The following is a 144,179-nucleotide window of genomic DNA, read 5'->3' on the forward strand; positions in this document are numbered from 1 at the left end:
GTGGTAAGTTAAGTAGGCATGTTGAAATCAATAGGATAGGACTTAAAATAATAGAAACAAAGTATATAACTCTCAAACTTATGGAGAGGAAAAATGACTTTAAAAAGATACTCTATTAATTTAAAGGAAGTCATGAAAGAGATGAAGAATTTATAGAATGAGTTGGAAAACTACAAATCACAAACTAAGATTGTATATTTAAATCCAAATACATCAGCAACTGCATTAAATATGACAAGAATGTTTTCCTAGTAAAGAGCTAAAAAGCATAAAACATTCTGAATAAATTAGGCCTGGCTTTATGATACAAGGTTAGTTTAACAGTGAAAACTCATTCATGTAATCCAGGGTATTAACAGATCAAATGTGGAACGTTATAGATCCAGAAACAGCATTTGATCAAGTTTTCCACACACACAAAAAATGCCTAAGAAACTGGAAATAGAAGAGATATGTCTTAGTTGAATAAAAGACATCTACAAAAATCCATAGCAAACATTTTATTTAATAGTTAAAAAGTTCATTGTTTTGTTTTGTTTTGAGATCAAGAACAAAACAAAGATGCTTTATATCACAAATTCCTTTCAACATTGTACTGGAGAACCCAATCAGTATAATAAGGTAAAAATAACAAAACAAAATAAAATATTTATAACAACTAGATGATATGAATTCTTTACATAAAAAAGAATTCATAAATAATTCATTAGAAATAATTTAAAAATTTAGCAAAATTGAAAGCTTACCAAAACTCAACATATAAACATCAATTTCATTTCAACATGTCAACAATAAAAGGTTACAAAACAGAAATAAAAATACCAACTACAACAGAAAAAATAAATCCAAAAGGGAATAAAAGCCTAAAACAATGTATGCAAGGCTTTATAGGAAAAATTATGCAACATTATTAAGAGACATTAAGAGAAGAGCCAAACAAACAGAAACCATAGGTTTGCAGACTCAACTTTCTGAAGATTTCAATTTTCAAAATTCAGTAGTGTGATGACTCTAGCTTTGTTCCTTGATTTTAGATTTGTTCCTAGACAAAAAGATCATTTTTGTCTATTTTTGTGAATAATGACATTGGAATTTCTGATAGAGCTTGCACTCAGTCTGTTGATATCTTTGGGTAGTATGGACCTTTTAACTATATTACTTGTTCCAATCCAAGAACAAGAGATATCTTTCCATTTATTTATTTTTATCTTCTTCAATTTATTTTAGGAATGTCTTATAGTTTTTGGTATACAGGGTAGTATTAGTCCATTCTCACGCTGCTATAAAGAACTGCCCAATAATGAGTAATTTATAAGGGAAAGAAGTTTAATTGACTCACAATTCTGTATTGCTAGGAGTCCTCAGGAAACTTACAATCATGGCAGAAGACAAAGGAGAAGCAGGCACCTCATTCACAGGGCAGCAGGATGGAATAAGTGCAAGCAGGGGAAATGCCAGACACTTATAAAACTATCAGATCTTGTGAGACTCACTCATTATCACAAGAAGAGCATAGGGGTACCACCACCATAATCCAGTTTCCTCCACCTGCTCCCACCCTTGACTCGTGGGGATTATTGCAGCTCATGGTGATTTTGTTTTTTTTTTTTCTTATTCTTTTTTCTTTGTCTTTGTTGGATTGGGTTAATTAAAAAAACTTTGTCCTCTAGCTCTGAAGTTCTTCCTTCTGCTTATTTGATTCTATTGCTAGGCTTTCCAGAGCATTTTGCATTTCTCCAGGTGTGTCCATTATTTCCCAAAGTTTTGATTGTTTCTTATTTATGCTACCTATTTCACTGAAGATTTCCTCACTCATTTCCTGTATTTTTTTATTTCCTTAAATTGGATTTCACCTTTCTCTGGTGCCTCCTTGATTAGCTTAATAGCTGACCTTCTGAATTCTTTTTTAGGTAAATCAGGGATTTCATCTTGGTTTGGATTCATTGCTGGTGAACTAGTGTGATTTTGGGGGGATGTTAAAGGACCTTGTTTTGTCATGTTACCAGAATGGTTTCTTCTTATCTGGGTAAGCTATGTCACAACGAAGGTCTAGGGCACAAGGCTGCAGTTCAAATTATTTTGTCCCACGGGGTGTTCCCTTGGTGTAGTACTCTCCCTTTCTTCCTAGGGATGTGGCTTCCTGGGAGCTGAGCTGTAATGACTCTTATCTCTCTTCTGGATCTAGCCACCCAGCAGGTCTACCAGGCTCTGCGCTGGTACTGGGGGTTGTCTGCACAAAGTCCTATAATGTGAACCATCTGCAGGTCTCTCAGCCATAGATACCAGCACCTGTTCTGGTGGTGGTGGCAGGGGAGTGCAATGGACTCTGATTTGAGCGGAGTCACAGAGCCAAACCATATCAAGGTCTTTCACTTTCTGAATCAAATGTACTCCTATTATAAATAGGATTGTTTTCTTAATTTCCTTTTTGGATAGTTTGCTGATGATGTATAGAAACACTACTGATTTTTTTGTATGTCCATTTTGTAACCTGCAAATTTACTGAATTTGCTTACCAGTCTTAGCAGTTTTTTGGCAGCATCTTCACACTGCCTGATTTCAAAACATATTAGAAAGCGATAATCAAAACAATATGATATTGACACAAAGACGGATACAGTGAATGATGGAACAGAATAGAGGGGCCAGAATAAACTGACACATCTATGGTCAATTGATTTTCTACAATGGTGCAAAAAATACACTGTAGGTAACAGACAGTCTTTTCATAAATAATGTTGTGAAAAGTGGATATCCACATGCAGAAGAATGAAGTTAGACCCTTATCTCACACCATATGAAAACAGGTGCTCAAAATGTATTAAAGACTTCAACGTAAGACCTGAAATGGTAAAACTATCTTCTTCTAATTTTTCATTTTTTTCTAATATTTTTTCTAATATCTCCCTTATGTTCTTCTTAGAAGAAAACACAAGACAAAAAATTCCATGGCATTGCTCTGGGCAATGATATCTTGGATATAACTCCCAAGGCACGGGAAACAAAAGCAAAAATAGACAAACAAAGTTGCACCAAACTAAAATGCTTCTGAACAGCAAAGGAAACAACAGAATTAAGAGAAAACCCATGGACTGAAAGAAAAATATTTGTAAACTATACCTCTGATACAGGGTTAATATATAAAATATGTAAGAAACTCAAGCAACTTAATAGCAAGAAAATAACCCAATTTAAAAAATGCATGAAAGATCTGAATAGATATTTCCCCAAAGAAAACATACAAATGATGAGCAGATACATAAAAATATGCTCAACATTAGGGAAATGCAAACTGAAATGAAAATTAGATATCACCTAACACTTGTTAGGATGGCTATTATACAAAAAAAAACGTGTTGGTGAGGATGTGGATAAGAGAACCCTCAGTGGGATTATGAATTAATACAGACACCACGGAAAACAGTTTAAAAATTAAACTTTGTAGATTCTGGATATTAGCCCTTTGTCAGATGAGTAGGTTGCAAAAATTTTCTCCCATTCTGTAGGTTGCCTGTTCACTCTGATGGTAGTTTCTTTTGCTGTGCAAAAGCTCTTTAGTTTAATGAGATCCCATTTGTCAATTTTGGCTTTTGCTGCCGTTGCTTTTGGTGTTTTAGACATGAAGTCCTTGCCCATGCCTATGTCCTGAATGGTACTACCTAGATTTTCTTCTAGGGTTTTTATGGTATTAGGTCTAACATTTAAGTCTCTAATCCATCTTGAATTAATTTTCGTATAAGGGGTAAGGAAAGGATCCAGTTTCAGCTTTCTACTTGTGGCTAGCCAATTTTCCCAGCACCATTTATTAAATAGGGAATCCTTTCCCCATTTCTTGTTTTTGTCAGGTTTGTCAAAGATCAGATGGCTGTAGATGTGTGGTATTATTTCTGAGAACAGACACATGAAAAAATGCTCGTCATCACTCGCCATCAGAGAAATGCAAATCAAAACCACAATGAGATACCATCTCACACCAGTTAGAATGGCAATCATTAAGAAGTCAGGAAACAATAGATGTTGGAGAGGATGTGGAGAAATAGGAACACTTTTACACTGTTGGTGGGATTGTAAACTAGTTCAACCATTATGGAAAACAGTATGGCGATTCCTCAAGGATCTAGAACTAGATGTACCATATGACCCAGCCATCCCACTACTGGGTATATACCCAAAGGATTATAAATTACTCTACTACAAAGACACATGCACACGTATGTTTATTGCGGCACTATTCACAATAGCAAAGACTTGGAATCAACCCAAATGTCCATCTGTGACAGACTGGATTAAGAAAATGTGGCACATATACACCATGGAATACTATGCAGCCATCAAAAAGGATGAGTTTGCGTCCTTTGTAGGGACATGGATGCAGCTGGAAACCATCATTCTTAGCAAACTGTCACAAGAAGAGAAAACCAAACACCGCATGTTCTCACTCATAGGTGGGAACTGAACAATGAGATCACTTGGACTCGGGAAGGGGAACATCACACACTGGGGCCTATCATGGGGAGGGGGGAGGAGGGAGGGATTGCTTTGGGGAGTCATACATGATATAAACGTTATGCACATGTACCCTAGAACTTAAAGTATAATAAAAAATAAAAAATAAAAATAAAAAAAAAAAAAATTAAACTTAAAAATTAAAAACAGGGCCGGGCGCGGTGGCTCAAGCCTGTAATCCCAGCACTTTGGGAGGCCAAGATGGGCGGATCACGAGGTCAGGAGATCGAGACCATCCTGGCTAACACTGTGAAACCCCGTCTCTACTAAAAAATACAAAAAACTAGCTGGGCGAGGTGGCGGGCGCCTGTAGTCCCAGCTACTCCGGAGGCTGAGGCAGGAGAATGGCGTAAACCCGGGAGGCGGAGCTTGCAGTGAGCTGAGATGCGGCCACTGCACTCCAGCCCGGGGGAGAGAGCAAGACTCCATTTCAAAAAAAAAAAAAAATTAAAAACAGAACTATTGTATGATTCAACATTTCCACTACTGGGTATATATCCAAATGAAATGACATCAATACATCAGAGACATCTGCACCCCATGTTTATTGCAGCATGATTTACTGTAGCCAAGGTATGCAGACAAGCTAAGCGTCTACCAGCAGATGAATGGAGAAAGAAAATGTGTTATACATGCACAGTGGAATACTGTTCATCCCTTACAAAGAAGAAAATTCTGTCGCTTGTGACAACGTGGATGAATTTGAAGGACATTATGCTGAGTGAAGTAAGCCAGGCACAGAAAGACAGGCACTGCATGATCTCACCTATATGTGGTGTATTGGTCCAGGTTCCCTAGAGGGACAGAACTCATTGAATACATATATATCTCCAATCAAGTTGACACTCAATATTAAATCCAATCAAGTGGACACTCAGTATTAAAAGACCACCCCTTGTAAACTTGAACCTATACACATTTCCTGAGAGCATACATAATCTTCAAATAAAGACAATAAGGTCATAATTACACCTAACATAATACTTAATCGCAAGAAAACAGCATAATATAGTTTTTATATCATACATGATATCCAAATAAACACAATAATAAGGTCATAATTACACCTAAGATAATACAACTATCCTTCTTACAACTGAAAATACACCGATTGTCAAGTCAGATATTATTATATGAAGTTAACAATACTTAAATGCTGATATGAGGTCAATAAATCTTATGTAACATGGTAAAGGAGATTATATATATATATATTTTATCTATAAAGGGGAGTTTATTAAGCATTTACTTGCATGATCACAAGGTCTCACATTAGGCTGTCTGCAAGCTCAAGGAACAAGGAGTCAGTCCGAGTCTCAAAGCAGAAGAGCTTGGAATTCAATATTTGAGGTCAGGCCGAATCCAGCACGCTAGAAAGATATGTAGGCTGGGAGACTTGACCAGTCCCACTTTTTCATGTTTTTCTGCCTGCTTTATATTCACTGGCAGTGGATTAGGTGGTGCCCGCCCAGTTTAAGGGTGGGTCTGCCTTCCCCAGGCCACTGACTCAAATGTTCATCTCCTTTGACAACACCCTCACAGACACACCCAGGATCAATACTTTGCATCCTTCAATCCAATCAAGTTGACACTCAGTATTAAAAGTCCACCCCTTGTAAGCTTGAACCCATATATATCTCCTGAAAGCATAATAATCTTCAAGTAAAGACAATAATAAGGTCATAATTATACCTATACTTAATAGCAAGAAAATAGCATAATGTAGTTTTTATATCATACATATCCAAATAAAGACAATAATAAGGTCATAATTATGCCTAACATAATACATCTATGCTTCTTACAACCGAAAACACATTGAGTCCCAACCCAAGCACTATTACATGAAGTTAACAATACTTACATGTTGATATGAAGTCAATAAATCTTATATAACATGATAAAGGAGAAAGCAAATAAAATAAAGGTATTTTCTTAGTACAAGTGTATACACGCACAAACATGTTTTTAACAAAAGAAGTAGGAAATACTCATGAGAGTTACAGTCCTCGTTTCTGCAGCTGATCACATGGTCGTAGCTGGTATTGATGACTACCTTCTTCTACTACCCATTCTGTATTCCCTTTGCCTTCAGCAAGCACCTCAGCAGGTCACGTTTGTTTTGCTTTTTGTTTTTCCTGGTGGAGTGACCCAAACCTTCATTTGTGAGGGTTCTGGACCATTTATAATGCTGCCTGGATTGGGCTGTTGTAGTTTCCCATTGACCTTAATCACAGGGCATGGTAATACTAAGAGATACCCTAATGGATCTCCTTTATTCCATGCATACTCTTCCTTACCTCCATTGTGCAGCAATAGACTGATTTTATCTTGATAATCCGGGTCAATCACCTTAACCAACGCCAACTCCCTTCTTAGCCTGTTGACTTAAAGGTAGGAGGAGCCCAAAGTGTCCAGGTGGCAATCTTTTTTTTTTTTTTTTTTTTTTTTTTTTTGAGACAGAGTCTTGCTCTGTCGCCCAGGCTGGAGTGCAGTGGCCGGATCTCAGCTCACTGCAAGCTCCACCTCCCGGGTTCACGCACCATTCTCCTGCCTCAGCCTCCCGAGTAGTTGGGACTATAGGCGCCTGCCACCATGCCCGGCTAGTTTTTGTATTGTTTAATAGAGACGGGATTTCACAGTGTTAGCCAGGATGGTCTCGATCTCCTGACCTCATGATCCGCCCGTCTCGGCCTCCCAAAGTGCTGGGATTACAGGCTTGAGCCACCGCGCCCGGCCCAGGTGGCAATCTTAACTTCCAATTTAATGGAATCATTGCTGTGTCTCCTGGTGGCAGCATTTCTCCCTCTGGCACTAAGACTTCTAGGCCCACAGAACACAATGCTGTGGGACAGGAAGCAAAAATTTTGATAGCAGATCACTAGGGGTGATGATGAGTGGTGCTACTTTCACTTCCACCCCTTGATTCCGGGACCCGTGAATCCTGGCTATGGGAGAAACAGTACCATATGTTGGATGCTGATTCAGAGCATACACGACCTTCTGCAGAACTTTGCAAAGTATTGTCACCTAGTTGGTGTTGTAATTATAACTTCAAAGGCAACACCACCATTCTATCAATCTAGCTGCTTCAGGATGATGGAGAACATGGTAAGACTAGTGAATTCCATGAGCATGAGCCCACTGCCGCACTTCTTTAGCCATTAAGTGAATGCCTTGGTCAGAGGCAATGCTGTGTGGAATAACGTGATAGTGGATAAGGCATTCCGTGAGTACACGGATGGTAGTCTTGGCAGAAGCATTGTGTGCAGGGTAGGCAAACCCGTATCTGGAGTAAGTGTCTATTCCAGTGAGGACAAACCTCTGCTCTTTCCATGATGGGAGAGGTCCAATATAATCAAACTGCCACGAGGTAGCCGTCTGATCACCCCAAGGAATGGTGCCATATCAAGGGCTCAATGTTGGTCTCTTCTGCTGGCAAATTGGGCACTCAGAAGTGGCTGTAGCCAGGTCAGCCTTGGTGAGTGGAAGTCCACGTTGCTGAGCCCATGCATAACCTGAAACCTGCCACCATGGCCACTTTGTTCATGAGCACATTGGGCGATGGCAGGGGTGACTGGGGAAAGAGCTGAGTGGTGTCACAGAACAGGCCACCCTATCCACTTCATTATTAAAATCCTCCTCTGCTGAAGTCACCCATGGGTGAACACTCACATGGGATACAAATACCTTCATAGATTTTGACCACTCAGATAGGTCCATCGACATACCTCTTCCCCAAATTTCTTTGTCACCAATTTTCCAATCATGCTTCTTCCAGTTCCCTGACCATCCAGCTGAACCATTGGCTACAACCTATTAATCAGTATATAATCGCACATCTGGCCATGTCTCCTTCCATGCAAAGTGCACAATCAGGTGCACTGCTCGAAGTTCTGTTCATTTGGAAGATGTCCCTTCACCGCTGTCCTTCAGAGATGTCCTAGAAAGGGGCTGTAGGGCTGCAGCTGTCCACTTGGGAGTGGTGCCTGCATATCGTGCAGAACCATCTGTGAACCAGGCCCTAGTCTTCTCTTCATGTCAACTCATCATAGGGAACTCCCCATGAGGCCACTGGTACAGGCTGGTAGAGAGAAGGCAGGGTGGCAGGAGTGGAGACCATGAGCATTTGAGCCACTTCCTCATGTAACTTACTTACTGTGATTCAACTATGGGAGCCTGCCAAACACTCCAAACAGCACCCCTGTCTGCCACTGACACCTCAAGTACCATTGGGTCTCCTGGGTCATATGGCCCAAGTGGCAGAACAGCTTGCACAGCAGTCTGGACATGTCGCAGGGCCTTCTCGTGTTCTGGACCCCACTCAAAACTGGCAGCCTTTTGGGTCACTCGATAAATGGGCCGGATTAACACACCCAAATGAGGAATGTGTTGCCTCCAAAATTCAAATAGGCCCACCAGGCATTGTGCCTCTTTCTTGGTTGTAGGACGGGCCAAATACAGCAAATTATCTTTCAACAGTCCCCACACCACTGGACTCCTAGAAATTTTACTGAGGTAGAAAGTTCCTGAATTTCGGTCCAATTTATTTCCCATCCTCTGACATGTGACTACCTCACCAATAAGTCTAATGTGTTTGCTACTTCTTGCTCACTGGATCCAATCAGCATAATGTCGTCAACGTAATGGAACAGTGTGATATCTTGTGGAAGCAAAAAGTGATCAAGGTCTCTCCAAATAAGATTATGACACAAAGCCTGAGAGTTGATATGACCCTGAGGTAGGACAGTAAAGGATAGTACAGGTGTATTGCTGGCCTTGCCAGCTAAAGGCAAATTGCTTCTGGTGGGCCTCATGGACAGGAATGGAGAAAAAGGCATTGCCAAGTCAATGGCTGCATACCAGGTCCCAGGAGATGAGTTAATTTGCTCAAGCAATGAAACCGCATCTGGTACAGCAGCTCCAAGTGGAGTCACTACTTGGTTAAGCTCACGGTAATCCACTGTCATTCTCCAAGATCCATCTGTCTTCTGCACAGGCCAAATGGGAGAGTTGAACGGGGATGTGGTGGTAATTTCCACTCCTGTGTCTTTCAAGTCCCTGATGGTGGCACTAATCTCTGCAGTCCCTCCAGGGATGTGATATTGTTTGTGACTTAACTATTTTTCTAGGTAGAGTCAGCTCTAATGACTTCCATTTGGCCTTTCCTATCATAGTAGCCCTCACCCTCCCACTCAGGGAGCCAATGTGGGGGTTCTGCCAGCTGCTAAGTATGTTGATGCCAATTATGCATTCTGACACTGAGGAAATGACCACAGGATGAGTCCAGGGACCCTCTGGACCCACTGTAAGTCGGACTTGAGCTAAAACTCTTGTTGGGAGGTGGTGGTCCGACAGCACCCTCGCATGCATCTAATTCCTTCTGTGTGTTCTGTGATGACCCAAGTCATAGTAGGCTGCTGTTCCTGCCTTTTCCTATCCCCCTATCTCTTCTCATGCACCATGCCCCACCAAGAATGTTCTCTCTCATATCTGATTTCTTAAATATTGTTTATTTTTTCATAATCTTAATTAATTCAATGTCTGCATCAAGTCTCTCAAGCTTAAATTGCCCTCATCTGAAATGCTAGACTACGTGATCATTTGCTGTCAGAACTGTCTGGTTTCACAGTTATTGGTTTCCAGTATCCCCGTGTGGGTTTTGATCTTGGTCACTATATGATGAGCTGTCTCCAGTCAGAGACACTGGGTCATGCTACCATAAAGCTCTCATGGTACTTAAAGTATATTCCACATAATAAGTGATAAATAATTATTTAATGAAGAGTAAACCTGTTATCAACTCCTCTGAGCATCACATTTGTCATACATAGAGAAAATTAAAGGTGTCTCATTTTAAAAGCACCCTTATTCTGGATTACTAAATCTTGTCATAAACACGTCATTGATGAACACACATCTTCCCCTAGGTAGTGGCAGGTTTCAAGAAATAAGTCAAGAAAACTCAATGGTGTCCCAATGTAGACAGAGAATACCATAATGAGATTCTCGTTGCTAAAGAAATTACTACGAAGTCCAAGGAAGTATGAATTACAGTGGATCTTGCGATCATTAATCTTTCAACCTTCTATGCTTGAGGATAATATCTGCTTTTAAAGTAAGAAAATAAAACATTTGGTACAACAGAGAATAAGAGAAGAAGAAAGGGAAGAAGCTGTGAAATGTAAGCTCTAACCACGCCTTACATCTATTAGGTTTATGCAAATGTAATTGCAGTTTTTGCTGTTTAACGTAGAGCAAAATCCGCAATATCTTTTGCACCAATCTACTAATTTTGTCCTCTCTTGAAAGGTAACACTTCTGCAGTAGAGAAGGCTTTGCAACAGCAGCCACCCGAGCTGGTCATGCCTCGTTATCTGGGCAATCAGGACTGGGAAACAATAAACAAGCAGAAGGTCACAGACAATCTGGAACACTCATTGTGGCCATTAGTTCTGATATGGCTGCATCCCAGTTGATCACCTAGCAACACCCAGCAAGACCCCATTTCAGTGCTGTGGGAGCCGTGAATCAGTTCACCTGAACGTGTTTCTTACCCAGTGAACACAGCCAAGTATAGAAGTCAGGATGCTCAGGCTAGGCACAGCGGTTCACCCTTGTAATTCCAACACTTTGGAAGGTCGAGGTGGATGAACCACTTGAAGCCAGGAGTTCAAGACCAGCCTGGCCAACATGGTGAAACCCTGTCTCTACTAAAAATACAAAAATTCACTGGGCATGGTGGTGGGCACCTATAATTCCAGCTACTCAGGAGGCTGAGGCAGAAGGATCACTTGAACCTGGAAGGCAGAGGTTGCAATGAGCTGAGATGGCACCATCGCACTCCAGTCTGGGCAACAGAGAACTACATTGCAGGCTGCGTAAGTCCAGCCCTTTCCTGGTAATCTAGTATCACTTGCCAGCTGCTCTAGAGTCTCAAGGGAAGAAACCAGCATGTTTGGATGTTCTGGATTGATCAGAACAGCCCCAGCCTGACTGGCCTGGCCTTGGAATACAGCTGGCAGGGACCATCACCATCTGGCACTGGCTGAGCAGAATGGATGCACCAGACCTCATCTCCACTGAAGGCAAACCACCCATGTCTGTCTTTGGTGGACCCCTCATAGAGCCATGTGGCCATCTCTTATTCCAGATTCCTTTTTTTATCAGCAGGTTACTAGGGCCACTAACTAGGCTTGTTCATAGCAATATGAAAAATCACAGTCTCCTGGTGTTCTCGGACTGCAAAGTACATGAAAGACCAACTCCATCATCTCCCTCCTACCAACCCACTCTCCTCCTACATAAGAACAGAAAAAAGCAAGGGAGACATTCCATAATGAAGACAACGGGAGTTACTGGAGAGAGAGGAGAAAATGAGGATGGAAGAAGAGGAGGAGAGAGAGAGAGAAAGCATTTCACCTCTGAGGGCCTTAAAAGGAGCCAGCCTAAGTGTCACTTCCCGAAAACCCTCCCCTTAAATAACTCCCAATCCCACCACCGCCCCTTGGACCAAGTGACATGAGGACAGGTGTCAGAGGTGAAGGTGCACAGAGCTGTCCATAGGCATTTCAGGAGAATTCAGAGGAAAAGCGAAGATTTTTCATTATAGGTACAGGGTACTTTAAAATCCCATATTATGAGGCAGTATAGAGTCTAGAGTTAATAAGTATCCATTGTTTAAATAAGTATCCATTTAAACATCTCTTAAAAAGTTTTCTAAGTAAGAACACCAAAAGGACCCAGCTAGCACATAGCTCCCTAGTCTCCAGGATTTGAAGGCCAACTTGGCTTTGTTGTCTTCAGGATAGGAATAGAATGCACTCCCAGGGCTGTTCACTGTCCCCTGAGTTCTCATCATGCTGTACCAGGCTGTCATCTGGAAGAGGCTATACCTTCAAATCCTTCTGGGCCATCTCCCAATAGAAGGAGTTACTGGATTGGGTTGTCTGCAGCTTCCTATAGAGTTATTTGATCTCAACCTGCGTTATGTCATTTCCTCATATCCTTGTGGCTCCTCATCCCTCATCAGCCTCCTAGGGACCCACCTGTCTGATGTTGAATACAACTGATTGGTCCTGACCTCTGCTTCCACTTCCTAAGCTACCCAGCCTCTAGACTAGCATGGTTTCCAATAGCTTTGGGAGAACATTCTCCACCTTGTTTCTTGCCTAGGTCCCCAGGACTCCATCCCAGGTATCCAGGACCTTTGCTGCTACTGTATCAGCTCCCCTCTGCCTGGACCAGGATGGCTATGCAACAGAACAGATAACCCCAACTGCATGAATGCCACCCACATGACCAGTGATGCTCAGCAAAATAGAACCACTGGGCTGTTATTCCAACAAAGCAACTGCATCATTTCTTTTTGCAAAGAAAAACACAAATTTTAGACTGCCAGTAAGTATTAAATCCATACTTGTTCACAACACCAAGTTCATACTTGCAAAGATATAAAAAAGGTCTTCAAGACATTGTATAGCATAGAACCTTAAAATCTGATTGGAAGGAGTAAGAATTATGTCAACATTCCAAGAGTTTATTCGGTGCTGGTGACGTGCATTATATGAAAACATCAGCAAAAGAGGACAGGCAGATAGAAACATGGCTACATATGCCCATACTATATATTTAAGCAGTAAATTGTGTAAATGAAACAATGTGCTAGAAATAATCAGAGGCATTGGTAGCAGATAGGGGTCTAAGTCTATATTGGATGAGAAGAACAAAACCATCAGCTCCTTTCCCTCCAATATGTAAAGGGTTGAAAGGACATGATGATGACTCAGGGCTTGGACAAAGTTCTTGGGTGCATGAGCCGATTAAACTCACACAAAGAGTGGCTCAGGTCATGTCCACACTCTCACCCCTTGCTTAAGTAAAAGGCAACTCTTTTGACCCAATCCAAGCATTCTCAATGGAAGTAAGGAGGCAAAAATTGACATCTGGAGGAAAATAAAGTCTTACATTTTGCAATGGTTTGTGGTCCTTCAAAGCTCAATGCTACCCCAAAAAAATCTACTTCTTAATATTTAATTTATCTTATTTAGCTAAATTGAAATATTCTCTTTAGGGGGATGATAATAAAAACAAACTGAGAAATACTGACTTAAGCCTTTTTAATAAATGTTGGCCAAGCTTTCATCAAAATTAAAAACTTTTCAACATCAAAGGATACTATCAAGGAACTACAAAGACAGTCTAAAAAGTAAGAGAAAACATTTACAAGTCATATAGCTGTATGGAACGTTTATCCAGAAAATACAAAGAACAATTAAAATTCAACAATGAAAAAGACAAATAGCCCAATTAAAATAAGATCAAAGGGACTCAGACAGATATTTCTCCAAGAAGATATACAAATGGCCAACAAGTACACAAAACGATGCTCAACATCTTCAGTAATGAAGAAACTGAACATCAAAACCACAGTGAGATACCACTTCAAACCCACCAAGAATGACTATCATCAGAAAAGGAAAAAATAGCAAGCATTAGCAAGGATATGGAGCATTGGAACCCTAACAGTTGCTGGCAGGAGTGTTATGCGGTGCACACCCACTGTGGAGGGCAAGGCAGTTCCTCTAAATGTGGACACAGAATCACCACAGAACCCAGCAAATCAATCCCTGAGTATATGTCTAAGAGAACTGAAACAGGTTCATGCAAAAGCTGGTACATACATGTTCATAACAACATTATTCAGTTGCACATAACACAAATGTCCATCAATTAATGAAATGGATAAACAAAATGCACACTGTCCATACAATGGAATGTTACAGTAAGTTCTGACTTAAATGAGTTCTTGGAAACTGTGACTTTAAGCTAAACGACTTACAGCAGGTCCTTGAATAATGTAATTTGGTTCAACATCATTTCATTATATTGATGGGAGAAAAGAAATTGGTTTCATTATAAGTTGTTTCACTTAAAGCCACAATTTCCAAGAACCCATTGATGATAGTAAGTGAGAATTTACTGTATTTGGTAATAAGAAGGAAGGAAGCTCAGGTACAGTTTACAATATGGATGAGCCTTCGACACATGCTACATGAGAGAAGTCAGTCAAAAAGCATTATGGATTGTGTGATTCCATGACGCTATTTACATGAAATGTCCAGAATTGGTAAAGTCATAGAAAAGGAAACTAAATTGGTAGTTGTCAGGGTCTGGGGAAGAGGGGATGAAGTGACAGAACTGTTGTGGAATTAAACAGTGGTTATGGTCACACACCTTCTGAATATACTAAACAGCACTAAAATATATCCTTTCAAGTGGTGGGATTTATGATATGTGAATAAAGTCTTTTTAAAAAATTGATTAGATTATTTTTCCTGGACAAAACTTGATAAGGGCTCCCAGCATTCCTAAGATGCTGAGCAGAGGGAAGAGGTTATTGTGCCTTCTGCTCTTGCACTAGTGAAGAGAAGTCAGCCACCCTCCCCAGACACCCCACTAGCCTAGACCTTGCAATGTTTCTGTTAAAACAAACAAAATAATTTCAACTGAAAGAAGCATTTGGCCCGCTAGGATGTTGCGTCTATCATCTGATTGCACAAGGCTTAGTGATTAATCTATTGATCGTTCCCATCTCCTCTGTTAAGCAAGCATGACCATGCCTGATAACTGCTGAGAAGACGAATCACTGAGCGGGACCAGTGATATTAGACAGGAGGGTGTATCAAATTAGAGAAGAGATGGACGCAGCTTTCTATGAGGATTAAGGAGAAAGGCAAGGCATTCTGTGGCTGTATTTACACTCTGCTCATCCTCAGCAAAGTTTCCATAAGTGACGTTTCATCTTCCATTACCTTGCTCCCAAACAGGAAATACTAAAATAAGAGAAGTGCCTTCAGAAAGTGACAGGCACGGAGAGCCAGGATGAATCGTTCGCTACTAACAACCCGTTTGAAGCAGAAAATGTTGCAGCATCACACGAACTGAATTTACAGCTTCCATTCTCCAAAGATTAAAGAGATTATTCTTAATATAATCAGTAACCGTCACCTCTAAAATAGAGAACTGTCTATTTGTGACTTCAAAAGGTTCTGAAGAAGAGTCTGTGGCTCCATCCTTTGCCAGTATCATTAAGGTCATTGCTTTGTTTTGCTGTAGGCTGCTATTACGTAATTACTTCGGAAGTGTGTGCCTGTGGCGTTTGACTGATAGAAACAAGGAGGGAGAATTGAACTGGAGCTTGTCCAAGAAGTGGAGAAGGCAGGAGATAGGCATACTGGTGAAAACCTCAGCTGTGCTGTGGGATTCATCTGTGATCATGTAAATGGAAAGGGGGACCCCTGCAAGCAGTTTCAGCCCTGTGGAGTCACCATTGCCTTCAGTCTGGGACAACTGTTTCTGAGGCAGTGTACACTCAGAGCCCAGCAAGCTTGACCTCTGGGCCATGACTGCCCTCCTGTCCCCACAGCCTGTCCCCAGAGAGTCCCATGGAAGCAGCGCCCTCTCTTATCAGGGAGCTTCTTAAGGCAGATTCAGCTGAGACCTCTCTCACAGGTTTCGTGGCTGGGCTGTTCATCCCCCAACCTTGTCCCTGCACCCTCCACTCCACACCCCTTCCCTTCTGCTGTTCCTTGACTTCGCTTCCTTTTGTTCCAGTGTCACTGGAAAGAAGGGACAGCTGGTTACCCTCCTCAGCCTAGCAACCCCTTTTATTCTTGAAAATGGCTCTTCCGTCACTAGAATAATTCATCCTATTCTGCCTCTTCCTCAAATTCAGTTTTCAAGCCCTAAAGCACAGTCACCGTTTTCTACAGACACCTCCTCCTTAAATGGCCCTTTTCACTCCATTTGTGGGCTCTCCAGTGGGACGCTTCTATTTACTGCCCACTCATTATGGGAATGAGCATTAAGATCTAACGACAGCCTTTCTGTCTGCATTATAATACCAATTTCTCACTAATTCCCCTTGCCCTTCCATTTAAAGAGATGCTACCTCCTTTGCTTCCTGGCAGACCCAGCAGACCCCCATCCCTCCTTACTAATGAGCTGGCTCTTCCTGCTAATTTAACCTCCACCTGCTCATCCCTCCCATCTGACTCTGGGCCTGGGGAGGTTGTCAGGTCCCAAAGAATAAACCACGGTTGTTGACGACTCAGGGGAATCAGCCAAAATCCTGAGACAGAACAATAGGTAGTGGTGATGACAAACTTCAAGCCACAAATCTTTTAAAACAGAAGGAAAATGGAAAATATCAGCAAAGACTAGGCATTCACATATCAAAAGTAGTTTGGTTTCATTTGAAACAGGTTTACGAGAATCATAAGGGGTAATGAAAAGTCTCGTTTCTTTTCACTATTGTTGGAAATCTGTCTCCTGGTATTATAGAGAGACTACGCCATCTACTCTAACTTCCTTTGCCCCCAGCAGAACCATCTGAGAGGTTGCTGAGTTCATTTCATCCAGGATGCACTGAAGACCCCCGAGAACCATTCCATCCGTGGTCTTCCTCTGGCAGACATTCTCGCCTGGACATCTCCTCTTTCTACCTGCCTCTTATCCAGGATGCTTTTCCTCACACATTTTTTTTTTTTTACAAAAGCATGTCAGGAGCCACTTCATGATCAGTCTGAAATAATGTCTTACTGTACAGACCAGTGCTTTTTCCAGTGGGGTGCTCTTTCATTTCAGGCTCAGGGGCTTTTTTTTCTGAAGCTTATCTAAATCCATGTAATGATATTTCATATACAGAAAGTGGGTGCCTTTAGATACCTCCTGAACTCTTCAGCCTTCAGGAACTTCTCTACCTTCCCTTTGTTTTCTTCGTGCCCAATGAGGGCTGCACCTGCTGTGTCCTGTCACCATTCTGTTTATTTCAATGACCTGAGTAGCACAGCGTCTTCCCTTATGTCTTCTGCTTAGGCCATAGATGTGATCATTAGCATGACACATCCATCATTCACAGGAACGCAGCTAGGTGGTAAGGTCTGCCAGTGAGGAATGGTTAATTTGGGTTGATTTTCATGCATTCCCTTATTTCACTGAAACTAAAGGCATTGACTGGCCATAACCAGGCCAGGGATGGAGTGCTTTCTTTGGACTAAAGGCTAAAGGGAGTGTAACTGACCAACAAAGGGATGGTACTGGATGGTACACATGCCAGCTAATGGACTGAGCTGGCATGCAGTCTTGCTTTGTCTCAGATGCTGGCAAGGGCGTTATAATTAGATTTTCCTGTCCTTGTGGCAAAATAAGGGTCAATTGTCTTGCGTTCCCAATCATGATTGTACCACCCTTATTGCAGGTTTAATCCATATGCTGAGAAATTATATGGGGATCAAATGCATACTGGCATTTGAGAATGACTCCAGATTGTTCTCAATGGTAGGATTTCATCTGAAAATAAGTGCTGATTTACATGAATTTACATCTAAAATGCAAATCACAGAGTTCCCCAATGGAGAGCAAAGGAAAGTTGAAGGCAGTTAGCTTCCTCCTTTATCTCAAAAGCAGAGGTCCCACTGGCCTTTAGAGTGGAAAAAAAAAACAAAACCCAAAGATATTTCCATAGGCAGCCCCATACACAAAGTATAAAACACTCAATTATGCGTACACAGGCCCCTTTATCCTCCCCAATGGTAATTCTGAACCTCTGCATCTTCCAGCTGTACTTGATTAACATGGCAGATGCAGTTCCCTCATCAACTGCCTGTTAATACAGGAGACACAGGCAGTGCTGGGAGGTTTTCAAATAAAACCAGGACTACTGGGGACAAAGGTTAGCAGTTGGCCAAGGTAGTCTGTACACTTCTTAGAGAGGATTAGGCTAGGTCTGTGGGGTGTCCTTAGTTCAACATTCATTTTCACAGCTTAGGGACACAATTGGCATTAAAGACAAGGAGTGTGTGTGTGTCTGTGTGTGTGTGCGTGCATGTCAGCACTTGTGGTCAAAGTACTCTGTGTATTAAGCAATGTACTGAGCTATTTATGGCAAGAGAAAAGAAAATATTGTATTAAAAAATCTGGGCTTTTTAATATGAAAGAAAATAACCCACCTATATGTATATGAATGTGAATAAACAGGTTATATTCAGTATCCCCTGCCTAGGTGCCCTTCTTTCTGGTCCCCCATGTGGACAACTTGGGGTCACTGAGGAATTCAGTTGAGTTGTCTTGGGCACCACAGGAAGCAGAAAAGAAGAGGGCTGTGGTACTTTCATTACCTCCGTGAACATGCAGGAAGGAAAAGGCACCTTGTTAGTTAGGCACAATTTCTTCTTCAATATGGATTTAATTCTGACATTGAAAGATTATATGTGCAATTGTTCTTAGAGGCTGAAGGTTACAAATATATGGGGAAGCCAACTCCAGCCTGTTCACACCTTCACTTCAGCCCTCAGCATCTTCTCGAGCCAGCTCTTCTTGTCTGGCTCTTTCCTCTGGCAAGTCTTTCTGCGCAGTCCACTGGAGCTCCTGGGTCTTGCTCCAGCATCTGGACAGCCAGCCACATCCAGCAGGGCGGGGCTCATGGGCTCTACGGGCACCTTAGTGCATAAGGCGTCCTTTGAATGTGCCGAAACGATGGGGTGGGGTCACAGGAGCCCTGGGGGTCCATCCAGAATTATCCAAGACCACCCAGAAATGTTTGATTAAGGAAAAAAGGTTAGCTTATTCATGGGAGACACAACGGTTATTAGTGTGAAGTGTGGGTATTGACCCTTCTTTTTCGTTTTAAAATATGTCTTTATTTATCATTTTTGAAATTTAAAAAAAATGATGTATCTGGATGGATATTCCAATTGGAATAAAACAATTATTTGCACAAAAAAAAAAAAGGTTTTTTTTTCTCCCTTGCCCGCCTGTCCTAGCCTCCTCCAGGAATCACGAAACCCACAGCCCGGAGCCCATCCTCCATACCAGTTGATCTGCACGTATATGGGGAGGAGTGTTTTTTGTTTTTATCAAAATGTGACTGTAATGTGGACATTAACCCATACTTTGCTTTCTTCAATTACTATGGGCATCCCTTTTGGTCAGTGAATAAAGAGGGTAGATACAGATCTATCCGTATCTCTATTTTTCTTTTCTTTGTGGACTCACAGGTTTAATTTACATAAAATGGGTTATATCACTATGCTAATTTGAAGTGCAGTCTTTTTCATTTTCTTTTTTCTTGCCTCTTTCTGTTTTGTTTTTGTTTGTTTGTTTGTTTGTTTCCTGCTCTATTCCTTCCATTTCATGGAAGCCCTTCCCTACCCCATCCTAAGAAACACAAGTTGCCACTTTCCAGTCATTCTTACATAGTCTCACACACACACATACAACTTACACACTATTGGTTTTACAGAAATAAAAATATATTATGTATGCTTCTCTTCCTATTTTAACAATACTTTGTATGAAATCTTCCTAATCCATTTGATATAGCTTCTAATGCATTCTTTTCAATAACTGCATACTAATCCATGTGGTGGATGCAGCTGGAATAATTCAGTCATTCAGCAATTCCCCTACCAATGGACAACTAAATACTTAGCAGGTTTTGCCACCTCATAATAATATCTTTGCCCATATGTGCCTGCAAGACTCAGTGTTCGTGTCTGTGTAATGGGTTCCCAGGAGGGAGACTGTTGAAGACACTGACATGGGTATTGTTAACTATAATCGCGGTTGCTGAAGGAGGTAGCACTTCATGTCTCACCAGAAATGTTCCTGCTCACACTTTCTGCAGCATCCCTAGCAGTGGGTTCTTTGCTCTATTTTAGCTTTTGTCAGTGGGATGTGTGTGAAATGATAGTTACTTTTTATGTTATTTGCATTCCCCTGAGGCTGGTGAACTTGATCTTTTCATATGCTTAGGGATCATTTAGATTTGCTCTTCTCTGGATTTGCTATTCAAATCTTTGCCAATTTGTTTTTGGTGTTGTTTATCTTTGTTAGTCGATTTAGAAAGCTCTGTATATACTTTAAATAGTGTCCTGGTTAAAGCTTCTGGGTTCAGACACCCAACTCGGGAAGAGGGGGGGTCTGCATTCAGGGCCCCTACTTCTCTGGACCTCAGTTCCTCATGTTTAGGTTGAAGACGGTTACTGTCCGCACCTCACAGGCATGCTGAAAGACACATTAGGGAGCTAAAAATATTTACCACACAGAGTCGGTTAATTTAAGCCATTGTTTCTATTTATTTGGCTTATGATGTCTTTTGATATATAAAAGTTTGTAATGTTTATGTTACAAAAAATGTTTTTTTCAAAGTTTTCTTTTTTTCTAACCTAGTGAGAAAAGTGTCTGGAAAGCGTCCATCTCCTCTCCACCTGCGACACACCTGCCTGTCCCAGCAGGGTCATGGATTTCTTACCCAGAAGTGACATTTCCTTGTGAGGCACACCTCTCCTCCAGTTCCTGCTGGCTTTAATCCTTCCCCAGAACGAGTTTCCATAGTTTTTCCAGAGTTTATCAAGTTTTTTTGTTTGTTTGTTTGAGATGGAGTCTCGCTCTGTCGCCCAGGCTGGAGTGCCGTGGTGCGATCTCAGCTCACTGCAAGCTCTGCCTCCCGGGTTCAGGCCATTCTCCTGCCTCAGCCTCCCGAGTAGCTGGGACTACAGGCACCCGCCACATCGCCCGGCTAGTTTTCTGTACTTTTTAGTAGAGACGGGGTTTCACCGTGTTAGCCAGGATGGTCTCGATCTCCTGACCTTGTGATCCACCCACCTCGGCCTCCCAAAGTGCTGGGATTACAGGCGTGAGCCACCGCACCCGGCCGCGTTTATCAAGTTTATTATGGATTTCTGTGATGAGTTTCGGGAGCCCTGTGCAGCAAAGGTCCTGGGAAAGAAAAAACCGCCATAAGGCAGCCTTCGCATGCAGGGCAATGACTTCCCTTCTAGGCCACAGCTTACAATAATAAAGTGGGAGCAGGCAAAAGTCATTTAAATGATACTTTTTATTCTCCAATACTACTGATATGGTCTGGCTCTATGTCCCCACCCAAACTTCATCTTGAATTGTAATCCGAATTGTAATCCTCATGTGTTGGGGAAGGGACTTCGTGGGTGGTGATCAGATCATGGGGCAGTTCCTCCATGCTGTTCTCACGATAGTGAGTGAGTTCTCCTGAGATCTGATGGTTTTACAAGGAACTTCCCCCCTTGGCTTGGGACTTGTCTCTCCTGCTACCATGTAAAGAAGCACGAGTTTGCTTCCCCTTCTGCCATGATTGTAAGTTTCCTGAAGCCTCCCAGCCATGCAGAACGGTGCGTCAATTAAACCTCTGTAATTTATACATCACCCAGTCTCAGGTATTTCTTCATAGAAGCAAGAAAACGAATGAATACAACTACCAATAGCTTTCCTTGGCTCAAAGTGTTGATTTTTAAATAAAATAAGTGGTTTTTGTGATTTTTTCAAATATTTAATAGAAAATTGCATTTGCACAGTACTTTTCAATGATGGTTGTTAGCTAGTCTTTCTATTTTTCCTATGAAATAAGCACTATAAGAACCCTTGTTTTGTAGTGAAAAAGATTACCTAAACATTAGTATCAACTCCTTGCCTTTTGGCAATGACTTTGTCATACTCTTCCTTGGCCATCTTTTTCACTGCCCCTCATGCTTTCATTAGTATCCATCTCTAACTAATTATTCTACTTTGTAATTAACTGCTTTGGTAAGAAAAACCAATGCAAAATAATAGAATTCCTTTATATTTAATTGCTTAATGACTGTTTTAACTGAGATTGCAAATCATTTTGGCAAATATACATTATTATGCATTTTGTTGCCAATGAATCAAGAGATTCAATTAATGATTTAATTGATTAATTATAGTTAATGATGGTAATTAATATTGACTGCAGCAGTTTACAGATGAATGGAAAGCCCATCTCTCCATCCTATTTGGTTTCATCATATTCTCTTTCAGACTCACAACGGGAAAAAAAGTCTTCAAAGGAAACGCTACTAGTTATTCTTTCTACCAGTGCTGCACAGCCAATTGTTTTAGACAAAAAACAAGTACCTGCAATCCACAGCTCTTTTGTATATAACTCCTCATGACTAAAGAAGATACAGTGAAAACACTAAAATTGGCATTTGTTGACAAGGCCAGGGTCTGTGATACATTCTTTAATACCCTCGTGACACTCAGCAGAGGCTTAGAAGGTGTTTACACCAAACTGGGATACAGCTAATGCTCTCTGAGCATCTTACCTTCACAAGGGTTGACACTTCAATGCCATTTTGGTTCATGCCTTCTGTAGTAGGCAGATACAAAACCCTTAGCAATCCTTGGGACAACAAACAGCTTCTATGCACTAAGTCTGGCATTTGAAACCCTCATCCCTCTTTTCAACCCAGTCTAGCTCAATTATACTAAGTGTATCTTCACCTGGGTTTCCAGAACCACTAGTTCATTGGCCTTCCTACCTCTCACTCTCCAGACTCACTTAAGTGGCTGCCCAAAGGCTCAGTCCTGCTCAGATCACTTCACTCGTAGTGAGAAGCGGTGGTAATTTTGAGAAGAAAGCCCAGAAGCTGAGCCTACTTCTTATGCCTCCCCGTAATAGGTCTTAGCCTGTCTCTCCCTATGTTTTACTCTTTCACTATCCCGTCTCCACTTTCTAACAGACAGAACTGCTCCTGACTTGTCCAAGCTTGTCTCACAGACTTCCAAGGCTTTGACATCTCCAGTTAAACACTACACCTCCAGGGCATGTGTGTTTTCCATGCTTTTAAACCCACCTTGGAAGCTATCCCTCCTAAAGCATTTCCTAGGAAATCATTTCCTGGTTTTGAGGTCCCCTAGAACTTCTCTGAGAGATCCTATACTCTTCATGCACGTGAACTGCTCAGACCTCAGTGCCACGATGCTGACAGATGGCAGGGCAGGCCTGCTTTGAGTTTTGGCTAAAGAAAACTGCCACATGCAAGGTCAGGTCCCATTTCCAGGGGGAGCCAATGATAAATAACAGCTCAGGAAGGCAATATAAAGGCCCAGCCCCATTGCCCCAGTAGATGGCAACTACAAAAGACTTCTCAGCTCCAGACTTCCCCTAAGATCCAGGACCAGCTGAAGCCTCTGATGCGGCTGTTTAACATCTCAGTTCCCTCTTCTACCCAGTCCTGCTGCCTTCCCTCCCCTATTGATGTGGATCCCCAAACAACTTCCAAATTAACTTTTTGCACATGAATCTCCATCTCAGAGTTGCTTCCTAAGAAGCCCAACATATGACACAAAATTATCTGGGGAACCCCTTGAGGTCAGGGATCATCTCCTGGTCGATTCTACATCCTATAGAGCAATCTGCTGCATTAAATATTGAAAGACTATGTTGACGTATGTCAAATTAAGTTGCTTGGTTGTATAATAAATAAAGATGAACAATTTGATGAAGTAATTGCAAACTGCGGTGCCTCCTCACATTGATAAGCCTAGAAGAGTTGGGAAAGTGGTAAAAAGGTCAAGCAGTCCTAAAACATGTTTTACCACTTCCCATATGCCAAAGCTCAGAGTCTTCATTATTATTACAATGTCATTATAAAGCAAGGCTGCATCTCCAAAATATGCAAGTAGGTGAGAAGAATTCACTAAGGATATAGCCAATGAGGGGTTGACTTTGGCAACATGGCAGAGGAGGAGACTCCTAACTATCACTCCACAAAGAGACACACTGAGTGAACCCACACGTGGACCAATTCCCTCTAAGAGAAATCCATAATTCAGCTGGAAGACTCTCACACATTGGCCAAGCACGGTAGCTCATGCCTGTAGTCCCAACACTTTGGGAGGCTGAGGCAGGCAGACCACTTGAGGTCACAAGTTCAACGCCAACCTGGCCAACAGTGTGAAACCCTGTCTTTACTAGAAACACAAAAATTAGCCAGGCATGGTGTTGTGCACCTGTAATCCCAGCTACTTGGGAGACTGAGGCAGGAGAATTGCTTGATCCTGGGAGGCGGAGGTTGCAGTGAGTTGAGATGGCACCATGGCACTCCAGCCTGGTGACAGAGTGAGACTCCATCTCAAAATAAATAAATAAAGACAAATAAATTTGAATCCTATGCTCCATGGAAATTGCATGGTAAAGTAATTAGATCAGGCCACTGCACTCCAGCCTGGGTGACAAAGCGAGATTCTGTCAAAAAAAAAGACTCTCATACACTGGACAACTAAAAAAATATCCACAGAGAAATGAGTAGGGAAAGCAGAACAACATGAAAATATTTAAAAATATAAAATTCCTTGCAGAAGTAAGTATATATTCAACTCAGAACATTATTATATCATAATGGTGGTGTGGAAGTCAATCATGTAACTAGTATGAAGGCAAAAAAACAAAATTAGCAAAATAGCTACAATAATTTGTTAAGGGAAAAAAAGCTATAAAAGATACAAAACATACCATTAAAAACAAATTAGACAAGGAGTAAAAGCATAGTTTGCATAGGTGATCAAAGTTAACTTATAACCAAGCTCAAACTGACCTGTATTAGTATAAAATGTTTTTATGTAAGGCTCACAGTAACCACAAAGCAAAACCACAAAAGATATCAAGAAAGGATTCAAAGCATACTACTATAGAAATTCACCAAACCCCAGAGAAAGACAGCAAAAGATAAAGAAACAAAGGATCTACAAATTAATTAGAAAACAATTGAAAAAATGGCAATAGTAAGTACTTACCATTCAATATTACTTTGAATTTAAATAGGTTAAATTCTCTAGTTAAAAGACATAGAGTGACTGAATAATTTTTTAATAACCTAACTGTATTCTTCTTACACGAGACTCATTTCACATCTAAGGACAAAATAGACTAAATGTGAAGAGATGAAAAAGAGATTGCACACAAATGGAAACCAAAGGAGAGCAGGAATAGCTATGCTTATATCAGAGTAAAAAATATTTTAGGTCAAAAACCATAAAAAGAAGCAAAGAAGGTCATTATATAATAACAAGTCAATTTTTTAAGAAGTTGTAACAATTATAAATATATATGCACCTAAAATCAGAGCACCTAAATATGTAAAACAAATATTAATAGATCTGAAGAGAGAAACCACAATACAATAATAATAGAAGATGTCAATAACCCAACTGCAACATTAAACAAATCATCTAGACAGAAAATCAATAAGAAACCATTACACTTGACTACACTTTAGACCAAATGGACCTGACTGAAATATACAGCACATTCCGTCCAACAGCAACAGAATTACACATCCTTCTCAAGTACACATGAAATATTATCCAGGATAGATCATATGTTAAGCCACAAAACAAGACTTAATAAATTTAAGAAGACTGAAATCATATTGAGCACAATTACATAAAACTAGAACTCAAAACCAGAAAGAATGTTGGAAAACTCACAAATATGTGGAAACTAAATAAATTGTTTCTGAATAACCAATGCATCAAGAAAGAAATTAAAGGAGAAATTAAAAATATATTGAGACAAATGAAAATGGAGTATATCAAAATTTATGGGATGCTGTAAAGCAGTCCTGAGAGGAAGCCTTATAACAATAATTATCTAAGTCAAAAGAGAAGAGAAATCTCAAAAAACCTAATGTTCCACCTCAAAGAACTAGAAAAAGAGAAAAAAATAAGTTCAGATTTAGCAAAATAAAGGAAATAAAGATTGGATAATAAATACACAAAATAGAAACTAGAAAAAGAATAGAAACCATCAACATAACTAATGTTGGGCTTTTTTAAAGATAAACAACATTGGCAGTTATACTAATAAAGAAAAAAGAGAAAGGACTCAAATAAATAAAATCAGAAATGAAAGAGGAGACTTTACAATCAATACCACAGAAATATAAATGATCATAAGAGACTTATGAACAACTATGCACCCACAAATTATATAACCTAGAAAAAAATGTGTAAATTTCTAGAAACATGCAACCTATCAAGACTGAATCAAACAGAAACAGAAAATCTGAAAAGAACAATAGTGAGTAAGGAGATTGAATTACTAATAAAGTCTCCTATCAAAGAAAAGCTCAAGACCTGATTCCTACACTGCTGAATTCTACCAAACGTTTTTAAAAGACCTAATGCCAACCCTTCTGAAAATCTTCAAATAATTGAGGAGGAGGAAATGCTTTCAAACTCCTTTCTTGAAGCCAGCATTATGCTGACTCCAAAGCCACGCAAGGACACTATACAAAAAGAAAACTACCAACCAATATCTATTATGAACATAGATATGAAAATTCTCTAACAAGTACTAGCAGAGCAAATACAACAGCATGTTAAAAAGTTCATTCACCACAATCCAGTGAGATTTGGCCCAGGGATGCAAGAGTGGTTCAACATACGTAAATTAATAAATACAATATACTGCATCAACAAAATGAAGGACAAAAACCACATTTCAATACATGCAGAAAAACCATCTGACAAAATTTAACATCTGTTCATGATAAAAAAAAAAAAGCTCTCAACAAAATAGTTATATAAGGAATATATCTAAACATTAATACAGGCAAGGTAGAGCAAGCCCACAGCTAACATTATACCCAGTGGTAACAAGCTTAAAGTTTTTCCTCTAAGATTAGGAACAAAGCAGGGAGGCCCACTCTTGCCAATTCTATTCAACATAGTTCTGGAAGTCTTAGCAAGAGTAGTTAGACAAGAAAAATAAACAAAGCCATCTTACATGAAAGAAAAAAGGGAAATTGTTTATGTTTGCTGATAACATGATATTATTTTCTATACTATAGAAAATATTTAGAATACATTTACATATATATTATATATAATATAGAAAACCCTAAAGACTATTGTTATCATGTTTGCTGATAACATGGTCATTTTCTATATGATATAGATTATATATAATGTATGTATAATTATATAATTATATATAACCCATAAATAACAACTTATTTATAGCTTACATTATTTATAATATATAATATATAATATAAAAATTATATATTGCATATAAAATTTATAATATAAATTGTATTATAATTTTATTATATATAATATATAATTTCATATTTAATAAATTAATATATAATATATAATATATTTTATAATATATTAAATTTCACATTTAATAAATTAAATATATAATATATAATATACTTATATTATTTTATTAAATTAAAAATGTTGATCGAGAGGGGTGGAGCAAGATGGCCGAATAGGAACAGCTCCAGTCTCCAACTCCCAGCGTGAGCGACACAGAAGACCGGTGATTTCTGCAATTTCAACTGAGGTATTGGGGTCCTCTCACTAGGGAGTGCCGGACAATTGGTGCTGGTCAGCTGCACAGCCCGACCAGCGAGAGCTGAAGCAGGGCGAGGCATCGCCTCACCTGGGAAGCGCAAGGGGGAAGGGAATCCCTTTTCCTAGCCAGGGGAACTGAGACACACAACACCTGGAAAATTGGGTAACTCCCACCCCAATACCGCGCTTTAAGCAAACAGGCACACCAGGAGAATATATCCCACACCTGGCCGGGAGGGTCCCACGCCCACGGAGCCTCCCTCATTGCTAACACAGCAGTCTGCGATCTAACCGCAAGGCAGCAGCGAGGCTGGGGGAGGGGCGCCCGCCATTGCTGAGGCTTAAGTAGGTAAACAAAGCCGCTGGGAAGCTCGAACTGGGTGGAGCTCACAGCAGCTCAAGGAAACCTGCCTGTCTCTGTAGACTCCACCTCTGGGGACAGGGCACAGCTAAAAAACAACAACAAAAAAGCAGCAGAACCTCTGCAGACGCAAGCAACTCTGTCTGACAGCTTTGAAGAGAGCAGTGGATCTCCCAACACGGAGGTTGAGATCTGAGAAGGGACAGACTGCCTGCTCAAGTGGGTCCCTGACCCCTGAGTAGCCTAACTGGGAGACATCCCCCACTAGGGGCAGTCTGACACCCCACACCTCACAGGGTGGAGTACACCCCTGAGAGGAAGCTTCCAAAGGAAGAATCAGACAGGTACACTCGCTGTTCAGCAATATTCTATCTTCTGCAACCTCTGCTGCTGATACCCAGGCAAACAGGGTCTGGAGTGGACCTCAAGCAATCTCCAACAGACCTACAGCTGAGGGTCCTGACTGTTAGAAGGAAAACTATCAAACAGGAAGGACACCTATACCAAAACCCCATCAGTACGTCACTATCATCAAGACCAGAGGCAGATAAACCACAAAGATGGGGAAAAAGCAGGGCAGAAAAGCTGGAAATTCAAAAATAAGAGCACATCTCCCCCTGCAAAGGAGCGCAGCCCATCGCCAGCAACAGATCAAAGCTGTTCAGAGAATGACTTTGATGAGATGAGAGAAGAAGGCTTCAGTCCATCAAACTTCTCAGAGCTAAAGGAGGAATTATGTACCCAGCGCAAAGAAACTAAAAATCTTGAAAAAAGAGTGGAAGAATTGACAGCTAGACTAATTAATGCAGAGAAGGTCATAAACGAAATGACAGAGATGAAAACCATGACACGAGAAATACGTGACAAATCCACAAGCTTCAGTAACCGACTCGATCAACTGGAAGAAAGAGTATCAGCGATTGAGGATCAAATGAATGAAATGAAGTGAGAAGAGAAAACCAAAAGAAAAAAGAAGAAAAAGAAATGAACAAAGCCTGCAAGAAGTATGGGATTATGTAAAAAGACCAAATCTACGTCTGATTGGGGTGCCTGAAAGTGAGGGGGAAAATGGAACCAAGTTGGAAAACACTCTTCAGGATATCATCCAGGAGAACTTCCCCGACCTAGTAGGGCAGGCCAACATTCAAATTCAGGAAATACAGAGAACGCCACAAAGATACTCCTCCAGAAGAGCAACTCCAAGACACATAATTGCCAGATTCACCAAAGTTGAAATGAAGGAAAAAATCTTAAGGGCAGCCAGAGAGAAAGGTCGGGTTACCCACAAAGGGAAGCCCATCAGACTACCAGCAGATCTCTCTGCAGAAACTCTACAAGCCAGAAGAGAGTGGGGGCCAATATTCAACGTTCTTAAAGAAAAGAATTTTCAACCCAGAATTTCATGTCCCGCCAAACTAAGTTTCATAAGTGAAGGAGAAATAAAATCCTTTACAGATAAGCAAATGCTTAGAGATTTTGTCACTACCAGGCCTGCCTTACAAGAGACCCTGAAGGAAGCCCTAAACATGGAAAGGAACAACCGTACCAGCCATTGCAAAAACATGCCAAAATGTAAAGACCATCGAGGCTGGAAGAAACTGCATCAAATAACGAGCAAAATAACCAGTTAATATCATAATGGCAGGATCAAGTTCACACATAACAATATTAACCTTAAATGTAAATGGACTAAATGCTCCAATTAAAAGACACAGACTGGCAAACTGGATAAAGAGTCAAGACCCATCAGTCTGCTGTATTCAGGAGACCCATCTCACAGGCAGAGACATACATAGGCTCAAAATAAAGGGATGGAGGAAGATCTACCAAGCAAATGGAGAACAAAAAAAAGCAGGGGTTGCAATCCTAGTCTCTGATAAAATAGACTTTAAACCATCAAAGATCAAAAGAAACAAAGAAGGCCATTACATAATGGTAAAGGGATCAATTCAACAGGAAGAGCTAACTATCCTAAATATATATGCACCCAATACAGGAGCACCCAGATTCATAAAGCAAGTCCTTAGAGACTTACAAAGAGATTTAGACTCCCATACAATAATAATGGGAGACTTCAACACTCCACTGTCAACATTAGACAGATCAACGAGACAGAAAGTTAACAAGGATATCCAGGAATTGAACTCATCTCTGCACCAAGTGGACCTAATAGACATCTATAGAACTCTCCACCCCAATCAACAGAATATACATTCTTCTCAGCACCACATCGCACTTATTCCAAAATTGACCACATAATTGGAAGTAAAGCACTCCTCAGCAAATGTACAAGAACAGAAAGTATAACAAACTGTCTCTCAGACCACAGTGCAATCAAACTAGAACTCAGGACTAAGAAACTCAATCAAAATCGCTCAACTACATGGAAACTGAACAACCTGCTCCTGAATGACTACTGGGTACATAACGAAATGAAAGCAGAAATAAAGATGTTCTTTGAAATCAATGAGAACAAAGATACAACATACCAGAATCTCTGGGACACATTTAAAGCAGTGTGTAGAGGGAAATTTATAGCACTAAATGCCCACAAGAGAAAGCAGGAAAGATCTAGAATTGACACTCTAACATCACAATTAAAAGAACTAGAGAGGCAAGAGCAAACACATTCAAAAGCTAGCAGAAGGCAAGAAATAACTAAGATCAGAGCAGAACTGAAGGAGATAGAGACACAAAAATCCCTCCAAAAAAATCAATGAATCCAGGAGTCGGTTTTTTGAAAAGATCAACAAAATTGACAGACCGCTAGCAAGACTAATAAAGAAGAAAAGAGAGAGGAATCAAATAGATGCAATAAAAAATGATAAAGGGGATATCACCACCGACCCCACAGAAATGCAAACTACCATCAGAGAATACTATAAACACCTCTATGCAAATAAACTAGAAAATCTAGAAGAAATGGATAATTTCCTGGACACTTACACTCTCCCAAGACTAAACCAGAAAGAAGTTGAATCCCTGAATAGACCAATAGCAGGCTCTGAAATTCAGGCAATAATTAATAGCCTACCCACCAAAAAAAGTCCAGGAGCAGATGGATTCACAGCTGAATTCTACCAGAGGTACAAGGAGGAGCTGGTACCATTCCTTCTGAAACTATTCCAATCAATAGAAAAAGAGGGAATCCTCCCTAACTCATTTGATGAGGCCAACATCATCCTGATACCAAAGCCTGGCAGAGACACAACAAAAAAAAGACAATTTTAGACCAATATCCCTGATGAACATCGATGCAAAAATCCTCAATAAAATACTGGCAAACCGGATTCAGCAGCACATCAAAAAGCTTATCCACCATGATCAAGTGGGCTTCATCCCTGGGATGCAAGGCTGGTTCAACATTCGCAAATCAATCAACGTAATCCAGCATATAAACAGAACCAAAGACAAAAACCACATGATTATCTCAATAGATGCAGAAAAGGCTTTTGACAAAATTCAACAGCCCTTCATGCTAAAAACGCTCAATAAATTCGGTATTGATGGAAGTACCTCAAAATAATAAGAGCTATTTATGACAAACCACAGCTAATATCATACTGAATGGGCAAAAACTGGAAAAATTCCCTTTGAAAACTGGCACAAGACAGGGATGCCCTCTCTCACCACTCCTATTCAACATAGTGTTGGAAGTTCTGGCTAGGGCAATCAGGCAAGAGAAAGAAATCAAGGGTATTCAGTTAGGAAAATAAGAAGTCAAATTGTCCCTGTTTGCAGATGACATGATTGTATATTTAGAAAACCCCATTGTCTCAGCCCAAAATCTCCTTAAGCTGATAAGCAACTTCAGCAAAGTCTCAGGATACAAAATTAATGTGCAAAAATCACAAGCATTCTTATACACCAGTAACAGACAAACAGAGAGCCAAATCATGAATGAACTTCCATTCACAATTGCTTCAAAGAGAATAAAATACCTAGGAATCCAACTTACAAGGGATGTAAAGGACCTCTTCAAGGAGAACTACAAACCACTGCTCAGTGAAATCAAAGAGGACACAAACAAATGGAAGAACATACCATGCTCATGGATAGGAAGAATCAATATCGTGAAAATGGCCATACTGCCCAAGGTATTTATAGATTCAATGCCATCCCCATCAAGCTACCAATGAGTTTCTTCACAGAATTGGAAAAAACTGCTTTAAAGTTCATATGGAACCAAAAAAGAGCCCGCATTGCCAAGACAATCCTAAGTCAAAAGGACAAAGCTGGAGGCGTCACGCTACCTGACTTCAAACTATACTACAAGGCTACAGTAACCAAAACAGCATGGCACTGGTACCAAAACAGAGATATAGACCAATGGTACAGAACAGAGTCCTCAGAATAATACCACACATCTACAGCCATCTGATCTTTGACAACCTGAGAGAAACAAGAAATGGGGAAGGATTCCCTATTTAATAAATGGTGCTGGGAAAATTGGCTAGCCATAAGTAGAAAGCTGAAACTGGATCCTTTCCTTACTCCTTATACGAAGATTAATTCAAGATGGATTAGAGACTTAAATGTTAGACCTAATACCATAAAAACCCTAGAAGAAAATCTAGGTAGTACCATTCAGGACATAGGCATGGGCAAGGACTTCATGTCTAAAACACCAAAAGCAACGGCAGCAAAAGCCAAAATTGACAAATGGGATCTCATTAAACTAAAGAGCTTCTGCACAGCAAAAGATACTACCATCAGAGTGAACAGGCAACCTACAGAATGGGAGAAAATTTTTGCAATCTACTCATCTGACAAGGGCTAATATCCAGAATCTACAAAGAACTCAAACAAATATACAAGAAAAAAACAAACAACCCATCAAAAAGTGGGCAAAGGATATGAACAGACATTTCTCAAAAGAAGACATTCATACAGCCAACAGACACATGAAAAATGCTCATCATCACTCGCCATCAGAGAAATGCAAATCAAAACACAATGAGATACCATCTCACACCAGTTAGAACGGCAATCATTAAAAGTCAGGAAACAACAGGTGTTGGAGAGGATGTGGAGAAATAGGAACACTTTTACACTGTTGGTGGGATTGTAAACTAGTTCAACCATTATGGAAAACAGTATGGCAATTCCTCAAGGATCTAGAACTAGATGTACCATATAACCCAGCCATCCCACTACTGGGTATATACCCAAAGGATTATAAATTATTCTACTACAAAGACACATGCACACGTATGTTTATTGCGGCACTATTCACAATAGCAAAGACTTGGAATCAACCCAATGTCCATCTGTGACAGACTGGATTAAGAAAATGTGGCACATATACACCATGGAATACTATGCAGCCATCAAAAAGGATGAGTTTGCATCCTTTGTAGGGACATGGATGCAGCTGGAAACCATCATTCTTAGCAAACTATCACAAGAAGAGAAAACCAAACACCGCATGTTCTCACTCATAGGTGGGAACTGAACAATGAGATCACTTGGACTCGGGAAGGGGAACATCACACACTGAGGCCTATCATGGGGGGGGGAGGGGGGAGGGATTGCATTGGGAGTTATACATGATATAAATGATGAATTGATGGGTGCTGACGAGTTGATGGGTGCAGCACACCAACATGGCACAAGTATACATATGTAACAAACCTGCACGTTATGCACATGTACCCTAGAACTTAAAGTATAATAAAAAATAAATAAATAAATAAATAACTCATACCAAAAAAAAAAAAAGAAAAGAAAACATCATGATCAAAACTAGAGACTGAATATAATACACCAAAGGGAACCAACACATTAACTTTTTGTTGCTGGGTTAAGTCACTTTTGTGCAGCTCTTGAAATAAAGCTAGACCTGTCACCACTGAAAAAATAAATAAATAAATAAATTAAGTAATTAATTAAAAATGTTATATTAAATATAAAGTATCATATACAATATACAATATAAATTATAGTAATTATGGTAATCTAAATTATAATACAGAAAATCCTGAACACTCCACCAAAAATTGTTAATACAGATAAATTCAGTAGAGTTGCAGCTTACAAAATCAATATACAAAAATCAACTTACTTATACGCTAACAATGAACTATCCAAAAAAGAAACTTTTAAAAATCTCATTTACACTAGCATAAGAAAAATAAAATACTTGGGCGTAAGTTAAACAAAGAGGTGAGACATCTGTATACTGAGAACTGTAAAATATTAGTGAAAAAAATTGAAGAACACACAAATAAATGGAAAAATGGCTCACGTTCATAGACTGGAAAAATTAATATTGTTAAAATGTTCATACTACCCAAAGCAATCTACAGATTCAATGCAATACCTATCATCAAAATTCCAATGTTGTCATTTATGGAAATAGAAAAGGCAATTCTAAAATTTGTGTGGAATCAGAAAAGACCCTAAAGAGCCAAGGCAATCTTGAGCAAAAACAACCAAACAGAAACAAAAAACAAAACTAGAGGTATCACAACCCCCGAGTTCAAAAACTACTATAAAGCTATTGCAGTAAAAACAGCATGATACTAGCATAAAAACAGACACATTGACAAATGCAACAGGATAGAGAGCCCAGAAATAAACCCAAGTATTTACAGTCAATTGATTTTCAACCAAGTTGCCAAGAACACACAATGGAGGAAAGACAGTCTCTTCAATAAATGGTGGTGGGAAAACTGGATATCCACATGCAGGAGGATGAAATTTGATCCTTATCTCACAACATATACAAAATCGACTCAAAGTGGATAAAAACCTTAAATGTAAGGCCTGAAACTGTACAGCTGCTATGAGAAAATACAGTGAAATGCTCCATAACATTGTTCTGGGCAGTGATCTTCTGGATAGGACTCTAAAAGCATCAGTCAACAAAAGCAAAAATAGATAAATGGGATTGTGCCCAGCTGAAAACCTTCTGCACAGCGGAGGAAACAATTAACAGAGTGAAGAGACAACCCACAGGCTGGGAGAAAATATTGGCAAACCATGCATCTGATAAGAGGTTAATATCCAAAACATATAAAGAACTCAAATTACTCAAAACAAACAACCTGATTAAAAAATCAACAAAGGATCTGAACAGCCATTTCTTAAATGAAGAGATTCAAGTGGCCAAGAAGTATATGAAAGATGTTCTACATCACTAATTATTAGAGAAATGCAAATTAACACCTCAATGAGATACCACCTCGCAACTGTTAGAATGGCTATTATCAAAAAGACTAATGATAACAAGTATTGTCGGTGATGGGGAGAAAAGGGAACCCTTGTTAGTGAGCATGTAAATTACTGTAGCCTTTTTGAAAAACAGTATGGAGTTTCCTCAAAAAACTGAAAGTAAAATTACCATAGTATCCAGCAAAGCCACTTCTGCATATACGCCAAAGGAACTGATATCAGTATGTCAAAGAGATATCAGGCTACGGTCCCACTTTCATTTCAGCACTATTCACGATAGTAAATGGAATCAACCTAAGTGTCCATCAACGAATGAATAAAGAAAATGCAGCATGTATACACACTGAAATACTATACAGCCTTCAAAAGAAGAAAATTTGTCATATGCAACAGCACAGATGGAATTGAAGGACATTATGCTAAGTCTGATAAGCCAGGAACAGAAAGAAAAATACTGTATGATCTCACTTTGAAGAATCTTTAAAAGTTGGTCCCATAAAAAGAGAGTAGAATGGTGGTTACCAGAGTCTGGAGGGAAGGGATGGGAAAGAAGAGATGTTGTTCAAAAGGTACAAGGTTTCAATCAGACTGGAAGAATATCTTTTCCTGATCTATTGCACTACATCTTGACCACAGTTAATAATAATGTATTGTGCATTTTAAAATTGCTGAAAGAATAGATTTCTAATGTTCTCACCACAAAAAAAGATACATTGGTGAAGTGATGGATGTTAATTAGCTGGATTAATTATTTCTATGATGTGTAGATAGAGCACAACATCACAGTGTACCCTATAAATATACATTATTATTATTTGTCAATTAAAAATAAATCTTAAAATGAGATATAGCCCATGAATTGACTACATTCTGTTTATCTCCTTTCCCCATTTTATGTCTGACAAACTATCAATCTATAATTTTATACAAACTATAGTCATTCTATGAACATTAATTTTTATTTCTTTCTGAAAGGCAGGGCTGGGCTGGATCATAGTATTATCCCAGAGCTAACCACACATCACACAGCCGTGCTAGAAAACACTTGCTGGGTTCAGACTCCTGTTACCAAATATTACATGTGTAGGATTCAAAACTAATTATGGAATTCACCTACATTGACATCTATTTGTGGGCTCAATGACACATGCTCTAGATAGAATTGTATCATGCAAAAACACCTTTGAGGATTCACGATTCACAGAAAACAAGCAAGTATTTTGACATAAATACCTATAACTCCTCAGACCTTAGCTAGTCCAGGTACCACAGTCTCCATCATTTCCAGAAAGTGTGCAGCGGGCACACTCAGACCCCAGCATTTTCCACCAGCAGTGCTTCCCATGTTCTGCTGTAATTTTTTTTACCAGTCACCGTACTGAGCATTTTCTAAGAGCCAGGAATTGTGCTGAGTGTTTTATATGCATATACTTTGGTCCATTTAATTCTCAGGAAATCCCTGCAAGATTAGTATAATTATTGCTATTTTACAGATGAGAAAATTGGGGCTTAGAGATTTCAAATAATGGGCTCAAGTCTCCACTGCCCATAGGTGGAGCAGAGATGATGCCAGCATGCTCCCTGTGTGCCCAGCGGCACTGCCTCTCTTGCTTGCTAAAGTCATCCTGCCCCCAGAACCCCACCCAGGAAGACCGCACGTCCCCATGGCAGGAAGAGCATCACCCTGGTCATTTAACCCAGAGGCTTTCGTACCCAGCTGGGCTTAGCTGAAGGTCTCTGCTCTTTACATTTCTCTTCTTTTTCATGGGTCATGGGCCAACCAAGCATGATCTTCTCATGGTGATGACAGAATTGCCAGGGACCCAGCCCCACGACACAAGCACGTTTCAAGCCCCTGTCTCCATCATGTCTGCAATGTTCCAGGACCAGCAGAATATTCCAGGGATGTACAGCATAGAGTGGGATGGAGTACATGTGGTTCTGAACATGAAAGCATTCTAACATGAGACCAGCACTGTGTCCATGTGTGCTGTTAAGCCTGGCTGCCATCTGCTTCACATGCACCATTCATTCTGCAGGTGAGTCATAGAACAAATCCTAGTCTGGCCCATTTCTGCCTCCGGTATCTTTGGTCACTGTGGAATCAATAAACCACTTTAAATAGAACAGCATGAAAGACACACATGAGTTGCAAAATGTAAAATAAATACTTTAATCCAAAGCATAAAACCTTTTTTTATTATTCATTGCTTTGGATTATCCATGCCTCTGCATCCCTTTATTTACATCATTAGTCGAGATGTGCTCTAGTTTTGAATTATTCCATTGCTGTATTTAAGGTCAGTTCTCATGCAAACATTTTGACGATGGTCATCCCTGCCTGATCGAAACTAACAAATTCTAAGGGACTTATTAATAGTATCATTTTTCTTCAGCTTCAAAGTCTTCTTATGTTAGTAAATCTAACATATTAATGATAGATATATGGTCAATATATAGTAAAGAATCAGTAGGTAAATAGTAAGAATAAAATAATATGGTATAGATTTATTAGCATGGTTATATTTATGATTTTAATTTTATAAATTTACCTAATGTTTATGATGCACCCAGTAAATAAAAGGATAAAACATAACCAGGCCACCTGAGAGTGAGAGCCACAGGGAGCAGCATATGGCTTCCTACCACTGCTGCAGTGAAATATTGCTGTGTCACCTGGTAGCAACAGCCGGCGCCATTAAGAGAAGCAGAGCAGAGACAGGGATCCATGTCTTGTAGCACAGGGAGCCTGTGAAAGCCAGACAGAGGGAGGTGAGGGCTCTGACATAACAGGTGTCAGCTAGTGAGCTGGCAGAGTGTGGAAACAGGAAGTTCTCATTGTTCAAACCCAGTAGCTGCACTGAGAAGCATCAGAGAGAGCTGGATCTCAGAGAGCTGGGGCTGGCCAAAGCTTCATGTGGTCTCATTCAGCAACTCCACCCTCGATTTCCTGCAGGGAGAGACAGACCATCTAGGTTGGGATTTGGGGCTGCGCAGCTTTGGGGAGCAACAGGGGGTTGCTTGTGGTTCCTCTGACATGGAGAGAACTAGAGGGGAATTCTTGAAACACCATGGTTGGCATTCTTGGCATCACTTTCCCCTCTCTGAGAGGGCATGATTATGTTTATTGGGGTCTCTTTTTATTGTGCAACAGAGACATTGCTCCCCCCTGCTCCTGCCCCACCCCTCCATCAACCTTTAAGAACCCCGTTTTTAAGTTTTCTCTTTTTTGGAACAAAGACTGTATTTTATAGTAATGGCTATAGCTTTCCTGGAGTGTGATGAAGCACGTGGTCTCTTAAGTCCGTGGGCAGAGATAGATAAAGGTACACGGAGCCAACAATCATATTTTAAAAAGCTCAACATCACTGATCATTAGAGAAATGCAAATCAAAACCACAATGACAAGCCATCTCACACCAGTCCGAATGGCAATTATTAAAAAGTCAAAAAATAACAGATGCTGGTAAGGTTGTGGAGAAAAAGGAATGCTTATACAGTGTTGGTGGGAGTGTAAATTACTTCAACCATTGTGGAAGACAGTGTGGTGATTCCTCAAAGACCTAAAAACATAAATACCATTTGACCCATCAATCCCATTACTGGGTATATATCCAAAGAAATATAAATCATTCTATCATAAAGACCCATGCATGCATATATTCACTGCAGCACAGTTCACAATAGCAAAGACAGGGAATCAACAGAAATACCCATGAATGGTTGACTGGACAAAGAAAATGTAGCACATATATATCATGGAATACTATGCAGCCATAAAAAAGAATGAGATCATGTCCTTTGCAGAAACATAGATGGATCTGGAGGTCATCATCCTTAGCAAACTAATGCGTGAACAGAAAACTAAACGCCGTATTTTCTCACTTATAAATGAGAGCTAAATGATGAGAACACAGGGACACATAGAGGGGAACAGCACACACCAGGACCCACTGGAGGGTGGAAGGTGGGAGGAGGGAGAGGATCAGGAAAAACAACTAATGGATACTACGCTTAATACCCGGGTGATAAAATAATCTGTACAGCAAACCCCAACGATGCAAATTTACCTACATAACAAACCTGCACATGTAGCCCAGAACTTAAAATAAAAGTTAACGAATAACAAGAAAACACAATCAACCTCACAAATCTGAGAGTAAGCGAATTATGTCATGATTTTAACTTGCGTCTCATTATGTGAGCTTGAACAATAGTATGTGTTTACTAGTGAGTTTAATTTCTGTCTTTGTGGGTTGTTCTCTTTTTATTCATTTATGTACTTGTTTTTTCAACATGTATTTGTTGAGCATCTTGTGTCTCAACAAACATCATGTTGAGCATGCTCGCTTCTAGGTGTATCTGGAACACAGCAGTGAGCATGTCATAGGTCTACTGCAGGAGCTGGCACACTATGGTTTGTGGGCCAAATTTGAACCACTTCCTAATTGTGTAAATAAAGTTTTACTGGAACACGCACACACACACACACACACAAGCTCCAAGCAGCGGGTGAGACACAGCATGTGATTAAGGTACAAACAGAGAAGGGAAGAAAACACCCATTCCACCTACCTAGAGTGCAAGGCAATCGCTTCTCAGTATCTGAAGCTGAGGAGAGAAGATATGCAAGCCTTTCAGCCCATGATGCTGATGAGACAGACATAAACACAACCAGTCATAGCTTCACTTGCCTGAAAGGTAAGAGAAGAGAAATGGCACGGAAAGGGCAAAAAGAAACAGTGGTGTCCACACAACATGAACATTCGCTACGAGGTAGAAAGGCACAGGAAAGACCAGTGCTCCTCGAGGGCCCATCTACAAAGGCTTGAGCTTAGGCAAGAATCAAGACAGATACAGCATCCCTGGGAGGAAACTATGGGCATATTGTTTTACAAGTGTAAAGTGATATCCATGTGTGTCACTTAAGATAAAAAATTAAAAACTTGGCTTGGTGCTGTGGCACACACCTGTAATCCCAGCACTTTGGGAGGCTGAGGCAGGTGGATCACTTGAGGCCAGGAGTTCGAGACCAGTCTGGCCAACATGGCGAAACCTTGTCTACTGAAAATACAAAAACTGAGCCAGGTGTGGTGGTGCATGCCTGTAGTCCCAGCTACTCCGGAGGCTGATGCACGAGAATCCCTTGAACCGGGGGGCAGAAATTGCAGCGGGCCGAGATCACGTCATTGCACTCCAGCCTGGGTGACAGAGTAAGACTCTGTCTCAAAAGAAAATAAAAAAGGGAAAAAACTTGGATGGGAGCAGAAGAAAACATTAGAATAAGCCTGATCCCAAAATGTTTACAGATGTAAATGCTGGAACATAAAATCCAATCTGTGTTTATTTCATAGCAAGGGCATGCTGGGCGAGTCTGTAGCTGCCTGCAGTGACGTCTAGCACAGCTCAGGACCCTCCCTCGGGGACATTCACAGCCTCACCACTGAAGGCAGGCAGGATACTGCAGCATTCTATCATTTCTAAATTCCCACCACAAACAATTTCAAACAACTCTGACACAGGAAATTTCTCACTCAGTCACAAAACAGATAAATCTAAATTTCTGAAAGGGACAGGTGCAAAGAAGAGAAGATTTGACGTGGATAAACGTGGCAAAATAGCCAGAGGGAAACAATCGGCCTCGATAGCGAAAGAGGTACAGCCATTTGGAAGAAAAAACAGAAATGCCTGGATAGGTAGGGAGGGTAATGAATTGTGTGGGAGAACAGTACAGCTATGCTGCCAAAGATGATGAATTCTCTCCCACAGCAGGAAGAAAGGCATTTAGAATTAATGGGCAAAAATAGCCCCTTATTGGGTCTTGGCAAATCCATTTTGAAATCTTTTGTTCCCCTTTGAATTTCCTATTTTCAAAGGGAGCTTGAAACATCAGTAGGAAAGGCACAGTCATGGGAGATTATATGATCCTTGGATCCAGCTAGAACAAAAATCCCTAGAGGACGGCTTGATCAGGGGAGAAGACATTGGGAAGGACGAGAACAACATCGCTCCTTCTAAGGGAAGATGATGTAATATGGCCATGGACCCTGCTCAGGTTTAATCAGCACCTGATTTTTAGCTGTGTCCACACAATGGAGTCTGGCCATTGGGTTGGTGGTCTCCTATGTCATAAAGAATATTGAGAAACGGAGTTAACAGGTTACCAGAAAAAGACAGTTTTTATAAACACCTGAGTATGTACCAGTGGCTGGCTCTCTCCTCTGCTCTAATACACTGTCTAGGCCAGTTGTTCCCAAACCTGTCTGTGCATTGGAATCACCATGGTAGCTTCAGAACACACTGAGGTCTGAGTCTCAACCTGAGATTAGAATTTTACTCATGGGAGGCATGGCTAAGCCTTGGAATTTTCACAAGATTCCCAGGAGATTCTAATGTACCCACAAGTTTGGGAGCCATCGCTGTAGACAAGTTTTGTTTAACATGTAGTGTGTGGATAGTAGGATGGCACATGAACATACCTGCAGAAGCTGCAGTGATAGCAATGAAAGTGCAGGAGTATCAGCTGCAGGAGTGACACAAGAACCCTGCTGATGGAATGCCTCCCACCCGCCAGGCGTCCTCTCAGACCTTCGCATAAAGAATGCCAGCAGACACATTCCAGTAGGGTCGGTACTACAAATCCCCAATTTACAGATGAGAAAACAGAGGCAGAGGGCAACTCTGACACTGACCATGATCACAAAGCAGGGCAGGGCTCCCAACCAGACCTGGACAGAGACCACGGCACCATTGTGTCTCACCCAGCAAGACAAGCAGGAGGTGGGTGCCCCCACTTACCTGGAAGACAGCTCCAGGCACCTGTACTTGATTGCCCTCCTCCTGAGCCACTCTATCCCTTCCAATGGGACCCTCCCCAGCACTGTCTTCCCTATGCAATGCCTGCTCCTCTTTCCCTCCATCCTGAGGGAGTAGTGACGGTGTGACCCCCTCTCCTCTTCTTCAATGCTTCCCCCTCCTCCTCTCCATTCTGACAGAGGTGTGACCCTCCTCTTCTCCTCTCCTGTGATGCTCCCCCTCCTCCCTTCCATCCTGAGAGAGGTGTGACTCCCTCTCCTTCTCTCCTGTGGTGCTCCCCCTCCTCCTCTCCATCCTGAGGGAGGTGTGACCCTCCTCTCCTTTTCTCCTATGGTGCTTTCCTTCCTCCCCTCCATTCTGAGAGAGGTGTGCCGTTTCCTCTCTCCGACTCCCTGGTGGTTCCCCTGGCCCCTTTCCTTCCTGAAGGAGGTGCAGGCAGCCCTACTCTCAGGAGGCCGCAGGGCACATGGTTCTGCTGCTCCTGCAGAGACCAGGTCATTGCCATCAGACTGCCTTCATTACTGGCTCCTCCTATGAGCAGTGTCTGGAGGTGCTGAGGTCTCAGGTTTCTGATCAGCTGGGGTTGCCTCCTTTTTTCACTTCTTTCAGCCACTCCTCCCTCCACCTCAGGGCTAATAACGGGCTGAGAGGCTGTTGTCCTCTGGCCTGCACCCAGCATCGTCTTTGGACAGGAGCTGATGCCTGCACTGCATGCCAAGGCTGATCCAACAGGGCGGAGTCCAACAAAAACGCCTCCATCTGCCTGGGTGCTGCTCTCCTGCTTGAGAACGAACAGCCCCCCAACAGGAGGTTTACTCTTTGTGATTGTTATTGTTTTTCTTGTCTGGGTTCCTTTGTTTAACAAAGGAGAGAAGCTTTTAGTGTCTAAGTAATCAATATGCAAGACAGGATTATGTCATTTTGCTGTTTCCACAGCCCATTAGAAAACTGAAATCTGGCACTGATGTTTGGGGTGCTCCTCTGTCTGCTGGAAGCATTTTACATCCCTTGAAGCTCCAGCTGCGGTGAGATTGCACCTTAAGACAGAGCAATTGCAGTGAATTCAGGTGCAGAACCGCCTCACTGCTGTCCGTAGAGAGTCAGAGTGAGGCTCGGAAAAGTCCAGAGGGTGATGGAAGCCGGGCTCGCTCAGGTGTGAGGGTGACCAACTTGTTTTGAGAAGCGCAGATGCTGTCCTCTGAAGACACCTGGCCTGGATGGAGATGGAGTCCAGAGCTGGCAGAGACCCTCAGCGAGGCATAACCTACTCTCCAAACAAAACGCCCCTGCTGCCCTTCACCAGGCCTTCTCCTCAGCGGCCACCCTCTGACCTCCTGAGGCTGCGGATGGTGGGGACTGATCACTGGCTGCGTGGCCTCTGCTGATGTGAGGGAGACTCAGCACGAAATTGCCCTGGATGCCCGGGAGGCTTGCCCAACAGGAGCTATAAAAGCTGACCCGAACACCACAGCCCGCGCTCTCAAAGCTGCCTCCCATATCATCAACACCTGGAGGCGCCTGTCCCGGCCTCTGACCATGCCGCCATTCCCTCAGGGTCCCCGAGACCCCCACCCCTCTGGGAGTCCCGCACCATCACGAGTAGTCACAGTGGATGGGCACCAGCCCCGGTCACCTTAAGCAACCAGCTCGCCAGGCTTCCCCGTGGCATCTGGAGAAACAGCTCACTACCTGCAGCCCACGCCAGGCTCGGGTGGCAGAGCAAGTAAGGACGCCCACATCCCCAAGATGCAGAAAGTGCTGCTGAGCCTGGGGCCTTGGTTTGTTTTTGCATTTTGAAAAATTGCAAGTCTCTGGCTTCAACGAATGGGCTCGGGTGAGGTCCGAATCAATGGGATGGTAACCCACGGCCCTGAGGGGACCTTGTCCCCAGGTCAGCCTGCACACCCTGTCCTCCCACTCTGACAGGAGTGAGAAGAGGTGATGAAGCCCCTGGCTGCAGGTCTGCTACTCTCCTGGTTACCTTTCTTCATCTCCAAGAGAGCTCATCCTTGAAGACTTAAAAATAAAGATAAATAGGCCGGGTATGGTAGTTCACACCTGTAATCCCAGCACTTTGGGAGGCCGAGGTGGGTGGATCACCTGAGGTCAGGAGTTTAAGACCAGCCTGGCCAACATGGTGAAACCCCATCTCTACTGAAAATACAAAAATTAGCCAGGCATGTTGGCGGATGCCTGTAATCCCAGCTACTTGGGAGGCTGAGGCAGGAGAACTGCTTGATCCTGGGAGGTGGAGGTTGCAGTGAGTACAGATCTCACCATTATACTCCAGCCTGGGCAACAGAGCGAGACTCTGTCTCAAAAATAAATAAATAAAGACAAATAAATGTGAATCACTATACTCTATGGCAATTGCATGGAAAAGTAAATAGAAACAAGAACTATCATGAGTCTCCTTACCAATTACTCTATAAATAAGGTAAAAGCACGTGTGTATGCATGATGTGCGTTTTTTTCTTTTTAATTTCTAAAATATGACAGAAGCAAATATTCAGCACTATGTCTTTTCCTCCCCAGTGTCTAGTTTGGGTTGAAACCTCTTAGAGTCAATGTCACATCCTGCTGGTGTCCTCTACAGCTGTGGGAGGGCGGCATTGCTGCCCGGGAGGTAAACCCTACTGGCCAGGATTTCTGAGTCGCACTGTGAGGAACCACTGCAGAAGCAAGGCAGTCACATCGGCGTCGTGCACAGGACACACGAGGGGAAGGAGTGTGACTGCATCAGATGACCACCTTTACGTATGGTAAATCTCAAAATGTGGCATAGAAGATTGCTGTGAAAGGAAAAAACACCCAGACACGGTCGCCGGAAACCAGTTCCCAGACCCTTTTCTTTCACGTGAGTTCCTCCCAGGGCAGCACTCTTTGTGTTTACAACTTGGGAATTGCCCTGAGATGTGGAGATCCCTTTTGTAAAGTGACCACCCCCTGGGATGCCAACAATCACAGAGGGCCCCAAGGAGGGACACTGATGCGACAAGGGTCCCCTCTTACCTGGAGAGCTAATCAAGCCCCAGTAATCGGAAACTGAAGCTTCTGACCAGACAGAGCCATGAAATCCTGCTCTTTCCAGAATGTGCCGACAAGGACATGACCCCTAGCTGGTGACTGATGGCATGGGGCCCTCCTGCAGCCAGATAGGAAACAGGAGAGGAGGCAGCCAGCCTTGTCCCTGCATACCCCTCAGGACCCCACCTGGCACGTGTCTGAGCAGGCAGAGTGGCCTCTCATCTGCTTCCCCTGTCACCTCTCACTCAAGGGTCTCCAGTAGTCAATGGGACCCAGCTCAAGGCCAGGGGCTGATGTCCCTGCCACCCAGGCTCCTGAGCGTCCTCCTCACAGTCAGAAGCTGCCCCCATGGGAGGTGACCCTGGCAGCACATGCTCGTCCTCTTCAGTGGGGCCAATCAAAAGCAATTCTGGGCATGCCTGTATGGACAACCTCCTCCCTGTGACCAGCTAGCAAAGTGGCACTCATCTCATGCCTGGCCACAAAGGATGTCCTGATGTTGCCACCTCTCATCTCTCCTCTCACAACTGGGATTTCATCCCTTCTTCTTCCTTCTCCAATCCCTTTCCCTCCCAACCTCAGTCCTCATCCTGAAACCTTTGGCTCTGGCCCAAGTCAGATCAGCACAAAGAGCCTGGGAGGGGCCTCCAGAGCTGCAACGCATTGGAGAGTGTGGCTGCAAAATGCTCAAGGCCCAGGTATTGGGGCCAGTCCCAAGAAGGGTAGGCCCAGGTATTGCAGCCAATCCAGAGGAAGGTAGGCTTCAGGTGGATTCCCTGATTCCATATTTTCCCAATAGCTGACTTCCAGATAGCACCTACAACCAATGCTTTGTCCATTGTGGGTCCCTGGCTGAGACAGACATCCAGGTGACAGCCTGTGTACCTCTCCTAAGGAAGGACTTAGGGATTCAGACCATTCAGGACCCACATTACCCTGAAACTTGGAGATATGTTAAGAGTGTTTGTTCACACGTGGAGTTTCTCTTCTCCCCTGAGTCCTAAGATGTCACAGGTCTTTCTGGCCAGATGCCCAGAATGGGCATTTTTGTTCTTTTTTTTTTTTAATTTTTATTTTTTTGACATCATCTCCCTCTGTCACCCAGGCTGGAGTGCAGTGGTGTGCTCATAGCTCACTGCAACCTCTGGACTCAAGTGATCCTCCCTCCTTAGCCTCCCCAGTAGCTGGTACTACAGGTACGAGCCCCCATACCTGGCTAACTTTGATATTTTTTTAGAGATGGGGTATCACCATGTTGCCCAGGCTGGTCTTGAATTCCTGGGCTCAAGTGATTCTACTGCCTCAGCCTCCCAAAACGCTAGGATTACAAGCATAAGCCACCGTGTCTGGCCCAGAATTGGCACTTTCATTGTAATTTTAGAGAGGGAAAAGCTGGCTCCACTCTTTAAGTGAGCTGCCTAAAGTCATCTAGTAGTAACAGTGAGATGAACAGTACCAGGTCTCAAGTCATGTGCCGAGGTTAGTACCTCAGTGCGATGGAGAGATGACAAGGCACATGTGATTACAGTAAGCAGTGGAGAGCGGCCATCCATTTTAAAGAAAGGTTACCATTGTCATAAAAGAAAAAAGTAAAAAGACCTGAAGAGAAGGCATGAGGTGGATTCTACCTGAAGAGAAGGCACGAGGTGGATTCTACCTGAAGAGCAGGGGTGTGGTGGATTTTAGCTGAAGAGAGGGCATGAGGTGGATTCTACTAGAAGAGAAGGCGTGAGGTGGATTCTACTAGAAGAGAAGGCGTGAGGTGGATTCTACTAGAAGAGAAGGCGTGAGGTGGATTCTACCTGAAGAGAAGGCATGAGGTCGAGTCTACCTGAAGAGCAAGGGTGAGGTGGATTTTAGCTGAAGAGAAGGCATGAGGTGGATTCTACTAGAAGAGAAGGCGTGAGGTGGATTCTACCTGAAGAGAAGGCATGAGGTCGAGTCTACCTGAAGAGCAGGGGTGTGGTGGATTTTAGCTGAAGAGAGGCATGAGGTGGATTCTACTAGAAGAGAAGGCGTGAGGTGGATTCTACCTGAAGAGAAGGCATGAGGTCGAGTCTACCTGAAGAGCAGGGGTGTGGTGGATTTTAGCTGAAGAGAAGGCAGGAGGTGGATTCTACTAGAAGAGAAGGCGTGAGGTGGATTCTACCTGAAGAGAAGGCATGAGGTCGAGTCTACCTGAAGAGCAGGGGTGTGGTGGATTTTAGCTGAAGAGAAGGCAGGAGGTGGGTTCTCCCTGAAGAGAAGGCATGAGGTGGATTTCACCTGAAGAGCAGGTGTGTGGTGGGTTCTACCTGAAGAAAAGGCATGAGGTGGAATCTACCTGAAGAGAAGGCATGAGGTAGTTTCTACCTGAAGAGAAGGCATGAGGTGGATTATACCTGAAGAGAAGGCATGAGGTGGTTTCTACCGGAAGAGAAGGCATGTGGTGGATTCTACTTTCCGACAACAGCCATGGTGATGGTTCCTGCCCTATGTGCTCCTTCAAAACCTCCTTCTTCACCAAGAGCTAGAGTCTTCTCTTCACCCTCCTTGTACCTGGGTGTTTATGCAGATGCCTCTGAAAATAAACTGTGGCAGAAGTGGCACTGTGTGACTCTGAGGCCATATCATGAAAGGCAGTGGATTTTACTGGGTGCTCCTGTCTCTCCCTGTCTCTCTGGCTCTCTGTCCGTCAGGGAAGATGCCTTTGAAGCCCTGAGCCACCTCCTAGGGAATCCAGCCCCGCTGTACTGCAGAGACCACATGGAGAGACTATTGATGGCCAAAGAGCCCAGCTTGGGGATGTCCCTCACCCAGGCACCACCCATGCAAGCAAAGAAGCTTTTGAGATGACTTCCTCATAGTAATTGTCTGGCTCTAATTTCATGGAAGACTCTGAGCCATAATGTCACAACCAAACTACTCCTGAATTTCTGACCACAGAAGCAGGGAGAGACAATAAGTGGTCATTGTTATTTTAAGCTACAAAGTTTTGGGGCACTTTGTCACCCAAGAATGGGTAACAAATACAAAGCAGATGCACACACTCCTCTCTGCTTTATGATTTGTCTGACTGGGGATATGAAACAATAAAAAATATATTTATATTTATACACAGGTTTCCAACTCTGGTTCCTGGCACTGAGCTTTTAAAACCCTTGAAATTTTCTTATGCAATAGGGGAGTTAGGAACATCTTTTGCTGTAATATTTGGTCTTTGACTCTGGTTCCTGACACAGAGTTCCTAAGACCTTTGTAATTTCCTGGGTGATATGAGCATCTTTTTTTCTAGTGAGGCAACTCTTGGTGGGCTTCTGGATAGGGGCTGGTCACCAGAAATACCAGTCCATGATTAGAAGCTTAGGACTTTCAGCCCCATCTTCCATTCTCCAGTGAGGGAAAGGAGCTGGAAATTGAGTTAGTAACCCATCATGTCCTCGTGATGCAGCCTCCACTAAAATCTCAAAACTATGGAGTTTGAAGAGATTATAGGTTGATGAAGACACAGGGGTACCTGGAAGGCAGCACACTCAGAGGGGCATGGGAGCTCTGCACCCCTTCCCACAAACCCTGCCCTGTGCCTTTCTTCCATCCGACTGTTCATCTTATCCTTTTTTTTTTGTCTAGTAAACTGGTTAATGTTAGCATTTCCCAAGTTCTGTGAGCTGTCCTATCAAATTTTCCAAGGAAGGGGTCATGGAGATCCCAATTTGTAGCTGGTTGGTCAGAATTATAGAACACAGTCTGGTACTTGTTATTGGTGCCTGAAGGGGAAGCAGATTTTTAGGACTGAACCCTTAACCTGCGGGGTTTGAGGAAACTCTGGTTAGTGTCATAGTTAAATTGAATTGTAGGATGCCCAGTGGGTGTCCACTGGAGAATTACTTGGTGTGGAGGAAAAAAACCCACCCCATGAGAAGTGATTTGTGCTAAGAATATAGTAGGAGGAAACTGCCAGTTGTTTTGTTTTTTCTTACTATTCAGGGAAACTCTATGAAGACTTCCATCTTTCTTTCTTTTGTTTTTGAGATGGAGTCTCGCTCTGTAGCCCAGGCTGGAGTGCAGTGTTGTGATCTCAGCTCACTGCAAACTCCGCCTCCCAGGTTCACGCCATTCTCCTGCCTCAGCCTCCTGAGTAGCTGGGACTACAGGCGCCCGCCACCACACCCGGCTAGTTTTTTGTATTTTTAGTAGAGCCCAGGTTTCACCGTGTTCGCCAGGATGGTCTCAATCTCCTGACCTCGTGATCCGCCCTCCTCAGCCTCCCAAAGTGCTGGGATTACAGGCGTGAACCACCGCACCTGGCCAAGACTTCCATCTTGCAAGTGCCATCTTTTCCCAGCAACTATCAGATTCGTGGAAGAAGATCATCTCCACAAAATAAGTGCATGACTGGACAACAAAAGCTTAAGCAACATAAATACCCTGCATGGGGATCCAAGGACAACCATGCACCTGGACAACCCACTGCTGGCGCACAAGGGAGGGCCACTGTCCAGGGCAAACTCACCCTCACCATGGGGAGAGGTCAAAGAACCACATCCCCTGGGAGCCCACGTGAAGGCAAGGTCTCCAGGGGAGGATGAGGCACAGAGGTGGCTGGGGAGGCAGCACTGTCCTCACATGCTACCCTGGTTGTTCAGAAGCCACTGGTGTGTCTTCTTTAGTTTTAAATTATGTAGTTTATTAATTTCTTTTTGTTTTCCTTCTTGTCCTCTCATTTAGCTCCTTGTTGATGCTTAGCAGAGAAAACATTTCAAAGATTAATGAGAAAACATGAGGTTGGTTTGCCTGTTACGGACAGTCACTATGAAGGGTTGTGGAGGAGGAAGTCTCAGTCGTGGTCAGAAATAGCCTGAGTTTTATTCATGTATTTTTACATCCAGCATGGCTGTGGCACAACACTGAGCACCCTTGAAAAGAAAACTTGCTTCTCCTTCATTAAACCTCATACATATTTTGCAAACCAGTAGCAAGAGTGGTTGTCCCCATTTTTTAGCTAAAAGTTGTTGAATAGGGAGTGACTCAATGCCCCTGATTTGCCACAACACAATTCTCCACCACTGGAAAAGCAAGTCCTTGACGTGCACCTGAGATCACAGGGAACCCAGCAAACAATTGTCTGTTACCTACTATTCCTTAGTACAGACACAAGGCTTGTGGAGGGTCAGTTAATATTGTAATTTACCCTTCCACTTAGTAGTGAAAAAGTCATGCTGTGTGACATGCTCTGGGGTCCCTGAGAGAGATATGAAAATAAATTTCTATGATCTGCAGGCCCGGAAGAGACAGTAGATGCAAGGAGACACCTTCACAAAGCCCCGACCGGCAGAGCGAGAGCACTCATGAAACAGCTGAGCCGGAAGTGAAAGAGCTCAGTGTCCACCACAAAGAAGCTGCTATTCTGTCTTTTGAATAGAATGGACCCAGTCACCTTAGGTGGTTTTGAACTGTCAAAAAACAAATAGAGGAAAAGATCAAGCACTCACTTTTGGGTCTCCCCCACTAATGAGACACCAATAAATGAAAGCAAAATGATTACAAGACAGAGAAAGAGACTAAGAAAAGAACAAAAGAGAAGAACAGAGGAATAAACTCATAATGGCAAAGAGAAAAAGAAGAGTTCATTGACAAATGAGAGATTTCAACAAATCCCAGGAAGCTTAAAAAGTGATAAAAACAGAATAAAACATTATAGCCAAAATTTCACTGAAAAGGGGTGGAGCCGAGGATAAGAAGACTAATCGCAATAATAATAATGATTGGAGGATGGTGATATCAGGTGACATGCACCTAGTGAGGATCAGGTGTCTAGCCCAGTGATCAACCCTCGACTCACATTTTCATATCGAGGCTCACAGCACCCTGAGATCAGTGCCATCATCATTTCCATTTGTAGCTGAGGAGGCTGAGGCACCGAGAAGCTACATGACTTGTCCAAGATCCTAAGGCTGGTAAGTGTGGAAGTCAGGATGGGTACCCAGGAGACCTGGCTTCAAATTTCACACCATTCCCTGGAAAGGGAAGATAAATTATGGTGCACAGAACCTAAGAGAAGCTCTAGACTCATAGATGGCAGATAGTGGGTGGAGGTGGAAGAGGAGCCAAAAACAGGGTGGGAGGATGAAGGTACTGAAAGTCTATTTTGGTGGCACAGAGCTCCAACATCTCAGACTTTTCTACAGGAAAAATAAATCAATTATGTGGGTGGAAGGAAGGAAGGATGGATGGACGGACAGGAAAATGGTTAGATGGACAAGTGGATGGATAGACAAATGTAGTAAACCTTTTCCCAAAAGCCAGCCACCTACTCATTGACACTTAAGTAAGTTCTGTCCAGCAACAGTCCTCCCCTACATACCCAAGACTCTCCAGGGGTTCCATATTCAGGAGTTAGCTCTCCAGGCACAACAGCAGAGGAAACCTACACCCAATTTCTAGATACATTAACCCACCCAGCCATTCTTAAAATGATTAGACTGCAGGATCAGGCAGCATGTGAAGAAAACCATCCAAATGAAGGAAATGGGACCGATAAGAGAAACTGATAATTCAACAGACCTTTCAGAGAGGTGTGGGGGATGTGATATCTTGGGAAATATCAAAACAAGACAAAAGACCCTTGATGAGATTTAACAAATTACTGCATCCATCAAACATATCATCATGGCTGGCTCCTTCCCTTCCTTCAGATCCACATTCCAAAGTCAGCAAGGTCTTTCCCGTCTGCACTTTATAAAATAACAACCCTTCCCCAATCTCCCCTGTCAGTCCTGCCATTCCCGAACCACCTCACCTGCATCTTGTCCCCATAGAAGTCAGCACTACATGGTGACATACCAAGCATTGACTTACTTGTTCATTTGCTATGGGTCAGCCTACAGAAGACATCTCAGCTCCACGAGAACAGTGGATTTGCTCCCTATTAGAGCTCTAGAGCTTAAAACTAGTGTCTGGCATATAGTAGGTTATAAGTCAGTAAGTGCAAAACTAATGATTTCTTTTTTAAAAAAAGAATAGTTTCCAATGAAAAGAGAACACAGACTAAGAACCCTTGGAAGAAAAATACATATTTTCCTAAATTAAATCATTTCATAGGCCAGGCACAGTGCCTCATGCCTGTAATCCCAGCACTTTGGGAGGCCGAGGTGGGCGGATCGCCTGAGGTGAGGAGTTCAAGACCAGCCTAGCCAAGATGGTGAAACCCTGTCTCTACTAAAAATACAAAAATTAGCCAAGCATGGTGGTGTGTGCCTGTAATCCCAGCTACTCCAGAGGCTGAGGCAGGAGAATCTCTCGAACCTGGGAGACAGAGGTTGCAGTGAGCCGAGATCGCACCATTTCACTCCAGCCTCGGGGAAAGAGCGAAGCTCCATCTCGTGAGGGAAAAAAAAAAAAGAATTTAATAGAAGATTGGGAAATTTCCCAGAAAAAGGAGCAAAAAGATAAACAGAAGAAAGTACAAGAGACATCAAGGGCATCAATTCAACTGATTCCAGAAAAAGAAAAACATACAAACCAAGAGGCAAAAACTCAAAGAAAAATGGCCAGCTCTGTTGCACAACTAAGAACTCATCTTCCGGGCTGGCTGGCTCCTGCTCGCCCCTTCAGATCCATTCTCTACCCTTCTCCACTCCACTCAATGCCCTGGGAGGCAGGCTCACATGGACCTGACTCTTTGCCCTCTGGCTTCCAGCTGGGCTTAGCCAATGGGCAGCAGCAGCTACAGAACGGGAGGGGACGGAGATCAGGGTTCTTCCCACAGCCGCTCCCTGCAGGCTTGCAGCTGGCAGGCTGAGCCCCTCTCCAAGCTTCCTCAGAGTGGCTTCTCTATGGTCTGAGGATGTTAATGGAGCTGGGTTATCTAAGTACCCCAAGGTCTTGCACTGTCCTCTCTGGTCTCCCACTTCCGCCCACACTTTGCAAATTTAAAAATATCTTTCAACATGAAGTTTTGAGATACATATAGATTTTTAAAAAGATTTAAATATACACAATAAAAGTTATGTTAAAACTGTGAATCATACTAATGTTAAAAAAGTCAATACTCAAGGATAATCATCAAAGATTTCTTATCATACCGCAACTGTGGAGTTGATCCAAATGATTACCATCAGTGTGGCGGTGTTAAGAATATGCATATAACAATATGCCATACAAATGTTAACATAAATAAATTCTTTACAAGTTATCCTATGTTGAGTAGACATCTGTTTTCTGCTGAGACCATAACTGATAAATCAAAAGCCTAAAGGAATCTACTAAGCAGCATAAAAACGAATGAATAAAAAATAGTTCATTTAAGATGTCTTGTACAATTTTAGCACACCAAGAATACAGAGAGTCTAACAGCTGCTAGAGAAAGGGAGCAGATTTCCTATAAAGCATACTAATGAGACCAGCATCAGACTTCTCAGCAACAACTCCTGATATTTTCCATTGAGTCTAGAAGTCTAAATCCAATCAACTTACCAACTCAGCTTCAAGGAAAATAAATATAGATTCAGAAATGCAAAAACTCAAAAAGTGTCCATGCTTTTTCTTAGAAAGTTATTTGAGGATTTACTCCAGTCGAAGAAGGATAATATCAGGAAAGAGAAAGATAGCAAATTCAAGAACAACGACTTTAACCTCATAAGGAAACTGCAGAAGAAAAGTGCTACAATAGATGTTGGAGAGGATGTGGAGAAATAGGAACACTTTTACACTGTTGGTGGGATTGTAAACTAGTTCAACCATTATGGAAAACAGTATGGCGATTCCTCAAGGATCTAGAACTAGATGTACCATATGACCCAGCCATCCCACTACTGGGTATATACCCAAAGGATTATAAATTACTCTACTACAAAGACACATGCACACGTATGTTTATTGCGGCACTATTCACAATAGCAAAGACTTGGAATCAACCCAAATGTCCATCTGTGACAGACTGGATTAAGAAAATGTGGCACATATACACCATGGAATACTATGCAGCCATCAAAAAGGATGAGTTTGCGTCCTTTGTAGGGACATGGATGCAGCTGGAAACCATCATTCTTAGCAAACTGTCACAAGAAGAGAAAACCAAACACCACATGTTCTCACTCATAGGTGGGAACTGAACAATGAGATCACTTGGACTCGGGAAGGGGAACATCACACACTGGGGCCTATCGGGGAGGGGGGAGGAGGGAGGGATTGCATTGGGGAGTCATACATGATATAAACGTTATGCACATGTACCCTAGAACTTAAAGTATAATAAAATAAATAAATAAATAAATGAATGAATAAAAAAGAAAAGTGCTACAGTGAATCTAGAAAGCTGCCCATCTAAACTAGAAGTGCAGTGATTGTACTCACATTAGGTCTTCAAGAAAAAACAGAGTGAATGATATCAGAGACACAGTGTAAAAGTGACGTTCTCTTTAGACAATAATAAAAAAGATAACTAGGAAATATATAAAAATAAAGAACCTGTGTAAGAAAATCAAACTCATAATAGGAAGCAAATAAAAATGCAACACAAGTATGAGGAACTGAATAAGAGAAAAAATAAAATTGTTTCCATGGATGCTAGAAACATTCTCTGTCTAGTAACCAGGGTCATGCCAGGGTCATGACCCAGGACCTGTAAAGAAGGAAATACAAGATTAACATAATACCTGATTCCACAGGGTATGTGCTTTCAAAGTCATAATAGTGTACGCTCTGTGAAGGTTTTCTACTTCTTTTACTAACTGATAAAAATAAAAAGTAATTTCAAAGTAGACTGTAAATCTTATCAGCCTTGACAACGTGAAAACAAAGAACCAATAAAAACTGGGAGAAGAGAGAAGATTAGGCACAATATTATAGAAACTGGACATCAAGAGATGCTTTTAAAAGTTAATAAATTCGGGTTTAAAAAATTTTTTAGGACACTGAAACTATTCTGTGTAATACTATAATGGTGCAACATGCTATTATGCATTTGAAAAAAGACGTAGAATATATAACACAAAGAGTGAACTATAAGGCAAATTTAGACTTTAATTGATAATGATATATCAGTATTGGCTTACTGATTGTAACAAATGTACCAAGGCAAGATGTTCATCACAGGGAAAACAGGGGGCATGGGAAGGGAGTACACAGGAATTCAGCACTTTCTGCTCAGTTTTTCTGTGCCTAAAATTGCTCTAAAAATAATGTCTATTTAATTATCAATGTGGACTTTGAGAAATGCCACATTTTGACCAGCATTTTGAAAAGAATTTGGATGTATTCCCTAAGTAACTCATGTACAGGTCACAGGTCAAATCACACAATAAGATTTCTAATGAAAAACCAGCCTCCCGTGGACCCTTCTGACAGGCAGTTCTGGTTCCTGGAGCACTCACCTTCGTTCTCCTAAGCTACCACCGTCGCTCTAAACGAAAGTCTTAACGTAGCTATTGTTTGACTTAGTACCTTCAGAAACAACTTACCGACTCCCTTCCACAAAAAATGAACTTTTGGTTCCCTCATTCCCCTTTACTCAGCTCAATTTTGAATTGTTTTATATTACTTTTTAAATCGCCATATACTACTGTTGGTTCTCAACTATCTTTTTTTTTTTTTTTTTAAATTAAACAGACTCCAGGCTCTCCTGTTTCAGCCTCTCAGTGCCTTCCTCTCCCAGATCCCCTTTCCTCCACACCCAACCCTGGCTCCCCACACAGTCATCCTTCAGGTTGGGCCAGTTTTCTAGGATTCCCTGAACATAGCATGCACATTGCCACTTCCTTCAGTGCCCCTAGGAGCAAACGTCCTCACTCCTGTCTTTCCCCTTTCCAGGTCCCTGAACACCTGGGGCCCACACAGGTGCTGGAGCAGGTGATTCCTCAAACCTCAGGTGCCTGAAAGGCCTCTCGCTCCCTGTTCAGTGAAGATGAGTTTCACCTACTGTAGCTAGTCAATGAAGACCTAACTAGTCGAGCAAACACATTAGAAAAGATTAAATCTTTCATTTTTATGTTAGTCAAGGGTGTCTTTTATGCCGTATTTATGTTTAAGCTTAATCCTATGTTAATTTATTAAGTAAATGTGTAGTTTCTGTTTTACTTACTGGTTTCACCCCTGATTTCTGTGATTTTTACAGCCATACTTTGATGTTATTTAGATGTCATTAAATAAACTAAAGTTCCTACAATTTCTTTAAGTATTTTTAGATGGCGAGCTGAGAAAGCAAGCGGTATCTAAGAGGAGAAGAAATGGAAGGGAAAAGAGAGGCAAGCCAATGTGGAGAACGTGGCTTGGTTTGGATACTGTATTGGAAGCAGACAAGTGTTGTGAAGAAAGGTTGCATAGTGACTCTGAAGATACCAGATGCCAGCCTCGTAATTTTCCCCATTTGTGGAAGCTAAAGGACTCTGAGGGGTCCCCAGTACTTCTTCTTCTTTTTTTTTTTTTTGTTTTTTGAGACAGAGTCTCACTCTGTCACCCAGGCTGGGGTGCGGTGGTGCAATCTTGGCTCACTGCAGCCTCCGCCTCCTGGGTTCAAGTGATTCTCATGCCTCAGCCTCCCGAGTAGCTGGGACTACAGGTGCATGCCACCACATCCAGCTAATTTTTGTATTTTTAGTAGAGAAAACTTTCACCATGTTGGCCAGGCTGGTCTCAAACACCCGACCTTAAGTGATCCACCCTCCTCAGCCCCCCAAAATGGTTGGATTACTGGCGTAAGCCACTGCACCCAGCCTCCAGTTGTACTGCTGACAGCAAGAATGTTGACAACTATCAGTCCCTCTGAGGGTGTCTCATGCACAGCTCTGAGAGGGTGAGGCATGGTCCCAACAGTTCACACACCATTGCCTCCAGTGCTTTTAATCAGTGCTAAGAAGCTTCCTGCAAAATTGGCACTAATTACACATCCTGAAGAAACAGGTATTTGGTTTAATGCAGGCCTGAACCAGTGCAGCTATAAGGAAGTGTTGCCTCCTCCTGCTCAGAGAGAACACCTGTCTGTCTTCATGGTCAAGCAAAGCTGGGGTCATGACGGATGCAACACATGAGGCAGTTGATGCAGGGAGGGCTGCAGCCAACTGTGAGAAGCAAAGGGGTAAACCGCCAACTGCAATGCTGCATCACGGGGCTGTTCTCACAACCCCTCACTCCTGTCTCCCTCGGCCCTTCTCCAAATAGGTCCAGCTTCTCCCCAGACACCAGAACCAAATCCCGTACATGAGAGAGCCAGCACCCCTATGGGAGCGTCTTCCTGCTGATGCAGCTCCTGTCACTGTCTCTGCTGGTTCCATCTCGCCTTGACCCTCTGTTACTGGAAAGGGGTCCAGATCGAGACCCTAAAAGAGGGTTCTTGCATCTCATGCAAGAAAGAATTCAGAGCAAGTCCACAGGGTAAAGTGAAAGCAACATTATTAGCAAGAGGAGTAAAGTGAAAGCAAGTTTATAAGCAAGAGAAGTAAAGAAACAAAAGAATGGCTACTTCATAGATAGAGCAGGTCATTCTCAAAAGCAAGAGGAGGAATGAGTCCAACTTAGGTACAATGTTTGTTTAGATGTAACATAACTGACGTGGTTTGGCTCTCTGTACCCACCCAAATCTCATGTTCACTGTAATCTCCAATGTTTGGGGAGGGACCTGGTGGGAGGTGATTGGACAACAGGAGTTGATTTCCCCTTTACTGTTCTGGTGATAATGAGTGAGTTCTCATGAAATCTGGTTGTTTAAACGTGTGGGCACTTCCCCTTTCACTCTCTCTCCTGCTCTGCTGTAGCAAGATATGCCTGCTTCCCCTTCACCTTCCGCCATGATTGTAAGTTTCCCAAGGCCTCCCAGCCATGACTCCTGTACAGCCTGAGAAACTGTGACTCAATTAAACCACTTTTCTTCACAAATGACCCAGTCTCAGATAGTTATTTATAGCAGTGTGAGAATGGACTGATGCAATAACAAAACAAAACAGCACGGGGAGGTGTGCTGTATGGCAAGGGCTCATAACAAACGATTGTTAATCTTTTTGTAACTAGTGTCTTCCACAAGAATCTCTATCATTATTTTTAAAGCAGAACTTAAATTAAGAATGACTTTACCCCTAAGATATCAGGACATCAGGCCATTTCCTGAGTCTGTGAAGTCCTGGGTCTGCTCAGTAAACATTATTATCCTGTTTCTTTAACCATAAACATCCTGTGACTAGGAATGCCTAACCTCCTAGGAATGCAGCCCAGGAGGTCTCAGCCTCATTTTACCCAGCCCTTATTCAAGATGGGGGTCACTGTGGTTCAAATGCCTTTGACATCTCAGCTCCAGATACTGTTTTACCTTTTTTTACCCCTTCACCTCATGTCCCAGATACTTACTTCCTGATTCTTATGTCAGTGGCCCAAACACCTGCTGACTTTGCTTCACAGATGCCCTACATCACCCTACACCATGCTCTTGGAATCTCTTGGCTCCCCCTTTCCCTCCCTGGAGGCATCCTAGGGGCCAATAGGATAATGAGGCTCCACCTAGCGCTATTCTGCAGACGCAGCACCAGGAGCACCACATGGGAGGCAGGGCTGCTAACTCGACTTGGAACCTTGCAAGTTATCGTTCCACATCACCAAAAATGGAACCAACAGAGGCATCTTCCAACCTATTTCCCATTTCAATCTCATGCCCCAGTTGATCTTATTGGCCATTGACCGGTTGATTGATTATTCAAGGGACTGAGTCTGACTGCGTGCTTACTGAGGACAGAGGACAAACTCCTCACTGGGAATTTCAATATCCCTTAAAATGGGACACTTGTAAAAGACTGGTTACATCACGTTATGAACTGAATTAGGGCCCCTTCGCCAATGTTGATTTTGAACCCCCAACACATAGCACCTCAAAATGTAACTGTGTTTGGAGATAGGCTCTTCAAAGAGGTAATTACATTAACAAGAGGCTCTTAGGGTGGGCCCTAGTCCAATGGGACTGGCACTGTAATACGAGGACATTAAGACACACAGAAAGTGCACCAGGGGTGCCCAGCAGGGGAAAGCCCGCAGGTAGAGGCAGCAAGAGGATGGCGGTCTACAAGCCAACAAGAAGCCCTGCAGGAAGCCAACCCTGCTGACCCCTAGATCTCGGACTCTAGCCTCCAACGCTGTTTGAGTTAATACGTTTCTGTTGTCTAAGTCACCAGATGGTGGTATTTTGTTATAGCAGCCCTAGAAACCAACACACATTATTTCACCCACACACCAGCAAACCAGGCTGCCCATCATTTCTGGGAGACGCTCAGGCTTCCCTGCTTTTCTTACCCTTTCCTTTACTTTTGGAGTGCCCTCCTTTCCACTGCCCTAGTAACGCTGCCTGGGAGAGCTCTAGAGTCCCCAAGCCCGCCTTGTCTTCATGTTCTCTGATAACATTGTGGGGTACACTCACTCCCCTGCAGACTGCCCACGTGACCTGGGAGAACCTCCCACGGATGCAGCCCTGGAACAAATGTATTTTATTCATTCGTTCACATAACTGGTTTTCATGGAGCCAGAACCTCAGGATCTGTTCCACGTCTTGGATGACAGTCACCATTTCACTTGGTTTATGCCCCTACTCTATTCTACAGAGAGCCTTATCTCACACTCCTTTCTACAGTGCCCTGCAGCCTCGGGCACTGTGCTCTGCCCCTGCCAGCATGCCTGTAGGGGACAGCCATCATTCTGATTGTCCAGGCCCCTTTCTAACCAAGAGCAGCTTCCCCCTTAGGAGCTCCCCCTCCTCCCACACTATAGGCTTTCATAGGAGTGGCCTTAGTCTAGTTCATGGGGGCCTGCACCCCTGCTCCCAGCACCAATAAGCTACCACTCTGGGCTTCCTGACTCAGGACTAGGGTGGCACCAGGCTGAATTCTCTCAGTGCCTAAAATAGTAAGATGTGCAGCCCAGGCTGGTGCCCGCATTCACCATAATAGGCAGAGGCAGCAGTCCCGAGAAAGGCAAAGGAGAAAGTGGAGATGGGTTTGGGGAGGACAGGGAGCAAAAAGAGCCAGAGAGAGACAAAAGCCGAGGGGAGGGCTGGAAGAGAGTCCAGAGAGGGATCCAGTGCTGGCAGCACCATTTCCAGAGCTCATACCTCATTTCTGCTTCTCAGACAGCCCCCCACCCCTCCCAGGGCCCTCCAGTGATTCCCTTCCTATAGGGAGCCAGCCGTTTCGTTCACTTTTAACCCAACAACTCCTTTCCTATATCAAGGCACTTAATATATTCTCTAAATTGGATTTAACTTCAGTTGTGTTTGAAGAAATGGAGTGAATTTCACAATAATGACAACAATTTCATTACCTTTCTAGACACACTTCTGCTCACCAGATGTCCCAGCATAGTGTCCACAGATGGGAGATCAAGGAAGGTCCGACGCATCAGTCGTTTATATACAAATGGCGGCCTTAAATGCTTGGACACCTGCGGATAAACATTCCATGTGATTTTTGTGAAGAAATTCATTTGATTTGTGGCACCAAATTGTTTCACAACACACCGTTATGGATGATCCAAAGGTCATTTTTCAGTCGCTGAGGCTCGGAACTCCCAGTGGAAGGAGTAGTGTCCACAAGAACACATTTCCTTGTCAGTCAATCTGGAAGAGGCTTCCTTTCCAACTCCCCACGTTGTAAAGAGTGGGTAAGGTTAATGGGTTCACATCTGAAAAGTGGCTCGGAGCCCAGTAATGAAACGCAGTAAATAAATATATGTTGTTCTTCACGTTATGAATTGTTTAGAGGAAAGATGGATTCAGGAAACAAGCTTTCATCCCTCCCCTAAGATTTTGAACGGTTTCACTAAAGCCACCCATGGGTGGGGAGACTGTAGGAACAAGGATGTGAGGAAGGCGGATTGGGGCAATCTCCACCGATGCAGTGGATGGAACAGTGGGCTGCCACTCCTGCCTCTGGCCAGATGCCAGGCCACTGAGAGCAAAGAGCAAGGATTAATTCCTATGCACGTGTTATAGCCACACATAAAATTTGGCCCGGTAACCACAGACCAGTGCCAAAATCTGTTTAGTTCATTTAAATTTTTGTATTTATTTTAATTAAGCACTAGCAGAATGCCATTTGCAGTGGCATATTGAATACCTTTGTAATTAACAATACCGAGCCAGAGAGATAGACTTCCTCCGCATTCTTTTAATTAACTGAAATAGTTCAAGGACAGAATAAGCAATGATTTCTTTCTGGATGCAGAATATGGGGGCTAGGGAATATGCCCTTCATTAGAAAAAGGTGTAATTTTTCAAAATTCTAAAATCTCTCAGAATATATTTCCATTTTTATAAACATTATCAGAAGGAAGAAAGCCTAACAAATGTAATGCATTCAGTATTTTGAGTTATAACAGAAACTTTATGCAGTAGAGAAGTAAGGCAGAAGTTCTGATATGCTGGAATGGAATGAATAATAGGAATGATTCCACCCACTATGAGTCACACGGGTCCTGGCTGCCTCTTGAAATCCAAAATTCCAGTCCCGACTTTATCCTCAAGGCTTCCTATAAGTAGACAGGATGCATTTTGTAATCCCCAGCCCTCTTTCCTTTGTGTTGCCATTGTTCCTTTTTCTTTTACACCTCCTAAAACCTTCCAATATTTGAAGTGTTTAAGGGAAATACGTTTTTTTCTCTTGATCTGTTGAACTGGAATTAATCTCCCTACATATGTTAGATGCTGTTTCTGCTTCTGTTGGAAGGAGCAGGCATTCTTTTCCTGGGTGAAAATCAGCTCTCATGGAAATCAATGTGGGTGAAAATCAGCTGTCATGGAAATCGATGTGACTGAGGGGGAGACTCAAGGGCAGGAAAGCAAAAGGAGGACTCAGCTCCAAGGAAGGGCCTTGCTGGGGGCCTGGTGAGGGGCTCAACTTCAGGCCCATTCTAGGCTTATCCTGGAGTCCAGAATGAGGATCAATCAATTTGGAGTGCTAACGCCACTTCTCCAGTGGGTTGGAAACATTAGCACATCTTCAGCACCACGGGTGGGTGTGCGGCAGTGAGGAGCACATTTGTGCAACTGTTCCTGTTGCACCAGGAACAGCAATGGCCCCTGCCTTTCCCTCAGAGAATAGAACCCACTCACCAGCCCCTATCCACCCTAGCCCACCCCAGTTCCACCGCGTCACCATTTCTCACTGAAAGATGGCAGATACAACATCATTGAATATCCTCAGCTGCTACTGCACACAAAGAAACCAACCGTTCTTTTGCCAAATGCATCCTCCCTTTAAAAACCAGAGAAGTACACTCTTGCTCTTGCTTACTGCGAGAGGAGCCATCCCGAGCATGTAGGAGTGTGGGGTGTTGTGATTCATGCTGTCTGTGCTACATATAAACTCCTGAGATTCAGCAAAATTTCTTTTTTCATTTGCTGAGTTGAACAACCTGGTCTCTTTCTCCCTCTTCCGAGCCACGACTCTGAAAAGAATTTTCACAGATGCGAACTGCCAAGTAAAATCCCTTCAATATTAAATTCCACAACCATCATAAAAAGGGGAATCATTTGCTGCTCTAAGGAAATGAGATATATTTTAAATTGAATACCCTCATGAATATGCTAACAAGTCCTGAGCAGTTTAATAATAATAACAGACCTTGTCTTCATGTGGCCTCTTTCCCCAGTGAAGACTGGCAGCTCTTACTGGGGGTGTGGGGAGCTTGGAAGAACACAATTACTCTATTTCATAAGTGAGACCAGGAAAACATCTCTCCCTGCAAACCAAGCTGCAGGCACCTCCAATCTGTTCATTCTTCCCTCAAAATAACAGGACCTAGGAATCCTTTCACTCTTTGGCAATCTCTTCCATGGGGCTCTTCCTCAGACCTTGATAGTTTGACTGTGTCCCCACCCAAATCTCATCTTGAATTGTAACTCCCACAATTTCCACGTGTCATAGGAGGAAGCTAGTAGGAGGTAACTGAATCATGGGGGCAGGTCTTTCTCATGCTGTTCTCATGACAGTGAATAAGTCTCATGAGATCTGATGGTTTTATAAGGGGGAGTTTCCCTGCACAAGCTCCCTCTTTGCCTACTGCCATCCATGTAAGATGTGACTTGCTCCACCTTGCCTTTCACCATGATTGTGAGGCCTTCCCAGCCATGTGGAGCTGTAAGTCCATTAAACCTCTTCCTTTTGCAAATTGCCCAGTCTTGGGTATGTCTTTATCTGCAGCATGAAAAAGGACTAATACAGACTTTATCCCAATTATAATAGCTCTGGGAGCAGCCCGTGTGCCAGGATCACCTCAGGTGTGAAGATGGCAGAGAAGAGGCACTCATCCCCTTCCCTTGCCAAAGATGGGACTGGGTCTCATCTCAGCTCAGAAGCCAGGGCAGAGGTTCCTCTGGATGGCTCCCAGGGCAGACAACTCCGGCCTCCTCCTGGTGGCCAACTGTGTCTGCTTCTGTTGGAAGGAGCAGGCATCCTTCTCCTGGGTGAAAATCAGCTCTCATGGAAATCGATGTGGCTGAAGGGGAGATTCAAGGGCAGGAAAACAAAAGGAAGACTCAACTCCAAGGAAGGGCCTTGCTGGGGGCCTGGTGAAGGGGCTCAACTACAGGCCCATTCTAGGCTTATCTTAAGCAGCCTCCCCATATGACCTTATAGCAGCGAGGCCCCACACTGGAGGCTGGAGACCAGAAACAGACCCCCAAGGGATGGCTCCACAGGGCCCTCAAAGCTCCCAGGAGCCATCCTTGATTATATTCCAGGATCCAGAATACAGTCTCTCTTAAATGGAAAGGTGGGCACAGTAAATGAATGAGCTTCTGTTTGCATCTCGTGGTGGCAACTCCTTTATCCAGTAAAGACTGACAGCACTCTGTCACCCTCACTGGGAAAACCCAGCTGACCCTGGCTGGCTCCGGCGTGTACAAGCTCTTGGACTTCCGCTCTGTGAACTACATCCAACCTCCTTCCAAAGGAGGGGTGCTCCCGCCTCTGTCTTGGCCTGAGAGGAAGGTCCAGTCTCTTTCCTTAGCATCTTTGGGCTGGTGGAAACCCTGCAGCTCCAAGAGAGGAGGCAGCATTCTCAAACAAGCCCCCAGTAAATTCCTGCGGTGGTAATTTGGCAGCAGATCAATTTATTTTTCATTTCAGGAAAAGAAAACAAAACCAACTGAAAAACGCAACAGTGGTCTGGCCTGTAAGTTTGTTTGTCAGATCTTTCAATGGGTACAGTTTGTAAAGGATCATGGGGAGATCATGTAACATAGAGCTAGAGGGAGCAAAAGAGAGAGAGAGATGATTGCAGCCATGCTCACGAGCCATCCAAGTCCTGCTGTCTTGCCACTGCAGAGATGATGCCGGGCCAGTCTCTGACATCTGATGGTGAAAAGACAGAGGGTGCAGAACTGAGAAACACTGTCCAAGGGGGCAGAAAGGCAGAGGGGTGTGGACCCACCTCCCACCTCCCGGACAACGCAATGGCCCTGGTGTCTTCAAGGCAGCCCACTTATCCCAGCCCTCTCAGTTCCAGGGACCAGCCTGTGAGATAAACGCCCACAAATGCAGAGCCTGGCTCCCTGACGCCCAGAGGCACCGGCACTGGGAGTGTTTCTGACAAAGCCAGCCTCTCTGGCACTCACTCCTGGCTTGTTCCTGGAAGCCATGCCACTGGCCCTTTGTGTGAGGTGAGAGGGGCCCATTCCAGCACAGCCTGAAAGGGTGCATGCACCTTCTCTCTTTCCTTTCACCAGGCCCTAATTAGGAACTGAGTCCACCGTGGCCAATAATGGACATAGATGAATGGCTTTCCCTGGGCCAGGAGATTGTGCCAGGCATCTGGTGGGCCTGGCAGATGCAGGCGCCCTCACAATGCCCCATGTCAGACCATTCAGGCCCAGAAGGCAGCCTGGGTGATTAATGAGGTGTGCACCTCCCCCCTGCGCACACTGCAGCCCCATTTGGTGCACCTCATTAGGTCTGCTTTGGGGTGGCCATTAGCACACAAGCATGGGCGTGCTGCGGTCACTGGGATGACAGGCAGAAAGCAAACAAGACCCAACACCCAGGTGCACTAAAGAGGCTGACCACATGGGGGCTTTGGGGACTGGACATCTGTTTGGTACCAAGGTTAAGAGGTAACATTTGCAAAACCAAGAAGCAGGCAGCCTTTGTTTAAGTACTTAAAAAGTAAAATAAAATCATTCATACTTTACATTTCATCCAAACTTCCACTTCTAAAGTTTTGCATTTTTAAGAGATAAAATCTAATTAGGGGAACCAGATAATTATTTCCAAGGGACAGTTCCCACTGTGGCATTTTGGGGCTGTGGTGGGCTCCAAAAAGGCCCCAGCTCTCAGGGACTTCGAGACTCTGGTTTCAGTCAAGCTATCTCTCAGTTCCCTCTTTCTGCTTAACCTACTTGCCTGCTCAGAGGATCTAGAAAGCATTTTGACCTTGGACAGCAGAGCACCAGGGCCACTTGTGGAGTCACCTGTGCAATGTTTCTGGGTTCTGCCTTGTCCATCTGTGAAAAGCAGATAACAATGCCTCCTACCTACTTGCTGGCAGGCATGGTGAGCAGGTTAATGAGCTACTTGTCCAGCTCACAGGAGTGCCCGTGTAACACACTGCTCCCAGACTCTGGGTGCAAAAGCTTTCTTTTGTTAGAAAAACCTGCTGAGGTCTCTATACAGGGAGAGATTCCATCCGACTCATGTTTTCTGGTCTTGAAAAAAATCACAGATTTTTAAAAAATATCTCCTGGTTTTGCAGGGGTTTTCATTCCATTACAATTTTGTGACAGACATTGCAAAGACATCTCTTATTAACTATATTTTTTAACAAACAAACCTCCCTGATTTTGTTAAACAGCCACCAGCCAAGTGCGCATTTTTCACTGTTGCTATCAATAGCCACTCATCATGTTCTCATTGTTTTACACAAAAGCAGAGTTTGCTTCAGTATTAATATTGACAAAGAAAGGATTTTTTCTTCTATTTCATCTCCTTTGCATGAAAACATTTATGTAAATGCATGACTCAACTGTAAGCAATTGGGGTTACCAACTTAAATTCCACAGCCCAGATCTGAGCTTTTTTAAACACTGAATCTTCTCAGATCCCGCCGTGGCTTACGTGATCACAGTCCCTGCAGGCACAAGGGGCAGTATTGGCTTCTGCTCCTCCCAAGATTCTAGGAGCCTGAGACACACAAACGTGGACAGAGTCCCTCTGTACATCCTGCAAGCAGTTTGCTTTGTGCCAAAGGAGGTATCCAATGTACTGTTAGCAGGTAGGCTGGCTCCAGGTCAGCACATCTAAGAGACTGGGGAGACCCCACGGTGGGTTTGTAGCCTGCTCCTGGGGAGAGGCCAGCAGTGTTCAGTGCAGTGAACAGGAGCTCCAGGGAGATCCTTGAGTCCTCACATCTTTCAGGAGAAGCAGAGGTTGTGTCAGAACCCATTTGTGCTATTTAGGTTGAGTTTGGGCCATAGTAAACTCCAAGTTCATTGAGAGCAGGAGAAAGGGCATTTTGTATAGAGTGATTCCAAATTGGCAAAACAATAAGGAAATTAAATTCAGGTAAAGGTTGATTGTACTTCATTTACACTTCAGAGGAGGTTCACAAAGTTTCTCCCCGTATGTCTCTCCTGTTATCTAGAATGGTCTGTCAAGAGGCCATTGCTGGAAACAGATAAAAGAACAAACCCTTATGTCCAGGGAGCTCTACCAACATCTCAACTCAGGAAAGGGGTAAAGTGAAAATGGACGAGTACAGACTTTATCCCAATTATCACAGCTCCAGAGCAGCACGTGTGTCTGCCAGGATCACCTCAAGTGTGAGGATGGTGGAGATGAGGCAATCATCCCCTTCCCTTGCTAAAGATGGGACTGGGTCTCATCTCAGCTCAGAAACGAGAGCAGAGGTAAGATTTGCCAGAAGGTAAGATATGCCAGAAGCCACCAACTCAAAAGTATAACTAGGATTTTTTTCCTTCCCAAGTCTGAATGGTGACCTGAATTTTTGTTTTGGTTTGGCTTTTTGTTTTTAACCTTTTGTGTTAAATTGCTTTCAAAAATAGCAACCATTATTTTCTTCTATGTATGTATCCCCCTTTTGCAATATGATTTTTCAACTTCTTTCCTCAAGACGTAGAATTTATTTCCCACACTTTGAATCTGGACTGACCTTATGTGACTTGCTTTGGCCAATGCAGTGTGGCAGAAGTGATGGGTGCCAGTCCAAGCCTAGTACCATATTCCCTTGGGTCCCTGCCCAGACACAAGCCTGCAGTTACCTGGTAGAGTATGAGGTCATGCAGAACAGAGCATGTCAGGCGAGGCCATCCCAGACTGGGCAGTTCCCAGCCAATCCACATGGATGATCCCTGTCAAGATCAGCCAAGCCCTGCCCAGACCAGAGGAACTGCCATGAGAGGCCAGGTGAGCTGACTGAGGTCCCCACGTAGCAGGCAACAACATGAGCAGGTATTTGAACTCAAGCTACCCTAATTCCACAGCCTAAGGTCTGTCCAGGCACTCCATGTTTTAGAAACCTGGACCTTGATTCTGCCAACTAGAAGGGGAACTAGAGCTTGTACTAGATTCCAAAGACAGTTATGTTTCTGAGCCATCTTAGTTCCTGGAATTTCAAATAAAGATGCTGGCTAGGGAACCCTCTTTTGAATATTTTTCTTCAGATCTCCATCTTTCTGTCTCTCTCTCTCTCTTTCTCTATCTATCTATCTCCAACTCTCTCTCTCTCTCTCTGTCTATGAATGATATTTTGGTTTGTCAATTATTTCAGTCCTGATAAGATCACATTATTTATATTTCCACTGCCAAAGTGATTTCCCAAATTATGTGGGGACAATGTTAGCTTCAGATGGGCAATAAAGTAGTGACCTCCTGTCTTACAGAAAATATACTTTAGTTATTATTTCAGCAAAAGGATAAATTTTCACCTTAGTAAATTAAAGCTAGAAGTTAGTGAATTTCTCCACAGAGAGGGTTTTTGGGACCACCAGAACCCAAGAGCTCTTGTTCCAAGATCACACGTGCAGTGTCTGTGGTGTGCTGAGAGCCTGGACCCCTCTCTGCTCTCCAGGATTTCCCCATTCTCCTATAGGCAAGACCCTTATGGAGCTACAATGCTGGGAGTCCTCAGAGCAGGACAGCTTGCTTGTGCTGGGGTGTCCCTGCCAACTGTGACCCCCACTGGGTCTCTTCTAAGCTGAAATCATCTGAAATGGCTCCAGCACACAGGGATGGGGAAGGATGTTATGACACTGGATGGAGTCCAGAGAAGTACAAGCACGTTGGAAATACAGTCTTGCCAGAGGCTCCACACTGGAGCTTTGACTGGGATAGTAAAATTAAACATCCACCAAACTCTGAACAGTTCAGAAAACACGTTCTCAAAAAAGTTCTGTTTGGTAGGGTGCCGTGGCTCATGCCTGTAATCCCAGCGCTTTGGGAGGCCAAAAAGTGTGGATTGCTTGAGCAAAAGTTCAAGACCAGTGTGAGCAATATGACAAAAACCCATCTGTATAAAAAACATAAAATAAATACAGAAATTAGCTAGGTGTGGTGGTGCACACCCATAGTCCCAGCTACTAGGGAGGCTGAGGTGGGAAGATGGTTTGAGCCTGCAAGGTTGAGGCTGCAGTGAGCAGTGATTGACACTGCTTTCCATCCTGCATGACAGCAAGACCCTGTCTCAGAAAAAAAAAAAAGTTATTTGTGATTCTCTAGGCAACCCTAAATATAGGTGTGATTAAAATTATTCCTCTTTTACAGAAAAGGAAGCTGCATCTTAGGTAGCTCAAGCAACTTTCTCACAGCAAGAAGGGAGCAGAACCTGGGCCTACACTTCCTCTGCCTGCAAACACACCATCTGTTCTCATTTTCCATTGAGCTCATTTTCTGTTGACACGTTCAAGAATCAAACTGCCCCAAGACAAAAAGTAAAGAATGGTTAGTGTTCTGAATACGAGGAGGACAGCTCACCAGCAGAAGTTGAGGAGAAAGATGTTGGCACGGGGTGGACACACAATGATTGAGAGATGGTAGAAGGCTCCTGAATTGAAACACTGGATGGCTGCAGGCCCCTTTTCCAGCAGCACAGTAACATGCTACATGTGACAAAGTCCCTTGGTAAGACAGAGCTGCTTTCATTCATCAGTAGGGCCACAGGAATCTTAACAGCACTGTTCCTGCAGCAGGCTGCTTGTTCCCTACACCACCCGGCATCCACTTGCCATCAGGAGTTTTAAAGCATCAGCTCTCTCTGCTCCATTCTTCACTATTTAATAAAATAGTGTCTTCTTATGGAATCAACCCAAATGCCCATCAATGATAGACTGGATAAAGAAAATGTGGTACATAGACACCATGGAATACTATGTAGCCATGAAAAGGAAAGAGATCATGTCCTTTGCAGGGACATGGATGGAGCTGGAAGCCATTATCCTCAGCAAACTAATACAGGAACAGGAAACCAAACACTGAAGACTCTCACTTATAAGAGGGAGCTGAACAACGGAACACGTGGACACAGGAAGGGGAACAACACACACTGGGGCCTGTCAGGGGTGAGGGAGGGGGAGAGCATCAGGATAAATAGCTAATACTTGCGGGGCTTGACATCTTGGTGACACATTGATGGTGCAGCAAACCACCATGGCACACTTTTACTTACGTAAAAAACCTGCACATCCTGCACATGTATCCCAGAACTTAAAATAAAAACAAATAAATAAATAAACTAGCATCTTCATAAGACCCTTCTTTCAGCTTTCAAGTTAAATAGCAGGGGAAATGTAGTCACAGAATAATTTAAAATAATAATTTTGTCATTTCTCATGGGAATTGATCTTAGAAAGATTTAACGTATTTCTGTAAGGTCTCATCAGTGTTTGGGCCAGCAGCTGCAAGCTGGAGAAACGTGCAGCCATTTCACTCTGTGATGACTATTACTTCATTTTCTGAATGTTCCAGGCCACCACACACGCCCTTTGTACCAAGACTCTGAGAGAATTCCACCTCTGCTGGCAGTGAAGGGATGTGGATCCCTGGAATCTTCCTATTCCACCAGATTACTGTGATCCAAAAGAATTGAATAGCAGGAGCCCTGACTTCCCCTCACCAGGAGAGGGTTCCTGAGTCACAAAGCTCTGCAGTCCTTCTAACACACACTGCATCTAGGAAGGATACTCCCTGGACCTGCACCTGTTTGCACCTGGGCCTTTGAATTCTTCCTCTGTAGAGAAAATTAACTGCCTCAAAGACTACCATGGCTACCTGACACAGCTATTCTATTACTGCAATCATGAATCTTCAGAAGGGTTTACATGTCTGCCTGAAGCATGATAGTATTTATAAGCCTAACACCTCTTTGCCCTCCCTAAAGTACAAATGAAACCTCTTACTCCCAGATGTCTTGAGTGTATACTATTTTGAGTATCATTTTTCTAAATCCTCATACCATTCCTGAAGAAATACCTTGTGAAGTAGACCATTTGTGTTTTGGTTCCTATTGCCTGCTAATGCAGACCCACTAACCTTATGGTAGCTAGCAGAAGTTCTCTTTGGTTTCATCCCACCTCATATTCATGTTCCCTTCTCCCATGGGTCCCGAGTGCTTTTAAGACATGCATTGCTTTCCAATAGTGTCAATGGTCCTCATCAGTTTGGAGGCTGGCTTGGACAGCATCCCAGAGTGGGATAATATGGATTCACACCCACACCACTCTCAAGTGACTTGGAGACTCACACCATTCTGCCCTCTCAGGCTCAAGTACCACGAGCACGACGACAGAGCCTGCTCACCTTCTTCTAGCCTCACATTGCACTATGCCTAGCTCACAGCAGGCTTTTCAAGACATTTTCTGAATGGTCAGAACATTCAGACATTTTTGAAACCTAGAACATTTTTGGAAATACTAAGGCCTCAAGAGACCTCTACAGAGACCAGTAAAATGATCGTGCAGAGGATGTGCAGAGGGGACATGGGAGGACAGGGACACAATGCTCCTCTGCACAGCAAGTCTTGCTGCTGCTGACTGACATGTCCTGGGAGCACATGGTACTGCTCTAGGGGAGGCAACAGTGCAGGCACACACAAAGGGGGAGCTCCCAGATCTGTGCCTTCAAACACGAACATCTTACAGTTCAGACTATCTGGACTTTGCAGGCACACGATGACTTTGGAGACTCAGCCATTGCAGGTGCATGTCAGAGAGGCAGGTAGAACCACATGATGGACAGATAAAGCTCAGAGGCAGAAGAACTCAGCAAAAGCTCAAGATCTAACATATTTTTTCCTAGAACCTGGATACTTATATTCTCCCAAAATGACTATGTTGAGACATAACCCCCAACATGATGGTCTTCAGAGGCAGGGCCTTTGAGAGGCATCTGATTTTCTTGGGGCTGCAATAACAAAGTATCAAATACAAAACACCAAATGGTTTACAAATAGCACAAACTTATTTCTCACGTTTCTGGAGGCTGAGAAGTCTGAAGTCAAAGTTCCACAAGAGAGGCTGTGAATAAAAGGTAGTGCTTACACACTGCTGGTGGGAGTCTAAATTAGGTCAGCCATGTGGAAGACAATGTGGTGATTCCTCAAAGAGCTAAAAACTGAACTGTCATTCAACGCAGCAATCCCATTACTGGATATATACCCAAAGGAATAGAAATCATTCTTCCACAAAGACACATGCAACCATATGTTCATTGCAATACTATTCACAATAGCAAAGACACAAAATCAACCTAAAGACCCATCAAGGGTAGACTGAGTAAAGAAAATGTGGTACATATAGACCATGGAATACTACACAGCTGTCAAGAAGTGTGAGATCATGTCCACTGCAGGAACATGGAAGGAGCTGGAGGACATTATCCTAAGTGAATTAATACAGGAACAGAAAACCAAATGCCACATGTTCTTACTTAGAAGTGAGAGCTCAATATTAAGTACAAACGAACACAAAGAGGGTAACAACAGACAGTGGGGCCTACTTGAGGGCGAAGGGTGGGAGGAAGGTGAGGATTGAAAAACGACTTATTGGGCACTATGCTTATTACCTAGATGATTAAATAATCTGCACACCAAACCCCTATGATATGTAATTTATTTATTGGACCAATCTGCACACATGTCCCTGAAACTAAAAGTTAGAAGAAAGAACAACAAAAAAAAATTGCCAGAAGATTTGGTATCTGATGAGGGCCTGCTTTCTGGTTCTAAGTTGGCTCCCTGTATCCTCACATGGTCGAAGGGCTGAGGGAGTTTACTGTTTACTGGGGTCCTCTTTTATAAGGGCGCTAATCCCACCCATGTGGCTCCACATTCATGAGCCAATCACCTCCCAAAGGCTCCACCTCCTAATACCATCACCATGGGGGTGAGGATTTTGACACAGGAGCTTTCGTGGGTAGACACAAATATGTAATCTACAACAGCAGGTGACTAGAAAGCGGGCAGAGAGGAACACTGCCGAGCAAGCCTTATTTTTAGAAAATATGTAAGTCATCCTGAAGGTTGGTGGAGACATGGATGGTAAAGGCCATCCTGGTGCAGTCTCAGAACAAAATGAGAAACATGCCATTGGAAAATGGAGAACAAGCAACCACAACTCTTGCTATGAAACAGCAAAGAACTGGTCTGAATTGAATTTAAATTTTAGTGTTTTGTGCAAGGTAGGGCTTGCAAGCCATGAATTGGGTATTGAGCTGAAGCTACTTCCAAGCAAGGGGATGAAGGTGAGGCTTGGCTTCTCCTGACTGCCTACAGCAAACAGAAAAGAGGAACAACTTAAAGACAGAATCATTCATTGGAAAGGAAGCAGAACTTAAGGATTTGGGAAATTCTCAGCCTATCCATATTGAGGAGAATGAGAAAACATGTTTAGAAGAGCATGCAAAGGATGTGGCTAAGCAACCATTTGATACAGAGATTAGGAGGATTATCCATCCCAACAGAAGCCAGGATTTGTTCTCCAAGAGGGTAGAAGAATGACCCTGAAGGCAACTTGGAGATCATCAGGGCTGCCCCTCCTATCACAGGCTGAGTGCAAAGGCTCCGGGTGGGGTTACAGCAGTTTCAAAATGGAGGTCACTGGTATCCATGGAAGCACCACAGGTACTGGCTGGCCCACCGTCGTCTCTCATGGTGGGCTCTGCTCCCTCAGAGCCTAGGAAGCCTCAGTGTGGCTCTGGCAGGAGCAACACAGGCTTCAGTGGGTGTAGGTGAAGCAGTGTCATTGTCTTGGGTAATACCCAAGGATCCTTACCTCATGCCAAGGAAATCAAGGACATGGACACATGTGGAGTGAGGTTAAAAGCGGAGGTTTAATAGGCAAAAGAAGGAGAACAGCTCTCTCTGCTGCAAGAGAAAGGGGCTCCTGACTGGGACTTCTGACCCCTGGTGGAGTGGACAGGGCTTTATAGACCGGCCTGAGGAGGTAATGTTGGATTTACATTGAGCCCAAAGACTGGTTGGACCAGGTGTGACATTTACATAGCACACGAGGAAGCTGGACACCCATCCTAATCCTATATTATGCAAATGGGGTCTCCACTTGTGCGGCACCATGTTGCCTGCTCCTCACTGTGCACGTGGTTGACAAAGAAAGGGGAAGGTGGAGCAACGGTGTGAGACATGCCTAGGCCCCAGGTAGCTTTTTCCTATTGGCACAGCTGCCGGCATTCACCTGTGCCAGCTTCCAGCTTCCTTTTCTATGTCTGCAGCTCAATTTTACAGGCTGCTCTTTGTTAGGAAAAAAATGATTTGAGGGTTGCTTCATATTAAAAGGAAAACATTACTGAGGACTTCCATACCCTCACCACCTGCCTAAATCATTTCTTCTTAACGCCTATATCACAGGCAGCAAATTTTGCTGGCATTGCATGATGCCATCTCTGCTAGCATCCAGGGCTCACATGCCTAGGAAGCATGCCTACCTCCACGTGGATTTCAACAGGCAGGGCCACCACAGACAGCCCCATACTAGGCTGATGCCCAGGGAAGCCATGGAGGCAGGACCACCTGGAGTCATGGGGGCTTGACTTCTGCCTGGAAAAGCCCAGTGTGTCTCAGAGGCAGGGTTGCAGCTCCGGGGGGCGGTCTCAAAGGTTTATTCTCAAGCTTTAGGCTCAATATCATTGGCCCTGCTAGATTTTGCACTTACCTAGAGCCTGTAACTTCATTTTTTCTTTTCTGTTTCTCACTTTTGGAACGGGAATATCTGTTCCATGCCTGCCTTACTGTTGTATTTTGGAAGCACATAACTGGTTTGATTTCACATGTTCGCAGCTGGAGAACAATTTGCCACAGAATGAATCATACCTTGAATCAAATTCATTTGTTATTTAGATCTTATTTGGATGAGACGTTGGACTTTGAATTTTTGAGTGGGTCCTGGAGTGAATTGGGATTTGGGGGTCTATTTGGATGGAATGAATGTACTTTGAGGATTTGGGGGGCCAGTGTGGGATGTCATAGACTGAATGTTTGCATTCATCCAAATTTGTATATGTTGAAACCTAATCCCTAGTGTGATGATATTTGGAGGTGGGACCTTTGGGAGACGATTAGGTTATAAGGGTGGAGCCCTATGAATGGGATTAGTGCCCTTATAAGAAGAGAAATGAGAGACAGCTTGCTTCTCTCTCCCTCTCTCTGTTTTCTACAAGAGAGAATGCAGTGAGACAGCATTGTCTATGAACCAGGAAATGGCCTTCACCAGACACTGAATCAGCCAGGGCCTTGATGTGGGACTTCCCAGACTCCAGAGCTGTGAGAAATCAGTTTCTGTTGTTTATAAGCCACATCGTTTATGGCATTCTCTCACAGCAGCCTGAAAGAGCTAAGACAATCTGTGATTACAATCTCACACTAAATTATTGTAAGAGTGTTTGTTTTCTTTTATATTATTCATGAGATAGCTTTATTGGTCATTAAAAAAATAGGGTTCGAAAGAAGAAATCACATCAAGTTAATCTTGCTTGTCACTTAAGCTCTCACACTGCTTATAGGCCATGAAACTCCCAAAAGCCAAGTGTCCCTCTGGTTTCAGTTTCCTTTTCAATAAACTGGGGTCCAGACCTGTGGTCATCCTACTCCACAGCACTTTCATGAGTTTCAAATGAGATAACAGGTGAATGATGCTTTGGTGACAATAAAGAGTGAAAAGATAATTTTATTAGCAAGAGTAGAGAACTCCCCTTATTTAACCACAGTTGACACAAACAGAACAGTTAACACTATTATGCATTTGTAGAAATTGTTAGGATGTCTCAGTGCTGCCATGTGCCCAAGACAGGATGTGATGGCTCATGACAACTATTCCTCTTCCAGTTTCTACAAGGACAGCTAGACTCAATACCAGGAAGAAGTCTGCCCCAAATTAATTGAAGTTTTAACTAGTAAGCAGACAGGAAATGGATACAATGTCTATGTAATTTGCTAAATACAATGTTGAGTGTAATTTAACTGGCATTCAAGTAAGGTTCAGAAATCTTATTTTATAGGGTGGTTAAGAACTAGAGCTATAAATTAGAGCCCAGGCTTCTTAAATAATAATAATATCAATAATAAATGTGCATTGAGTACCTGTTACAGACCTGGCCTTGGGCCAAATGCTTCATATTAGACCACGATTTTCACTGCATAAGTGATGCACTAATGTTAGTGGCAAGCATTTTTATTTAGAATTTTTAAGGTAGCCAAAGTCATGATAGATGTTGGTTATTATCTCTAGTTTTTTAAATTGTAATATACAGATGTAAATGTTAATATCATATCAATAAGTTGCATTATTATGCTACATAGATTAATAAAGTCACGCTTTTGAGAAAACTGTGTACATTTACCACATTCCCTGTTTTCTTTCCCAAAATGAGAGTCCAGAACAAAGTCATGATTACCCTTTTGGTTGCCTCTACTCATGCTCCCACCAAACTCTGCTTCATACACAGGCACCTGCTGCTTCCAGGCTGGCCCCGTCTTCCCCAAACTCCCCTCTTGTAGGGATGCCCCTTCTTGTGTCCCCTCTCCATGACCTCAAGCAAAACCTAAGTCTTCTCTGTCCCATAATCACAGTAACATGATTCAAGCTTTGACATCTTTGATGTTAACAAGTCAAGTCAGCTAAGAGTGACCCCTCCCAGTAACATCTGTACTTTAATGTGGCCTTCTTGGCTTTGCGGTCCCCATGAACTCATTTGACTTAGATATTTGCTAAGTCAATGCAATGTTCTGAAAAGTCAAACTCTGACCAGGTGAGAGAAATCAGATATTTGACAGGAAAACAAAGTTGATCATGGGGAGCCTTGGAGACCCGTGAGTGTCCCTCCAGTTACTCTGCATAGGCTACTGCTCTTGTGTCCAACCAACCTGCAGTTCATGATGAGCTGGAACAAAGAGAGCTCTGCCTGCAATAGATTTAACCAGCCTTGCTGAAGTACTTTGAATAACACATTGGGAGGAACAGCACTGGCTGTCCGGACTGGCTTTTCCCATGGGCTGCTGTGGTGACCACGTGTGAAAGTTCCCTAGAATAAGTACAATCCTCCACTCACCCTCTCAACAGTAGCCGCTGCCTGGGCTGCCGCTCCCACCAGATGTGGGAATACATAGGAGAGCTGTGAGTATTTGCACGAGGTCCACAGCAAGTGAGTGGCAGGCCAGGGGTATGAACCCAGCCCTCCTAACTCCCCATCCAGTACGCTCACTGCTTCATTTGGTCATGACTTACTGCTGCATAGGATCAAGCGCAACTGACAATAGGGAATCTTTTTCATCCTCATCCAAAGATTCCAATTAACAAGGTCTTAGAACAATTTCGGCATAAGTGGGTTTCCTCAGAAAATTTTACATAATAGTGATTTGAGAATACTGTATCACTAATAATCTGAGTTTTTATTAGAGTAAAAAATCACCTTATGGTAAAAAAAATACATATAAGGTAAGGGAAAAACATTTTCTTATGTGTTCGAGAAATCTATGAAATAAATGGCATGAAACTGTATATTACAAGCTTGAGAACAAACAGTCATTCCAAAAGCCCAAATCAGGGATGAAGAGAAGAAAAATTTGGAATTCAAATAAATATGGAATAGACAAAGTTAACGTGCTCTTTTATGGTACATCTATTTTAGATGGCAAGATAAATGTCAACATTATAGAAACATTGACTAGACAGTTTATTTAATTTGACAAAGCTTACGGCTTTCAGCGACAAAATGAAAACCAAATTTAGATGACTCAAAAATTTTCTAGGTTTTCAGCAAAGCTGTGGAGGTGGACACTGCAATGCCGTCTTTGAGGCCAGCATATCCCATCACCCAGTTACTGGGGCATCACCTACTGTTGACTTTCAGCTGGGATCTTCTTTGGTGTTATGTGTTGAATTTTGTTCTTAGAAAAATAAGTTGAATTCCTAATCCTCAGAACCTCAGAATGACCTTCCTTGGAAATAGGATTGTGGCAGATGTAATTTATGAAGATGAAGTCCTTAGGGGTGGGTCCCAGTCCAATAGGACTGGTGTTTTTTACTTTTTTTTTTTTTAAGTATTTTTATGGTTTTTGTTTTTTGTTTTGTTTTGTTGTTGTTTGTTTGTTTTTGACACAGAGTCTCGCTCTGTGGCCTAGGCTGGAGTGCAGTGGTGCAATCTTGGCTCACTGCAACATCCACTTCCCTGGTTCAAGAGACTCTCCTGCCTCAGCCTTCTGAGTTGCTGGGATTACAGGCATGCACCACCATGCCGGGCTAATTTTTGTATTTTTAGTAGAGACAGGGTTTCACCCTGTTGGTCAGGCTGGTCTGGAACTCCTGACCTGAGGTGATCTGCCCACATTGACTTCCCAAAGTGCTGGGATTACAGGCATGAGCCACCACGCCCGCCCAGGACTGGTGTCCTTTAAAGTGGACAGATTTGCACACAGAGACAGACATGCATAGAGGGAAGAGAATGTGGAGAGACACAGGGAGAGGTCTGCCACTTCTAAGCCTAGGAGAGAGGCCTGGCACAGATTTCCTCCCTACACAGCTCTCAGAAGGAGCTGGCCCTGCCAACACCTTGATCGCCAGAGCCGCAACTCCCTACGTTTGTTGTGTCCATCCCCTGATCTGTGGCACTTCCGTACGGCAACCCTAGTTGACCAATACACTGGGCATTGCCCCGGCCACAGAGAACAGCTGCCTTGTGCAAGAGTGGCCCGCAGGGGGTGGGCTATGGCAGCGACTGGCTGCAGCAAGGATGCTGCAAGGTTGCCAAGGATGCGTGCATGCAAGGCCCCCTCCCTTTCAGTCCGTGACAACCCTCAGCCACCATCCTCAGGCTGGAGCTCCCCGGGGACTAGGCAGCACCCAACTTACCAGCCCACGTCTCCCTCCACCTGGCCCTGCCACCCTCACTTTCTTAGAGGCTCACTCCCCAAAGCAGACACAGAAACACAGAAACACACAACTGTCTTGGAGCAAAACTAAACACTGGGTCTGAAGCTACAGAGGGTGAATCTCCAGGATGCCAAGAAACCCTTTGATGTCTGAACCCTGAAGGGTTTGGCCGGTGACTGGTGGCCTGAGGACAGCCATGAATCAGCAGTTCAAGAAGCTGGGAAATGAAAGACCAATATCGCTGGCTGCTAATAGGGAGGGAGGCACTCGCTGTGGTGAGATGGATGGTTTCCCATCAGCAGAGATTCTGTTACAGAGGGATGCTTGCTCTTGCTTTAACCTCTTGGCAGGGTGCAGATGGCACATAACCTGAGCCTTGAAAGGCAGTGGGAAGGGAGGAGCCTCCTTGGAGCCCCAGAATGTGCTTCTTCCACCCTGGCTGCACCCACACTCAATGGAAGGACTCTCAGAGACCCTTGTTTTTCTGCGCGCACTCACATTCGCAGAGGAACACGGAGTCATTGCTCCTTGCGTACACATGCTGGGAGCTGGCCAGTCTTGGAGAAAGGGGGCAAGGTGGCCAGAAGCATGCAGGAGGGACCAGCAGAGGGCAGCTGGCCTGGGTTCAAGCCCAGGGACCAGCCCCTTCACACCCATCTTTCTACACTGGATCCTCTTGAGCTGAGCATGCTGCTCCCCAGTTCCAAGATGAACTTGGAAAGCGGGGATTGATACAGAGACACACGAAAGGATGACTGCCATTCCGATAATGATGATGTTTTGGGTGGCAATATTTCCAATCATCCTTCCTTTTTAAACAATATGTATTAAAAATATTGCTTGCCCTTTTTTCCACACTAAGTGTGAATCAATTCTTAATCTGAAAAGCAAGAGAAAAATATTTTTATGTGAAGGAGAAAAAGCATTTATGGAGTGGGACACTTTGGTGCTGTTTCCCAGTTGTGTGGGTGTTGCCCCTGACACCTGCCGCTCCCCTGTAGGGAGGGTAATGGCCCAAGGAGGAACAGGAAAAGGGTGCTGGTCTGATGCTGTGAGGTCAGTTAGGGGAGCAGACTCTGCAGAAAGTGCCTCCAGGAAGAAGGGAGGCTTGGTGCCAAGTGGGAGGCAGAGCACCAAAGTTCCATGCATCCTTGTGGTTTGAAACCAGGTCCCCATGCACCTGCTGTATGCACTGCGTACCATGTACCTCTGGGGAATACAAGTGGCCACTGTCACCTATTATAAGAAGCACTTCTGCCCACTGCATCCTGGCATCACAGTCACCAAGGAACACAAGCAGTTAAGCACTAGATGAAACAAGGCTGTATTCACGTGGAAAAGATGCAGGGAAAGATCCATTTCCATGTTGGGCATTGGTCCCCTGCGACGAGTGGGTCCCTCCCAGCAGCCAACGCAAGGTCACCAGCAGGCACACACCCTTCTTCCCTCTTGTTCTGCAGCAGAGGGACCTGCCCTCTCCCAGCAGGGGACAGACATAGCAGTGGAACTGGCCAGGTGCCATGTGACGCACACCCTGAGGCAGAACAGAGGACACACTGACTCAGAAACAGGGAGAGATATTCCCACACAAGGCAATGGGTCCAGCAGAGGTTGTGAGGACACTGCCTTTTGGTAAGGACGTGTCTCAGGCCCATAGCCCATTTTTATGTGTCTGAGCAGGGGTGGAAAACCTGTGTCCCTGAGGTTGCCTTTCCCAACACTTTTCACAATAGTGTTGCTGACTTTGACCCAATGCAACTCCACCCTGCCCTCTAGAACTGCACATATGGTGGCCCTACAAAGGCCTCTTATAGCAGGGGATGTTCCATTGGTCTGGTCCCCGTGCAGAAGAGCCTGGAAGATGCTGTGCTGCTGGTGAGCTGAGCCACAGGAGCAGGTCCATGGGGAGCTGTGGCACAGCCTTGCGCAGAGCCATGCTCGATGGCTTTTACAGGTGAATGTTAGCATCCACCCATACCTGCAGGCCGGAAGGCGAGGAAGACAGGACTGAGAAGGGGATGCCTGGGAAGAAGCTGCCTGATTCGAAGAGAACCAAACAAGTAACACTGGCAAGGAGGCTCTCAGCACCTGGGAGAGGTCAGCAGCTGTCCTGAAGAGGCACAGAAACTGACCAAGGCCCCACCCTGTCCGTGGGGTTTTGTCTGGCTCTTACCTTAGTGGCCCACATTCACCTCCCAGCCTCTCGATGCATGGGGGCTGTGAACACCTTTCCACAGGCGGAGGGGCAGAGCCACCTGCTGAAACCTTCCTCAAGCCTACATGCCCCCCTGTGAGCCTCCCAGCCTGGCAGCTCTGGCCCTGGAATCCTGGCTTTGCAACCCCAACTGGGACTACTATCTGCCTCCGCTGGCCTTTGCATACCCACTTGCTGTCTGTCACCGTAGTCCATACACCCTGCTAATTTCTTAAAGTGCTGCTGTGCTGGAGTGGAGGAGGCTAGGTTCATCAAGCCTTCAACAATGGGAAACAAGAGGACATTGGATACGTCTCAATGCAGGCCCTTGTATGATGACACTTTTCTACCACCAAGAATGTGGTGATCAGTGGCAGGAAGCTATCTCTGAAGTCCTGTGAGCCCAACTAGCTCGCCATGTGCAGGGCAGGGAGCAGGCAACCTCCACACCTCCCACTGCCACTGTGGTTGAGCCAGCCTCGGCTGTCTGATGCCTGAAAGCCATTCCTGGTAGCACAGAGGGAAATAATGCGGAGGCAAAGAACAAGTCAGCTCTGACACCAAGGAGATGGATGAGAAATTGAAATGATGAACATCTAATGGCGGTGCAAAATCAGGTAGGAGGGATCATTCATCAAATTTCCAGCACATTATACAATGGAAAGGTTTTTGGTTGCTTGATAGGGAAATAGAAACCTTAACCAAGAGTTTAGATAAAAATCCGGTGTGAGATGTTCATTTGGTAACCTATGCTTGGGACACGATTGAACAGGCTTATTTTATCCAAGTGGTATTCCTCTACATTTATGGTGGCTCATCAACTGTTTGTCACTGTTCCTGGTGCTTGTTGATGTGCCATTTAGTACAGCACAACCTGCTCCCCAGGAAGCTGAATCACTGTAAGCTTAAAACGTGATATCTGCCTCTGCAGATTTTATTCCCACTACACACAGAATCCAAAGAGAACTCCTGCAAACTGTGGGAACTGGAGAAGTCCTTGAACATGCTGAGCGATCCCACCCACCCCACTGATGGATTCCAGCCTCTCTCTACTCAGCACCTGTCAACGTTCTAGCCATTAGCACCTGGGCTGCTGTATTTAGAGTTTTGGGGCAGTTGAGCACCACCAGTCACCTGGGTGGCCAGGAAAGTCCTCTCCACCACTCTGCTCACTTGATGGATGACATGGAGCCACCATGCCCACCATGTTTGTTCATGTCTCCTCCCTAGGGCAGGACTCTTAGTCTTATTCATTACTAATGCATTTGAGAACACAAAGATGTGTCTCTATGTGGTGCCTAAATCCCAATCTCAGAGAAAAACAAGCATACTATAAAACTTTGAAATATTAAGACAGGACATTAAGTGATCTCATTATATTGTTGAGTAAACTAAGGCCTGGGAAGGCTGTGTCATGTCATCAAAGTTACCGGACGCTCATGGGCTAAGGTTTAGGTCTCTGAGTTTTCAATCCGGTGCTTGTTCTGCAACTGGTGAAGGTTCCTATTTCTAAAAGCCTCATGACTCCATACTGTACAGCTCTCCCTTTGTGTGTGATGGTGCCCAGCATTTAACAAAGCCCATTAAATAGAGGCGGTAACTACCCTTATGAACTCAAAACCCTCTGTGTACAACTGTGCAGAGAAATAGCAGTTTGTAATTTCTATTTTTGCAAGCCACTTCAGTCTGTGTGCTCTTGGTTTTGGAAAACCTCTAGCCCCATACAAGGCTGCCCCCATTGCCCTGGCTCCCATTAGGTCTGGGGGTCCCCATGGGCGTTGTTTGTGTGTTTGCAAGAGGCACTCTGAGGACAGTGTTGCCTCCACCATGACCTCTCCCCACTCCTTTGCTGAGGGCTCTGCTGTAAGGCTGTCACCCCAAGGCTGTGTCCAGGAGCCCAACCCAGCCACTCCTGCCTCTTCCCACCTCAGCTGGGCCCAGGCCTTGCCACATCGAGTTCCCCACGAATGCTGAGTGGTGCCAGGGCCTCTGGAGTCAGGGGAGAGCTGACATCACACCTCCTCCTCCCTCCTCACTCAGTGGGTGCTGCATTTTGCACTCTGAGCACCAAAGCAACCATACTTGTCAGGGCCAGGGGCTGGCAGGCCCTCTCATGCTGCCTCATGCTGGGCAGCTTCCACAACACATAGTTATTGTCTCATGGTTGGGAAGTCTGAGATCTGACAGCCTGGAGTCTGAGATCGCGCTGTGGTCAGGGCTGTTTCCTCTGGAGGATCTGAGGGAGCCTCTGGCCCTGGCCCCTCTCCAACTTCCAGGGGCAGCAAGCACTCTTTGGTGTCCTTTGGCTTGGAGATACATCTCCCTGACCTCTGCTTCACCTTCACGTGGCCTTCTCACTGTGTGCAAGCCCCAGTGTCCAAACCCTCCCTTCCTCATAAGAACACCAGTCACATGGATTAGGGCTCACCCTAACAACCTCATTTTAACGCATTACCTCTGCAAAGACCCATGTCCAAATAAGATCACATTCTGAGGTTCTGGAATTAGGACACCAACATTTCTTTTGTGGAGGGAAATACAGTTCAACCACTAAAAGCTGATACTAGGGCGAGTTCAGTGAAGCCCCCAGGGCATGGTGGAAGGAGGCCCCACTCTCCAGGTGGTACAAGCAGAGCATTGGCCATGAGACCAAAGCTGCCTCCCTATGTTTTGTGCCCTAAGCCCCTCACTCACCTCTCCCACACCCCAGCCCTGCTGCTTGTTTAATGAAAGAAGTGAGGTCTCACACACACCTCTACCCGCTTTGGACCCAATCTGTGAGGAACCAGCCTGGAACTTGCTGGAGTGATCAAACACTGCTACACTCAGAGCTCCTTGTGCCCCAAGGGACTGAGGTGCCCCTCTTGGGAGCTGGTAAGTGGCCAAATCTCTCCTGCCCCACCTCATGCTCTCCCTGGAAACCCTGCAGTCTCTTGAGCAATCCCTGGTGCACACCTGACTGGCTGGGCCAGTGGTCACACAGAGGTTACTCTGAGACCAGACCGTTGGCCATTTGGTCTCTAGCTGGCCCCTGCTGCCCTGGAAAGATGTAAGAACAGGCCAGGCTGAGGTCAGTGATGGGTCATCAGAATGTACCTGGAGCTCTTGTGTGGTAAATGGAGGAAGTGGCCCTAGGTACCTAAGAGGAGATCAGGCAGCCAAAAAAGGTCTTTATGGCAACATTTTGTAATCTGCGTAGCAAAGAGAAGAAAGAAGACAGACAGCATAAAGCAATGGGAATATTCCAGCTGAGTTTTCCCCTTGATTAACTATAGAGGGAATGAGTGGGATGATTGGAACAGACACAAGAAGCAAGATTATTTGGAGCATTTGACTTAGAGCCTGCTGAGTATCTTGACTTCGACCACCATGGACACACATAGGCATCTCTGCTGCACTGATGTTGACACTGATGTGGTCAAGAGCAGGAAAGCTGCAGCCAAGTGCCCTCCCAACCCCAGCTCTGCCTGTTACTCACTACATGGTCCTGTTCACACTCCTTCACTTGTCTGTGCTTCTTTATCCACAAAATTTGGCTAATAATGGCTCCTGCCTTCCTGGTTTGTTGTGAGGTTCAAATGAGGTGGTGCATACAAGTGACTTAGAACAGCACTTGGCATGTTCAAATGCTCAGTAGCTCTTAGCCATGATCATTACAGTTGTTAAAGATAATCCGTTGGGAGGCCATTAGGCTGAAACAGTTCCAGTGACTTGAGTTCCTACACAAGTAATTGTAACCCTACTCAGAGTAAATGGTCACAGCCTGGGAACACGAAATTAAGCTTAGCCGATCAGAAACTGCCAACTAACCTCTAACCACAGACTTAACCAATCAGAAATCACCATCTAACCTCTAACCAGAGACTTTGCCAAGCTAAAACTACCAACTAAACCTCTAACTAGGGACTTTCCACTTAAACCAATATTTTCTTGATCTTGCTTCTGCAAGCCTCCTGAACCTCACGCTCCCTCAGTGGAGCCCTGAACCTCTTGTGGTCTGGTTGTTGCCCAGTGCATGAATCACTGAATGCTCAAATCAACTTAGGAAAATGGTAATGTGCCCAAGCTTTTTTTTTTTTTGAGATGGATTCTTGCTCTGTCACCCAGGCTGGAGTGCAGTGGTGTGATTTTGGCTCACTGCAAACTCCACCTCCTGGATTCAAGCGATTCTCCTACCTCAGCCTCCCAAGTAGCTGGGATTACAGGTGCCCACCACCACACCCAGCTAATTTTGGTATTTTTAGTAGCGATGGAGGCTCACCATGTTGGCCAAGCTGATCTTGAACTCCTGACCTCAAATGATCCACCCATCTTGGCCTCCCAAAGTGCTGGGATTATAGGCTTGAGCCACTGCACTCAGCCCAAGCTTATCTTTTAACACTGTACTTTGGAACTCAAATAATTTAAAATGAGTTTTTTAAACATTCTTCATTGTCAGCTACTCTAGAGCCCACATTCAAACTCTTTTGAAAAGAGAATCCATGCAGGGCAACCCACAGTGACAAAGCAGTGCAGTTGTGAGAATGTGCCTCCTGTGAAGTGTGAACTGAGCAAAGCCGAGAACTTGGCTCTAGGCTCTCAGAACTTGACCATGTCTTTGATGTTGCCCCACTGATGACCTGTTCATCTGAAGAGCCAGCTCAGAAAAGGCAGGTCTGCTTGACTCTTGGACCAGAGAGCCAGTGTCACTTCCAATCCATTCAAATGCTCACTTCTCCTCCATCTTTTCACCGGGGTTGTTTTTCCTTAATGCTGATCCACAAATGCAGAGCTTCCCATGAGAATGCCATGAGAATGTATTACTTTGTTCTGAGTTTTGCAACTTTCTTTTTGCATGGAGTGTCAAGAAATGTAGTGGGATTAAGTTTCTTTTAATCTCTTCAATTTAACTCACTCTAGTTCAATCTGTTGTGGAGTTAGAGTTATAACCCTTGATCTCATTTTCTGTTTGACCATGCTCATGGGGTAAATGGATGAACTCTTTGTTCAAAACATTTTGAAGAAATTTGCTTTTTCAGCTACTTTAAGTGCATCTACACTGCTGCCAAACACAGGCTGCGCTGCATTCCTGGAAAGGGCTTCCTGGGACCCACTTAGAAATGTAAATTATACTGCATAGAAAAGAACTACATCCAAAAAAAAAAATGCAAATAGTGGAAGGCTGAGAAATTGCCCTTGAGCGATAGGCAAAAAATTTAAAAAAAAAAAACAGATTAAGGAAAGGGAGGCTGAGTCAGGGAGGGGCTGGAAGAACCAGGCACAACAGGCAAAAGGAATGTGGTGAGTGGGACTGAAGCCACATTCAGGAGAGCTCACATTGAGACCTGCACCCACGGGCATTCCCAACAACAAGAACAGTTCCAGGTGCCCCTGGGGTCTCCAGAACAAGAACAGAGGAGCATGCCCAGAACCGACAGAGCCCATGCTTTGAATTAGTCGGCTTGGGCTGCCAAAACAAAATACTGCAGACTGAGAACCTCAAATAACAGAAATTTTTGTTCTCACAGTTCTTGAGGCTGGAAGTGCATGGCAGGGTGTCAGCATGGTGGGTTTCCAAGGAGGGCTCTCTTCCTTGTTTGTAGATGGCCGTCTTCTCGCTGTGTGCTCACATAGCCTCTTCTTAGGCAGAGAAGAGAGAAAGAGAGATCTCTTCCTCACAGGCCACCAATGCTCTTGAATTTGGGCCCACACTCATCCTTATGACCTCATTAAACCTTCATCACTTCCTTCAGGTTATATTTCCAAATACAATCACAATGAGGATTAGAACTTCAACACATGATTTTGGGAAAACACAGTTCAATTCATAGCTTGCTTGTCAAAGAAAAGGAGATTAACAGGGAAAAATGAATTTATTGTGCATATAAATATATATATGAGAAATTAACAAATGCTCCATGATGATAACTGATTAGAAGTTCATTGAAATATTTCTATTTCAACTCCTTTTCTAGGAAGAAACTTAGAAACATGAGTTCCATATAAATATCCTTTCTAGGAATCCTGTGGAACTTTTTTCCTGGACATTTAAAAGAGAAGATAGGATTTCTGGTAGGTTATATGTGCATAGCTTTGGCTGAGACTCTGAAATATATTAAAAATTTTAGAACATAATTATGAAAATGAAAACATCATGTCTGCTGCTCACATGGTTCTGGCCAAGTCTGTGCCTTTGCTGTTCACACTGTTCAGCTCTGCATGCTGGTGGAAGAGAGGGTAGCCCTCACTTGTTCTCCCCAAGCAGATAAGAAATTTCTACTCTATGCCTGGAGCCAAGACTTACGTGTGGGATGGGTGCAGTGGCTCACATCTATAATCCCAGCACTCTGGCACTTAGGGAGGCCAAGGCAGGTAGATCACCTGAAGTCGGGAGTTCAAGACTAGCCTTGGCAACATGGTGAAACCCCATCTGTACTAAAAATACAAAAATTAGCTGGGTGTGGTGGTAGGCGCCTGTAATCCCAGCTACTCAGGAGCCCAAGGCACGAGAATCACTTGAACCCAGGATGGGGAAGTTGCAGTGAGGCGAGATCATGCCACTGCACTCCAGTCTGGGCAGGAGAGGGCAATTCCTTCTCAAAAAAAAAAAAGACTTTCATGTGAACACCCCAGACCAATCCTGGGGCCACAATCAGTTCTTCAGGAAAATGTAGAACAAGCAATTACTGGACCATGGGAGCTTTTCCACACTCAATAAACTGCTTTTGACCAAAGCATTGAGCATCTGCTTGGTCATGTGTCTTATCGCCACACAGCTCTTTCTTGCCCTCCACTGCTCCCTGCCCCTAGACCTGCTCCAATCACATCTGTTTTGGCTCCAGCCGTTCCTTATTTTAGGAAGCAGCCTGGCACTTTGCTCTGTGTTGACTGTAATTAAAGACACTGCAGAGAGTCTCCTGGGCTTTGGACACAGGCAAGAGCCCAGAGGACCTGCTGGGATCTGCTGCCACTGGGACTTCTCTCGGGAGGTGGCTCAGCACCTTCGCCCCAGTTTTGTTTATCTTAGCATCCTCCACACGGCTCCCAGCCTCATTCCATGGAAGCATGTCCTTTTCAGAAGCCTTTCTGTGACAAAAGAGCCAAGAGTGCTTTTGCTTTACAAAATATTTGACTGTGTTTACCTCCCTTTATGCCAATTTAGATTCCTAATGATGGTGCTGCTGGGTGGCTGTTTATCATTTCTTACTCTTAACTAGCAAAATTTTAATGAGATCAATCAAGTCTAAGTCTGGTTTTTGCATTATATTGATTGTCATACATAAGATAGTCATTTGCTGTTGTCATTGAACAAACATTCACACGTTCCTTTAACTGGCGCATTTTACATTAAGCAATGGTTTGTTCTCATCCGGGCTGAATCACATTGGACCACTTGCCCCCACAATATTTTTGTTAAAATCCACTAGTTTTTGTCCTGAAATTGACTGGGTAATCCAATAAGTATGTTTATTCAGTTTATAAAGGTCTCTGCTAACATCTGACTTACATACACTAAGAGAACACTCCCACTTTCTCTTTCTCCCATCTGCTTTTATTGGTGCCTGCTTTACTGGTGTTTATGCTTACCGCTGTCATCCAAGACTCCTATCCTGGGTTTTGGTCATGCATTCCTTCCAGCACCCCTCCTCAGGAACAACGACTACAGAAGTCTGCAAAAATTTTGTTTGTGGAATCTTTCTCTACGAGTAGCTATTAAGGGCCCAGCACAAGCTATTCTCAGTCGGAGTTAAGTACAGTGCAGTAACATTCTACTAAATCAGTATCCTCAGGAAAGAGGGATGGAGATGATTAAATATATACATTATCCACTTTTTTATAATTCTAACCCACACACTAAAAGGTACATAATAACTCCAAATGAGACAGAGATGTCAGCTTTTGAAATTATTTTCTGAGCTTGCCCTCCTGAGGATTAAATATCAAAATATTTCTAAATCATCTTTTCCATTGCAAATACAATTTCTTAGATTAATACAATTAATGCCTACACTGAAAGTTAAGTATTTTGAATAGGCAATAATTGGATTATGGTTTTGAAAGGCAAAAATGGAGAAAAGAAGTATGACTGCTAACTTTTTGTCTGTGCTTAATAGAACCAGTACTCATTCAGTCCTCTTTGTTTATTCATTAGACCCTTGAAGCTACCTGCACTCCTGTGCAGCTGCATATTTCTAAACTAAATATTTCTGCACACTCATTTTGCATTTACAATTTTTTATTTAGTAAAATGAGAGGACACTAAATCATATGAAAATAAATGAAGAGTCATTAATATCTGTTCTTGGCAATTGAATCTCAGGTTATTATTTTTCTTTCTTTTTTTTTTTTTTTTTTGAGACAGAGTCTCGCTCTGTCGCCCGGGCTGGAGTGCAGTGGCCAGATCTCGGCTCACTGCAAGCTCTGCTTCCCGGGTTCACACCATTCTCCTGCCTCAGCCTCCCAAGTAGCTGGGACTACAGGCGCCCGCCACCTCGCCCGGCTAGTTTTTTTGTATTTTTTTTTAGTAGAGATGGGGTTTCACCGGGTTAGCCAAGATGGTCTCGATCTCCTGACCTTGGGATCCGCCCATCTCGGCCGCCCAAAGTGCTGGGATTACAGGCTTAAGCCACCACGCCCGGCCAGGTCATTATTTTTCTTATGAGTAACTGCATTAGTCACGATTCTCCAAAGAAACAGAACCAGGATGCATATCTAGATGTAGATATATATTTATCTATCTATCCAGATGGATATACAGATACACATACATATCCAGGCTCTGTATGGTGTGTGTGTGTGCTCGTGTGTGTATGTATGAGAGAGATTAATTGATGTTAAGCAATTGGCTCATGTATTTATGGGGGCTGATAAGTCCAAATTCTGCAAGGTGGGCATTCAGGCTGAAGGCTCAGGGAAGAATGGCAGTGAAGTCCAAAGGCCATCTACTGGCAGATTGCCTCTTCTTCCTGGGCAGATCAGCCTTTTCCAATAAAACCTGTCACTGGATGAGGCCCACCCACATAATGGAGACTAATCTACTTTCTTCAAAGTCTAGTAATTTAAATGTAGATCTCATATAGAAAATACCTTTATGGCAACATGTAAACTGGTATTTGACCCAATGTCTGGGTGCCCCAGCCTAGCCAAGCTGACACATAAAATTAAACATCACAGGAACCTAGCCAGTGGCTGCCGTCACTCAGTCATTTGTTGTGAGCACTGGGCTTCTTTCTATATGGTTTCCTGAGGATGCTTTTCCATGCCAGTCTCAAGATGTCTTATTAGGCACGACTGTGGCCTCTGCAGCCTCCTCCAGAACCCTGTGCTGGTTCATCTTAAAAAGTTTCCTGACTACAAGAACAGCCATGACTCAGATGCAAGAGTAGCAACATCTGCAAATGGAGTCTGATCTCAGAGGATGAGTGACCCGGACATTCCCAAAGCACCAGTGGTGCCTGCATCCCATCATCACTGATGTTCCATGACAGTTTCCAGTACTCCAAAAGGGTGACATCCCTGTGAGCTGCTGCCTAGACTAACCATGAGCCCGCTCGAAGCTCACACACCCCCACGTGCCTCCCTAGCTCCCTCCTTGCAGGACCGCCAGAGCCTCATTCCTGGACCACCAGCTTCCAGCAGTAACAGTGCCAGCCTCCTCACCAAACCCCCTGCCTATTTTGTGGCCAGCAAGAGCACAGCTGTCATCGGGGCATGTTGATGAATGGACGCACGTATTCTGTCATGAAAACAATGGAATTCTCTCAACCCTTATAATGATTTTCTAGAAACTCCTTTAAGGACCCAAGTTCTACACTTCCCAAATGTTAATCAGACATTCTGTCTCACTCTTGCCATTTTCGTGAAATAGCAGAGACACCAAGCAGGCCTCACAATGTATTAATAGCAGACAAAGGTGAGGTAAGAACAGATGATTACATAGACAATTACAACAACACACAAGTGTTTAGGGGAGCTCAGTCACGGTGGTACTAACTCCGCATCCTCTCCCGCCACTGCACACCCCTCCTCTGCCCAGCTTTGCCCAGCTCTGTGCCCAGAGAAGTGAATCCCTGCAACTGACTTATCAAGGAGGCTTTGCCCTCTGGCTTGAAACTGGTGTCAGTCACGGGAATCACTGACAGTTTGGGGCTAGGAAGCAGGAGGGGAAAAGCCTTTCTTCTCCACTATCTGCCGGCTTCAGCACCGTTGTTCCGCCAGTCAGTGTGTCCAGCCAAGATCACTGTACCCGCCACCCTCTGCCACCGCAGTCCCTCCCGCAGCTCCAGCCATCACTGGAATCGAGTGACAGCTGGGAATGGCTGCTGTGCCTGCTCCTCCCTCAGGCCTCGGCAGCAGTTGCTGGTTCTCTCAATCCTGACCACACCCCTATAATCTGTTTACTAAGGGATACTCCTGGATACTGACTCCCTTCTCTCCCCTTATATCTAAATGAACTCAAGACGTAAATACAACAATTTAGACCATCTAAGCACTAAAATGAAGCGTAGGTAACCAGTAGGGGCTCTGAGACACTGTGAAGGCTCTCAAGCCCTTGCACTAGTGCTGGAAACGGTAAAGGAAAACAAGAGAGTTATGTTTAAAAACAATTAAGTTTCTCTCTTATAAAGATACCACATATGACAAATAGAATAAACAGCTTGTAACAGACACATTTGTCTTTTAACTCAACCTCCAATTCCCATTATCTCCCATTTTTTCCTAGCAGAACTGGGTTTTGCTCAGGAATTCATTTAAGCCAGCTGTTTCTACGGTGATCACTCACGCTCGGCGCCTGGGTCCAGATATTAATGGGTCCACACCCGGGTGATCCTCTACCCCCAGCAGTCATTTTTCTTTGATATGGTCATGGACATGGCTGTGGAACTGTTGGGAAGTTGGCCCTCTCCTCACCTGCTGTTAAGTTCCACCTTATCCCTTTGTTCAAACCAATGGCTTTTCATTCATTCACCGGCTCACTCATTTATTGGTTCCATGTGTACATAATTTAAATACTGTCAATAAAGGCTTCAGTGTATACACACAAGACCATATCTATTTGTCACTGAGAGACAGACTTGAGTTGAGACAGAGGTTTTCTCTACCAATGGAGATCAACCCTTAAAATAAAAGCAGCCCAAATTAAAAAAAAAAAACCTCAGTGAAAACCCCATCGTCTCTCTCGATTGTAGTCATCTGGGCTAGAAGATGCTTGAAATTATTTAACAAGGTCAAAATATAAAGAAAAGAGAAAACAAAAACAGAGAGAAGTGGGGATTCTGGGGGTTCCAGCGTTTTCATTAGGTTCCTCAGAAACTTGACTGTCTTTGCTTTAGGTTTTCAACGACACACCTTATTTGCTTTCAACCTTTAGGTCTTTAAGTCCCAATAAAAATATACCAAGGGCAATGTGAATTTTGGACAGTGCTATCTGTTTTGTTTTGGTGACATTTGCCTCTTCAGCCAGAAGGACTTCTAAGCCCATGGGATAACTCAGTAACTAACACTGGCAGTATACAGGATGAAAAGCCTGTTTCTGTGACTGAAAACCGGGAAAGGTAAAGAGAGTGTTGCAGAGAGTGGCCGTCATGAACTTGGATCCTAGAAACCCTAAACATGAAACTGAAGCCCCAGTTCTTCCATTTACCTGCTTGATCTGTTATGTTTCAATATGAAATAGATGAAACATTAGAAATAGGGGCACTGGGGTCAGGCACGGTGGCTCACACCTGTAATCTCAGGACTTTGGGAGGCCGAGGCAGGTGGATCACCTGAGGTCAAGAGTTTGGGACCAGCCTGGTTAACATGGCGAAACCCTCTCTCTACTAAAAATACAAAAATTAGCCGGGTGCACTGGCCCACACCTGTAGTCCCAGCTGCTTGGGAGGCTGAGGAAGGAGAATAACTTGAACCTGGGAGGCAGAGGTTGCTGTGAGCGGGGATTGCACTACTGCACTCCAGCCTGGGCAACAGAGCAAGACTCTATCAAAAATAAAAAGAAAGAAAGAAAGAAAAGAAAAAAAAAGAAAAAGAAAATAAATAGAGGCACTAGAGCAGAATTTTGTCATTAAGGGACTATTTCAAAGGCGTGGGTATAGGAGAACCACAAGGGAGAGCTCAATAGCCCAGGACTTGTAGCAGAAGAGCTGTTACCAGGCGATAGGCCTGAAAAGATGAAATGAAGGTGCAGGTACTGGATGATAGAAGGAGAACTGTGTGGATCTGGTCACCTAGAGAGAAACCTGCCCAAGGGAGTGCCAGAAAGGAAGCCAGGAGAACATGTGCCTTTATCTCCTGCCAGAGAAGAAGGCTGGAGAATAAATATCTTTATCTCCTGACTAGAACTTCCTCCTGGGTAAACCTGCATGGAAGCCAGAGATCAGGGAGGACCTTCCGGAACAGAGAGCAGTGCAGAGTGCAGGAGGCTGCAGAGGGGCTACCAGAAGAGACCCCACATCCCCTGCAACATTACTTATGCTGAGCCTCTCTGCTCCTCAGCTGTGAGGAAGGAGGTGCCAATGCCCCTGCTACGGTAAAAAAGTTAGATTGCAGAAAAGACACCGAAACACAGACACTGGCAGGTACAACTTCATCAATAGGCAGCTGCTGTCAATGCTGTTGCCATCCATTTACTTCAGAAAGAAAACAGTATCATTTGTATGATGTAGAACAGATTTGAAGACAGCTGGGTGGAGCAAGGGAGCATAGGATTCAGGTAAGCTACAGCCTGACCACATCTCAGGTTCTTTTCTGCTTTTTCTGCTGCTCAACTTTGTAAAGGAACAGCAAGGTGAATCCCCAGGTAACTAAAACAAAGAAGGGAAAATGGGAGGCAGAAGTCAGCAGGCAGAGGAAGTGGTGTGTTAAAGGCCAGAGTAGGAGGGTGCACAGTGGCTTCCAAACTTCAAGTCTCTCCAGAGTAGTTGCAAAAGCGGCTTGAGGAGCAGAGAAAGGTGAGCTAGCAGGAAAGACAGGGGTGAGGTCAGGGCACATCCATGAAGTTGAACTTTTATAAGACAAACAATGGAAATACATTGCAGGATTTTAAGCAGGATTTTGTTGTGAAAACCTTCATCTTTTAAAAAATCAATTAATACCATTAGAAATAAAGCAGGAAAGATCACCATAGATCCTCCAGTCATTAAAAACGTAAGAAGGAATACTATGAACAATTTTATACCATAGATTCAACAAGTTAGATGGAACAGACTGTTATGATTTCTATGGTTACAATTTCTTGCTAATTTGATCTTAAGGTCCCCCTGTTCAGAGTAGCCATAGTCCAGAGAACCACAGTCCAGAAGAAATCTGAACAGGGAAAATTAGATTTTAGTGTGTGCTTCAGGTGAGACGTATGAGGAAGTGAAACCAAAATGTGTAACACAGAAGAAGATTTTTACTCACAAGTCCCAGAGAGGTTAGCGGTGCCAAAGGGAGGCTGATGGAAAGTTCACAGAGAGCCAGAAGCTTAATCAGTGGGTGGAAGCAAGAGAGAAAGAGAGGAACCATGGGACCAGGCCTTTATTGAAGTCTATGGATGTCACTCCTTAGGCTTTCCTGAGGAGGTTGTGAGTGGCTTCTTTAAAGAAGGCACATGCGAAGAGAGAACTTATTTGCATGACTTTGGGGTTGATCATCAGGTTTAACCACAGTCAGCAGCTGCGGGGTTTGGGAGTCAGTGGGATGAGGAACACGTAAGCCACATCACAAACAACCACATAGAGAGGGGAGACTTTAACCAGGCAAAGGTCTCAGGGTACAACTTGCTTTCAAACTACTTATGTCAGGCCTAAAAATGGTGTTTGAGGCAGCGACTGTATTAAACTAATTCATAATTAATAATTCCTAAAATAATTCCTAAATAATAATTCCTAAAATAATAATTTCTAAAAACTACACACTACTAAAATTCGAACAAGAGAAAATACTCCAAGCTTCCACCAAATGCTAGAGCCTTTTTCTCCTCTGCATTCACCTGGTGAATGTGGAAGACAGAGGGTGGACATGGGCACACTCTCCTTTAGTAGCTTGAACTCAGTATTTCACACATCACTTTGTCTTACACCACATTAGTGAGAACCAGTCATATGGTGCCATTTAGATGCAAGAGCTGAAAAATATAGTCCTAGTTGTACACCTAGAAAGAAGAAATCATGGATACAGGTGAGGGCACAGAAAAACCTGTGAGGACTGCCTCCTTTAATGTTTGAGATTTATGTTCATACTAACCCACATCACTGTCACTGGCATCATCATCATCATCATCATCATCATCATCATCATTAACATTAACTGATCATTACTATGGCAAGGCACTGTTCACTGTTCTCTCTCTCTCTCTCTTTCTTTCTTTCTTTCTTTTTCTTTCTTTCTTTTTTTGACAGAGTTTTGCTCTGTTGCCCAGGCTGGAGTGCAATGGTGCAATCTCAGCTCACTGCAACCTCCCCATCCTGGGTTCAAGCGATTCTCCTGCCTCAGCCTCCTAAGTAGTTGGGATTACAGGCATGCACCACCATGCCCAGCTAATTTTTGTATTTTTAGTACAGACGAGGTTTCATCATGTTGGTCAGGCTGGTCTTGAACTCCTGACCTCAGGTGATCCACCTTCCTCAGTCTCCCAAAGTGCTCAGATTAAAGGCATGAGCCACCATGCCCAGCCTGGGAAGGCACTGTTCTAAGCATTAAAGAACTATTAATCCATTTAAACCTCACAGTAGTCCTATGAGGTAGATGCCATTTTAATTTCAGTTTCTAAATGAGGAAACTTAGATACAGAGGAACTGAGATATTTTCTGGGAATCACATAGCCAGGAAGCAATGAAGCTGGAGGATGAGGCCAGACAGAGCTTGTACAGTGTCATCCCAGAGACATTTTTGGTTCTTCCATAGCTCATCTCTGAAACTCTCAATAATATAACTCAATTTCCTGTTCATAAGCTGTCATCAGGAAGCAGCACCTATGTTAACTTAAGAAGATGGGAAAAAAAAAGCCATGATATCTATATCTGTCTTAAAATAGCTAGATAGATATGGATACAATTTTTCACCTCTGAAACTCTCAATAATATACATATAATTCAATTTCCAGTTCATGGCTATCATCAGAAACAGCAGCTATGTTAACTTAAGAAGATGAAAAAAAGACATATATATATGTATATATAATTATATATAGATACAGATATGGAGATATATATATATCATGAAATAATAGTCATAAAAAAGAATGAAATCATTTCTTTTGCAGAAAAAAATGGATGAAACTGTAGGCCATAATCCTTAGTGAGATGATACAGAAACAGAAAATCAAAAGCCACATGTTCTCTTTAATAAGTAGGAGATAAACAATGGGCACACATGGACATACAGAGTTGAATAATGGACACTGGTGATTTCAGATAGTGAGAAGGTGGGAAGGGGGTGAAAGATGAAATGTTAATACTACCTATTGGCTACCATATACACTATGCAGGTGATGGGTACACTAAAAGCCCAAACTTTATTACTATGCAATACATTCATGTAACATAACTGTGCTTGTACCCCTAAATCCATACAAATAAAAAATTTAATTTCAAAAAAACAAGAAGATGGAAAAAGAAAAACAAGGACATACAAACAAACAAGAAGGCTGAGAAAAACATAAATAGAAACAGAAGTATCACAGAGAACCAAATCATACAAAAGATTAACAAAATCAAAAACTGACATAATAAAACATTGTTTATACGGACCATGTCAAAAACTAATTAAGATAAAAAATTAAAAGATGCAAAAAGCAAAAGATGGAACAAAGATGGAACAAAAAAGAAAGCATAATTGCAGCTAGAGATTAAAATAAAAATAACATAAGAATATTATTAGTAATTATACACTAATAGACTTAAAAACCTGCAAAACAGTAATAAACTTGAAACCTTAGATGAAATTGATGCAATTCTAAAAATATATAAAATACCAAATTAGCACTAGAAGAAGAGACAATATATATAAAATCTGTAAATATTAAATAAATTGGCCTTTTCTTATTAAAATTTTAAAAAAGCACAACACAACAAAACAAAATAGGACTAACTTGCTGTCCAGGCACATTCTACCAAAGTTTAAGGAAGTTCATTTCCTTCTTATACAAGTTCTTTCAGAAAATACAATTTGAAATACACAACTTATTTTACGTGATTACTATTATTCATTTTGAAACTGAGGAGACCAATATAAAAAATAAAATCTATAGCCTCATTCACTTACAAATGTTGGTATAAAGTTCTCAAAATAAAATAGTGGCTAATCAAATCTAACAGTATATTAATGAAAATAGAACACCACGAGCAAGGAAAATTTATCCTAGGAATGCAAGGATGGTTCACTATTTTAAAACCTATTAATTTACAACATCAATATACTAAAGAAGAAAATATCATCTGAGTACTGAGTAGCCCAATTTATGCAGAAAATAATTATAACTAGGTGCTGAAATGTATCAAATAAAATAATCTAGTAGGAAACAAGAATCAATTATGAAAGCATTCAACAAAGACCTGCCAATAAAAACCAAAAGTTGATAGTGTAAGCACAGGCAAAAAGACCAATGGAAGAGAACAGATTCAGACTCTTACATATATAGGAACTTAATATCTGATAGTTATGGCTCCACAGATTATGGAGAAAGATTGCTTCATAGACATCATTGGGAAACCTGGCTCAGTATGTAAGAAAAAAATAAAACTGAATCCCTACCTCACATCATACATGGAATAAAGATCTAAGTGTAGTAGATAAAATGGAGTTAAAACAAAGAATAGAGGGAAGACTTTTTGATTTAGGTATGAGAAAGGCTATTTAGAGCTTTCTTGTCTGTTTGTCCCTTTCTCTATGTTGTGGATAATTTCCTTTATTTCATTCAGTCATTCTACTGGAATTTTTATTTTAGCAGTCATATTTTAGCAGATAATCTAATTAAGTGTAAACACTCTGAAGACACTATGGACAGGTTACTTTATGTCTCTGTGGCTCAGTTTCAACTTTAAAAAATAAGAGGAGAAACAGTATCTACTTCAGAAGATTGACATGTGGATTAAATGAGAGTAGATAAATAGGCAGATAGACAGACAGGCAAACACACACACACACACAGAGAGACAGATGAGATAGATAGATAGATAGATAGATAGATAGATAGATAGATAGATAGATAAACATAATGCGCTTGAAACAATGCCTGGAACATAATAGCACTATGTAAATTTGAGTTATTGTTATGATTACTATTATTATTATTTACTAGTATATATTATTTTATATTCTAAAAGCTAGGTATCCTTTTGGGTTTTCCTATGTCAAATGTTTTGTTTTATAGATATAATATCTCTATTAGGAACAAATGAATGCCATCCTTTTTTCCACATTCATGTTCTAAATCATCTGGGAGAAAAACTTAGGAGAAATGACCATTAGACTGAAATGGGAAACCCAAAACTATAAAAACCCTGGAAGATAACCCAGGCAATACCATTCCAGACATAGGGAGAAGCAAATGTTTCATAACAAAGACACCAAAAACAATCACAACAAAAGCAAAAATTGACAAATGGGATCTAATTAAACTAAAGAGCTCCTTCATAACAAAAGAAACTCTCAACAGAGTAAACAGACAACCTGGAGAATGGGAGAAAATTTTTGCAAACCATGCATCCGACAAAGGTTTCATATCCAGCATCTATAAGGAACTTAAACAGATTTACAAGAAAAAACAAACAACTCCATTAAAAAGTGGGCAAAGAACATGACAAGAAGCTTTTCAAAAGAAGACATAAATGCAACCAACAAGCATATGAAAAAACTCAACATTACTGATCATTAGAGAAATGTAAATTAAAACCACAATGAGATAGCATCTCATCAACCAGAATCACTATTACTGAAAAGTCAAAAAATAAGAGATGCTGGTAAGGTTGAGGAGAAAAAGGAACATTTATACACTATTGGTGGGAGTGTAAATTACTTCAACCACTGTGGAAAGCAGTGTGGCGATTCCTCAAAGACCTAAAATCAGAAATACCACTTGACCCAGAAAATCCATTACTGGGTATATATTCAAAGGCATATAAATCATTCTATTATAAGGATACACGTACGTGCACATTCATTGCAGCACTATTCACAATAGCAAGGACATGGAATCAACCCTGATGCCCATCAATGGTAGACTGAATAAAGAAAATGTGGTACATATACACCGTGGAACATTATGCAGCTATAAAAAAGAATGAGATCATGTCTTTTGCAAGAACAGGGATGGTGCTGGAAGCCATTATCCTTAGCAAACTAATGCAGGAACAGAAAACCAAATACCACATGTTCTCACTTATGGAGCTAAATGGTAAGAATACATGGACACATAGAGGGGAACAACAGATACTGAGGCATATCAGAGGTAGAGGGTGGGAGGAGGAAGAGTATCAGGAAAAAATAACTAATGGGTACTAAGCTTAATACCTGGGTGATGAAACAGTCTGTACAACAAACCCCTATGACAGAAGTTTATCTTTATAACAAACTTGCACAAGTACCCTGAACTTAAAATAAAAGTTAAAAGAAAGTTAATCCCTTTATTTTGGTTAAGTTGACATTGAAGACCATGGTTTCTATCAGCCTGCCAAGTAGACTCACCAATCCCCGGCCTCAGAATTAGTGGGATTCACTTACTTGTCATCACTGGCAGTGCTGGACCACACAGTGCTCCCCTGGCTAAGACAGAATCTGCACCCTAAGCTCAGCCCAGGAAAGAGGAGAGGACATAGGTCCTCAGAGGAGCAGGCCTGAAACAAGGATGAGGAGACACCTCTACCCCATAAAGTTCTCAAATTCATCAACCTAGAAGACTGCTTCTGCCCCCAAGGTGGCTTAACACAGCACAGGGTTGCTTTTTACTCATTCTCGCAATGTTCACTACTAGACCAGGAGACTATCTAGACTAACTCTCTCCTGCACAGAAGCCCAGGGAGGCTCCACCGGCATGTAATTGCCTCCTACCCATTACATGTGGCTCCACAAGGCCCAACAGGAGAAGCGGGTACCAGAGGGTCTTGCACCAACTCTTAAGGGCTTCAGCTCAGAAGTGGTCCACGTTAATCCCACCACAGGCCACTGGGAAGAACTAGACGCAGGGCTTATGCTTGGTTAAATAGTATCCTCCCAAGACGTATGTCCTCCTGGAACCTGTGGATTTGACCTTATTTGGAACGAGGGTCTTGGTCTATTCACAGTTCCAGTAAAAATGTATGAGATTAAGGGATCCTTTGTTGAATTTTGCTTAGAATCCTACAATTTCCATTTACAACATGGGTTGCAGCATAGGGTGATGGTGGATGTGTGGACAGAGACAGGGTCATTGTGATCAAGTTAAAATGAGACCATGCTGAACTAGGGTAGGCCCATGCAATGAGTTTTCTCCTTAGAAGAAGAGGAAGATTTGGACACACACACAGGGAGAACACAATGTGAAGATTCAGGCAGAGATGAGAGAGATGCAGCCACAAGAATGCCAGCAACCACCAACAGTTAGAAGAGGCACAGAAGATGCTTTTCTGGAGGCTTCAGAGGAAGCGTTATCTGCCAACACCTTGATTTTGGGCTTCTGATCTCAACAGAGAGGCAAATTTCTGTTGTTTTAAGTCACTAAATTTATGCTACTTTGTTATAGCAGCCACAGGCAACCAATTCATGGCCCCACCCAGCTTCAATGCCTTAGATGGGCCACAAGCCCAGATGAACTTCACCAGGTTGCCTCCAGCACTAACTCTCTGTTGTGCTCCTGGAACTGTTCTGCAATCCACCCCCTCTCCTTCCTCCGGGGCTCCATGCAGTTCACCAAAATGCCCCTTCACATTCACTGGTGTACATCGGTGCAGCTTGGATATACATCCTAGGGTTCAGACCAGTGACAGTAGCAGGTGCAGCTCATCCCCACAGAGAAAGACCAGGAACATCAAGAGGGTGCCATGGAAACCACAGAGTCAAATTAAACATGAATCATGGCTTTTCATCCACAGCACCAGTACACACATGCGCACACACACACACAAACGTGCCCACCTCCACTAACTGTCACGCAGAGTTCAACTGCATATTCCTAGGACGTGTCCATCTTTTGGATGCACAGCACCCCTCAGCCGGGTTCAGCAAGCCTGACATGGGCTAGTGGCCTGGCTAAGGGCTACAGCCACTAATAGCTTGTCTGCCACTTCGGGAAGGTGGGGTCCAGACCATCGCCATTCATTGATTCATATCCACGCTTTGCTGCAGCAAACGGTTTTGAATTGATGCTTAGTATAAAGGCTTTTATGACTGCAATCCATATTTCAATTCTTGCCATAAAATAATAATTTGAGAAATGCAGAGAAATACACTATTAACAATTTAACATTTACTTTCAATAAATAGGAAGCATTTTACAGAGAACTGCAGCCCATTATGGAAACCATAATTCATGCTCTGTGCCAAGAGAATGTATTCTCAATTGCATTGCACCCTGCGCCCAGCTACAAAACCCGAGACATCCTTTGCATTATAGATTCTCATTATGATAGATTAATAAATATAGTGTTAAAATGTCCTGCTGAATGCAGCATGCACCATTTTAAATGAAGAGACCAAAACATGTCAGCCTTTCTTGCAGGAATGGCAGAATTAAAATTGCCCTTTATTTATACAAGGCAACTATAAATGCTAAAATGCAGACTATCATGCATTCAGAATGATCCTGCCTATGTACTTCCCCTGCTAATTTATACATTCTGCAGCATCCAAAGCAGCAAATCTCTCATCTTCTCCTGAACTTTTCAGAAAATACCAGTATTTGAGTCTTGAAATCACATTGCATTTAAGCAGCACTATGAATTCTTCACCTGTTAAGATCTTTTCATCCAGTGCTATTATGACTTGCTTTTATGATTCTCTGCCCTGATTGGCTTCTATTCTGTAATTTAGACCTAATAAGACATAAGGGGTCAACGGCACAAAGGTAGAAGTACTATTCACCTTATCGTGGGAGCAGTAATAAAAAGATGTCAGGTGAGAGAAACATCAGAATTTCAATGAATTAGAATTGGAAGCGAGAAATGAGTCTGCTGTTTATTTTGCTGGTTACAGAAAGCTTTTTTTTTCTCTACATCCAGGAAGAAGTGCTATTCAGATACAAGACTGTCATCAAAGGGAAAAAAAAAAACTGAATTAAACTTTTAAGTGTATTATTGTGTGTGCAAAGAAATTCCCAGATCAAGTCGCAAATACTATATTAATAATGGCTCAGGATTTTCTTCCCTAGCTTCCAGAGCATACTTTGAGAAACTGTGTGTGTGTGTGTGTGTGTGTAGAGAGACAGAGAGAGGAAAACAAAATAAATTCCCTCTAAAGTAGTTATGTTATTTTTCTTAACAGTTTTGAGATGAAAGTGGGTACAGAGAAACAAAAAGGGGGAAGTTCAGTTTATTTAATTCCCCAGCGAATATGCATGTGATATTTCTGTACTTTAATATCATAATGGAAATATCACTTGATTTAAGTCTCTTTGAAACTGTGAAATTGAGCAGTGTAGGGTTTGCATACTTGTGCCTGAGAGCCACGTGGGTTAAACCAGTTGGTACACTTACTTCCACTGAGTTTGAATTTGTGAATAGCCTCCAGTGGGAACATAAAGTAAGAAGCGAAACATGCATGGGAATTTGGGGCTGGCCCAAGGGGACAGGCTGGCTGGGCAAGGCCAAGACAAGTTTTGTCTGCCTGCTGGTTCAAGAGTGCCCTTGAGTCTGGCTTTGCCAGACTGAGCTGCTCCCCTCCCATCGATGGCACCCACCATCTCCTTCTCCTTTATGTCTATTGTAAAACAAAACGCAAGGACTCTGATGCATCCACCACCGCCTTCCCCCTTGCGCATATTGTAAGTTAAAATGATAGGACTCCAAGCAACATTGCGCAAAGGGTACCTAATTTTCTCCTTGTTGTATACCAAAACTGAAATCTTAATTCAAAGGTGAGTTAGGACAGGGGTCTTCCCACTACAGCATTTAGAAAAAAGAAAGAAGAGACAGGGAAAAAAAGAAAAGAAAAGAAAAAAGAAAAAACAGCTGGAAAAGCCTGAGGAGTGGTCTGGAACTCTCCTCTGCCAACTGGCCCATGATGGGGAGCATTATTCTGTGTAATTATAAGCAGGACCACCGTAAGAAGAGGAAGCTAGAGGCAGGCAAGTTTCAGCTGACCATGAAGAAAGAGCCCCCTTACACTCAGAGGTGCTGAGACTACGGTGGGCTGTTGTGAGGGACGGCTTGTGCCCTCTGGTTCCAGAAGTGGGGAGCAGGCCTGCGGGGAAGTCCGGAAGTGGGGAGCAGGCCTGCGGGGAAGTCCGGAAGTGGGGGCAGACCCAGACCTGTGGGGGGGTCTGCATGTTGGGGATGGATTCTGAGATTCTGGCCTTCTGTGGGGATTGTCTGTGTGTTGACAACATTTGTGGGAGCCCCAGGGTGTCCTGAACTGGACTTTGGTTTACAAACCTGAATGTACCAAGAAATGGAGCTGGAATATCCAAGGCCAATAGGTGGCATCTCTTAGGTGAAGAAAAGTGAGATTTCATAGGTGGATCCAGTCCCGTTTGCATCTCACACACAGACTTTCTTAGCTAAAGCAGGCTCTTCTGGAACATGGTGCTACAATAAAATAAAATGAAGGTCAGGCTTGACAGTCTCTTGAACAGACAAAACTGGCTAGGCCACAGAAGGAAATTTAGTTTGTTTCTTGTAAATGCCTCTGGTCATTAAAAGACTTCAGTTACCTTCCAAAAATGGAGTAAGATGATCCCTTTTAACCAACCTCTGATCTCGGAAAACCTCATTGTGTCAGCAGTCACTGCAAAGGGCAAATGACTGCCTCATTTTTGCATTCTAACCCAGCCTGAGCTTCCTCTTACCACCTTAGGTTTGAAGTCTCCTGGTTCTCAAATTGTTCTTTTGCATACGCAATAAACTTTCAAATTTTTAAAGTTTATCTGACTTTATTTTTGACAATGGTCAGTGAAATCTCCTGGGTGGTTTAAAGGTTTGTGGGTGGCTGAGCTGAAATTTCCCCTTGCTGAACCAGAACAGGATGAGAACTCTGCAGGAAGCCCAGGGAAAGGAACGTTGGCTTTGGAGTCCGCCAGCGGTGGGTCGGAATCCCCACTTCATAAGCCACTTAACCTCTCTAAGTTTTACTTCCTCATTTATAAGATAATAAGAGCAATACTTTCTCACAGTGTTGTTATAAATTTCAAATATCCCTAGCACTTATGAGGCACCCAATAAATGTTAGCCATTATAATAAAGTTAATTGAGAATGCTACAGATTGACTGCAATTGACATCTTTGCACAGAAAAGACTTCCTCAGCATTTTCTAGCTGTCTCTGGGTTTAACTTCAGATGCTCAAACCAATCACAGGGGAAACTATCCACAATCCACAGAGAGAAGATCCCCAGAGATGACATAGGAAGGTGCACACCCTTCTCATGTATTCTAAAATGTCCAATGGGCCAGCATTGCCCAGAGGAGAGGGATAATTAAAACAAATAAACAAACTTCTACTCTGCCAAAAACACTGTGAAGAGAATGAGAAGACAAGGTTTCTTGTCTGAGGTTTGAGGTTTTCACAGTAATCTTTCTGCAAAATCCTGCTGACCATCAAGAACCCCAAAATACTTAAAAACCTTGTCAAGATCTAGCCAGAGCATTCAGCCAGCAGTCTAATTTTTCCAACAGCATCACAAAAAGATGGAAAATGCTGGCTGCCCTTTCAGGCTTCATCCGTGTGTGCTCCCATCTCAAGTAATTAGTCAAGAAGTTGGTCAGCTCTATGCAAAAACTACAGGTACACAGCTACACATGATTAAAAGTGATGATTCTCCAGTCATCTTGAGATCTCAATCTTGAGATGTAATATTGTTCAAAGTCCTGTGTATTTTTTTAAATTCATAAGTTTTATTTTTTAGAGCAGTTTTAGAATCACAGCAAAATTGTTTATAAAGTACATAGAGTTCTGGTATAGCCCCTGGGCCGGGGCACACACAGGTTTTTACATCATCAAAAGTCCCACTAGAGCTTACTACAATTTGTTACAACTGATGACCCTACCTTAACACATTAGTATCATCCAGAGTCCACGGTTTACATTAGGATTCACTCTGTTGGCTTGAAGAAATGGTCAATGACACTCATCCACCATTATGATGTCATACAGAGTAATTTCACTGCCCTAAAAATCCCCTATGCTCCACCCATTCATGCCATCCGTCACCCCACTACCTGGCAACCACTGACCTTTTTACTGTCTTCATAGTTTTGCTGTTCCCAGAATGTCATATAGTAGGAAATGTACAGTAGGCAGCCTCTTCGGACTGACTTCTTTCACTCAGCAATATGCATTTCAGGTTCCCCCAGGTCTTTTCACGGTTTGATGACTCATTTATTTTTAGCATGGAATAATACTGTATTGTCTGGATATACCACAGTTTATTTATCCATTACCCTCTGAAGACATCTTGATTGCCTTCAGTTTTGATATACCAATAAAGCTACTATAAGCATCTATATGCCTGTGTCCATGTGAACAAAAGTTTTCAACTCTTTTGGGTAAATACAAGAAAGCACAATCGCTGGATCCTTTGGTTTAGTTTTGTAAGAAACCACCACACTGACTAAGTGGCTGTAGCATTTTGCATTCCCGTCAGCACCACATGGGGGTTCCTATTGCTTCACATTCTAGCCAGCATGTGGTGGAGTCAGTGTTCCGAAATCTGGCCATTCTAATGAGTGTGTAGCGGGATCTTATTTTTGTTTTAATCTGCAGCTCCCTAATGCCATATGATGTCAAGCATCATTTCATATAAATATTTGCTGTTTGTTTGTTTGTTTTGAGACAGAGTCTCACTCTATCACCAGGCTGGAGTGCAATAGCGTGATCTCAGCTCACTGCAACCTCTGCCTCCCAGATTCAAGCAATTCTCCTGCCTCAGCCTCCCAAGTAGCTGGGATTACAGGTACATGCCACCATGCCTGGCTAATTTTTGTATTTTTAGTAGAGACAGGATTTCACCATGTTGCCCAGGTGAAACTCCTGGCCTTAGGTGATCCACCCACCTCGGCCTCCCAAGGTGCTGGGATTACAGGCATGAGCCACCATGCCCTGCCATTATTTGTCCTTTGTGTGTCTTCTTGGTGAGTTGTCTGTTGAGGTCTTTTGCTCAATTTGAAGCGAGATTGTTCACTTTCTTATTGTCGAGTTTTAAGAGTTCTTTGTATATTTTGTATAGCAGGATTTTTTTTTTTTAAATCAGATGTGTCTTTTGCAAATATTCTAGTCTGTGGCTTGTCTTCTCGTTCTCTTGACAGTGTTTTTGGCAGAGTAGAAGTTTGTTTGTTCATTTGTTTTAATCACCCCTCTCCTCTGAGCAATGCTGGCCCACTGGAAATGTTTGAATACAATTTTGGTTTTCCACCTCACAAACACCCCATTGACTCCTGGGGGATTCAGCTGTAGCATTCACTGTTGGAAACACTCCTGCCTTTTGTCCAGAGCCCCCAGTAGTGATGGCGCAAGACTGGCAATGTCCTTAGTGTCCTGAAATACAGCCCCACTGTGGGTGCTCTGCCAATACCCAGCCCATGTTTGTCTGGATTTAGAGGATCCAGGGTGCTAAGAGAAGGCAGCCTCCAACTGTCCGAACACATCCAAATGAGAGAAAGAGCAGTGGTGTGTCATTACCGGCACCGAAACTCCGTGATCGTGCTTATCCTCTAAACGACTGTGCTGATTCAATAGTAATTAATTCCTCAACAGCCTGAATTAAATAATCAAGTATGCTGCAGGTAATGCAATTATAGTAGTTATTTAGCACTTAACGAAACATTCTTATGAGTATGGACATGGCAAGTCCTCCCTCTGTCTTGAAGTAACCCCGTGTCCACAGAATGAGCCTCACTCCCCTGAGGACCTAAGGATTCAATGGGTAATTCATGGTCCCCCGTGGGACCACATCACTAGGTGAAATCTAGCCCAATTTCATCAGCCTCTGGCCCAGGTTGCCCTGTATGCCAGCACCATGCCAATACTGACCACCAGCAGTCAGCCCAACCAGCATCCCAGGGCCTACCACACCAAAACAGGGATGGGGAAGCTCAGTATAGATGCCACACCAGCAGTGGACACAGGGCCCCTGATGAGGATGCACAGTGCAGGCTTGGTGGAGCTGATGAAAAACAGACAGAAATGAAGATGACAGCCAGAAAGAGGCCGTGTCCTTCACAACCGTCCCTCAGGCTCCAGTGTGCACCATCCCAGACTCGGGCCTCTAAGATCAGACTCCTAGGACAAGTGCTCAAGGCCATGTTTTAGGTTTTGCCTGAATTTGACTGTGGCCAGGCCTGTTTCTTTCCTTTCAGACAGTCTGAAGGATCAATAGCAGGATTTCAACGGCACCTCCAAAGGGCAGGGCCTTTGGCAAAGACGCTGCTTCTGCCTTGGGATCATCTCATCCTGACACATCCTCATGGGGTAGAATAAACGTGTTTATACGACCAGAGATGTTGATATGACTCGGGAGACTGGATTATGTGTGGACTGGATCTCAGGGTTTTAATCGCCTTCCCTTGTGAATTGACATTACTAAACAAATGGATTGGGCTAGGCATGTATTTCCTGTTAATAAAGATTTTCCTGTGTTCTTCCCATCTCCATTGGAATAGTTGATGTTAGGGAAGTCAAAATGCCATAGCTAATGAGTGTTGGCCCTTCCTAGGTATTTTTCTTTAGAAAGTTTGGTATTTTTGTTTTAGCCTTGAAATGAGCAAACTTCCTGTGTCCGGCTTATTTCACTTAATATAATATCTTCCAGCTTCACCCATGTTGTGGATAATGACAGGACTTCCTTCCTTTTTAAGGCTGAATAGTATTCCACTGTGTAGATGTATCACACTGTCTTATCCACTCATCTTTTGATGGACACCTAAGTTGATTCCATAACTTGGCTATGTGACTAGCGCTGTAATAAACATGAAAGTCCAAGTATCTTTTTTACATACTGATTGTATTTCCTTTGGCTATCTACCCAGTACAAAGTTGACCTCATAGAAGTAGAGAGTAGAACCACCCAGAGGCTGGGGTGGTTAGGACAGAGAAAGGGTTGGGGAGATGGTGGTCAAAGAACACATATTTACAATGAGATAGGAGGAATAAGCTCAACTGTTCTGCTGTACAGCGTGGTGACTACAGTGAATGACAATATATTGTATTCTCGAAAAATACTAGAGACTGACTGGTTAGTGTTCTCACCTCAAAGATGAAAACTATATAGGTAATGCAATTATGTATATATACTTCAAAACATCATGTTGCACATGATAAATACATACAGTTTCGTACTTCAAATTTTTAAATTAATTACTTCATTTTTTAAAAAGATAAGCAAACTTCCCTTCACCACTCCCACCCCTCCAGGGTGCTGTGCTGACAGTGAATAGTGAGACTCACAGACAGCCCTGTCTGTAACCTTGAGGTCGGATCAGGCTATTGATGCTCTGGCTGGGAGCCGCGCAGGGCAGCCTCCTCTGTAAATTCTCGCCTCTGCCCCAAAAATCCATTGTTAGGAGAGCGCTGCCATAGCAACAGAGGGCCACAAAAGGCAAAGAAACTGACAGTTACCCACACAAAGCGGGCTGGATCTGCGAGCTAATTAAAAGGTTCTCTGCTCAGGGTCACCTTCTAAATGAGGAGTGTCCATCAGAAACCCTTGGGCATAAGCAGCTTCCCCCAGGGGCCCCCGGACACCCAACCACCCAGGCAGGGACTAGCTCTTCCAAGAATCTGCTCTGCCATTCCCGGGGTGAGGACCCCACAGGGCCCTGGTCACGCTTTGGCTGGGCCGTTTTATTAAATGGACTAAATCTACTTTTTGCCAGTAGGAGCATAACGCGGCAAACCCGAGTGATTGATTAAAAGCAGGCTGCCGTCCTCAGATCCTGATTTAGGTCTGATGTCATTCGATATTGAAATTGCTTTCAGAAGCTTCTGCGGGTTCTTGAAGGCTAGCTCTTGGAGTCTTGGAAGATGGTAGGTTACTACCAGGTCTAAGCAAGACTGGAAGCCAGAGCTTTGGTGGTTGTCTTCCCTACTGTGGGTTCTTGGGACAGGTTGACTCCAAGCATCTCCAATCGGCCAAGTGGCCTCTAGAACATGGAGTCAGGACTTTGCTCAACAAAGCCCTGGCTGGCCACTGGCATTCCCACCCCATCACCTCCAGCCTATCCCTGCAGGCATAGCTCACACTGTCGCCCATGCTATACCCTCACCTCCAAATAAATAGCTTCACCAAAAACACAGAAGGGCCTGAATTTCTCTCATCATGCTGAGGTCTGACCCTTTAGAAATCAGTGGAAGCAATGCAGGAACAGAAAGTGAAGTCCTGGAGACAGGAATGCAGCCTCAAGGAGAGGCCAGAATGTTATACAGGATACAACACTTACAAAAGAAATCTGACAGCCCTGGGGAAGCAGCCAGACAGCTGAGACCAAACACTTTGCAGCAACCTACATGGGTTTCCCAACAGACTAAAGCAGGGAACTCTGTAGCCGCTCAGCTCTGCCGCTGTCTGTGTTGTATCTGCAGCAGCCTCCTGAGACGATGCAGCCCCACATCTAAAGCCGCCTGGGGAGTATTTGTTGACACTCAAGATCTGGAAAGACAGCCTCATTCAGTCGTTCCTTTTCCCAGTGGCCAGAGGTCCTTGCTAAGGGATTCAAACTACTTAGTGCTACGGATTCTGGGGTCAGAACATTTACATCCCAGCTTTATCCCTTGTCCCTGTGTGAGACAAGTTACCCAATTTTCCTTTGCCTCTGTTTCATCAGCTTAAACTGATGACAATAGTTATCCTTCCTGAAGTCATGAAGGGAATCAAATAAGATAATCTGTATAATGCTTAGAAGGGTGCCTGGAGCATAGCAAGTCCTTAGTAAGCCTTGGTGTGTACCTTTAGGTGCATGGCAACAAACTCTAACCTCAGAGCCTTCAAAATGCAGTTGCTTAAAAAAGAAGTATCTCTCACTAACCAGTTGTATTGTGTGCTGGCCCTGGGCAGGTGGGACAGCGCTCCCCCAAGAGCCATTCAGGAGGCCCAGGTTCTTTCTGTCTTGTTGCTCCACCACCTGCATTCTACCCCATGGGAAGGAAAGGGAAGGAACAAAGTCTGAGACTAGTGATATCGGGGCATCACAGCTCAGGACACAACCTGGGGGTGCAGAAATCACTTCCACCCATGTCCTGTCAGCCCAGACTTGGTCACATGACCACATCTGGTTCCACGGTGGTGGCAAACGTAGTCCCCAGCAGTCTCTGTCATGATATTTATCACCCAATGCCACGTTCCATGAGAAAACAATGCAGAGATTAGTTCATATCAAAATCAAGAGCACAGACACGTACTGTGTGAAAGGCAAAGGTGTGACAGACGTCCATCCAGGCCCACTCGAGGATGCTCCCTATGGTCCCCAGACACACTGAGGCTCGCTGTTTTGGAGCTCCATGGGTACTGAAGTACACAGGGGAGGTAGCTCCTCATGACCACAGCTGCACGTCCCTGGGGCAGGGTCTGGAAGTTGACAGTGTATAGAACAGTCCTTCCCCATCCCTCCCTGGGGACCCTGAGCAGAGTTCCTGGGATCACTGTGCCTGGCAGGCGAGAAAGCTGTGAGCAGGGTGCATTCCAAGCTCCTATGCCCTGTCCCCACAGGACTGCATGAACTCACAAAAGCCAGGAGCGGAGGTGTGGATGAGAACTCCTGACCTTCACCTCCAAGGTAGCCTCCCGTCAGACTCCCAGTGCTAAGTGCTGCCACTTTCTGTTACCTTGTGCACCTGCTGGTCCCTGGCCTTGACCTGCTCTGGGGTTGATATCCTCTGGTCAGGCCCTGTTTGGGAACTTGTGCAGGCCTCTGACTGTACCCTGGCTTCCATGGAGCACATCACCTTCCGCAGACCAGAGCCCTGTCTCATGTCGAGCTCCAGCCAGGTGATGCCTCAATCTCCTGTGAGCAGTTACACTTCGCCCTGATCCTCCTCCTCTTCAAATCCTCAAGGCACCTCTTGAGCAACCAGGAAGCAGCCTCTATGAAACGCCCAGCGCAGCCTTCCACATGTAGCCAGGACTCATGGGCTGCCAGAGTCCTTGTCCTTTTACCCAGCAGCTGGACGGAATCTCCCCAGAGGAACCTGCCGACGATGCTCCCAGCTAAGTGGCCATAGCTGCTCTGGACTTCAGGTTCTCTGTTGGAGAATTAAGCCTCCAGCAACCGCTTTAATGCTCCCTATGGCCTCTGAGAGCCAAATTTCCATTTCTGTAGCTGCTACAAGGTTTGGTTCATCCATCTGCCTGGCTGCTTTATTAGACTCTATTTTTACTTATCACTAAGAGTTAAACAGACAAGGACTTCAAGATGGATGTAAACCTTTGTTAAACTTAGCCATTCTTTACTAACTGCCTTAGAAATGAAAGCCAAACCGTGCACTTTCTGAAATAATTTGGAGCATAAAGATGAAACTATTTATCAATTAATTTAAACTTAAGTGAGGCTTTTGCATACAGAGGAGCTTTAGGATTTGGTCTAATGGATTAAATTTAGACTATCCCACAAATGAATTCCAAGATCCTGGTCATATCTATTCACAAAGCTATAATTTTCTGAAGTTTTCTTGGCAGGGTGAAAGAATATATTAAAATCTGGACTCCTTGCGTGTTTCCCAGAAGAAATCAGCAGGCAGTTTCTTCTACCATAAAATTAATCCATAAAGTAAATGAGCATAATAATGTAGAAAATAATTCTGTTGGGGCATTCCGGTCCTTTAATGCCAACAATATCCAGTGGAGATTTTTCTTTGTCATTCTAAGGCCCTTTGAAAAATATGTCAAATCTTATCGAATCAAATTTGAAACAGACCATAAAAGATTTCCAGGAAATTCTTATGAGGATCAAAATGAAGATTTATAGCAATGGAAATAAATTTGATTTCTAAAAACGATTTTTGATAATGTTGCATTAATGACCTAGGGAAATTCTTCTCAGGAGAAGTATTACGACACAGGTATTCAATCAGCAAAGCAACGTTGAAGTCGGGAACTTGCAAATTAAAGATAGCACCATTTGTCTTAAATCAATAAGTGGAAAGATTAAAGCAACAAAGTTCCCAAGATATAAAGTGGGAAATCAAGCCTGATTTGATTTGATTTATGTCATCCAGCTCTCAGAGACATAAGTACCATAAGTTCTGATTCCAAAGATTCTATAGAAGAATCAGCGGCCAGAGAAAAGGAGCAAATGATTCTACAGAAGGTGGAGGAAGATGAGGAAGAGAGAAGGATGAAGAGGAGGAGGAGAATGAGGGGGATTAGAAGAAGGAGGAGGAGGTTTTTAGATACAAACAGAGTGAAATACCTGAATTTATTCCCCCCAAAATAGTTTGAAAAAATAGTACCAGTAACTTGGAAACTGGATTTACATCAGAACTGGAAAGACCCCATCTCATGACGATTTGTACATCACAAACCTCAGCCCAGAAGCCAGTAGAGCCCTGGCCACCTGGTTCCAGGAGGGGAGCTAGTGGCCCAGTCTCCCCACTCACAGAAGCCCTGGGCTACCATATGTCCACACAGCAGACCCAGAGATCGGGAGAGGGGGCTCCACAGAAAGGCAATGGCAGACCATCAGCCCAGAGCCTCACAGCTATAGGTTCCTCAGACCATGGACTCCCAGGCTCCAAGGCCACCCAAAAGCCCTGTACCTGCTCGCTCCTGAGGAGTTGAGGCCTCCTCCACAGGACCACACAAGGAAGATGCTCAAAGACTGTAGGTTTTGCTGCATGTCCTGCTGTTCCATCTTTTTAAAAGGAACATTGATGCCAGAAAATGGTTGACAATGTCCAGTCAGAAACCTGGCCAGGTAGGATGCTCCCAGATGTTTGTATAACATAGAATAAGCTCAGCTTGGCTCCCCTGCTGGAGGGGTCAGTGCAGCTGGCCCTCCAGGGATGATGCATCAGGACATCCAGGAACTCAACCTCTGATGGTGCAGCTCACAGGCCTTGCTGGCTGTTGCTCACATCTCTGCATTGCAATTGTGTTAAGACCCAAGAGGCATTTCGGAATAAGTATGGATCACAGTTTAACAAGTACATGTAATTGTACCCAGCGCAGAAAACCAGTTAATCCAGAAAGGAGCAGAATACCTGTATTAAGGTGTGAAGATAGAAGAGGAATCAACTTAAGATGCACACTTGCTGTCCCTGCATTTCCCCAAGAGCTTCCCTCCTTCTCATGGGTCCTGGGGTAAAATCCAGGTGTCTCTGGGAGAATCAAACAGGTTATTTTGAGAACAGCATGAGCAGGTGAGTTTGAGGGCCTATGAGAGGATGGAATATTCATTGACATAATGGCAAAGCAGGTGGCTGCGGCAGGTAACAGGCAGAATATTAAAGGCATGAGAAGAAGATAGTGTGGACTGAGCTTTAACCAGCTCCAGAATTTTCCAGAGATCAAACAGCCTCTTTAGTAGTCAAGTGTGGACACTTAGGAGGCCAGGCCATGGCCCAGAGAGCTAATAGGAAGTTTTCACTCTTCTTTCATGCTAGTTTATGACAAGGCCAGTTCTCTCCTCACCCTACGCACCCTTCCCTGTCAAATGCCTTAGAAGTATGAAGAAGATGGAAAACTAAAAGAATCTACAGAAATATTTGAGTTTCCTTTGGTGATCATTCCAACCTTAATTTATCTGGATAATCATGTGTATATGGAGCTAGGAAGGAGTGGAGAGAGGGAGCTACATCTTGAGACCTGTCTCTTCCTCCTGCCGTCCTAAGGCAACATTTCAGAGTGCATGAAGGTGGCTTCAGCAACAGGAATCCCAATTCTTGGAATCTTCCCCTCCTTCCAGCGTCCCTCTGTGGTCCTGGGCTGCTCACAAACTCTACCCCAATCGCCATCCCTCTTCCTGATGCCTCCACTTGGGTGTTGAAAGGTGATATGGTTTGGCTTTGTCCCCACCCAAATCTCATCAGGAATGGTAGCTCCCATAATCCCCACATGTTGTGGAAGGGATCCAGTGAAAGGTAACTGAATCATGGGGGTGGGAATTTCCCCTACTGTTCTCATGATAGAGAATAAGTCTCAGGAGACTTGATGGTTTTATAAAGGGCAGTTCCCCTGCACATGCTCTCTTGCCTGCTGCCATGTAAGACTTGCCTTTGCTCTTCCTCTACCTTCCACCATGATTGTGAGGCCTCCCTGGCCTTGTGGAACTGTGAGTTCATTAAACCTCTTTATCTTTTTAAATTTCCCAGTCTCGGGTATTTCTTCATAGCAATATGAAAATGGATGGTTACAAACGGGCATCTCAAACAGCACAACCCTCCTCAAGAATTCTGACCCCCTCCAGCCTCCCAGCTCTGAGTACTGGCACACCATGATCCTAGTTGCTCAGATAAAACATCAAATAATTATTCTTGATTTCTAAGTTTCTCTCACATCCTACATACAACACTTCAGCAAATTCTATTAATTCCACCTGCAAAATAGCCCAAAGCCAAGTCTGGAGCAACAGCATCTCTTATCTGGATGATCAAAATAGACATACTCAGTCTCCCTGCTGCCACTGACACCCCCTCCAGCTCCTGTCCATTAGCCACATAACATTCAGAGGGATCTTGAAGATGCACACATGAGATTGTATCACTCTCCACCTCAGGCCCTCGTCCACAGAAACTCTGAGTCCAGTGGAGCTAGTAGCTAAAAAAATTAATATGGTGATGATACAGCAATGCAGACTGTAGGCAGCTCTTGAATGCCACATGCCTCCCCAAAGCCCCCAGGTGCATTTCTCAGGTGCAGACTTTGCTCCTGAGCTCTGGGTGCTCACTTCTAAGTGCATACTCATTACCTTTCCTTCAGTGTCTCAACGCAACCTAGCTCAGCGTGCCAGTGGCTGAAATCACCCTCACGCACACCCCTTCCACCACAAACACAATCCCCAATGTTCCTACCTTAGTGAATGGCACTCCCACAACTCAGCTGCACAAGTCACAACCTGGGCATGGTCCTTCCTTCTCCTTCTCCTCTCCCAGTACCTACTCAGCAACAACGCTGGCCAATCTCCCTTCCTAAATATCTCTTGAATGAGCCTATGCGTCACCATCACCACATCAGCTGCTGGAGCACACACCACCACTCACCTGGTTAGTTTCCCTGAGTCCACTGCAGCTTCCCAGGCCCACCTACTTCCAAAGGGAGGACACCTCCACAAGATGACCCTCCCCTCTCCCCAGGGAATCCCAGCTCTGGGACGCATGCTCTCAGTGCAGTGTCTTCTACTGCATGAAAGAATGTGTCTAATACATCCTTCAGTGCAATTATCTGTTCAATAACTGCCTTCTTGCCAAAGCATGGGCTCCAAGTGGGCAGGGAAGGGGGCTGCCTCTGGTTCGCTTGTCTGCATCCCAAGGGCACAGTGCAGTATCTGCATCCATGTCCAAGTTTTGAACTACTGTCTCCTGGTTGGCAACATATTTTCATATAGAATCCAAACTCTGAATACAAGAACTGCTGCTATACCTGGAGGACTAGAGTACCTTGGCAGAACAGGGATCTAGGTATGCTGGTGAAGGTAAGCCTTCTCTTTATGAGGAGGAGCTACTAACTTTGACACTTACAGCATCTGACAAAATGCTGCTGGGACAGAATCAATTAAAATAGTGGTAACAGTAATTGGTACTAGTATTTGTCCAGAGTGTTAGAATTCCCGAAGTATTTCACATGCATTACTGAATACTGCAATGACGTCTAAGGGAACTCAAAGACATCAGAGAGGACGCAGCCCTGCTCCATAATCTATTGGCAACATTGATTGGACAAGTGGTAGAAATGGCCCAAAGAGTGCACTGCACTGATACAGGCTCAGAGAAGCACAGAGTGACATGGAAGAGTTTTACGGCTCAGTGAAAGATGACACTGCTTCAAAAGATGGATTAAAACTGTCCAGAGCATGGCAATACCTTCCTAACACGTTCTCACCTGCCTTTTGAGGCTCTTGCATCCTACGTCATCCCAGATGTCACCATCAGGACTTTCTTTCTAGTTGTTCAAGCCATGATCATTTCCCCCTTTGTAAACAGCCTGTGGGGAGAACTCATCCTGGATTGCATGTGCATCGCACATGTGGGAGGAAAAAGCACCAGTAAAGATCATTTATTGCCAAGCGATGCATATCACGAACCATGAGCGACTCTCTCTGCATCCTAAACAGCCCTCACAAAACACCGTCAGCTGAAGAGAGTGGGGCTGACAGTGGACTACGTCCCAGCAGAGTCAGACGCAGTGTCGCACTCCTCCTGCAAGTGGGCCCCTCCCCACCAGAGAGCTTCCTAGCTTGCTCTTTTAAAGAAAACAGAAAATAGAAAAGGAGTCTGAAATGTATCTTGCCTATTCGCCTGATTTCAAAGTAACAGCACTTCACATCGGCTTTGCAGGAAAGTCTTGTTGTTCTAAACTGCTTTTGCTGTTCTCATTGTTTTATCTGAGCTGTCTCCTTTTGTTGCATTTTGCTCCCCCAGTGAAGAGGTGTTAGGTACGTGTAGCACACGCTCAAGGATTCCATAGGAAATAATCATAATCTGAGATTGGCACGAGCACACATATATGCACACACAGGTATAAGTAACACAGAGATGTGCACACAACATACACATACACCCTCACATAACAGTAACATGGAGAGATGCATGCTACACACGCATACACATACAAATAACATAGAGATATACACTCAACACAACACACACATGCACACACATAAAATAACACAGAGACGTGCACACAACACACATACAACACACATATACAAACACAACACACACACACACACACGCTTCCTATGGCTACTGGTGTAATAATCCAAATATAATCCTGCCTCGCAAAGTAACCAAGACATGCTCCACTTAGGAAAAGGTCAAAAGCAACAAACAAAGAGCAGAGGAGAGCCAGGGAGGGGGAAGCCTTTGCCTGCAGCTTCCAAGTGACTTCCCACAGATGCCAGATCCATGATTCTGAGTCTCCAATGTGCCTCTGGATTGCTTGGAGAGCTTGTTAAAAACTTAGATTCCTGGTTCCCACCCCAGAAAGTCTGATTTATTAGGTCTCGTATGTGGCTATAAGTCTGTTTTTCTAGCCAGCACCCTACTTGACTAGGAAGCTGTTGGCCCAAGGATGTGAGGCTGCACACGCTGCTCTCCTCCTCAATGCCCTTCAAGCATCCTGTGAAGGCCAAGATGAAATGCCTAGGCCAGACCCTGGGTTCTCTGGCCCTGCTCCAGCACAGGCCCCATCTCCTCAACAACATACCCTTAGCTCTCTCTGGTCCTAAAGTTTAGCCCATAGCTGAGACACCTCTAACCCCAGGAAAGCAGTCCACATCTTATGGTACCAGGTCTTTGTCTGTTCAGCAGCTCACCTTACTTCCTGGACCTTCTTCTGCCCAAGTGCCCAACCCAAACCATACATGGTCACCCCAAGCATGGCCCTTTCTTATCACCCCCCACCCCTCTGTGGCATGTCTAGGGCAACCCAGACCCAAGCTGAGCCAACCCAAGTCCCACCCCAGGGAATTCTGAAACTTAAGCTGGGTAAAGGATATGAGTTCCTCTCTAGGTGACGAAAGCTCTACAACACACACAAAACAATGCAACACAATACACAGAACACAACACAACACAACACACACCTTCCACCATGGGAATATCAAAGAGGGAGCAGGGGATGGGGAGAGAATTAAAGGAGGTGGGTGCAGTGGGCTCTTATTCCTCCTTGGATCCCTATTCCTCCTCTCCCTGCAAGTCTTTCCTCCATGATGCTTCCTGCATGAGTCAGTTAGGGCTGCCATAACAAAATACAAAGATGCAGCAGCTTAAACAATGAAAACTGTCTTGCAACTCTGGGGGCTGGCAGTCCACAATCAAGGTGTCGGCAGCATTGGTTTCCCTCTCCTTGGCTTATAGGTGGCATATTTTCCTCGCGTCCTCATATGGTCTTCCCTCTGGGTATGTCTGCGTCCTAGCATCCTCCTCTTAGAAGGACACATGTCAAACTGGATTAGAGCCCACCCAGATGAGCTCATTGTACCTTAATGACCTCTTTCAGGACCCAACCTCCAAATACAGTCACAGTCTGGAGTACTGGAGTTTAGGATTTCAGCTTCTGAATGTTGGAGGGACACAATTCACCCACAGCACACTCTAGCATTGTTGTAACAAATACCTCTTTTGGGTTGAAGCCCCTTTGAATTAGAAGGAATTTGTGCTACAAAACACAGCTTCTCTACATTGCTGGGCAGGTCCGGGCAGGAGAGCTTGGGAGCTGCTGATTTGGACTGGCTGCTCCCACTGGACTGGGAGTGCCTTTATGTCACAGACTGTGGTGCACTGGACATGTCTCCGCAGAAGAGGCACAGCACCAGCCCATGCTCCCACCCATCTGTGTAATACAAAAGTGGGCACCACGTGTCCATCCTCCTGTCTCAGGAAATTCAGAGAAGTCAGCCCCTGAAGAAAGCTTTGCAGAGATTTGCAAACCTTCTATGTTTGTGTCTGGCCTTGTTCCTAACATTCTTCAGCCAAAAAAAAAGTATTGTTAAGAATTATTGCTTAGAAATTCAATGTTTTTATCGGGGTTCTAGGAAGCCAGGGATTTCTGAGTACTGTATGAATCACAGAAAAGAACCTTGGTTATTTTTTTTACCCAGAAATTGGCAGCATTTGATCATGGAAAAATGTAATAGCTTACGAAATGCGATTTCCTTTGATGCTATTTCAGTGTTGACTCAAGACCACCCTTACCAGAGAAGGAAATGGTTAGGAAGAAGCAGCCCTGTTCTCTCTCCTCCGTCTGGCCTTGAGGTCTGATTGGATTGTGTCCAGAAACTCCAAGTCCCTGCCTTATAAAACAGCTTCCATCCAGGTGAGTGCACACCTAAAGAACTATAAAATTAAAGAAGCCCTCTCCTTATTCTTCTCAAATTAGTAAAACTTAAACTCTGACAATGTCATTGGTAAGGAGGTAAAGAGGTGAGCATTCACACTTCTGTTGAGATGATAAAGTTGGCACAATTTGGAAAGCATACTGGTCATGCTTAGCAGAGAGGAAGATGTGCACACACTATAGTTTGGAGAAACTTGTACACATGTCCAAAAAGATAATCCAAGAATGGTTATTGCATTATTGTTTGCAATGGTGAAAAATGAGAAACAGCTTAAATGTTTATTGAAAGAGTAACATAAAAAGTTAAAATATCTAAATGTATCAAATACATGAATTTTCAAATCATAATCTTCATCAAAGAGGGTAAGTTGCCATATGGATTTCATACAGGAAAGAGTTAATATCACAGGCCTGTGGCCACTCTCCCTGGAAAGGCCTGCGTGTAAGGTGGGCCCTTGGCTAGTGTCTGAGACCTTGGATGCTAAGAGGGTTCCCACTATTCCCAGGCTGATGAGAGTGCCTCACTGAGCCAAACTGTACCGACTACATGGTTTTGCTGGACACCTGCTTTCTTTCTGAGAATTTGGAATTTGTGTCAGGCAAAGGGTGCTGATATGATCAACCCCAATAAAAACCTTGGGCACTGAGTCTCCAATGAGCTTCTTCCGTTGACAACCTTTGCACGTGTTGTCTTAACTCATTGCTAGAGCAATTGAATGCATCCTGTGTGACACCACTAGGAGAGACCCTCAGAAGCTGGCATCTGGTTGTCCCCCAGACATCTCCCCATGTGCTTTTCCCTTTGCTGGTTTTGCTCTGTGTCCTCTCCCTGTAATCAATCATAGCATGAAGTCAACGACTATGTGCCAAGTCCTGTGAGTCCTCCTGGACCGATCACTGAATCTAAGGGCAGTGTCCGGGACCCCACTCATAGATATAAAAAAAAAATTATAATTTAAGTTTGAAAACATGCAAAACAAGATGATTCGTTGTTTATGGAGACATGTATATGATGTGAAAATATAAAACATGCCCAGGAGTGATAAGCAAGTGAATGGGGTTAAGGAGGTGACAGAGTTTCTAATCCCCATGGTCGAGGTGGGGCCAGGTGGGACGTATTGGATCATGAGGCCAGATTTGTCATGAATCGTTTAGCACCATCCCCTTGGTGCTGTCCTAGCAATAGTGACTGAGTTCTTGCAAGATCTGATCATTTAGAAGTGTGTGGCGTGGCCGGGCGCCGTGGCTCACGCCTGTAATCCTAGCACTTTGGGAGACTGAGGCAGGTGGATTGCCTGAGCTCAGGAGTTCAAGACCAGCCTGGGCAACATGGTGAACCCCATCTCTACTAAAATACAAAAGAAATTAGCCAGGCATGGCAGCACGCACCTGTAGTTCCAGCTACTCAGGAGACTGAGGTGGGAGAATTGCTTGAACCAAGGAGGCAGAGGTTGCAGTGAACCAAGATCACGCCATTGCACTCCAGCCTGGGTGACAGTCTTGACTCCTTCTCAAAAGAAGAAAAAAAAAGTGTAGCACCTCTCACACCCCTGCTCCTGCTCTCTCCATGTGATGCATCTGCTTCTCCTTCCCCTTCTGCCATGATTGGAAGCTTCCTAAGGCCTCCGCAGAGGCAGATGCCACTATGCTCCCCATACAGTTGTTATGGTTTGGCTGTGTTCCCACCCAAATCTCATCCTGAATTGTAGTTCCCATAATCCCTGCGCATCGTGGGAGACCAGGTGGAGATGACTGAAACACAGGGAAGTTTCCCCCATCCTGTTCTCATGATGGTGAGCTAGTTCTCATGAGATCTGATGGTTTTATAACGGGCTTTTTCCACTTTGCCCCCAGTGCTTCTCCTTGCTGCCACTATGTGAAGAAGGACATGCTACTTCCCCTTCCACCATGATTGTAAGTTGCCTGAGGCCTCCCCAGCCATGCTGAACTGTCAGTCAATTAAACCTCTTTCCTTTATAAATTACCCAGTTTCAGGTATGTCTTTATTAACAGAGTGAGAATGGACTAATACAACAGCCTACAGAACCATGAACCAATTAAACCTCTTTTCTCATAAGTTACCCAGCCTTGGGTATTTCCTTATAGCAGTGCGAGAAGAACCTAACAAGGGAGGTTTGCGAGACTCATCTGAAATAGTTTATGCCTTTAAAGGAATAAAGCAGATATGGTAAAATACAAAAATTCGATAAAACGGAGTGATAGTTCCTGATGGCCTCATATTATTCTCCGTATTATTCTGTCTGTTTTAAGTATTTTCATAATGAAAATACTGAAAGTACAAAGAAGTCACCTCCACAACAATTCGGATGAGTGCATTTCAACTGTAGTTCGCCTTTTCCTGACCTTGTTCATGGAGATTTCCTGCGGGACAACAAACAGCCTGGAAGAGGAAGGCGTGAGACTGCAATTTCAGAAAGTAGCACAAATCTGACATTCAATGTTTCCCTAAGCACGGATTTGACTGTGGGAGAAAGGAGCAGGTGTCAGCACCCTTCCCACCTGAAGAAGGTTTGAGCCAGAGTGGCAGGAACGAAGGAAAAAGCTCATGTCTGCAAGGGAAGAAGTGCAGGGGAGGGAAAAAGATTAGTCTTTTATTTTATTACCTACTGTCTGCTGTCATCTTAAGAATTACCCTGGGCTGTGAGTGGCACTCACATATGAGAGATATACTAGAGGATGATTCTTTTTTCCTTTGAAAGAGTATGCAGGGAGAAATGGTATGGAATGAAAATTGAGTTTGCAATCAACTGTAATGGCAATGATAATACTGATGCATTATAATTTCTCAACACTCTGCTCATCTGCAACAATAACAGCACAAATCAACAAATATCTGTTCAGTATCTATGAGGTGCTACCCATGAGGAATGCAGAGAAACTGAATTACAGTTTTTATTTTCTAAGAGCTCACAGTCTAGTGAAGGAGGCAAAAGAGGACAGATTCAAAGGACCTGGAGTTGTACGTGGAAGGCATGGCAATCATGGCCCTGTGTCTGTCTTGTTCACAATTCACTCATGCCCTGTACTCCCTCAGGACTGGAACATCAGGTGTCTCAGCAAGCATACACTGAATTAAACAGAAGCACTTGATTCTGTCAGTAATAATTACACGCCGTTGTACACGTCAGTCCCAGGATTGGTCCAGTATTAGTTCCAAAAGCTGTGCATGTGCATATTACTCATGCATCTACACAGGAGCCCTGGACATGTCCCCATGGAGGATCACCACACTCTGCATCCCAACCATGGTGTGTGTTTCTTGAAATCAGACACTGAGTCTTGTAGGCTGCTGTGGCTGGCATGAAGATGCACATTCTGCTTTCCTGCTGCAGGGGGCAATGCTGACTGGCAGGGTCAGTGCTGGCCCTCTGGACCCAGCACTGCATTCATGCCACAGCCATGCTTTCCCTGGGATGCTCCGGCCAATGCCTGAGCATGGCAAGTGCCGGTACCTGCCCATTCCTACTGGGCCAGGACTCCTCTAACAAGCAGGTTTGGCATAAGGAGACATCATCAGCCTGGCCAAATCCTTCTCAGATCTGCACTGTGACATGAGATGTTCTACTCAGCCCTTTCTTCCTTCTCTTTGTTCACAAATGTCAGACCCACATCTCAGTCTGGAGGCTCTCCCTGCCTCCTCCTGTGGCTGTTCCCTTACCCTTCACAGGTGTTTCCCTGACAGTCTCTTGCATGTCTAAACCTACGTTAGTGTCTGCATCTCAGAAGACCCAAGGCAGCACACTGTATTTTCAGCCCCAGCAAAGAACAAAAAGATCATAGAAGAAAAATGCTTACTTTTAAATGAATAAATGACTTCATGAGTAATAATAATAATTTTCTATGAATATTAATCAGTTCTCTACAATGAAAATGTAAACTATTCTCTGATATCTATAACTAAAATACCTCTTTAGTCTAAAGTATTTTGTATGGTCAGTACGTTGTTTGCAATTACTTTAATTCTCTGATCAACATTTCTTTATTCGTGAATGGTAAGCAATCAATACAAAAATCACTAGATGGAGCTACCAAATTAAAGAAATAGTTGATAACTTAATTCTTGCCTCATTGATTAAGCCATGCTGCGGGCACTGGGATCCATCAGGACAACAGCAGCTTGAGGTATCAATACTGAGAAGGAGTAAGCCAAATCTCCATTGACTTGTGCTCTCAGTGGCATTATACGGGAGCTAAACTTTGTCATCTTTGCAATGGTTAGCATCTGTGGGTTCCTAGGATTTAGTGTTAACCCCTTCTATGTGGGCACTTTCTATGCTGCAAACAATTGAAAAACCTAACAGCTGGATCCATCCAGAGTAGATGATGTCCCCCGAGAGCAGGAATTCCACCTCATTGCCTAGGAACTCTGCAGGAAAGAACCAACGGCTGCTGTAGCCCCTTGCAGTTCCGGCAATCCTATTGGTGTGGTTCTGACTTCATATTGGTCCAGTTCACCACTGTACACTGTGCAAAGAAAGGACAACTCTAAACAAGTTTGCTCTGTGAGCCTCCACACCATTGTCCTTTGTCAGGTATTCTTTTTTGAATCTAAGATTGTTCTCCTTATCTACCTTACGTAAGAAATAACAATGACCATCAAAAACATCGATCACTTGTTATGGGCTCATGTTATCTTGTTTAATTCTCACAACAACCCAATGCGGTGGGAGCTATTATCATTATCATTTGACTCAGAGATATTAAGTAACTTTTCCAAGGTTACACAGCAAAAATGGCCAAGACAGGTGTGAAACTGAGCACACAAACCACAGGTACCTGCTCTTAACAACTCCTCTGCATTCCAACTCTATATTTAAAGGCCAACAGCTTAAAATAAAGATGTTTTAAAAATTTAATTTCATGATGGAAATAACAAGACTTTGTGTAAAATTCAAATCTAGATGATGTCATCATGGAAAAACAAGAGCTGCCAACACATGCCCTTTTGAGCAAGTCAGTGCCTTCATAACAATGTTCTCTTCCTCTGATAAAGAGAATTTTTTCTATAAGTAGACAGCCTGCTTATAGAAACATGTTTAGTATCTGTCCTGTTCAAATCCCTCTTCCATATCCAAATGGGAAAACGTCTTTATTGTCCTGAGTGATGGCAAAATCAATGCCAAACTTGGGGTCAGGGAGAAGTCAAGGTTAACTTTCTTAGCAGCAACAGGCGGCATTTGCAAAGTGTAACAAAGTGAACACTCTGTGTAATTCAAGGAAGGTCATGAAGCTGAAATAGACATGGTCATCAACAAACTCTCCCTATCACAAATTTTAATTAAACAGTTCAAGTTGTTAAAGAGCTCAAATTTTAATTAAAGAGTTCAAGTTAAACATTTAACATGTTTTTAATTTAAATCAAATTATTTGAAAATCCAGCTATCAGCAGTGACCTGTAATTCACCGTGCCCAGGGCTCCTGAGCCCTTCCACTGGCTCTTGCCTGCCCTGGCTAGAGCGCAGCTCACAGGCACGTGATGGTAAGAGAGAGAGGGACGCCTCCCTCAGAAAGCCCCAGCGTTAATGCAGCTTGAATTTTGGTTTTATTCTTGACTTTAGCAATCAGACTTTTGAGGATGATGCAAAACAAGCATTACGTGGACAGAAACAACTCACACAACTGCTGCCCACGTCTTGCGGTTCTCAGCTCAGCATGATCTGTAGTCCTGTGTCTGTAAAACCTTCAGAAAGCCAGTTTCCTCTTCTATAAAATGGAACAACTGAGTGTGGGGGCTTTGACGTGCTTCACATAAAGCCTGGAAAGGGTTCGTGTTAGAAGACATGGTTCCGCTCATTAGAAAGCGTATGGGAATGGTGATTTGCTAGGAGTGAGTGGCTGGGTTGATGGGGCTGTTTATGTTCATCTCTTATTTCTGAGCTAGTTGGCATTTCACGTTTTGCTTAAGTGAAAGAACTAGTGTCCACTGATCACTGTTTTAGGCTCAGTATTTTCGAAGAAGAATATATTGATAAGTAAGTTTGCAGGTTTCTAAAAATTATACCTAAAGGTGAAGGTGAGAATTTGATGAGAGAGAGAAATCTCCCGCAGAGCCATGGGTGCGAATGGTCCCTGGACCAGGCTTGGGAGTCTCCTCTGAGAGTCCTTGGGAGACAACACACAGCATTTGCTAAGGAACATGCTCAGGATTCAGAACCTACTGTAGAGATGTGAAAGACGATCACGGAATTTTGTGCTGAGAGAATCACGCGTTACTAAACACTCTGCTTTACAGATGAAGCTGCCAAAATCCAGTGGGTGAGGGAAGGGGAATATTGTTCAAGGTCATGCAATCAGTCAGAAAGGAAATTCAAATCTCTGACCCCGACCCAAGGCTTCCCCACTAAACACTATTAATGACTTCATTGGGGTTTCCTGTGCAAGTTGGAGTAGAAAATCTTACACTGGAACTTACAGCCTAGATGCATTTTTTATTAATTCTGGATACATCCAATAGATGAAATAAAAATTATTATTTTAGCCAATAAAATTAATTTGTAAAACAGAATTATTCCACTGCTAAGCTTACTTAACTACATGTGAATTCGATGTAGAAATATGTAAGCGTTTTAACTTTATTGGCAAACTTTATATGAAATATTAAAGTTGAGTCCAAGAGCAGCATTCAAAACATGGTGTCAGGAAAAGTACAGAAGACTTGGAAATGAGCAAAAATAATGACTAGGGCACGCTTCTAAGTGGTCTCTACCTTTGGTTGTCTTCGAGCAATTACACCAGTGTGTAAGGTGTAGAATACTAACTAGTGCAGTGAAGCTTATACAAAAGAAAATTGTGTTTTTTGGAGATGTCTTTGATTACAGCCCTGTGGATAGTGACCAACTTTGCATCTATTTGTAAATAGGTTTCCATATCCCTGAGGGTCTACACATGTGTGTATTTGTTTGTTTTCATTTCCCTTTGAACTAGTTATACCATCATACTGGCTCAATCATTAATTAAAAAGTTAAATAAATCTTTGATGTATGTTCTGTATATTTATATGAGTCACTGTTTCACTATTTCTGAAAGTTATCCAGTAGCACATACAAAAGACAATGGACAATTTTCAAGGAAAAAAAAAGACTAGAATCCAAGCCTTAGCTCTAATTAATGAATGAAATACCACCTCTCCACCTCTGCCTTCAGGCACTACAGCTTAAAGCTATTTCAGGTACAGGTGTGCTCACCACCCAAGCAAAAACCACAATGCAGGGCAGGGATGAGAGGGTATTTCTGCAGAGCCATGGAGGGTTAGCACAGGTTTTCAACATTCTGATTGGGGGAATCTGGAAGTGAAAGGCACCACAATGCGAAGAAAACAAAATTTTGTATGGAATGGAGTAGCCAAGTGTATCCTTAGGCCACATTAACTGATGCCAGGGAAGCCCAAGACCCTAAACTGGTTCATTTCCTGTTCCCTGCACCATTATTTCCTTCATGCATAACACAAAATGGCATCTTCATCCCTGGGAAGGGATCGTCACTTGTGAAATCCTTTATGAAACTGTTAGAATATAGCTGTAAGGATGCAGGCAATTGTTTAGCCTCTCAAGTCCCTAAAATAATCTCAAATGAAATAATCTCAAAGGTATTTTGCAATTCTAACTATTCACAATTAATTCTATGGTTATATATAAATGGTTGTGGTCATGCATGTTTCTTTTGTTTAAATCTGTCAAAAAATAACAAATATTTATTTGATTTGAACAAGGATTAATTCAATTTCATTGCAACGCATGGAAGAATTCTTTGTGACGAGCAGTTAAAAATTTACCTCGGCGTAGAAGCTACCTAAAAGTTATCAATCTGATGCTAATCTTAGAGAATAGTTTTTAATGAAAACGGAAGATTACGCTAGAGTAAGAAAATTCAGAGGATGGGAGCAATAATAATTCTGATTGGCAATTTCATGGTGCCTGGCATCACCCTGGGAGGCACGTACAGTTCCTCCTTCATCCCCATGTTTAAAGGTGATAAATGTCACTCATTCCGATGGAAGCAACAGGAACTTGACATCTGGCGAAGCTAATGATTGTCTCAAACTATGTTTATGTATAGCGTCAGCTCTGTGTTTCAACAATTTTGGAGTCACTTGAATTTGACCTCCCTTGGAATCTTACTGCCAAGTTTTATCTGGAATATGAAAAGGCTTCCTGGTTTCACCTCAGTCTTTATCAATGTAACTGAATGCACTCAGCAGAAGAAAGGAAGTCTGGCAGCCTTAGAGCCCCAGGGGCTGTCTGAAGAAGATCCAGGTGAGTTTCTTGCAGCCCCAACTTGTTTAACCCCAGCAGCAATCTCACAAATGTGGCCCGATGCAGCACTCTACCTAGCGCAAGCCCAGCAAACAAAGGCACTTGTTTAAGATAAAAATAACTTTGCACCACAGCCCAGTTGCTTCAAATAATGGCGCCAGATGGGAGAGATTGCTCTCATCACCCATAGCCTGGAATATTGGCATGTGCCATGGTGGCTGAAAATGGGCACTCCTCTGCTCCTGACACACTCCCCACAGATGTCCCAACATGACAACTTAGGCAGGGGCTTTGGAAATTTTTTCATTCTTTATTACACAAATGGAGACATGTAGGGGAAAAAAATTAAATCTTTAATTCCCATATTAGCCAGCCACGTAAGGGAAGAAACGCATGTGAAAGATTCCAGCGTATAGAGGCCCTGGCTGCCAGACTGTGCTGTTCCTTAAGAATGACATCAGTAAACAGAAGCCAGCAGTTTCTTTCATCTCAATTGCAAAGAGCTGAGATTAGAGACACGTCCATTTTGGGAATATACAGCGAGTAAAAGTGATGTATCCTTATGTGACACATATTTGTATAGACTGTTATAGCTTCAGCCACACTTGGGAAGAAACGTGATAAACACCATGATATTGAATTTTTTGTGTAATTAGTTTTCCATGATGAGAAAAGTATTGTATGCCAATCAGTGTTGAGTATGTAGGAAATACAGCACAATGGATACTATTCCTACATATCATTCATATTATACAACTCCCATAGAGTAGCTATAAAAAGCATGAAATAGACAGCATATGCTAAAGTGTCTTAGGAACTGAAAAACAGACAACAAACGTGAGTTCTGTCTGAGGGTGCTTAGGAGTGGGGAGAATCCCTATGCCTTGAAACCACAGCACAGTCGTGATATGGCAAAGCTAGGGTAGCCCTGCCATTTGCATATATTATTCTGTTGATGCCACATATGTCCCACATCCTATTTATTTTCAAAGTCCCCAGAGAAGGAAAGAACCTCCTATATACTTAGCAACACCCAACATTATGAGCCCTGTGGCAACCACACAAGAAATCCAATCCTGCAAATGCTGATTGAGAAACTGTGCAGAAAATGCCAGGTGTGCTGCCCTAATGGAAGTGAGTACACAGGAAAACCCAAAGCAGGGAAGGGAGCACCTCCCCACCTCAACCGGGGACAAATGACATCTTTTCAGGAAAATCTTTATAGCTTAGTGAATAACAAAGTCTTTAGCAAGGTGCTTATAGAATAAGTTCCATTTCAATGAGGAGAGACAAGAGGCGACATTTTAAGGAAAACACCCAGATTAAGCACAGCAAAGGAGAAAGCAAGCCCAGGAAAGCTGGTCTGAATGGCAGGGTGATGGCCAGGTGTGGGGACAGAACTGAACAGCTGGTCTGGAATCACATGGGAGAGGTCTGGCTCTTGCCTGCTAAGGATTTTGAGGGCACAAGAGAGGTACTGAAGCATTGTGATCAATAACCTGACATGATGACTTGAACTGTCAGAATGGAGAAGTAATTGGAGTGAGCCTAGCCTGGGACAGAGAAACAACATGAACCATAAGGACAAGTCATAAGCAGGTGTGATTAGGATAGTGCCTGACGTGCGGTGTGAGGTCACAAAGGAGTTGTGGGTCAAGTAGGTTGTGAAACAGCCATGGAAAGAGGGAGATAGATTTGAGAGAGGCTGAGAAAGCAGAAGCTACAAGGTTCACCCATGCACTGGATTTGGGGGTCCCCCCAAAAAAGAGGGAAGCTATTTTGAATGGCGAGAGGCCAGCCTATCCAAGCACCACATCTGCCTTCTAGGACTCAGCATTGACAGCGGCGGGTCCAGCCTTCCCCCAGCAGCCATGCAAAGACTGTTCTAGCATCATTTTCTCCTTCACAGCCTGAGCCTCAGTTCTCTGTCACTGATGAAACTTAAGGGTTTTTTTTTAAATCAAGTTTCCCAGAGCCCACTCATTATCTCAAAATGTACCCATTGTACAAAGACAAACAAAAGTTTTGCTGAAAGCATGATTTGGGGGTATTGTCCTGGAAGCAACTGGAATGGGATCATAATTCAGTAAGCAAAGCCCTAATTGACCATATAGTGTTCTCGGCTGCAAAACCACACAGGCAGAAGAAGTTGTGGTCAGGACTCTCCCTTGCATTGTGGGAGTGGTCTGCACCCTTGGCCCAAGCCACCAAATCCCAGAAGCTGCCTCAGTAGTGATGAAAACAAAAACCACCCCCCACCTTTCTGGATACCTCCTAGGAGAGCAATACATTTTCAGGGGAATCCTAGGCACATACAAAAGCGAAGTCAGTGATCCAGAAGGCAGCCAACTTTGTACATTGTTGTCCAAAAGAAAGGCCCAGAATGTAAAGCACACACTTTTTCTTGCCACTGTAGAAGAGAACAATTGATGGTCCATCAGGACTCTTTGGAATTGTGTGGGCAGAATTCTAAAATGACCAGCAATGACCCAAACGCCTCCCTGTGGAACCCCCCCACCTCCTTAGTGTGGGCAGGACCTGCAAAGATGCCGGGACGTCACTCAAGTGTTGAGGTCATGTTTTGTGCCACAGTTGGCTTCAAGTAAGGGGGATGGTCCTTGCAGGTTTTACCTCATTAGGGGAGCCCCTAAAAGGGTGTGGCTCTCCCTGGAGACAGACGTTCAGAGTTGAGGGGAATTTGATGCAAGGGAAATTCCCCACTGCTGCCTTTGAAGACGGAGAGGTCATGAAGCAAGAAAAAGGGGTGGCTTCTAGCCACTGAGAATAGCCCCCACATGACAGCCTGAGACAGAAAGGAGACCGTCATCCCACAACCACAAAGAATTGAATTCTGCCATCAACTTCAATGAGCTGGGAAACAGACTGCCGCCCAGAACTTCCAGATGATAAAGCAGCCAAGCCAACAGCTTGATTTCACTCTCATGAGATCCCAAGGTGAAAGATCGATTAAGCCATGCTTGGACTTCTGACCTACAGAACTATGCGATAATAGGTGGGTGCTGTTTCAAACTGCCAAGTCTTTGATGATTTGCTGTGCCGCAATAGAAAACTAAAATAAAGGTCTTGATGAATGTTCCTTAAGACAATTGAACTCCTTTTGCTGGAATTATTTTTATTACAATAACTTCTTATCAATTATTTTTATTATTATTTGGCTTCTCAAATATCCGAATCTGGATGCTCTTTGTTTAAGTATGAGCAACAAGTCAACTGAGGAAAGGTAGTACTTACAGAGGTGTGGGCGGAGTTAAGAGAAACTGACAAAGGAGGATGCAGCTCCAGGGAGACCCTGACAATGCTAGACCCAAAAGAGAAGGGGAGATGTGCTTCCCAGGACCCAGAGAGAGCAGCTGCACAGAAAGAAGCTGCGGACTTCAGTGCAGAAATTCACCATGGCACTGGAACCTCATTTGTGGGAACTGACAGGCCATCTTCCAGCGCCTCTGGTCAAACCCAATAGGAAGGCAGATGGCCAGAGAACCCAGGAGAACTGGGCCACGCGATTCAGTCTTCTCCAGCACACAGCAGGTAGAGGAGGGTGGAGAGAGGAGGTGGAAAGGCAAATAAAAATCTTCAGCACCAACGAGATGCTGATTCCAAAAACTGCCGTAAATTGGAGCAGTCAGAGCTCGTGAGACTTCTGGCTTCTAGAAGGAGAGATCGTCAATAAGGAAACTGACTGGGCCAGTCATAGTTGCAATTCTTTTTGAGCTTGGACAACCTTGGGCAAGGGCAGGGAAGAGGCCTGAGCCCCAGCAACATAAGAATGCACAGCTGAAAGTCATGCCGCTGTCTCTGTGCAGCTGCTGTCAGTGAGTGAGTCACAGGAGAGAAGTGACACTTGAGGTGAGCTTGCAGACACAGCAGGGAGAAAGACATTCAATAGACAGGGGACAGTGTGCACAAAGGCATGAAGTAGGCATGTTCACTCAAAGCCAGTGTGACAAGCAAGAAACCCGCACATGTTCATGTGTGGTCCTGTGTGCACGTGTGTGCCTCAGTGGGAAGCGGACTAAATTTAGATTAGGCTGAGGCCAGATGGTGCCGTGAGCTCACATTATAAAACAGAAGCAATGTAATAACTTGCTTGCAGTATAAAGATGCCACAAATTTAAACATAAACCCTCTCACTTTACAGGGCTTGGATCAGCAACAAGGCTGGTAGCTTTCTGTGGCTTTTCCGATCTTTGCATAGCTCTCTCATGAAGATCTTCTCTTGAATGTCCCTCTTTAATGGAATCTCCAGTGACTACTTAATCAAAATGAACCCTCTCCCATTCTCAGCCCCTTTTCATCACATGACCCCATGTTAGCCCACTCTTTGGAATCAGCTGGATTGCTTATTCACTTGCTTATTTCGTGTGCTTATTTCGTGTGCTGAATCGTCAGCTTCCTGAGAGCAGCCACCTTCACTGCGATATTCATCTCCCAGCTCCTATCACAGAGCTGGCAGGGCAAGAAGAAATGTCAGCCTCGCACCACTCAGACAACACAGGGCTGCCTAGCAAGAGGCCAGGCTGTTCATTTATGCCCTGATAAGAAAGGAGAGGAGCCGGGAAGCAAAGAGACAATACAGAAAGAAGACTTGCTTTCTTCCTCTAAAGAGCCCCCCACCCTGCCCCCACAGAGAAGAAAGAGAGGAGAGCTGAGAATCTGAAGGGGAGAATGACTGCTGGAAACTGAAGCACTAACCCCAGTCCCACTGTGAAGGTGCAGGATCCATCCATCCTCAGGATTCTCACAGACAAAGCACCCTTCCCAGCTTTCTCCAGGCGGCAGGGAAGTGCTGAGTGCTCAGCTCTCACCACCTAGCCACACTTGCCTCTTCCTCCAGCCCGCCACCCAGCCTTGGCTCCAGCTTGAGCATGGCAACTCTTGCCCCCTCTATATTCCCATTCGTCCTCCACAAAGTGGCCTGAGTACGTCTCTTATCATACCACTCTCTGTTTAAGAAAACAAAATTCTAGCTAGGGGCAGGGAAAAAATAAGACAAAAAGCCTGCAGTATTTTGTGGTTCTGTAAAGTAGGGAAGTGCTCAAAAATAAGTAAGTAAATAGATGGATGGATGGACAGATAGGCGGATGGGCAGGGGCACATCAAAAACACATAGAAGCCAAACAGAAAGAGCAGCCAATGTCCAAAGCTGAAACCATTTGAGCCACCAAATCCATAATAATGAAGATATTGGATTATCACCCAAAGGCTCAAATAAATATCCATGAGTGAACACTGATATAAACAAATGAATGAATAAGTAAATATTTGGCAAATCTTCCCTACAAAAAAAAATTCCAATTAATAAATGTAGAAGAGATGAAGGAACCAGAAAATCACCATAGAAACACTACAGTAAAGATCGTTGGCCGGGCTCAGTGTCTCACACCTATAATCCCAGCACTTTGGGTGGCCAAGGCAGGCAGATCACTTGAGGTCAGGAGTTCAACATGGTGGCCAACATGGGAAACCATGTCTCTACTGAAAATACAAAAATTAGCCGCGTGTGGTGGTGTGTACCTGTAATCCCAGCTACTTGGGAGGCTGAGCCAGGAGAATTGCTTGAACCCAGGAGGAGGAGGTTGTGGTGAGCCAAGATTGCACCACTGCACTCCAGCCTGGGTGACAGAGTGAAACTCTGTCTCAAAAAAATAAAAATAAAAATAAAAAAATTTCACCATGACCCAGTGGGATTTATTTATGAAATGTAAGCATGGTTCAACATACAGAAACCAAAGTAACATATGACATTAATAGAATTAAAGGGGAAAACCCCCCATAACATCTCAATTAAAGAGAAAAAGCATTCAGCAAAATGCACCAGTCTTTCATGATAAAAACACTCTACAACCTAGGATTAGAAGATAAACTACATCAGCATAATAAAAAGCATACATGAAAACTCCACAGCAAATCACAAAAAATTAGACAAACCCAGAAGATAACTACATCAGAATGATAAAAATCATACATGAAAACTCCACAGCAGACCATCACCCAGTCTGGGTGACAGAGCAAGACTTTGTCTCAAAAACAAAAAATATATATATATATAATATATATATAGTTGCAGGCTACAGCCACCAGTGAATGCTAAAACCAGTGGGCAAAATTTTAAGGAGGAAAATGACTTTATATTACCTCAAAGTATCTCCTCCAAAATTAAAAAGGGAACTGTAGTAACTTTACAGTCAAGAAATCACACACACACACACAAAACCTTCAACAGTGATCCAGGCTAAAATCTCCAGTGGTGAGTCCTGTGGGCATCTGGACCCGTCCCCCACCCCCGACTGGATGCTGAGGAAGGCACCTCGCCTCCGTGGAACTCTTCCTGAAAGTGTCTAGCCTCTCTCTGCTCATGAGAAAAAAGCACACACATGCAGATTGGAGATGTTTTCCAAAGTGTCTGGCCAATAGTCTTCCAACATGTCAGGGTCATGAGAGATTGAGGAAATACTGAGGAACCGTCACAGGTTGGTGGAGACTAAGGAGGCGTGAGGACTAAATGAACATGAGATCCTGGTTGGGTCCTGGCAAGGAAAAGGTCCTTAAAGGAAAGGTTGATGAAACCTTAATAAAGTCTATAGTTTAGTTGATGGTAATGCCAGCATTAATTTCTTAGCTTTGACAAATATACCAAAAAAAGATAAGATTTGGTAGTAGAGGAGTTGGATGAAAGATACATGGAAACTCTGCTAACTCTGAAACTCTGATGGTCAGTAGGATAAAATCTAAGTATTTCCAGTGTCATGAAAACCCCCACCACATAGCTCCTGTTGTTGCTATCTGTCTGATTCCATCTGTCGTGATCCCAGATGAAAGGTCCTCCCCTTCAACATACGCTCCCCACACACAGACACTCACATGTCATCACTATTCAACCCCACCCTATCCACACAGGCTCCTAAAAGCGGGACGCTGCTTCGCACCCAAGAGCCTAGCCTTTCATTGTCCCTTCATCTTGGATTCTGTTCCTCAGCCAATTCCTCTCTCAAAATTCAAACCTGATAAATTCACCTCTGCCTGATGCTCCTGAGCCCCTACTTCCACCGCAGCACAGCAAACTCCTCCCTCCCTGTGTCCCCCACTCCTGTGTGCCCTGTGCTCACATCTACTGTGGTCCCCGTCACATGGTCTTGCTGATTTGTCTGCAGAAGCCACCCCCAACTAGACTCTAGGTGCCTTCGAGCAGGAACAGTGTCCATTTATCTTCACAGTTTTCAGTCAATGCTAACTGTGTGTAGGAGTCATTGGGAAGGAGGGTCCTCCTGGAGCCCGAGAGCCTGTGGGGTGAATCAACATCAGCAGACAGAGCCTACAGGGGAGGCTGGCTGGGTGCATCCTCAAAAGCGGCCCTGTTCACCACTGTCCTCACAGCCGCCCAGAGCATGGGGCCTGCCAGCAGCCATCCCAAAGGACCCATTCGAAAGTCACTTCCCTGGGCTCTTCGAAACACCCATGTCTAGCCTAAAATGTGTAACGATAACAAAGACAAGTTTACTCCTCAAGAAACTGAATTGCTTTTAGAAATATCTGAAAAACGATGAATGTCAACAGGTTACTGAATATGAGCTAGAATAATCTCATGAAATCAAGACCCCTTCGTAGGAAGCACTCACCATGGCTAGCTTGAGTCAACTTGTGTATTTAAAAGTAATATGCCTGCATTTTTTTGTAAAAGTCTACACTCCGCATTTTTCAATATTTTGCTAGACCTGTTTTGCATGCTCCCATGAACCCAATTGCCTGCAGATGCTGGGTGCTGCTGCCCCTGCCATGCTGCACTCCGAGGCTCTGAAAGGAAAACGTATTTCCTGTGATGTTGGCGAGTTCGTTGCTCCTTTCGTTTGCTATCGGCAGTTCTCCCAGGCCACAAGCTAACTGATGCAAGCACTTCGCGTCTTGCTTCTAGGTCAGTGGAGGCTTTTCTTTAAGTTGCTCCTGGTGTATGCTTTTTCATATTGATTTCTCAAGATTCCTAAATAGAGTCCAAATAGCAGCACAACACTCGGCCCAGGATTTCAAAGCCTGCTCTATCTGGCATTTAATGTTTCATTCATGCAGCTCTTACGTAACTCTGCACCTTCACCCTGCCATTGATTTTCCTACATTCGCCTTCAGTATTTGATCACAGGGAGAGCAGCCAAAATGATAGCTGGAATTTTGGAGCTAGACTCAAATGCAATTCTCTTTCCTGTTAATGCAAAAAAAAAAAAAAAATGGCAGAAAAAGGAACAGCATTCATATCTCAGAAGAGAAGCTTTTTGAAAATGGTGGTTTTATTGAATTCATTGTCACAACAAAGCAGTGAGCAGAGAGCTATGAGCAACCTTTGCAGTGTTTGCTTGCATCTCCTCCTCTGACTCAGGAACAGGCTGCAGTGTCAACAACACCCAAGCCATCCCCTCAGGTTCTCCATCAAGAAGCTGGGATGAGAAAAACCTGACATCTACCTGCCCCCAAAATATCTACAGTGACCTGCTATGATTGGTCCTTTTCCTACTCTCCTGAGCTCCCCACTGTAAAAGCACAGATGTGATCACAGCAATGCTTCTATTTTAGCTGTAGCTGTCCTCTCGACCTTCCCATCATCACTGAAGGATCTATCCATTTTTCAGATACATCCAGAGCATACTCCAATCCACCCAGTCAGGTAAATAAAAAATGTGAAATCCTTTCTCCTCCTATTAAACCCTCCCATCCTTCTCCCACCCAACAGGTCACCAAGTCCTGTGGCCCCCTCTGAAAGATCTCTGTAACAGAGCCCCTATTTTCATCTCCAATATACTTCTGAAAGATCAGCTCTGATGTTTGCATGGAGCTACAGTTCGGAATTGCCTTTAGGTCCTTTTCCAGAAGGCTGCAAGGGAGAAAGAAGTAGGGAGAGGAAACAGATGGGCTCCAGCCCCAGAAGCAACAGCAAGCAAGTGTGAAACTCTTGAGAAATGGAAGCAGGAAGACACAGGATGATTTCATTTCCATTTCATCGAAGACCCAGAGCAAAGAGGACCCGAGTTTAGGTGAAAATGTGCAATGTTTCTATTACTGACTATGGAATTATTCTTTCTCTTTGTACTGAAAATAGTTGGCCCTTAGAACATCTCCAAAGATTTTGTGATGTGCTTGTGTTGGAACGGGGCCAGAGAGCACGGAGTAAAGGGAGAAGTGGGGGCGGGGGGTTGGGTGTTCAGAAGGAAACGTTACAACCAGACCTTTCCCAACACTGTACTGGGGAGAAGAAAAACTTACAAATGGGAAGTGGCTTCAGAAGAAGTGAAGAGTATGAGAATAAAGGAGCATTTTGCAGACTCAGGCCTCTGCCATCAGATTTGCCAAATATTGTCACTACTGTAGCATTCCACGTCCCCAAAAATAGGCTCTCTGCTGCTTCCTCTCCAGTCAAGGGCCAAGGTCCCCAACAGGACACGACCAACTCCAGGGAGTTCTAAGAAGTGATTGATAGCCCTCCTCATCCCTGTCCCTCCCAAGTTCTACCCAACCAGCTGAAACGCGTAGTTGTGCTCATGGTCCAGCACCGTGAATGAGACACAAGTACCCGGAATCTCCAAGCACTTAGTTCCCCCCGTGACAGTTGTAACCTGACTTTACTTAGGATTATGACTCAAATTCAACTACCAATTTCAGCTCCTTTGTTTCATTTGGTAGTTAGCTGAGATTTTTTGTTTGGTTTGGTTTGGTTTGGTTTGGTTTTTTTTTTTTTTTTTGTGCTATTTAACTCAGGTTGGCACAGAGGTAAAAAAAACAAACAAAAAAAAAACACAGCTCACAATTTAAAACATATGGCAGAAAACATTTTCAATTGTATGTTCCAAGGTTCTTACATTATAGACAATTTATGCAAACCTGTTAATATATATACTACTTTAAATTAAAGCATTTTATGGACTCCTAGTGTTAATATAATTTTTAGTATAATGATACTTGAAAATTTACAAACATATTAATAAATCTAAGTAGGAAATCTTTATGCCTGTAGCTTTTATGCAACTATAAAACTAAAATAAGCTGACAAATTAAATTGTCATTTTAGCCTTAACTTATTAGTTATTTAGTTTTATTGAATTTAATACTATGAATTGTGCCATTTTACTAAAACTACATTGGTGTTTCCAACAGGAATATAGTAGAGACTACTACGGTGCAGGTTCTACTTGGCTTGGCAAGTCCCATAGTACAACCCACCCTGTGCCCTGTGAGAACCCCATTCTCCAGCCATTACACTGGATTCCAACAGCTATGAAACTTTCATTCCTTTAGCACTTTGTGTCACTTTTAACTTTCTCAATGAATTCAAATATATCATTTACAAATTAAGTCCTCCAATATGGTTATGGGTGAGCTAATTTGGATCCTTCTTCCACTACAAAGACAAATGGAAGCTAAATTAGATGCAACAAAATAAATAAATAATAACTAAGGTAGTCAAACTCACAATGAAAGAATGCCTTCAGGTACTAGACACATAAAGAGAACTCAAAGTCAGGTCAATAAAATGTGAGAGTTTGCTGTGCCCCAGGAAAACACGAAGATGTAGCAACTGGATATGAGACTAAATGGCTAGAAGCTGGATGAGAAATAGAAGAGATAGCCATGTCCTCTTAACCATGAAAGCTGGAATCTAGAATCCTGCAAAAATCCAGCACCATGAAGGGGTTCTTCCTCAGTAGCAGACCTAGAAGAATAATGTTCATAAGCCTGTGATAGCAATGAGGAAGTTTGTATGTCACTAGGACTATACAATGGAAAAATATATCCACCATGAGAAATTCAGCAGCACCAGTACCAGGCAGTGGTTAGGAGTTTAAATTTAATCTTTTCATGTGTAAAGGGAATACTAAGTCAACATGGTGACTTTTAATTTCCAAATTGGCAGAAGTCCTGGACTTTTAAGCAAAGAAAATGTAAATATGCCATAGTAAAATTTTCAGGACCTGGAAAACGTTGACTTCCACGGGGAAAATCGGGAGAAAGGAAGAAAATTAGCTCATAAGAAAACATTAAAACACACACAGACGAGAAAATGTTCTGTGAGTCAGCGGCAAACACGCTGAACAGGATCCATAATTTACATGATAAAACTATTTGTGAAAGACTATGGAAGAAGAACGTTTACAATTATTAGTGTTAAAAGAAGGACTACGACTATATTATAAGAGAAAAATTAGGAGATTTCTGCCTCCAATAACAGTGGGCTAGATAATTAAGAATACTCTCTAACTGAAAACCTGTGCAAAATACAAAAACAGAAGAAAGTCAACAAAATAGTAAGTAATGATCAGGCTCAGATGTGGGTAATATGGCAGATGAACCAGACATTCTCAGCTACTTCTTTTCTTTAGGGGCATTTGCCAAATTCTGAAGGGAAGTTGAGAGGCCAAGGGGCATGTTGGCACATTTAAAAGTTTCTCAAAGCTAAAGAGATGGAGATTAGCATCAGGACCTGCCAGGGTCTCTGCAGGAAGTATCCTGGTGAAGTCTTTCTCTTAGATTTGAATCCCAAAGGCTGCACCCTAAGAATAAGGGTCAATATAACATAGAATCTCATAGTATTTCAGTTCCATTTAAAATGATGTGAAGCCCTGAAATTAGACAGAAGTAATCTAACATTGTTTGCGTAGCCAGGCATCTTGCAAAATAAGTGTAAATCTACACTGGAGGAAAGCAATAATATTCTTTCATACAAATTGGCAATACCATATACAGATACGATTTAAAACAGAAAAGCACTTAAAGAAATAAAAGCTCACAAAAGAAGACCAACAGAAACATACAACAGGAAGAAGCTCAAGGAGGCACAGTTATTTGACACAGATTTTAAATAACTATAACTTAATATTAAAACAGAAGACAAGGTTGAAATTTTGTATCAAAATGGTTTTAAGGAAACAAACAGAAAATCACTTAACCTTTCTGAATTTCAGTTGCTAGATTTCTTAAATAGGATTAAGAATAACTGACTAGCTCACATAATAAGTTTGTGAGGGTCAAATCAACTTACATGAATGAAAGGTATAAAAGTGTTATATAAGAATTTTTCAACCCCCACTTATGAGTGAGAACATGCAGTGTTTGGTTTTCTGTTCTTGTGATAGTTTGCTAAGAATGGTGGTTTCCAGCTTCATCCATGTCCCTGCAAAGGACATGAATGCATCCTTTTTTATTGCTGCATAGTATTCCATGGTGTATATGTGCCACATTTTCTTTATCCAGTGTATTATTGATAGACATTTGGGTTGGTTCCAAGTCTTTGCTCGTTCTGCATATGTGCCCCTGAACTTAAAGTATAATTTAGAAAAAAGTGTTATATAAGAATTTTTTCATTACCATAGTAACCTTTTTCTAAACTTGTAAACATTTTATAGCAAAGATGCTGAATTTGAATTTTGCAAATATTTGGCCAAATATGTATGCTTTGCCCATGAAAGAACAATAATCTATCTGTTTGAATAGGTAGATACCTACACACGCAGAGACACAAACACACACATGCACATACACAACAGACACTTGTGTGTTTTTGTGCATATACACTGAAAAACTAAGTAAAATTTTGATTAAAAACGTTTTAGAACTGACAAATAAAATAATACAATAAAGGAGATAAATTCAATGGATTGTTTTACCAACACGTTAGACATTACTGATGAGAAAATCAGTAAATTGGAAAATAAATTAGAAAGAAAATAAATACCTGCCATAAAGATGTACAGACAAAGAGGTAGAAAAAAGATAACTAGGGAGGATAAGAGACCCAGAGAACAGAGAGAATAAATTGGTCTAGCACAGATGTTTTTGGACTACCAGGAAAAGAGGAGGAAGAAGATAGAGAAAACAGCAACAATATTTGAAAAGATAATGGCTCAGAACTTTATGAAATTGACGAAGGACATTTTCTACAGAATCCAAAGCCTAGACCATCTAGTGTGTCTATTCTATTAACTGCTTTATTTCCTTCCATTGCAGTTTCCCAGTTTTCCACTTCTTTCCCATTTTTCATTCCCTTGGGCTTTGGCATGAAAGTCGCACCAAGTTAGACATGCTGGCTGAATGCTTCAAACTTCCGACTGAAACCCGGAAATAGCCACACAGTGGGAATACACATCACATCCTAGGACTAAGAGGTTCATCCTCAGGCTGAGGGTAAAAGCTAAATAATCTGTCCCTAGACAGGAATGAACTGAATGGAAGCATTTATCTAGTGATTACATTGCCTTCCAGAACAAATATGACATCCTATAGAGGAAGAAATCAAAATCCAGGATTTCTACAATGCAACATCCAACTAACTCACTATAAAGTTAGAAATTACTAGACATGAAGAGAAGCATAAAAAAGTTGGAACAATAATGAAGAGAAAAAGTGCAATTAATAGACAGACACACACAGATGGCCCAGCCTTTGGAATAAGCAGAAAAGAATTTATAGGATAAACCAATTAAGTCCCTGAAACAAAAAGAAGATATAATGGGACAGGAAAAGAAAAGTGAAGAAAGAATGGGTCATAATTTTCTAAACTGAGAAAATAAATAAATTAAAGTAAATCAGTTCACAGTTACAAATTGCTCTCAGTTATCTGTGAGTAGGATGGAGAAGAAGGAGAAAGGGAGAGAGGGAGGGAGCGAAGGAAGCAAAGAAGTAAGGAAATAAAGAAGAAAGGAAAGAAATAGGAAGGAAAGAAAGAAGAAAGGAAGAAAAGGCAAGCGTGCCAGAAAATTTCAAAGTCAAACTGTTGAAAACCAAAGGCAAAAAGAAAATCTCAAACATAACCCATAAGACTTCCTGATTCAGCTCTGACAAATAAAGAACTTGGAAGTCAACACTCCCATCCATTCTGAGAAGCTCAACGAACTGAAAATAAATTTTTAAAAATTAGATTCATCAGAAAAATGAGACTGAAGGCAAATCACCACCCCAAAATCTAGATAAACAGGCATAACAAGAATGATGTACCCACCAAGGTCTGTGTACCTAGAGCAGGAGCTGTTGAATTCACGGACTGGAAGAAGCACATACACGGTTGTTTGAGTTGCTGGAGGCTTAGTGTGGACCAGCAAGAGACTGAGAAATTTCTGGAAACCACAGCATGGCAGGAGGCGTGAGGGCGCCCACACGTTCATGGGTGTCGCTACCTGGACACACACCAGGTTTCCATGGTGAGGATCTAAGAAAGATCTCTTGTGGCTATGGCATGGGGAAGGGAAGAAATATTATCAAAATCTTAAGTGAAATAACTCAGAAACAGAGAGTCAAATGCTGCATGTTCTCATGTATAAGTAGGAGCTGAATCATGTGTACAGGTGGATGTGGAGTGTGGAATAATAGACATTGGAGATTCCAAAGGGTGGGAGGTGAGCAGGGAGTGAGAGATGAGAAATCACTTAGTGGCTACAACGTACATTATCTGGGTGATGGTTACACTACACCACTACACAGTATATCCACATAACAAAACTGCACGTGTACCTATTACATTTGTACAAAAAAAAGGAGGGGGGAAGTGGGGGAGAAGTGCCCAGACCTTCTCTGTAGCAAAGGCTCACTCTCCAGGGAAAAATACGGGTTAACGGCATTAATACATCTCCAGCCCTTGTTCACTTAAGGGAAAAACTAGTCACCAGGGGCCAGGCTTTAAGGAAATAAACTGGCAATGCTATAGCCAGGGAATCAAGGGGGAGCAGGGGAAACCTATCCCATGAAGAAAGACTGGTGAAGGTCACAGCCCACAGACACAGGCCCACCAAGTCACCGACATTCAATCAGAACCTTACAGACATGCCTCCTCCCCTGCCCCTTACCTCCCACGCCCAGCAGGGCTCCCATATAGCAGGGGAGCACAGCTAAAATTGCTGCAAGTCACAGACTATCAAAGGAGAGTTCTAAAAGAAGCTCAAAGACAAGAAGGAAGATAAAAAACAAGGATACTAGGGGAATTTGAAGCCTCTAACACCTAGAGCCACAGCAAACATTAAAACAGCAGCCTGGCTCACAGCCAGATTCACATAAATCCTCACATAAAGGCCTATGAACCTTTGTTCTTATTATCCAACTTTCAAAAAAAAAAGTTACAAGACATGCAAAGAGGCAAGAAAAAAATAGTCTGAAGAGGCAAAGTAAGCATCAGAATCAGACTCAGAGATAACACAGATGTTGGATTTAGCAGACACTGAATTTAAAGTAACCATGATTAGTATGTTAAGAACACTAGTGGAAAAAGTAGACAACATGCAAAAACAGATGGGTAAAGTACGCAGAGGGATGAAAATTCTAAGAAAGAATTAAAAGGAAATGCTAGAAATCAGGAGTGCTGTAGCCGAAATTTTAAAATGCTTTGGATGGGCCTGTAAGAGACTAGACGCAGCCCAGGAAAGAATCAGTGTGCTTGAAGTTATGTCCATAGAAACTTCCAGAAAGAGAAGAGTAAAAACAAAACAGAGACAAGCAACAAAAATAACAACAACAAAAATGAACACCCAAAAATTTGGGGACAATTTCAAAAGTTGTAACGTAAGTGTAATTGGAATATCAGAAGGAAAAGAAAGAGAGAATTCATCAGAAGAAATATTTAAAGTAATAATGGCCTAGATCTTTCCAAACTTAAGGATAATACTAAGCCCCGCATCTAGGAAGCTCAGAGAACACCAAGCAGGATTAATGCCGAAAGACCACACACTCGTTCACAGGCATAGCACATTCAAAGTATGAGAAATCAGGCAAGGAAAAAACCTTGAAAGAAATCAGGGGTGGGGGAGAATCTTATCTATAGAAAATCGAGGATAAACATTACAGTGTTTCTCCTCATAAACTATGCAAATACCAAGAGAATGCAGTGAAATATCTCAAGTGTTGGAAGGAAGTAAAACAACCAATCTAGAATTTTTATATCCCATGAAATTATCCTTCAAAAATGAAGGAAAAATAAAGACTTTCTCAGACAAGCAAAAAGTGAGATAATTCGTTGCCAGCAAATCAGCTCTGCAAGAATATTCAGAGAAGTTCTGTGTCCAGAAAGAAGGAAAATGACAGAGCTCGGAAACCAGGATCTACATTTTTTAAAATTAAGAGTATCAGAGAAGAAATAAATGAAGGGAACATGTTTCTATTGATCTTATGCTTAATTTATCTGAAAGACAATTGACCTTTTAAAGTAATAACACTGACAATCCTTTGGGAGATTACAGCACACAGTGAAGCTGAATAAATGACAGCAGTGTCACAAGGGATAGGAGAGAGGCATTGGGATTGCTCCAGTAGAAGATTTCTGTACCACATGTGACAAGGTACAGTGGCATTAGGAGGTTGCTTTAGATTATGTAAAAATAAATATTGTAAATTATAAGGCAAACATGAAAAAAAAGCTAAAAGAAGTAAAATTGACATGCTCAGAGAAGAGATAAAATAGAATTATATTAAACGCTCAATAAAGCAAAAGATAGCAGAAAAAGAGGAAAACGTTTTAAAAAATAAGAATACATGGAGTAAACAGAGAACTGTTAAAACCAGTAGCTATTCATCCAGTTTTATCTATAAGCACTTTAAAGTGTACGGCCTAAGAAATTATTTTTCAAAAATTGTCAGATGAGTTTGTTTTTAAATATCCAACTACATGCTGTTTACAAAAAGCACATATTATATATAAAGACTCAGACAAATCAAAATTGAAGGGACGGAGAAAGTTGTAACATGCTGACACTCATGAATAAAAAAGCAGGAATAGCTATAATAAATTCAAACATAGCATTCTTCAGAACAAGGAAGATCAGTGGTGAAGAGGGACATTAACAATCAAAGAGTCAATTTTCCGGGAAGATATAATTATAAGCATGAATATATCACACAACAGAGCATTAAAATACATGAGAAAGCAACTGACTGAACCGAAAGGAGAAATAAACAGCTCCACTGTTACAGTTAGACTTCACCATGCCACTGCCAGAATGGACAGTTTAAGCAGGCAGAAAATCAGTAAAGATATGGATAACCTGAACAGCGCTATCAATCAACTTGATCCAATTGACATTTTTTAAAGTATTTCAGCCAGCAGTAACAGAATACACATTCTTCTCAAGCTCACAGGGAGCATTTGCCAAGAGAGGCTACATTCCGGGCCTTGAAAAACACCTGAAGTTTGAAAAAGTGGAAACCCATTCAAAGCGTGTTCTCAGACTACAATGGAACTAAATT

This window comes from Trachypithecus francoisi, unplaced genomic scaffold, assembly GCF_009764315.1.
Source record: "Trachypithecus francoisi isolate TF-2019V2 unplaced genomic scaffold, Tfra_2.0 Lachesis_group2, whole genome shotgun sequence".
Lineage (NCBI taxonomy): Eukaryota > Metazoa > Chordata > Mammalia > Primates > Cercopithecidae > Trachypithecus > Trachypithecus francoisi.